At 41.7% G+C, this 144,179-nt stretch overlaps 2 protein-coding genes across 5 annotated transcripts in view; both read right to left on the bottom strand.

The window, feature by feature from the left end:
- Positions 1-62,796: 62,796 nt before the first annotated feature.
- On the bottom strand, positions 62,797-113,903 carry LOC306818313 (E3 ubiquitin-protein ligase Midline-1-like). Of its 2 annotated transcripts, none has more exons than XM_079335828.1 (10): positions 113,702-113,903; positions 85,994-86,781; positions 76,594-76,689; positions 72,222-72,329; positions 70,494-70,642; positions 69,899-70,026; positions 68,307-68,450; positions 65,137-65,298; positions 64,654-64,861; positions 62,797-64,473 (listed from the first exon to the last, which is right to left on the bottom strand). In XM_079335828.1, exons 2-10 carry the CDS (start codon positions 86,711-86,713, stop codon positions 64,125-64,127), a joined length of 2,064 nt encoding a protein of 687 aa, XP_079191954.1. In that variant the 5' UTR covers positions 86,714-86,781; positions 113,702-113,903; the 3' UTR covers positions 62,797-64,124. The 2 variants fall into 2 exon arrangements, with proteins under 2 accessions (XP_079191954.1, XP_079191953.1); XM_079335827.1 differs by lacking the exon at positions 113,702-113,903 and adding an exon at positions 98,416-98,670.
- A 20,903-nt stretch (positions 113,904-134,806) lies between these two features.
- The window catches only part of LOC306818462 (rho GTPase-activating protein 6-like), a 65,280-nt gene continuing 55,907 nt past the window's right edge, over positions 134,807-144,179 (bottom strand). For 2 of the 3 annotated variants that reach the window (XM_079336058.1, XM_079336060.1), the window contains exons 8-14: positions 143,308-143,458; positions 143,045-143,193; positions 141,016-141,195; positions 140,000-140,091; positions 139,669-139,889; positions 139,489-139,572; positions 134,807-138,616 (exon numbers count right to left, since the gene is read on the bottom strand). In XM_079336058.1, coding sequence (XP_079192184.1) covers positions 138,075-138,616; positions 139,489-139,572; positions 139,669-139,889; positions 140,000-140,091; positions 141,016-141,195; positions 143,045-143,193; positions 143,308-143,458 — 1,419 coding nt within the window. In that variant the 3' untranslated portion in view covers positions 134,807-138,074. The remainder of the gene's footprint in view (positions 138,617-139,488; positions 139,573-139,668; positions 139,890-139,999; positions 140,092-141,015; positions 141,196-143,044; positions 143,194-143,307; positions 143,459-144,179) is intronic. The other variant, XM_079336059.1, reaches the window with a different exon arrangement.

Below are 144,179 nucleotides of genomic sequence, written 5' to 3'. Positions count from 1 at the left end.
ACACACGCCGTGCACATAAGACATGAGCGCACACACTCAGACGTCTCATTCAGACGCTCAGCTGCACGCCTGCCTCCTCCTCCTCCTCCTCCTCCTCCTCCTCCTCCTCCTCCTCCACGCTGTTGTTGCTGGGGAGTTGCTCGCTGAAATATCACCTTGAGTCTCGCCATTTCCCAAACTCATTTACTTTATTACAGCAAGTGTCTGCCCTGAGCACGGGGGGAAACAAATGGGAGAAATAGAAGACTGGAGATAGAGAACACACATACACACACATTGTTGTGCGGACACGTATACAAGCAGAAACCGGCGTAATCAGTCTCCAGGGGGAGTCCATGCTAACGCGGAGTGCAGGGAGGGAGTGGAGATTAATAGAATGAGAAAGGGAGTGTGTGTCTGTTTGTATGAATGTATGAGTGCGGGTGAAGTGTGTGTAGGAGGGGTGAGGAAAAGGGGGGTCTGTTAGCACAAGTAGCACGAGCCAGAAGGAAATGACATCGCCAGGGTTGCCATGGCTGAGTGGAGAAGACGCTCTCTCCCCTCCGGTCCTCCCCCAACTTCATCCATCAATTCCTTGCGCTCTTCCCCCCCCCCCCGCATCTCTTCACTTGTTCTCCATATTTGTCCCTCTCTTCCTGTGTCTTCTTATTTATCCCTTCACTCCCCTCTTCACCCCTCCTGTCCTTCTCCTTCATTTCCCTGCCGCTGTCTGCCAGAGCTCTCTATAAACATGCCAGGGACAGTGCACTCCTCCCCCCCACTTCCTCTCGCCTCCCAAAATTGTCTCCCCCTCCATTTGAAACTGCTGTGATGATTGCATTCTCAAACTCTCACAATGGGGGGGGGGGGGATGGGGGGGATGGGGATTGGGAGAGATGATAAACACCGCAACACGTGGCCCCTTTTTTTGCAGACAGTTGTTGGGAATGTGAACGGCCTGTCAAGCAGGAGACACAATGGAGCTGTTTGGGGGGGGGGGGGGATGTTCTTCTACAATGCTGTGCAGTTATAATGATGTCCTGACTCATCGCTTGGCGGCCTGCGTCATTTTGCACATGCTCTATCTCCCTTTCACACACGCGCACACAGAGAGGATGTGTTAAATTACAGCTTGATGGTACAAATCAAATTGCATACACAAACAGGAGGGATGTTAATGATATAACCGTCAAATGTGTTTTGAAATGTCCTTTGGCAAATACCAATTAAAGGCCACGAGGAGCATCCGCATTCGGTACACACATTTTATTCATGTCATGAAATCATGGAAATAATTTTGACTCGGTTTGAGGGGCTCGATTTTATATCATTATGTTGCATTCATGCACAGACAGCTGAAATATTTGATGCCTCCAATTTCAACTTTCTATCCTTCCCTGTGATGAAACTGCAATGCCGTTATTAATTATCATGAATATTTCCTGCAGCAGTTTAAATGGGCTGATTTTTTATTTTTTTATTTTTTTTTGCAGGGGCTTAAATATATCGGTCACACTTTACTGACACACTGTAGCTAGTTGAGCACTTGTGTGTTTTAAAGTCATGTTGGGGGCTGCCAATAGCTTAGCAGTCGCTGCAGCGCCCCATGTGCAAAGGCTTCCCCGGATACTTCTTACCCCACCCGAGGCTCGTTTCCTTATCTGGCTTCGAGTTGACAAGCAAGCAATCAGCGCTTCCAATCAATTTCAACATAAAACATAACATGCAGACTCTGGGCACCAAACAAAAGTAGATAAAGAAAAACGAAGAAAAGTAAATGTTTCTTTGGGCGCGTGATTTTGCAGTTCTTCTGTGATGTGTGTGCAACTGCAGGATAGGGCGCGATTCAATAAAGATGGCGCTGCCGGACCGCTGCATGCACAAACTATATGGACATTAGCATCGTACGGGACATTCCACCTCATGAATCGTATACAAGATGGGATGAACATCTTGTGACAGACTGCAATAAGCAGCTTGAGTAGTTCACATGTTCACTACTACTCAGAAAACGCCTGTCACGACATGTAGGTCCTTTTAATCTCTGTGTCGTGCTGTTTTTTTAGTTTCGCTAACGTGTCAGCCAGTTTTGTCACCGCTAATTCCGGCGATAGCATGGGGACGCGTTCTCTCCTGTGATGCTGTACATGTAGGGATTCTGAATGAATATATCGAGAAGCCAAAGTGAAAGAGGATTCCCACATTATTCAAGAAGAAGAAAAGAAAATCTTCAGAAGAAAGCAGCAAGAAGAGGAAGATTCACACCCACTCACACTCACAGCACTGCAGCTTGAAGCCAGGAGGCATCACTGACATTTTGGGGGATAAAGGTCTTGATGAAACCTTGCTGTTTCGCACACTCACACACTCTGCCCCTGCCAACAAATGTTAAAGCGAGAACGGTGCCAAAGCCTCTGTAACCCAAATCCCAGGTGTTGAAACATTCGTATGGTCTCACTTCCTGATCAATAGGACTACGGGAATTTTTTTTTTTCCTAACCGTAAGCCTTCTTGCTTTTTTTTCCTCGTTCAGGAAGCTGAACTCTGCTTCAGCTGTGTCTTTTTTAAGCTCCACATTATCGCAATGTAGTCTTGACTCATCTAGGCCAACTGGCAGAATAATAAGAAGAGAGGGATATTTGGTGGGACTTTAAGAGAGCTAAAACTACAGCGCCGTATTAGTGCCACTTTCACTCACTCCAATGAAGAAACACTGCCGGTGATTAAGCTGCTTGTGTATATGTGTGTTCACTACTGTGTGTGTGTGCACGCTCTGGCTCCTTTGGGAGACTGTTGCAGAGCCTTAAATTATACATATGTTCTCATTCCATTACCAGTGGCAAAGGCTTCCCAGCATTTCCATTACCAAAATGAAGAGATGCACGCACTCATTCACTTACTCACGAGCTCTCTTTTAACACACCCGTGTATTAATATACATGTACATGCATGAGTGTGCGTTTGCTTCGCCTCATGCAGTCTCGAAGAACAGTGTCAACTGGGATTCAAGTTAAAGGAATATTGTCGTTTTAATAAATTTCCATGCATCTGTGGTTGTAACGGTAACCAGATTGGATCCTCAGACAAGCCTATGAAATCCTGATTTAGGGAATGAATGATTAACGCAGTCCTCTGTTTTTTTTGGGTTTTGTTGTTGTTGTTTGTTTTTTAACTGCTGAGATCCCATGAAGGACGTTTGTTTTAATCTCTCTCCTCTGGTGGGGTCGCTCCTCGGGCCGGCGGCATTGGGCTGCACTTGCACTGCTCTGCTCCCAGTTGCTAAAAAGTTCAAGTAAAGTCCAAAATTGAGTTTACAAATTCAGTCGAATTCAGAAACTGTGCCATAGTGCCTGAAAGAAAAACAACTACGGAGGCTCAAAGTGGTAGTTTGGGGAATTGTGCCTCATTTTAATGATCCAAATCTTTTGGCTCAGCTCAGAGAGTAAGAGACTGCTTATTTGGCTCCCAAATAGCTATTATTTTATATGCTAACATTTTAGCCTTGTTTAGAAAGCAACAAACAGTTACCGTTTCCGCACTTCGACTGCTTAAATGTCACCAAATGGCACTGTCTCCGTCGTTGTGTAAAACTGCAAATATGCAGTTCCTTTGAAAACTAAGACATTTCACACACACAAATCACAGTTTCTGTCCATAGCCATGCATTAGTACATGGACTGCAACAACAATGGCGGACTCCCAAGAGAACGTCAAATTGGCATGATTCTCAGTCAACTTTTTCTTGAAATTAACTTGATTTGCAGTTTAAGGATTGAAGTAACAACCGCACCTCATCATTCAGGCTCACAAACATTTGTGAGAAGCCGGTAACCTCTTTGCGAACCGTTGCATCGCGCCCACCTGTCAATCATGACTTCCTACCTCATATTCCTCGAAGTCGAAGCATGTCATTTACACACTGGTTCTCCAGTGACAAGTTACGTTCTCAAGATCTGTCCTTGTTGGGCTCCCATGAAATAGTCTGAACATTAAATGTCAAGTGTAATGTGCTTAATGCCCTCAAACGATAAAAGTTAGCACATGATGCTAACGTGCATCAGTAATGGAAGCTATAGTTAAATTATGCGAGGATGCTGCGAGACAGAGAACCATGCATCAGCCATTTAACATAAAGAAATCATTCATGGCATGCACAGAATGTAAGTGGTGCATTTATGTTTTTGCTGCTTCAATTGGACTAAGAGAACTCTGTGTTTGTGCTGGATGTTGCACTGTTTCCGTTTGACTGGAAGTTCCTTTCACAAATAATTCTCAGCGTCAGCGCAACAGTTCAACTGTCCTCTTCTGCTCCGTGAACCTCGCCTCTCTTCATCCCTCTCCGCCCAGCTGGACACCCAGAGCTTAAACTTTTCCCCCCCGGTAAACACGAGTACCTTGCCGAGGCTGCTTCTCATCAGCTTTCAAATCAGATCGGGAGTGGAGGGGGCTCTGAGGAGAGGTGTTATCAGAAAGACAGCCAAGAAAGGGGAAGAGAGAGAGGACCCTGCTCAGCCTGCCGCTGCAGTCATTTGAGCCCCGGCAACGAGCTGAGACAACATCAGACAAGGATTAAATCAACAAACGGGACTGACCCTGGGTGACCAAGGAGGGCTACTTACATGTCTGAGGAGAGAAAGGAGTATTTATCCTGTTAGGGAGGGAGGAAGGAAGAGGAAAAAGGGAACATTAGTAAAGGCAGGAACACAAATAAGTTCAAATATTTCTGCTTTTTTAAGACTATTACACACGTGTTTCTTACCCTTCTTTTCTTATTCAAAATGTCCACTCCTTCAAGCACAAAGCAGGTTAGGACTTCAACTTTAATACAGCTGTGGATGTTTTTAACTGGTAACAAAATAGACCAAAAATGAACTGTGAGGCTTCTGAATGACCTAGAAAATCAAGTGAGACTTTCAGCAACACAATTGGCAATTTCAAAATTGTACATTTTCATGCGTCTGTCTGTTGGCAGGTGGTAGGTGTTTCAAAAACAAAGGAACAAAGTGATGTGATTGACTGTAAAAAGACAGCAGGATGAGATGAATTGTTTCAAAGACATGGACAAGATCAGCAAAGAAGAACGATGTACTGATTTGGCCACTGGGGGTTATTTGATCATTTTTGTTTCACATGGTTGAGCATTATTAAAGACTTTTTTAAATAAAGGAAACTAACAAAATGAAAATAGTTAGGGAGGTCAAATGAAGGAAAAAATGAATGAATATTGAATATTACACCTTCAACTATGGCTTAATTTAATTGAGCCTTCAATTGGTGTAGTTGGGTCAGATTTTGTACAGAAAACAGAAGACTGAAAGTTACCTTCATGCTAAATGAAAGTTAGATCCTATACCTTTGACTTTTACTTCACTAAAGAATTCAATTAAGTGCTTCTACTTTTACCACATGTACAGTTAGTCATGTAAAAATTACTTTTTCCACCACTGCAACTGAATTCAGAAAGGATTGTAAATTTAAGTCGACAGCTTTAGCATTTAAAAAAAAAGAGCTCAGGAAGGAGCCATTCCAAATATATATGATTTATGCCAGCAACATGGAAAAATGAATGAGTAATAAGCATGTTCCAGAGGAAAACTGCCCCTGAGCTAGTGCTATATCTTTTTTTTTTCTTCCAGTGTCTCAGTTTAACATTTGCAATTCCATGAAGTCTTATCTCTGGAAGTGCATCCGAGCACAAGACGCTGCTTTAGTATGTCTCAATAACATATCCCCAGGTAAAGCTCATCCAAACATCAACATGAACATTTCACGAGATAGCAATAGTCCTGTGGTGAAAATCGACCCTATTTAAATGGCCAACATGTTATGACTCTTATGCTACACTGACATTTAATGTTTTGTTTGTGCCGACAGTCTGCCTCCTGAGTAATCTACCATAGTGCAATATGGTCTTTTAAGGTCCAGTAGCTTTCTGTTCATCTCAGCTGTGTGTTTAAGTGTCAAGTTGGATGGACATTCTTGTAAGCTAGGGGAGGCATATTTTACAGATTTATGGTCTCAGACAGGCCAACAGGAGGGCTGGACATCAAGCCAGTAATCTCTGAGCCAAAATAAACAGACTGTCCTTATTTTGAACCCTGCTTGTAATTGTTTTTTTCTATGTTTTGTGGTGATCCAAACACATTGGGACAGTCTAGACGGACTGCTGGTCACGCGAGTGTCCAGGTGACAACTTGGGTTTAGATTTTGTTACTGAAAGCTTCCATCTTCCTTCACTTCAAATTTCAAAGATCATGCTGCGCAGTGTTAGTCGCATTCAGTAACACTGGTAGGCTTTCTTTTGTAAAAGTTGCTGTTAACAGGCAGGGATGTGTCCAGAGGGGTGGCATAGGCCCCCCCTTGACATCTGACTGGCCACCCCAGGTTCAACACCAAAATCCAAACGTACGATTGGCTATTTGCCTCATGAGAGGCTGGGCTTAAGTCAAAATCAATTATTCTGGCTTAAACAGGCTCCTGGTTGTTTTTACTTGTGTCAAACATGCAATGGACTTACTTGCCACTGAAGACATTTTTTTCTAGTTAGACAGTGTGCAAGAGTTTGCATGCTATTTTCTAAGAACTTTAATATGTAAGTTTGCACATACATCTTTGTTTTTGAGTCTCTAGAGGATTAAGCAAAGACGATGAGTATGTTACTTAAGTACATATCATTAGTGGAGATAGAAAAGAGAAAACACTTTAATTAATTTGCATGTGTGTGCCCACAAACTCAATGCTACCCCTGCATAAGTCAGTGCCCGAGGTGAACTATCCCAGTCTAATAAGTCTCGACGCGCCCCTGTTCAGTGGTGATTCTACAGTCTGTTGGGACCCTAGGAGGAAATCAATTGGAGTTCCCTCCAACCGTCATTCATCACCGTTATTTCTTGAACTCAGCATTTTGGTGGTCCAAGCAATGGTTTGTAAAATGATGTGACTACATTAAGAGTAGATAGTCTCAAAATGTGTCTGTGTCTTGGTTTAAATGTTCCTTTGGTGGCAACTTGTCTTTTACATGAACTATTTTGTACAGTTCATTTGTCAATGTGTTACTTTAGAAGGGGGCCTTGGCTGTTGCATTGACATAGCTCTCCATTGTTTTTCTAAAGCAATGTGTCCACCAGGCATTTTTCACTGGCAGGAAAGCTTTGAACAGAGCCATGGGAGCAAGTAAGCAAGCGCCATGAAAGGAAATAAATGGGGGGGGTAAAAATAGGAAACAACACTCAGGTACTTTGAGGCACTGAGTAAAATGAACTAAGGTTTGCTTTCCGTGTAGAAGGCAGCGATGTACTTCCACAGGGAAATACAACAATTTACAGGGACGGTCCAGGGTTTTAAAGCTCGTAATTTCTTTACATACTTATAACTGTGTTGTACTGTATACTCAGAGCCTTGATTTCCAGAGCGCATACTGACCGAGTTTTCAAAGTCGATGCCCTTAAAAAGTCTGGATTACAGTTGAGTTTTTGGTAGTCGGGAATGATTAGGTAAGGTCGGAATAAGTTATGGCCTTTGATTTGACATAATCATAATCTGTCAAAATATACATGTCATTGCTGACAAGGCAAGTAGCCAATTGTTGCCGGCACCAGGAGTGGCCAGTCAGATTCATTAGGGGGCCATGCAACCTCGAGGAAGCCCTCTGGACACACCCCTGCTCACTGTGCTTACATTAGAGGTACAGAAAACCCACGTTTTCTAAGATTCCATGGCATAGATTTTTGTATCATCATCTTTGTTCTGCTTAAAAAAAGAGAGAGATTTTTTTTTATTTAGGTCATTCAGATCTTTCCCGAAGAATATTTGTGGCTTTTTCTTGTAAAATAACAATTCGGAATGTGCGATCTCTTGTTGGGTGTCAATGAATAACATTTTCAGCTGTTTTGAGTGTTTGTTTTTTTCCCCCCTGCTGATTGTTACCATCTTTAGAGCGTGCCTCTTTTAAACCCTAAACAGGAGTAGAAGTAGCATTTTCCACATTGCACATAGTTTCCTAGTTGTCCTAGTACCTTGTAAGCACTCAAAACCTCCCGTCTCACTGCTGCTTTCAAATGCAGCACAAGTTTTCCCACACAGGTTTTGCCCCTAGGGCCGGAATCCCCCAAGTCAAGAAAAGAAAACATATAAATAGCGACCGGTTCTTGAGATAAAACTGACTTTCAGTCTCATTCGCCCGCTGCACAGATAGCAAGTGAAAACAGGTTGTTGGTAGTGTTCTTTAAACATTCATGACTATTTTTTCAGATACTTCCATTAAGGGCGATGTGGTAAAGCTGTGGGTGGATTGAGGGTGGAGGGGGAAGGTTTGCGTTACAAGTTGTGAACAATCTGATAATTTACTTGGCACTGCAGAGTGAGTGGCGGGAGGGTGGATGCAGGGAGCAAGCGAGGGAAGGAGTTCAAAAAGGTTTGAGGACGGCAGCCAGTTCAATGATAATTATCATCTCAGGAAAATAATCTGGAATCAACAAGGGGGAAAAAAAAACATATTGAGCTATGGATTTCTGCCAGAAGTGAGCGCTGACAGTATCTCGTCCTGCTATCTGGATCTGTCACAGAGCTTATACCTCAATTTTGGCTCTCTGGAGTGCAGAAAGGAGAAGAAAGAAGAAACTCCCCTGCACTCAATCTCATCCACAGGCAGAGCCATCACTCACATGGTCATATTTGAATTAGGTGTCTAGACGTACAGTTTGCCAAAGGACGACTCTGCTTTTGTCGCCGAGGGTTCCTGTGCAGCCCTTATCCCCTATCAGAAATGATAGAGTCCCAGAGAGGATCCGAGAGCTCGAGATGAATGCAGGTGTAAATGGATGGATGATCTAGAGGGGTTTCAAGGGAATGGGGTGGCTGAAGTCCTGTAAAGCCTCTTTTCTCAGGCAGAGAAAGTGGAAGAAATAATCAACCATAAGATGCAAACAAAATCGATGCGTTACGGTAACATTTCACACAGCAGCCGAAAGTGTACGATCAAGCGTGAAGTATGGGTCAACCCCAGCTCTACCCATCCTTCCTGCTGAGTTTTAAAGGCAGTATAAATATTTATGGTTCCCCAAAGGGGTGTATACACCACCTATTGCCTCTTTAAATAGCTTTAGAATGATCCAATAAGGCATTAAAATAGGCGTTTTTCGGAACGCAGGAACTTTTTTATCGTTCTAAGAACCCATTCACACTTTGATGGAAGAGGTTCGCTTCTTTGGGTCTGTTGGGGCCCGAAGCAGACATTCATTGGGGGCCCCTTCAACCAGCGTCCATTATTAATTTCACAGCAATAATGCACACAACACTTAGCAGGGCATTGTGAGTGAGTGCTGTCAGATGGGGCCACATTAGGAAGGTTTCCGACTGTCATTGCAAAATGTGCACATTGTGAGGCAATGCTGTGGTTTAAAGTTTGTCTAGCAGTTGCCTGCCTTGTGTGTTGACAAGACAAGACTCTGGCCACAGCCAACACACTTTTGTCTAATTTGCTTTTGCAAATGAACCACCTTGACATTTCACTTAGTGGATGGTTCTTTTTTTTTCATTTTTCGTCTTGTTTATCGTGCCTCCAACATCCGATCAGCAGAGAAATCACGCAGCTTAATTAGAAGCCATGGCCTGCTATCTGATTGGCGCTCAGTTTGAAATACATGTTTGATTGCTTTAAAGCCTTTGCTTTCTTTGTTTGCAGTTTGTATTCTGCTTCTTTGAGATAAATTCCCAGAAAACCCAATGTCACTGACCAGTATGTATTTATTTGATGCTTGTTGCCTCCTGTGTTACATTAAAAACCCTGGCTTCAGAGTCAGATCTTAAGGTCTGCAAGCTGGCTGATTAGCCTTAGCATTCATGTGCTCACAGCTCCTCAAGTAAACAGTTAATCCCGACATCAGTGATCCATCGCCCTTTATCCCTCCTCTCTGCACTTATCACCCACCTAAGCTTGACTTCCACTTCACGATGACAGCTCGCCCACTTTCCTGCATCCTCTTCTGCTCGTCTCAATCTAATTAGTGCGCATTATTTATGCACTCATCAACCTCTGTCATTCACCTTTCCGCTGCCCTGAAAGATCTTTCATGCCCACATAGTGTTTTCCAATGATTCATAAATGTTTATGCACATACAAATTTGAGGTGTGTGTGTGTGTGTGAGTTTCAGGTGGCAGTCAATTAAACCTGTTTTACCAGTTACTGTCCGAGGATAAGGTTCCTGGGATTCTCAAGCACCTAGCTTCGACCAACCATACACGCCAGTGTGTTTAACTCCCAGCTGTATAACTGGCTCCATCACACATGCTGCGCATAGAAAAGAGAGGGAGGTAAAGATGAAACAAAAAAAAAGAAGGAGGGAGGGGGGGAGAGGAGCATGAGATAGAAACAGAGACCTAGAAAAGGGAGGCGAGAATAGAGGACAGAGAGATGAAATTGCACCACACAACAGTGCCATCTAGTGTACCTCCCTTTTCATCTATTCCTTTATCTCTCCTCTTATTTTTTTTCCATCCTTGCATTTGTCATTGTTCCTTTCTCGCTGAATCTTCCCGCCAGCTCTTCTCTCTTATTTCCTCAACATCACACACGCCTACATGCGCACACCCACGTGCATTAATATGCATGTGCATGGAGCACAAACTCCTGATTTGGCATGCCAGAGCAGAAACGACTCCCAATCTTTGTCGTGCTGTTCAGACAACTCAAAACAAGCGAACAGGACTCGCACAGTGGTGAGGTTGCACGCGAAAAGCACTTGTTTGTCCCTGCTGTCCTCTCACCCTGTTTTTATTTGTCCCCTTACATTGAATCTTCAACCTCCCCCCCCCCCTAGCTCGCCCTCTCCACATCTACACCACCCGGACTGTAAGCAGCAGTGATGGATTACTAATTGTCACACTTAAGATGCAGCAGGGTGGAGGCGAGTGTGTGTGTGTGTGTGTGTGTGTGTGTGTGTGCATGAATATGAATCATGCAATTGGAAAAGATCTCTACACGCACACAGAGGCTACAGTGTGCCATGTTGGGGTGTGTGCGCATGCCGTGGAGACACACATATGACAAGATGTTACACTGCTTGACATTTTGACCTTCACGCTAAGCATATGGCCTTGATTGATCATTTGCAATTTGATACCTTGCCCATTAGTTTTGCTTTGATAGCCATAATTATGCCCTGGGGGGAGGGGGGGGTCCGCTGCAATCTTCAGGCAATAAACTTCGGCCTGCTACATAAAAAAGGTGTTTTTTTCCCGCCATGCATAGGTTTGGATGGGACAGAAAATGGTCATCAATTCAAAAACAAACGTTCATTTTTGTTTGTGGCTTCATGACTGCTGGTGTGTATTACAATTAAAGCATACGATTAAATCGACCTAATATTATAGCAATAAAGGTTTCTTAGTCGACGAGATTCCCCTCTGAGCTGTCAGACTAATCACGTGCTGAAAACTGTCAGCAGCCCATTGAAAACAGCCAGAAATAGATTTCAACTTAAGTCTCACCTTTGATAAGAGGATTAGCCAATTAATTGACTTGGAACATGGGGTGGCCAATCATATTCCAGGGTTGGGCCTGTGCCACCCTTCTGGACACACCCCTGACCAGTTATGGTTTTTTCCCCTTTCCTAAGTTTTAGAAGTTAGAATTTGGAAACTGATCTTGAGTAGGCACACAGACACACACACACACACACACACACACACCTCCTTATCTTCATCTCCACCTTTCACTCCATGCCCCCCTGTGCTACCTGCTTCCTTCCTCTCGATTTCATTCCTCCCGTCGCCCATCAATTAAACCGACACCAGCCAATGAAGATGTTATCAGCACTGCTGCTTCTACCTGTGGCCGAGAGAAGAACAAGTCGATTGCCCTCATGAATTATACATCCATTGTTGATGTTTTTGCCAGGATTCTAAAAATATATATTTATATAATGTGTCACATTGTCTAATCCTCACCGGTTGGCACTGAGTCCTGAAGCTTCTGGCAGGGAGGATGGCCCAGGAGTGTTTGCCAAATGTGTTTGTATTCAAGTTTGCCGCTTGAATTATTAAGAGCTTTGTTTTCATGCAAACTCAAATTCAACCAAAGCACTAGTTTATTCAAATTAAAAGCCTCCCGAGTAAATATTTTAAGCACACAATATCTCGGAGTCCACCAGTGCAACACATATTACGAGGCATCTCAGACGATTGATCGATGAAATGATTGATGTAAGCAGACAACCTCTGTCTTCCTCCAGCAGTTATCAAATAGCTCTGCTGCAAATGTCATTCATAATTAAAGCAGACCAAACAAAAGATAAGTCCAACTTCAGGAGTTCACTCGTACAGGCTTCTTGACAACTTTCGCAGCTTTGAGGTTTGATTTGATCAAACCATTGCGCCTCCAACTCTTGAGGCGCAAAAAAAAAAAAAAAATCCCCCCTTGGCTCGGTAAATAATTTAGATGCAAAGTTGAGCAGCTTCTGGGGGTGACCTCGCAGACAAACTTCACGATACAATTGTTGGGTTTTCCCAATTTCTGCTGTCATCAAATTGGTGAAAGTACAAAGCATGCAGTGGCGGAGGCAGACTTTATTCTACTGAGGTGGCCCAACTGGGGCTCTGCCTTTAGTCGTGGTGGCCCAATGTGTGACGTGTGCTCACACTCAGAACTGATGAGCATTTATTTAGCTTTGGCTTTGGTGAAGCCAAAAGACCTCGGGGCACCCTTTGGCTTCACCCTTGAGAGGAAAGTCGCTCAGGGCGGAGGTTGCTGTCCAACCATCAAGGACCTTCCACCAGCAAAGCAGTGCTCGGTGCATTATGAATCTGTTTGAACCGTTTTCAATCTGGGGGTTTATGTGAAGATGTAAAGGGATACCAGAATGCGATTTGCGCACAGGTTGTGCCAAGGCGTTGGTATTTGGCGAATGGGGCGAGAATAAGTTCGACTCACAAGCTTTCTAATAAATACTTTTGCTGTAAAGCAGTTCTTGAAAGCAGTTGCTGAAAGATACACTCACTAAACGCACAGAAGGATCTCTGCCTCTCTCAGATGTACACACACAGGCACAGAGGTACTACTCTTGGTCCAGAGTGAGAGCAAACACTGTCTGTACTCGACAAATGGACCGGATCCAAAGCGTTGGTTCGAGGGATTGTCCTTTGAGTTCACAAAGGAGTACAATGTTTATAGCAGACAAACATCTTTTAATGTCATTAGAGAAGCAATCGAACTGGATCAGTTTCCTGCCTCAACACTGTAAAAATACAATAAATTGTGCAGTTCTGTAGTGAGAATTAATGGTCATAATCAGTAATGGTAATTTACGTTACCCGCCAAAAGAAATGGGATCAAAGTTTTCTTTCAGACGACACTCAGCATTGGTAAAGTCTCTTTTGTTCACTGCTTACCAGCGACAGAGAAAAAATGACATGTCACTATTAAGTTGGTTTTGTCTGCTGATTGGAGCATTGTCGTGACAAGTCTGTCTCTTACTGTTGCAATCAACATCCAAGCTTTATTCGTCCCTCTCTTCTGATCTCAGTAATCAAGAACAGAGGGGGGGGGGGGGGGGGGAAAGAACTCTAATGCCCGCCAATTTTAGTGACATATCCTTCTGCACATCTGACAGCGAGAGAGCTCTAGGTTTTAGAATCCCCAAAGTACAGTACAGGAGGTCTCCTCTGATGGGGGGAGGAATTGCTATATAATCGCAGTCAGTGATTCGGCGAGGACCCTCTTTCACTTCCTGGCATGGCCGAGAAATTCAACTTGACATTCTTAGAAGCCCCTTTTAGAGCCCCGGCTTCCTACTCCTTTACTTTGTCTCCCTATGCCTCTCTCTCGTATTGTGGGTTGAAAAGGATGAGAAAAAAAAGAGAAGAAGACAAGAAATGCGCTTCAGATTCTGTCGGAAAGGTTCTGCACAAAGCACGCGCAATTACATTTCCAGGCTTGAGGGAAGGGGGAGAGGAAAAAGCTGGAGGGATGGAGATATCTTGGTGTGATTGGTCATACTTTACCCTCTCCTGAATCTCCAAAAGACATGATGGGATTGCCCATTTTTGTGCCTTGATAGAGGAATAGAGTCATCTCTGGATACACAGATTTGAGCCGTCTCACAAACCCTGGATAGACAAACGGACATGGATATACACACTGACACCCGCACACACACACACACACACACATACACACACTCGCTACTTTAGTAAGTACACCCAGTGGTCCAAATGATGACTCAGTGCTTTAATCGTATTTGCAGGGGATTGATGCCCGGAGAGGAGTTTCCTCGCTGCACACGGAGGGAGAGCAAGAAAGAGATAGAAATGATAGAAAGAGAGGAAGAAAACTGTGCACAAAGAGGAAAAGAGAGCCATCAGAATCAAGGGTGTAGCTATTGAACCAGGACGACTGTTTCACAGAGAACTCATTATTGTTCTCCGGCGAAGAAAAGAGACGGCCTTATTACTCTCCTGTGCATAACAAGAACTCATAAGAGGAGAGAGCTGGCAGCGTTCAAGGAGAGGGGATAATACTTAGGTGCTTCTCGTCTTTACCTTTGGCACACTCGTTCCTCACACAATCCAATCATTTAAGTATTCTCGAGCTTATTCGACTTGTGAGTGCCTCTCATTCTCCCGCAGAGTGGAAGGTGAGGGCGGGGGAAGGTTGACAATTGACAGTTAGAGCTGAGAGGTGAAGGGTTGTAGGATAGCAGGGTTAGACATTTAACAAGTACGAATTAATAAACAAAAAACAAAGAAAGAAAGATGAATGCACTTGGGTTTGTGCTTAGGTGTTTTCTGTATCTGTTTCTACTCTGACAATGTGGCGTAAGTTAATAGCTGTGCTGTCAACTGAAAGGACCAAAGCCGGCGCACTTAATTCTTCAGCACGGTTTAATTTTTGACATCTTTTTACTAAATGTAGCTGTTCCACTCGCTTATTATAGTTATTTCCTCATATAAATCTGCTTTATCACATTCTACAAACCTTCACAAGAAAGCTGCAATTATTACTCTTCACAGGAATATAAATTCTTCGTACTAATCCAAAATTTGAGGGGATTAGGGAAACAGGGATAAAATTCCCAGTCTGTGAACTCACCTCAAGGATTCTTCTTATTGTTGCTACGTTGGATTGCTTCATGTAGCGTTTGGTTGTCCCAACCAAGGCTCGTATTGCTGCAGATAAATATGACTTTTGATTTTTCACAACACTCAATATCACAGTTGTTCGTCTAAGTTTCTGTGATTGTAATTAGTAATCCTAAAAAGGTAATTGCTCATGGGTTTGGTACACCCAGCTATTGATATAACCAATCTTTTGTGCTCTTTGGTGGAAATTGGCCTCCTTCATCATGCAGTTAGCACCAGCGACCACAGGCATTTCCCATCAATTATAACAGAAATCTTAAGGATTACCACTGAAAAATGTGCTCCTCTGTGCATTGAGCAATGCTTCATTTATACCCGTAGTCTAAACAACACTTCGAGGCGAATTAAGACCAGAATTATAGAAAATGAGAATATGTAACGATCCGCATCATGGTCGTATCATCAAATACTCATAACGCATAATTCAGTGCCCATGAAGGCATCAGACTTTGAACACTGCTTGAAGTGTGCAAGCTGGCCAAACGTTGTCAAGGTGTCCATGTGTCTCTCTCCTTTCACTCTTTTCTGCTTTTTACATCTGTGGAAGATGTTTGAACACCCCCTTTTTTTGTTGTCTGGTATATTTCTATTCTTGGAAGTTTCTCAACTTTCTCGGAAAGGAAGGGAAAAAACATCACAGGCTCCGTCTTACTGGCAAAATGATGCTCCTTGATGATTACAGTAATGATGCTGAGTGAGCTCCTTGACACAGTTCGCTGTGAGCTGCAAAAATGGTTGCCATGTGCATCCGATTCTAAAAGTAGACCGAGTATATAGTAATTGATGGGTTTTATGTAGCTTATGATAGCATGTATTGTTCATTGGCCATTGTCGTCTTCTGCTGTGGGAATGCTGTTGAGCCATGGCCTCAGAAATCCTGGCAAGATGTTTGGTTTTCGAGTAGAGTCGTGTTTGATATGGACTGTCTACCTTATAAGATAATCCTTTATTCATCTCACAGATGGAGAAAATCACAATTTATGTACAAAATGTATGTACATTGGCATAAATTGGCTCCGCTTAAGGCACAATTTCCAAGTATTAAGACCACAAAGAGGACTTCCCGTTAGATACACCAATGGCCTATTTGAGCACACATTTTCTGAAGAAGTTTTGTGGACAGAATAGGGGCAAATAATCGCTTCAGAGAATGGAAATGGAACCATGGCTTTGAATTCTGTTTTAATCAAGAAATAATGTGGGTTTTTTTTTAGTTCTCTTTAAATTTGAAAGAAACGTTGCCAGAATGGGGCAGACTCTTTTTACTCCCGAGAGATGGAGATATTCTGTTTTCATTGTGTGAAGCCTTTCAAAGGCAGTAAGCAGAAAAAAAAATCGGAGGCATAATGCTTTATCTATGAATGAATTGTTGGAAAGTTTTCAGTTCACTGCTTCTACAATCTAAAACAACTCTTGCCAGGTTGACTCCTAAGGAATGACTCTGGACTGTGTCGGCATGTCCGGATGATAGGCTGCTAAACCTTAGGCCACATTTAATCTTATGTCTTTCAAAAAGGATGATAGGAAATCAAAGCATGCGCAAGTTACTGAATAAGTATTTGCAATGCAAGGAAAATGAATGAGGAGAGTTTATCTCTGTTTCTCTGCTTCCACACGCGGCTGCGGTTGAATTGGTTGGGGCCATTGCCATTAATACTTGGAGTGTTCACTCATGTTAGAAAGCAGTCTGAAGGCCCCTCTATCAGCACCAGCACTGCTATCAGAAGTGCTTTGTGGAAATAAGGAAGGTGTTTTACAGAATCCTATTTATCATTCTAAGTTTTCTTTTTCAAGAAATTGGACTTTTTTTCTTCTTCAGAAACCGTCCGTTTATTTATCGGTTTGTTTTGCAGGATCTTTCACACCACAGTCGCAGCACTGTTTATCGAAACAAGGGGAGAGCATTAAACCTTCTAAATTCTCTTGAAAAATAATCAAGCGAGAAGGGCAATAAAAAAAAACCTCACAACAAAGGCTGGCGTAATGAGCACAAGGCTTTCACTGCACCATTATTAGCCAATGTGGGGAGATGAGGGCCCTCGCACAATTACGAGTCCAGCACTTATCTTGTCCAAGCAGATTCTGCAGGGGAATAGAGAAGCTTATGTGTGGGTGTGGGTGGTAAGCAAAGGAAACGACCAGGCCTTTTGAAAACCTCAATATACCAAAAACATCTATGATGGTTCAATAATGTATAGAATTTGACAAAAAAAAAAAAAAAGATACCATAAAATGTACTTGTTTTGCTGATTCCTAATGTATCATGGGGATGAATCATTTTTTCAGACCTGAGTATGAGATATATCAAGCCTTGTTAACCATTATAAAGTGCAGAAATGTCATGTAACTTTGATGGATGGGTCATATGGTATTTATTACAGCTGCAGCATCTGTGTTAAAGGGTACACTCGCACTGAATCACACCTCACAGGAAACGACTGCTGACGGAGGCTGTAATCATGAAGCATATCATATCCAACAGACATGATATGTCCAATGATATAGTTTTACAGGCCTATTTTCCACTGCTTGTATAAACAACCCCAGAACGCAAGGCTTCATAAAACGTCTTGAGGGTGTTTTATTTCTAAGAAAAGAAAAACTTTTGGAAGAATTTTCAATGAGGGTTCTTTTTCAGGATTCTCATTGTTTGTAAAATGGGGGTTGACATGATTAATGAATTCAGACGGGCTGCATGTCAACAAGCAAGGTAAGCAACTGCTTGGGCCAGTAGGGGGCCCCTAATGGCTGACGAGCCTTAAACCACAGCATTTTCTCAAAATGTGCAAATTTTGAAATGACAGTAGGAAACCTCCCTAATGGGGCCCCATCTAACAGCACTTACTGTCAATGCGCTGCCCATTGTTACATGCATTATTGATGTGAAATTAATTATGGATGCTGGTTGGAGGGGCCCCCAATGAGTGTTTGCCTAGGGCCCCAACAGACCCAAGAAGCGCCCCTGAATGGATTAGTATTTGAGATGTCTTGATCGACTATTTGGAATGGATCCTGCCTTAAAAGGTCTGAAAAAGTTAACTCTGAAACTACATGTAAGTCTTCTTCTAGTTGAAGTTTACAGTAGAGTCCACATACAATAATGCTTCATGGCTCATTTCTCCAAGCATACCTCCCTTCTAGTCATACTCCAATCTGTGATTCACTGCAGATTTACTTGAATGCAACACTAACACATCGGTTCTTGTGGCCAACACAGTCCCATGTTTCTTTCTCCAACCAAAGCAGGGTCCTATTGCCAGGGAAGAGAATCCGATTCTTCCTTCCAACTCAACCATAAAGTCAGCAGATTTTACTGATTAACACTTTTGACTAGAATGGAGCAAACCAATTAGTGGAACCAGCCTTGGTGCCGTTTTGGTTTATTGGAAAAGCTGCGCTCTTTAATATGCTTGGGGAGGAATAGCAGCACTTACAAGAACCAAATTGTGGATTTCATTTATAGAGCGTAACATTTATTAGGTTCATTAGACTCAGCTTAACCTTTGTTGTGCCATTTTTTTTGGTAATGGATATTGGAAATAAATGGCCAAATGGAGACAAAATACAGATTCGAATAAATAACCATTTCATGGAAATAAATGATTTTTTACCAACGGCACATTCTGCTTGTTAAATACAAAAATATTACCTACTATATTATGTGTCCCTATTGTATCAGTGTGCCACTTTGAAAGCCAATACCTTCTGTCATTGAATGTTTTTTTCTCTTCCTCCTCTCATGAATATATTATTTAATAGACATGAATGTGCCGACTTATGATACAAATGAGAGGCTCATTGTTCTCCGTGTCCCCTGTGTGCTTGTTAGCATGGTAATCAGGTTAGTCTGAACTTGAGACTTTCTGTTAGAGTTGATTTATAGAAGAGGTTACTTTGGAGGGAAAAAGGGGAACTCAAGTACCGTTGAAACCAGGCCAAATAAATGTGATCCAGTTGTCACATTTCTAGGCCTGCACGGTTATAAAAACTGCATCAGCTACCTTTTAAGACTAAACATTTTTACAAATTGGCGTATGCCAATATGCAAAGAGCATCCATAATTGGCAAAGGAATTAAAAGCTTTATAAATCTTCTCTCTTGTGCCACCAACAGGAAATGAGTGCTTTGTCCACTTGAGGCTGGCTGCACAGGAAGTCACATACACACCCATTTAACAAAGTTTTTACAACCTGGTTAGAAAAAGGAAATCAGTCTGGCTAGCTCAAGTCTCTATTGTTATGCAATTAATATTTATCCAATGAGCTGTTTATACTTAATCCTGTGGAAGCCTTGAGCAGACATATATACATACGTCATATAATCATAAATAGTCAAGATATTGTTAAAACCATTGGACTTTTTCATCATCATGGGAAAACTGAAATAAATGATGTCCTCTTAGGGCTTCCATAAATCTTACATTCTTTGGTTTTTGTTTGCAATGACATTTTCCACTCCTGAAGTCGCTTAATTCACATTACAACCACCACAATTTGGATGTGTATTTTTTTCAACCCATAACCCCTTTTGATCTTCTTGAAATATAACTATAAATATGTAATATCACTCCATCTTCCAGGCCTGCCTTCTCTCCTAAAACTGTGTGAAAAGCAGCCTCAGTATGGTGTTACTTTATGCAGGATATCATTCTCTGGTGAATCCAGGATGTGTACAATTTGACAGAATTCAAGTATCACTGTTGTAACACTTCCACATCAAACACCCCAAGTGTGGAAGACAGGTTCTGTGAAGGTCAGTTTTGCATTACAAAGGTCACTGTCCACTTCCGTAGTGTGGGTGAGCTGAAGTGTGTATGTTTGTGGAGGCAGTGGTAGCTGAAAGTTTATTAAAGTAAGACTCGGTTTACTTATGATACTCTCCTCTATGAGTTCTGAGGCTTCAGGATAAAATCTGCTCCAGTGTCCAAATGCTGCATTTCCATTTGCTATACAGCTAGGGAAGAAACACTTTGTGGTTCAGGCAGGCTAGATTGCTGTTGTTGACATCAGCCGACACTGCATCTTGTAAATCTTGTTCACGGTTTGAAATGAACAACAATAATGTAAGGAGCTATGCACACTATCTATTGTGAGGCTTTACAACCTGAAGCAATAATTCCCACTCAAGGCTGCTAATGAGTGATGACCTCTTCATCCTCCTTAGGTTTTTTCTCTGATTTCTGCTCCTTTGGCAATGTGTTCAAGCCTCTCTACCTCTCCCCATAGGCACACATCCTTTTAAAAAAAAAGTCCAGGGTGTAGGCATCACATTTGTAATACAATTCATTGCTTTGGGTTTGCCAACCCTAAGGAGTAGACCTGATGCAAATCACCTGTACAAAACGTTCATTGATTGTCCTCCAATAATAAAATGTCCAATATTGATCTGTATTTCGCCTTAATTGAGGCAACTGCAGAAAATCCTCAACAAAACATTCTCACACAGGTTGGAAGATTCTTTCTGGAGAACTCATTGGGGTTTTCTGTTTGAGATAGGTTGTCTCCAAGTGGCGTCTTTACTTTTTAATCATGCAGTTGAAGCTAATACTTTGAAGCCCTTGCAAAACACGGTTGTCCCTCTTCAGTACTTACTGTTGTACATGGCAATACAAGGAGCCATGCAAAACTGACTGCATTGTTTGTATTTAGCCTTGCAGCGCCTCCCACTATCATAACTCTGAGTCCCCGACAAGGCCTCCCAGTTTGAGAATAGCTGGAATTGGTTTGCTTTGGGATGGGTGAGTTACTCTCACGGTAACCTGTCAAACCAGAAAAGGCGCCCATATCCGACTTGTTGTCCAAACATGGCCATCTCTGTTTTAAAAAAAAATAAAATAAAATTGCTCAATCTCATGAGTTTAAGATGGCGTTCACGGCCTAATGGTTAACCTCAATACACTCCACCAATTGTTTTGCCCAGTAGTTTACACACAAGCCTAAACTGCCATAAATCTTTCTGGTTAAGTCATTGTTACAGCCAGTGGACTGGCACACTACTTTGAATGTCATCTGCAAACATTCAGCAGCACAAAGCATGGCTATAATATGACATGGCCATATTGCTACACAAAGGAGATTTCTAACCAAAGTCAATAATGACAAAGGATGAAGAGTAATGATGTTGGGGACAAAGGAGGGGGGGGAGGTGATGCTTTATTAGAGGAACTAAGCCCTCAAGCCTACAAATCACTCCTCTACAGCGACCTCTTACAATGTGTGATTTAGCAATTGACATTCCCCGCTCATGTTGATCCTGGCGTCTGGCGAGAGATTCGCTTAGCATTATTCACACCATCCAGTTCCTAAAAGATGTATTTAATCAGAAACACTCTGGCAAACTCTGAAAGGCTCTGCCGATCAAGTGGGGACCAGTGGTTCTTAGTATGGACTTCATACTAATCCTTGAAGCCACCCTTATCTTACAGAAATAGATTAGATTTCTTTATTGCAATGTGTGCCCAGCAGCCTGGTCTTTTCTTTAAAAAACGATTGAAGACAAAGTTTTGCTCCATTTACAAAGAGTTGTATTTTTTATTTTTTTATTTGCTACCGGGTTTCAGAAGTTTTTCAAATGCAAAGCTCCATAGCCAATTAATTGGGATGGATGGATATATTTTTCTCTGCAGCAGTACAATCAAAAGATCCTTTAGATGCTCAGCAGTTAACAAGGAGAACCCATATTTCTGCAGTCAATCACTGATCATCACAGAAAAATTGCACACTGTCATTAGAGAATATAGCACAGTCTTTAAGATTGAAAGTTGTACTGCTCAATAGTTTAAATCCACATTTCTTGTGTTTATAGCAGAGACTTTATAGATCCGTTCTGCACGAGATGTTTCAAAAAGTTTTTTTTTTTTTTTGCATCATTGGCGATATAACATCAAGCCTCTTGAGACTGGGTGAGGCAACTTTTCAGAAAACTTCAGTTTCAAAAGAAGCTCATTTTAGCAATACTCACGATTACTCAAGAGACGAGTAGTGAGACTCAAGTGACGTGGCAAATTGTGTTTTAATTGACAACTTCCTGACTCATCTGCAACGCAACCTTGCTCAGAAAAGGCTTTTTCAATGCATACCGTACTTACCATTACAACAAAACGTAGGCAACTGAAATTCCCCCCTATTTAATGCCAAAGTTGGGTTTACAATGCTGACTGATGGTTCTGTAGCATTAGCTAAAGGAGTACATGCTCATGGAGCGAATCTCCCCTGTAACTCCTGCGGTGGACAGTTGTACACTCCAGTTGTCAGTCAATACCACAGACTTTACAAACAAAGGGTGCAGTCTCAGTGATGTCATCCATGGCTGTCTGAAGCAAAGTTTTGAAGCCCAACGACGGTCGCCATCGTCAAAATGCTGAATTAGCTTTCTGTCAACCTAGCAACTGGAAGAGGTGGCGCTTTTAGCCTTCTTGCAATCAGCTACAATGGGCCCACCCACCTCAGATCAGATATGCCTATGCTTAACTCTTGGCCTGAATATCATCAAAAAAGATGAGTTACTGAAAAAAGTTTGTTTCTGCTGTGAAAATTAGCATTTTAAAATGGGGGTTTGCAGCCTGCCTCAAGTAAACTTAGGTAACTGAAAGACTTAAGGAACTTTTTTGCACTTCCACTTTGGGGCTCCATCAACACTGGAGGTAGCTGCTTGGTGAACACACACTGTAAGCAAGTCATGCAGCGTGCAGACGATAATGTAGTGTGAAAACAATCAGGCTAATTTCTGTCTTGTACATAAGACCTGCTATACAACCGTTAACATGGCCATTGTGGATTTGGGTTTCCAGTGGATTTAATGCTTTGAAATGGATGCAGTGTGTTTACTGTCGAGTGGAAATGTCATGGAGGACATCACTGCTCCTTGCTTGGCTGTCCCAGACTGACACTTTTAATACTTCTGCCAGAGAGGAAATATGGTAGATGACCTAACACGGAGGCTTACGACTGATGGTCACAATGAGAAGGCTCAGTGTCAAAGCCATTATACAAGCCTTGCGAGAAGATCCACACACAAATCAACCTGTGTCGGCATGCCAGGAGTTTTTGACTCCACAGACAGCCTTCAGGGAGATTTCCCTTTTCATCAGCTTTTCTCTTCTTCCTCCAACCAGAACCAGTTAAAAGATTGGGATTTGATATGCTGTCACTCATCTCCTGCCTGATTTGGCTGACAGGCAGGCTCGGTGAGCTGCCGGGGAGTTGATGTGAGCCGAGCAGGGGAGGAAATTTCCGAGGCTTCGGAAGATTCCCCACTGAGCACAGAGGCAATCATTAGGAATTAGAAAGGGGAGGTGGAAGAGGGAAAATAGTTCAGGGGAAAGGGGAATAACTTTAATGGCAAGTCAATAGATATTGATTTCTATGTAAATTTACTACACAGCTGTGGGTAGGCTGGTCAGTCGTGTTGCTATCAGGATTCAAAATAAGGCTAAAACACATAAAGAGACATTATCCAATCCCACTGTATCTATATTTCTAACTATTCTATATCTTTGTGCTCCACCAGTGTGTTTCCTCACTCAACAACACATCTCTCCTTCTCTTTCCCTCTCATTTCTGCGTCCCCTTTGTATTACTGCCAAGCAGTCAAATGGATGTTGGCATATTTTAGAGCCCTGTTGTCCAACTCTCTCTCATGCGCAGGCCAAGTCCGTCGCTCAGCAGAGTGCGACTTGGCAGCCAACGAGACGAGCACACAAAAGCAATTAGCCGGGCCACCAACGGTCGCGCCGAGAAGCGTGCATCCGTTCTGTTCACAAGTCAAATAGGGAGTGTTATTTATATCCAAAGGTCAGAGCCCTGCCTGTCGGAGGATTTTAGATCTGCTAATGTGGGACGTTTATACTGCAAGCATGAAAAAAAACCAAAAGAAGTGTAAGCAGAGTGATGTTAAAAGAGCAGGGCCGCGACGACACCGCCCCCACTGCACATGAGCACATTAGCAGTTGATGCTGCGTGGTGTTAAAAGATCAGGGTTAGAACAACCTCCCTCCCTCCGACACACGGACAGACAGACTGACAGACAGACGAGAACACACTTTCTCAGCAAAGAGGTCAGTGAAAGCGGCACACTGATAAAGGCAGACGAGTAGGACAACCTCAGAGGGGCTGACCGCCCTTGCTGTCAGAAAAAATGACCCCCATCTCACAGTCTTTGTTCGGAACAAGAGAAGAAGCAAAGCGGACACAAAAATGACAGCCTAAGAATAGTATGTGCTTCTGGGATACCTGAGAGTGGCTGGGCTGATGTGACGTGTTCAGCATAAATGTACCGCTGTGAGTTTGTTTGCATGTTGGCAATGTGGTTTTTTTTGGGTTGGGGGGGGGGGGGGGGGGGGGCTGTGGGTGTATCGTGTGAAAATTAGCAGCTTTGGTGAGAAAAAAAAGCAGAGTTTGGAGATGCAGCCAGGCTTCCCAGGGTGCTCGTGATGCAAATTCAAAGCTATTTTGTGACTCTCTGTGCGGATAATGTGACTTCTTCCTGGTTTATAAGTGATTTTAGTTTTGTTTTTTAAAGCTAGGTCACACATTTTGCGTACTGTTGGTGTTGCAGAATCTATTTTCTCTCTTTATTCCCTGGAGCACATTTGAACTGTTTTTCCTGCCACTGTTCAATAAATGACGGTCCTGATTTGTCAACATAGACACTCTTACTATCAATAAACTGAACCCTGCTGACAAACCTGGATAGCACACAGACACTGAGTGTCGCATATAACCAGTGAATGTTCTGAATTACACTCCTGAGCCCCACGGCTGCGAAAGAGGTGCGGTCTTGACACTTGCAGAGATCCACGAGTATCTCTGAGTTCATCCAGAGTGTTATTAAAGGTGGTTACTTTCAAAAAAATCGTCATGCTTTTTATTCATTTTAGCTCTTGTTTTATGGATTAGAGCTTCGCTACGCATGCCATCTGTAAGAGTTTACTGAGGTCTTGCAGGAACATTTAATCACGAGAGCTTCCAAATCACTTTTTAAAATGATGCTTGATTAAGATTGTGAACCCTGTGCATCTCCTGCTGGAGCATCAATTGCTCACACAAGTTGTGATTTATGATGACCACTCTTTTCAAGTGAGCAGCGGGTGCCCGGAGGGGTGGGTGGGGGGTGGGGGCAATGATGTCAGTCAATACCTGCAATATTGCCTCATTTGCAGCAGCTGTCAAAGTGACTTACAATTGTGCACCGGCACACAGACACTCACACACACACACCTACACACACACACGCACATAAACACACCTCCCCCACTGCCAAAGTAAATTGGGTGCATGTTCTCTAAACCCTATTTATGGGTCTCCTATTGTTTTTCTTGATGCAGTGTCTGACACAAGGGCAAAAATCATCCTCCCATCATCCGAGGGAAAGAGAGAGGAACAAAGATGTTTGAGAGAGAGAGAGAGAGAGAGAGAGAGAGAGAGAGAGAGAGAGAGAGAGAGAGAGAGAGAGATGGACAGACGGGACAAAGAAGACTGAAAGGTTGAAGCAGGCTTGCAGGCATACGAAAAAGACAGAGAGATAGAGCGAGAGAAGGTGAGACAAACACAGAGACAGACAGAGGGATGGATAGACTGCATGCCATGAACTCGGCTGTCAAATCTCCCCCCCCCCCTTTCCTCCCTTCACCTCAGCTTCCTGTCACTCACAGCTGATGACAGCCCCCATCCTGTCTCTGCCTCCATCACCTCAATCACACGAGGACCTGATACTGTCATCACACTCGAAGCGCCGTATCAAACTAGTACACTGCGATGTGTGTGTATATGTTTGTGTGAAACCTGATTGGGTATGTGACCCCTTGCTGGGGAAGGAATTTCGCATTGAGTGTGTGTGTGTGTGTGTGTGCGTTCAAATGCTCGATTGTGTGTCTGCAATTTGACAAGGCTTCCTGAGACGCGTCTGTCGGGCTGTCGGTCTATCTGACAAGCTTCCATTCTGAGGAAAGCCGATGGATTAGACCCAGGCCAACAAATACACCAGCTATAAATCTCAGTTACTTACACCAGGTCGGTGAACGCTTCGATCTCGGAGCTGCATTGAATACAGATCAAATTCTGTGATGTGGGATTCCAACTCTTTGCAAAAACTTTGAGAAGCATGTTTGGATGATTGATACTGATCCATAAGAAGTTTTCCAAATGAAGGAGTTCCTTTCAGCACATGACGGGTCACTAAAGTGTGATTGTAGGTCCACATTCAACGCTCTGTATTTGATGCCTAAATCAATTAAAGAAGCATTTTTTTTCCCATAGTCCTTCCAATTTGAACACCATCTTGATATCCCGATACCTCCATTCGTTCATACATGTAACGTCTCCACTGCTGAACCCATTGAAAGTCAAATGATCCAACTGCAACTGCTCCTCCTGCTCCTTACCCCCTTTAAGGAATTCAATCTTTAATGGGCTGTAGGCTAATGGCTGAACCTCGCCTTATCTAAGAGTCACCAAAAATAAGTTTAAAAAGGACTTAAAGCATGTGTGTAGTTTCTAGCTGGTTAAGAAACATACTGAAAATAATACTGAGGAGTTGTTATGACCCACAGAAGCAAACAAAACCATTAGTGACATGATGGACAACATCTATATTGCAGTTTGAATGCCTGACATCCTGCTGGGCTGGTAGGCTTTTTTTTTTTTTTTTGTGCATTTTCCACATGACAGACTTTTTAAGCTTTCATACAATTGAGACCATTGAAACATAGCAGGATGACATATTTTGTAAAAAAATAAATAAATAACACTTGCACGCACAGCTTTATCCACAGGGGGCGCCAATTTCCTTACAGGAGCTTTAAAGTGAAAGAGCTAGTAATTTATTGAAGTACTCAGGGCGAGATGTTATGGCTCAAAAAATAATAACTTTAGAGATAAGCATGAAGGCTGTTTTTTTGTGTTAAGACTCCAGTGAACTTCCATGAAACTTTGCCTCAGGCTGCAACACAGAAGGGTATGAACCCCAGTGTTCAAATACACTCAAAGATGGCTATTTCATGATGAAAAGCTTCTGCAGAAAATAATCGTAGTGTAGTCATAATTATGACATGACTTTAAAAGTTGGCTTTCATTTACTAGCTATATGGTTTTATTCTATATTGTGGTCCTATACTGTGCATATAGTTTGTTCCAGCATGGTTGCCATCCCCACAGAAGCAGTTTGATAGTTACAATTGATGTCAAACACTGTGCTGTCTCTTCCATTTCCATCAAATAAATTACAAAGTAGAATGGCAGGTTGTAATGAAACGTTGGCTTCGACAAGCTACATATTAATGTGCTATAAAATCAACACATAAAATTGCCACCTCAGTGTTGCAGTATGTCAGCACATATAAGGAAGCTTGAAAAAAATCCTTGCATTAGCAAATGGACGGACCATACAATCTGAACATTGTTTAATCGCGAGGCTAACTTAGCTGTTGATATGACACTTTTTAACACAGTAGTAATTACCCTTCACTCGAGTCTGGCCATGTATGACAAGGTAACATTTGTATGACTACATAATTCAGGGTTGTCATTGCAAATACAGAAATAAATGCCTTTCTTTCTTAAAGCTAAAAAAAAAAAAAAGTGCATGCCATGGAGGGTAAATAAATGTAGTGGGCTCAAGTGCATATTACATTTACATTGAAGTACGTCTGGTCATTGCTCTCTTTTCCGTCACTTGCCTTTGTGTCCAGACCACCTAGCAAATTTCAAGGCAAGAATAGAGTCAGAGTCAAGGGACCTTTTCTAGGAGCTGTTTGCTGTACGTGCATGCAGATATATCCTTATATAGATAAATTCAGCCAAAGCTTAAGAAGAGCTCTGGGATTGCATTATAGTGGATTGCACTTGTTTTGATCTCCAAAAGGACTGTTTTCCTACTTACAGCCAATGCTTGCTGAAACACAAGTGGATGTTACCACCGTTGACTGTATGACACATGGACATACAGTATAGTGTCAGTGACGTAACCCATTGGTTTGTGTTGTTTATAAACCAAGCGATGGCGATCAGCATATAGGAAATGCTGAGGCTACTCAGGCCTGGAACACCCTAGAAGACTTTTTAAAGATTTTGAAAATATGAGGGAGCCCAGTCGACAACAACTTGAGACAGATTAACAGTTTAGTTCTTCGAGTGTGCGTTGTGCAACGAATCAACCAACTCTTTCTGATGTAAAAAGTGTGATTTAAATGGGTGTGTATGGCACATCCGGGACTTTTGCAGCCAACATCAAGTGGATACTTAAGGTACTGCAATTGTTAGGAATTCTGGCATTGGCTTCAAATTTTAACACTGGAAGTTGCTGCTTCTTTAATTAGTCAGACTATACATTGGAAACAGGACCGTGTGGTTTCATGCATGCAGAGATTGCAGATGACCTGTGTGTGAGTTGCAAAAAGTTCCCCTTACTACAACCAGAACTAAAGAGGTTGTTTTCATCTATCTTGGAGCTGTTTTCACCGCTGCTCCCCTTGGCCTATGTTTTTGTTTCTCCCTCGAACCTTCCCGAGGCAGTTTTCCTTCGCCATTTGAAGTCTTTGCACATATTCAGAGAAATGTCCTTTCCTGCCTACGCAGGGTGTCCCATTTTTAAAATATAAGTTATGGATTTATTCATTAACTTTCATTATGTCCAGTCAGAGGACACGGGAGGAGACAAGGAGGAGAGGAGTTTTTGTGTGTGTAAGTGGGACTACATACTCATATATGGACAATGATGTGGAGGATTATGGCTAACCTTTAGCTTGGGCCATTTTAAGATGATTAATTTGCCACTGTGTTTTTAGCCTTAGGGCAGATGCAAGTAAGGAAAACGTATAATCGCCTCAGTACTGCGTATCCTTCTCAATGTCAAGCCTATGATAAAAAGCCCCATTCAATAATGTCTAATCTAGCAGGGATTTAATCAGAAAACAGATACACTTGAAAACACTTCATGTAATTGAAATAAATTCTTCTGCTTTCGATGTCATCTTTTATGCATAAGTAATTTATTTATCCATTTTTGCGTTATATTCCGCTTATCTGAGGTCGAGTCGCATCGTCAGCAAGCACAGGCAACCCAGACTTCCCTCTTCCCGTCAAAGTTTTCCAGCTCCTCCTTGGGGGGATACCAGATGGGATATGTAATCCCTCCAGCAAGCTTGCGTGTCAAGCTAGCAAAGTTGGGATAGTTGCTTTCAAAGTGCAACTTCAGTCGAGTGCGGCTTTCTTTTAAGATTTGAAAAGACCGTGTTGTACCAATCTGCTGCATGCCCTTTTGTTTCTCGAGCCTCCTTTGTTCATAACAGCCACTTTCATTGGCAACACATTCTAATTTAGAAAAATACATTTTAATGCAGACTATCTTAAATCCTGTTATTAGCATACATGTTTTGATCTGCTTCGGTTGCTGTGACATCTCCACAACAGCAGCAATTAAAAACAGACACAATACACATGATACCAGAAGAGCACACATTGCATCCATCTTTACCCAAGCTATTTTCTCCTCATCTTGTTGCACTCCTCTTGTGCAATCCTTGTCCTCATTTGCATTTTAATTCCTGTGCTTGTGCGGCTCGGCGTGGCTAATCCCGCGCTAACCTAAATGAGGCCTGTGTTTTCAGCTAAAGAGTGTGTGTTCCTGTCTCGGGCCTTTTGCCGCTTCACGAAAAGAAAAAAGAAAAAAAAAACTTTTTTCCTGGCTGTCAGAGACGCAAACGTATTCCCTGCACACGTGAATGAGCACTTTGCAGCACAAGCTGGCCCCCACACAGACGTACACAATCACACTGTCAGCCACGTAAGCACGAACACACAGACAGGATGACACATGCATTTATCAAACGGGCTGGAAATCTTTATTTCGCTCTCAAACGCACCACATAACCTAATTTCTTCCTTCCCCCCCCCCCCCCCCCTCTCCTGCAGCATCATATCTCGGCCGTGGAAGACAAGATGGCCAATTAAATCAATCCTTGCACCTTGTCTGTATGGTATGCAAATACTCCTGCAGCTGAGGGAAGGAAAAGGGGTGACAAATTCTGGCTCTCAACTCTCTCTCTCTCTCTCTCTCTCTCTACTTCCTCTACCTATACTGTAAAAAAAAGGTGCTTAGATGGAAAGAGGATTACAGCTTTGCTACCCACCTGAGACGCCTGTTGGGGGCTTTATTGTGTTTGTGCGTGAAAAGCCCTTTTACTAAAGTGCTGACGAGCCATGGCGAAACGCCGAGACAGAGTGAGAGAGATGCAAATTGTGCTGTTGGTGAGAGCACCCTGATTGTATTTAGATAATGCTTAACACAGCAGCTGTTCATTTAGGTGGGACTGTGTGTGTGTGCAGATGCAAGCAGGCAGACGACCGAGTGGAAGCGTGCACCCAGGTGTAAAGGCATCTTCTCGTGCAAAGTTTGTAAGAGTTCATTCAGCATATGGGTGGTGCATTTGTCACCGGTGCATTTAAAGCTCTACTTTGTCTATCCCCAGGTCCCAGGCCATGCATTTTGAAGCAAAACCTCCATTCATATTAAGTCATTATTTAAGAAAAAATTTACATATGTTATGTCTTTTACCCAGCCTGCAATATCAGGATAAGCCCTTTTACGTTTCACACATTCTGAAGTCGACATGACTGATATGTGCAAGTGTGGAACTGCTCTAGGAGTTCCTTATGACAGCCTGTGATGTCTGCAGAGTAATCTGTAGGAACAAATTTGCCTCTTTAAAGTGAGATTCTTTTTGCCACTAGCAGCCTCAGATTGTCATCCAAAGAGTTTGACAATGTGACAGAAAGAATCTCCGTGGATTTAAACCTTTTTTTTAAGGGAAGTTTCTTCATATGTTTAAACAAAAATGGTTGAAGTTTCTCTTTAAAGCCACCAAACTCCATTTTAAAAAAGGCCACTATAGCTAAGGAAACTACAGCATAGGCCATGATAGTATATGCCACCATAGCTTAGGCCACTACATGATAGCCCCATATAGCTTACGCCACTACAGTGTCGTCCCCTACAGCCTAGGCCACTACAATGTAGCCCACTATAGCTTAGGGCACTACAGCTCAGGCCACTATAGCCTTGTCCCCTACAGCCTAGCTTCAGTGCAGAAGTATAAATTAGGCTTTAAGAGGGACCCGATGACTGCTTGAAGATGTGTCAGGAGAATGCAGTTTAAAGTTTCTGTAATCATGTCTCTGCTTTAATTGAAGGAACCCTGTGGATTTTCCTCATGAGTTTCTACTAACAGTTACTCACCCAACACAATGTGTGTCTTTTCTAGGCCTGAAAACAACCAACGTTGAAAACCAAGCCATGTATAATCTAAATACTATAATCTAATACTTGCTTCATTATTTTCCAGAATTTGTTGGCACATTCCTTCATTTTGGGTCTCCTGTCAGTGCAGCATTCTTTACATGTGCCTGTATGTTCTTGTGTTCTCACATGGAATAAAACATGGACATGAAGATAAGAAATACTGCTCCACAGCAGCATCTTGCATTCCCAAACTCCACAGGGTACCATTAAGGCCGCATGCTGTGTATCATAAGCCTGGTATTTAACACCCAACTGTCACATCTTCTCTTCAAAACATTTGCTTAGCACGAAGAAGCGTGTCAAATTGCAAACCGACAGGGCTGTGAATAATAAATAGAAAAGTGTTTTCGCATTGACGTTTCATGCTGACAGCCGATTAGTCAAACAGACACATGGATGATTATGGAACCAAACAAAAATCCTTTTTTTGGCTGTGTTTAATTTTGCCATTTAATATCATGTTCAAGCCGATCAAACAGTGCAGCTGAGATTAAAGTACATTTACCTTATATTGACTTTTTTATTCCATCTGATCTTCATTTGAAACACTGTGTTTCACTGCATGCCACACCTACCCATTGGCACCCATTCACAAAGGTTGCTCTGTAAAGTGACCAACAGAAATCCCACTCATTCACACGGGCTCCACTTTGGGAACCCCTGACTTTTAGATTTATGCACTGAAGCTTCTTCTAGATTTTTCTTGGAAGACAAACCTATTTATACCCTGAATGGGTTGGAGATGTTTGGCAGGGTAAATGTACACCTTTGTTGGGTGGTGGTTCAGCACAGTCATGGTATGGTTTAACTCACAGACTTTAAAACATGGAAGTCTTAGTGACTGCGTCCATCGATGTTAGAGATTTGACTGAACTAATCTGACTGTAGATCCTTGCATGTGCAAAACTGATCAAAGGGGCACCAAGAGGGTCATATTTTCAAGTTAAGGACCACTGACAGAGCTGCCATTTCTGTGGAGAAGAGGTGAACATATTCATCAGGAAGTACTGCAGAGTCATGACATAAAGGCATAAAAGTTTAACCTCGACATCACACATGATTTACAGGAGGGGGATTTGGGGATCAAAAACACTGTTTTCTATTCTCTTTTTTTAGCTACAGCACAGTGGGAGTCCTGGCTTTCCTCACTCATCATCGTTAACATAGCTTACAGGGAAGGCCGGGACAATGCCTCATTTGCCAACCTCTTCGTAACCCTATTTAGCTTCCCACCCAGCGGCACATAACGCTGCCATCCGCTCATTCTCCCGATTTGACACACGCACCCCATAGCACATCCAGCATGCCACTCTCACTCACGCCCGGACCGGCCACAGGTTGTGCATCGAGCAGGACCTCGCCGGTGGCCAGCGTCAGCCTCTGCGCCGCGGCCCATTTAGCATTCAACTCAGCCTCCACTCTCAGGACAGCAGGCTCTGCAGGGACATCACAGCGTTCGAGGCTTTTAACATTCTTTAGACGACTCAGCTCATGGGAGAGTGAGGGGGAGAGAGAGTGAGAGAGAGAGAGAGAGAGGAAATACAGCGATGGAGAACACAGAAGGGAAAGAGACAAACGGCGGACGATTCTGAGTAACACGTGGAAGGTGGAAAACAAAGAGACGGAGAGATGGCAGCCTCTTTCTTTGTTTACGATAAACACTGCGAGGCAAAAGTGTCGTCTTCCAGTGTTGATCCTCCAGTAGTCTCCCCGTGCAATTACAGTGCATTGTACATTTTTTGAGTGAGCAAATAGTAGCGGAGTGGATTGTGAATGCATGGCTGCACACGAACAAGGAGTTTTGTCGTCTGTATCCTGCTTCAGACATGTCTTTCTTTTGAAGCTGGTTAAGTGTCTGGAATGACAAATTGTAGAGTAGGGTGCAGATATACCAGACCACGTTCAAACACATTTTCAACCCAAGGCATATACTCTGATCTTCTGTGCACTCAGCCCCACATCCAGATAGATGCATGTGGGGGCGTCGGGGGAGTGCTGCAGGAGTGCTCTATGCCTGTGGTTGGAAATCTGCACTGCAATTTTAAATCATTACGGACACAGCTACGTCTTATCAATCAATAGCTTTTAGGCATAATAGGATTCAAAACAGAGAGGGGGAATGGCGAGCTGTCTGCACTGTGCAAGTACATGCCCTTGAATGGCTCATGTGTACATCATTGTTTTACCTTTTAATAGATCATGACACTACCAAGGCGTAAAATCTTTCTTCTTGGAGGCGTTGAAGTTACTTGATTCTTGGAAAAAAAAAGTAAATAGTTCTGTTAACAAATGTGGCAGCCAGGTCAGGAGAGGAAACACGACAACCGCTGACCAATGAGTCATCGAACTTTCCATCACCATGAGAATCTGCTTCAGACTGGCTCAGAATTTCTTCGGCAGTGGGCCAGAAGGAGCCTTTACTGTTTTAGCCCTTTGGTTAGCCAAAGGGTGTGGACGATAATATTGCCACAGTGTTGGTCTCGTTTCGGAATCAAAAGCATTTTTACTCGGTCCAGAGGCGCTGCTTGTCAACTGGCAAGGCAGGCAACTGCTTGGGGCCCCAGGCCAGTAGGGTGCCCCCCAACTGCTGAAAAACTTTAGACTACAGAATTGCCTCAAAATGTGCAAATTTTGCAATGACAGGAGGAAACCTCTTGAATGGGGCCCCATCTGACAGCACTTACTCTCACTGCCCAGTTAAGTGTCACATGCATTCTTGCTGTGAAATTAATAATGGACGGTGGTTGGAGGGGCCCCAAATGAATGTTAGGGTTAGTCTGAAGTCTGAATTTGAACAAAGTTGAAATAGCAAAAAGTTTTTTTCTTTCAAATCCATCCAAACAAATGAAAAACATCCTGAAACTAAGCTGACAATGAAAGATTAGATATACTTCTGTGGATTTGCTCATAAAGTGAACAAAGGCAGTTGTTGATGTTTGCTGTTTTTTTCCCCCTCCTCTAAAACACATTTCAGAGATCACCTGTCACGGCTGTCACTCAAGCTGTGTGGGCGGGACTGAGACGCCTTTAACCTCTTATATTGTTTTCCCTTTGTTGATGAAACCCGAGACAGCCTTTGTTCAGCTAAGAGTTCATCTTTTGATTTACTCAGCTGCCTTTGTCTGAAACATAAAACCTGGAGCTTCAAGGTGGCCCGATTTAGACACACAAGCGTTTATTAAAAGCATATATTTAGGATGTGTTAAACATACTGTGGCTCCACATTCCCCAGCAGGTGCATTGGTAGAGGCCAGCCCGCATATGCATTTGATAAATCCCCTTCCAGACATCAGTTCCTATCAGCAGTGGTCACCTTTATGTCCTACAGACTACATCCTGCTGCAGCATTTCCATAAGTTTTTTTGGCCCAGGGAGCAGCACCAGCCAGCTCAGAGTGCACTCTATCAGTGTTCTGAATCATATTAAACGTCTCAGGTAGACTTATCTGTAGCTAGAGGCCACAGTAGCTCAGGCAAAGCTGCTGTATACTGGCTTTTTTCCAGTCCCTACTGGCTGATTAGCATTTCCCCATGGGCTGTAAAGTTCAGTACCTGGGCTGGAGCCATATACAGTACTAAGAGCTGGTGGTTTATTTTCAAAGGTCAGGATGCACCAGGAACAGACTGTGCTGAATTTTCATTACAAGTTTGTAAAATACAGCGAAAAGAGACAGTAAAGGGTACACACTGTAGAGGACTCCATTGTGTTTCTCCAACGTGCAATTCCAACTTGTTCTTTTCTTCCTTTGGCTTCAAAAGCCTCCTGCAATAACAGCAATTTTTCCACATAATCAGCGGTCCATTTGCTCTGTCAGACGGCTCACGCCCTGCCCCACTTGGTCCATTTCTTGACAAAACTGGCTTTGCTGTCCATTCGATGCCTGTTTGTACTTAATGTTGCGTAAGTGATGGAAACTACCATCTTGAGGCTGTATATTGTATTTTATTTTGAAGTTTACCAGACACTCTTTGCGTACACTTGTCTGACTTCCTGTCCGGATTGTTCTCTTCTGTTCAGTTATGAAGCATGCTGGCAATGGGCTCCTTCTCAAAATGCACTCCCGGTGTATTTGAAACATAGCAGGGCGGAGTGACGCCGCTGGCACACACTGGAGACAGCCCACAGTGCTCGCTGTACAAACGGGCTCATTAACTAAAATGGCAGCGAATAGAGACATACAATCTATGACAACTAAAATCCCAGACATCATAGTTGCTCTTCCTTCCTGTTTGTTTATACATTGCCACCGTGGTAAGATAATTCCATGTTCTCCAACTGCAAATAAGGTCTTTCCTTCTCCCTCCCTTTTTACCTCCATCGTATAAACATGCTCTGATTTCCCCCTCTCCTTTCAGCTCTCTCTCCATGTCACCCCTCCTCTCCAAAATAAAGTCAGCGTGGGTGTGATTGGGCCTAAATTTGCATTTACAAACCATGCAGGCTGTCGCAGATCCATGGCACCAGTGACGGCAGCTTTTTATTTTTTTCCCCCTCAGATGATTCAGCTTCAGGTGGGTGTGCATGTGTCTGTCTCGGTGGCATCGACGCCGAGCGTGTTTGTGTGTCGACTTCCCTATGCGGGCGCCCTACTTCCAAGCCACCAGTCACACACACTTACTCCTCCACATACACCAATGTGTTTGACGTATTAATGCTTTTGGAAATATTAGCGCGCATGCTGCCGCGCCTGCCAAGGATTACTCCATCTGCAACAACCCCCTTCCAACCCTAATGAGAATTCATGTAACATTTTTAAGAGCCAAGAAGTCGACGGCTGCCTCACTGTCATCCTTTTACCTCCCCCCCATTCCTATTTGACTCTGAGGTGCCAAATTCAAATTCATTTTAGCAGTGAAGAAAGTACATTCTAAAATACCTATGAAGCAAGAGAATGCACTTTATCCAGCAAATATGCACGCTGTGTTCGTTTGGCAGTTTAATGGAGGAACTGTATTATTCAGATAGGCTGGTCGGGAGGTTTTGTACAAATGAGAAATGGCAAATGAGCGTGAAGCACTGGCAGAGTTTCAACTCTCATGACGACTTAGAAGTACACTCAGCTTCCCAAAAGAGATCCAAGTGAGGCTCGCTTTATGAATATTTGTGTAGGAGGAGCTTGTATGTTCCTGTTTTTACATGGATAGTTTCGACATCAACGAGAGCCCGAGTGGCGAGACTCAATATGTGTTTGTGTCAACTGAGGAAATACAACTCTCTCCCAGTATCCTCATACTCCGCGCACCAATGTCAGTAAGTAAGTCAGTGTTCTTGTTTTTCCACAGCGAACACTGCGATCCGTCTCCAACGCGTGCCAGCAGCGCCGCCGCACTATGAGCTATTTCAAATACACTGCAGGTCTATTTTTGAACATATATTCTCGTATTTCCTTCTTCAAATTGTGAACAATTAGCAGGTCGCGTCATGGAATACTTATAGTGACTACTTTTGTTTTGGTTTTGAAAAGAAGATGATTGCTTGCAAGTGTAGCTCCTTCCACATAATCATCTGCATCTTTTATTCTATACCTATAACTCTTTGTTTCCTTTGTGTTTGTGTACGCCGGTTTACTTTGGCTCTATGCTTCAAAGGGACTGAAGTCAAATTGGTGATTTTTTTCAGGACAAATAGCTCAGCAAGGTGCCTTCAATGACACCTAATTTGTCTTGACATAATTTGGTGTCTATTTTTTTCCCGTCTGCTGACAGATTTTCTACCTTGTAATGTCACAGGAAGCGCTGACTGCGATGTCACATCGTCCCATCTCAATGGAGTCTTGCAGCTGTGCAAATGAGATAAGGTGATTCAAGAAAATTGCACGACCAAATCCAAATCTACCCCTCCAGTTTTTAAATGTTTTTTTCCTTCACCTGTCTCCTGTTTTCTGTCCTTGAAATGACTCATTACCCAGCACCGGTGCTGACCAACTTTGGCACTCACGCATTCATATTCTAATGAGTTGAAAACTAAACATATAAATAGGTATTACTTCGCAACTTTTGACTCTACTATCGCATTTGAATGAGCACACAAAGAATCATGGGACGTGTTCGGCCCGGGAAAGGCAGGAGGACGAGGAGGCTCCCTTTTTTAGGGCTCCTTGGAAATGGGAGCCTCCTCGTCCTCCTTTCAAAACAAAAAAAGCCTTGGAAACATTCGAGGTAGTATCATGTCAGGGAAACTTTTGAGTCGGAGAGTAAAGATTTTTGCTAAAGCCGTGTTCTCGCCACAGCAGGCGGCATGGTGAAAAGGGTTGATGTGAGGAGATAGATGCTGGGAAGCGCCATGTTTCAAAACCAGGGAGCTGATGAAGAGCATAATAATGGAAACCTTAACCAAGCCTCAGAATCGTTCTTACTGCAGAGATGGAAGAATCTGCCTGAGGGAAACCCATTTTCGTAGCTTTCCATCAATCAGGACTAAATGGCACCTTAACCAAAGAGGAGCAACTTCTAAGTGAAAGGCACACAGCGCTTAACTAAAGCCTGTAAAACAGCAGCTGGAGGACTTGGCAGAACATTTTGCAAAGTGACTTTGAGCTCTATTCACACAAAGTATTATCATTTGATTTTTACTCAGATGTCATTCAATCCTACACTGTAATTATTTATTGCAAGGTGCTTTTTATTTTGAAAAGCTATTTCACTTTAAAACGACATTATTTTTTTTAAACGCTTATGAGTTATTTATATATTGCAAAAATAGCTATCACTTTATTGGGATGAATTCCATACGCAGCCTCAGTTTACCCATTGCATTTGAACAGAAGAGCTCCAGGCCTGTAGGGGGCGCTCTGTGGAAGGGTGTAGAAGACAAACTGGCCAAGTTTGACGAATAGTTTACTGTTAAATCACAGAAACTAAAGCAAGTCCATACCAGTCTAGACCCTGACACGGAATATGAGACAGGTTCTTCTTAGTTCTGTCTTGGCAGCCCCGGGATGCCTGGAAATAGAGCTAGCTTTAGGGCCAACTTAAAATTGTTTTGGCCATTCAAGGTTGGTTGCTCTTATTGGTCACCATATATAACCAGGGTCTAACTACGACTTCAAGTTCTGAATGTTTTTGGGTTTTTTTTGCTTCAGCAAATATTAACCAGGGTCTAACAACTGTATAACACCTGTTGAAGCAAAAATAAAAAGCCAGATTTAAAAGACTTATTACTGACATTGCTGGAGGAAACCAACGCTCTGAATGCCCTTCAAGTGGAATGTTGAAAAGTCGACTTCATCATCCTCTAAAGTATTTGAAAATACTTGGAGATCACAGTACGGTGATGTTCAGTCAGTGGATGCGGTTTGAAGGCTGAAACCCTCCATTAAAGCACGTCTTTGGATCTCGACTATGGAACTCAAAAGTGATTATACAGAGAATAACTTACTTCTTGATCATTACCCATTTTTTCATTTCACTTCAAACACACAAATACTTCTGTCCTTGGAAATCTGCCATGGTAATTTCCATATGAAGCGTCTTCTGTGTGGCCCTGGCTCCAAAGTTGACCAGTTCCTGCGTTTCTTTCCGCTGCAGTCCAACTTTTTGCTTCTGAAAGAAATTAATGACAGAACCCCAAAGGAAGCTTCCTAGCATTAAAAGAAAATCAGACATTAAAGAAGAGACATTTTCAGCTTCTCAACACCGAGGCTTCTAAGAGCTAGACAAGATGCTGGCCTCCTCTTTTCTTTCACCTCTTCTCCTCATTCCGCTTATTGGTGCTTCCCCCCCTCCCCACTCTCTGAGTCTGCCATCGTCATCTCTTTTCTTCTCTCTGCGGTGCAAATGACCCTGGAGGGGTTGGCAGGCTGTGAGCAGAAGCTAGTCAATCAGAATTTGAAAAGCGAAGAGAGAAGATCCAAGACTTCATGCTGGATTTCAGGCTGTGTGCTGGCACCGTGTGCACATGTAGGTGTGTGTGTGTGAGAGATCTCCAGCAGGAGGTTGTCAGCACTGGCTGGCCTGACACCGGATTTGTTTTCTGAGGTTGCCTCGTAAATGAGGTGAAAACGATTGAGCTGACTTCCTTCCGAAGACAGACAGGCAAAGCGACTTTGTGGAGTCAACAGCTACTCTCACAAAGGACTTAAGAGACAAGCAAAGGTCCATTTTTTTAAAATTTTATTTCATTCCCCAATCGTCATAAGTAAATTTCTCAATTACCGCCAAGCATGACAATTATCTAATTTAAACACCTTGCCTGCAGTTTACATCCTGCAGAAAAGGCTAATTAAAAATGCATGGCGGTCTGGGACCTGTGTAGACGTCACACAAATCTGTGGACAGAAAGAGCTTGCAGAGGCAATCTCGAGTGTGTACCATAAGCAAAAAATGGTTTGTTTTCAAAGGCTTTAATTTGTTCTGGCTCAACAAAAACCTTTAAGCTCTAGTACCAGATTAAATGGTCACCTTTGTGTTTTCTTTCAGTATATACATATGTATATATGACGAGGTAAAATGCAATTAGCTGACAAAATTTTTAAATGATGCAATCTTTGGACCCAGTGTTACTGGTGGATTAAAGTCATGGTTTTACATTCTTCAGGCCTGCAGTGCCTCTTAGCTGTAACATAGCCACCTGCCACTAGCTGGTTCTGTAGCTAAAGTTTGTGGCTACTGCCATATTGGACGTTAACCTGCAAAGGTTAGCCACACTCAGTAAAAGCTATTTTACATGTTTACCCGCAGACGTTGTGATCTGAGATTTATTTAATTTTAAATAGATTTTGTCCGTTCCAAGTGTTTTCTTAACTTTAGACGAGTCACTCCAAATTGAAATATTTATTTTGTCAATTAATAGAGATTTAAGCAAGAGACAGTTTATGTTAAAGGAGCAGTATATAACTTGGACGCCTAGTGCTTATAATGGGTACTACAGTTAAAATTCAAAACATTAGGGGGAGCTATCTGACCTGCCCCCTCCTCCATCGTGGAGGCACATGCAGGTTGTCGTAACACGGACACGGAAGCTTCAGTGTTTAGCCAGCTCTCTACATCGGTATTGAAACCTCTCCGCGTTCTAACCTCTGTCCACTTTATAGAAGTATCTCCAATTTTGATCCTAGTTTTAGCACGTTTCTGCTTGTGAAGCTAGCACCTTGGCATAGCATGTTTCCTTAATGTTTGATGAGATAGTAAGGTGATTTTATTATTCAATTCAGTAGATATCTTACATATTGGTATGTTTGTTGAATAATTGTATTTAAGACTTACATTGCACATTGCACAAATACTTCAGTGGTTGTGTTATTCAAAGTAAAATGTGAGAAACAAACTAAAATCAAATTTTGCTGCCATAGCAAAAAAAAAAAAAAACTCTTTCCAAGCAAGTTTGGTAATGCAGAAAATAAGAGCTGAAGTGGCATCACACATTGATTACTAATTCTTTTCCCTTCACTTTCCCTCACCTCTGTTGTTTTTAATTTATTGACAGTTTACAGCATAATGACTTAATACTCACCTGAAGTTTACAATTTATTTGCCCGGCATTTTCCACAATCTTCCCATTATCCACATGAGTGATCTAAATGAAAGGTTATATTTACCTGAGGTCCGAAGAATGTCATCGCAAACGACGGGGCATTCGTCTCCAAGTTAATGAACACGGGGAGAAATCCAGGTTGGACTCATGGAAGTGAAAGAGGATGGATCAAAATATGATTAAAAGCTAATTAAACAGACCATTAAATCCATAAAGAATGTGTGTGCCTGTAGCGCGATGAGGTCCATGTATCACGCCCAACCGTCCAGGGACTTCATTTGTCACAAACGTGGTGCTTTAGCATTCATGAATTAGTTTCTCTGTTTTTAAACATGCAGGACTTGGATCTCTCCTTTTCCAATGTAGTACAAGTACACTCACACAACCTGCAAATCAGTTTAACCATTTCTCTAACATCTCTGCATGTGCTGAGGTATTCTCATATTGTATTTCCCAGTCGATTTCCTCTAATAACTGCTTTATAAAAGTATAATTCAATCCCTGCTGGAGAGAATCGAATAAAACCTGGCTTTGATCAGTTAACACGAACTGCAAAAAATACATGATTAAAATATTTGTATTGGCTGAGATACACAAGTTCAATTCCCAGCATGCTCGATTCCTCGGCTGCATGGACCAACACAGGTTGTTTTATTTAAAATATGAAGCACGCAGTGTGTTGTCCTTTTATATAATTAGGATACAATGCAAGATATTGAACAGTTCAATCCCTTTGAAGATATTTTTTTTTGGACTTACGGTGACCAGAGTGATGAAATAAGTAGTTTATTGAGAAACAAAAGATCAGACTGACTGTTTTTCAATGAATTTGTTTGTGAATTGTTATAATGGCACATTTTTAGTAGCTGCCTTTGAAAGTATAAACACTATTTAAAGGGCCAGCATAGTCAGGGGCATGTCTAGACTGTTTTGACTGGGGTGGCCCAACTGGGGCAATGACTTCTGTAGGGGTGGCCACAAATAAACATAAATGATTAACCCTTTCGAGTTGATCTAATTCATAACACAAGGTTTAAACATCTGACAGGGCTAATAGCCACACCACACAGTTTAGGATTTTTGGTGTGGCCAATGAGATTTCTAGGGGGCCCATGCCACCCCTTTGGACACACTACTGAGAAGAGTCATAGGGCCTGTTTTAGTGCCCAGCGAAAATGTCACTTTTTTCCCAGCTGATGCAGCTTTCCCAACTCGCGCCCCCATTTTGCTTTTCCCAATACTTGCACCAACGTTAGTACCAATGGCGGTGGTGTTCTCAAAACGAGGTGTGATCATGCACACCGGTGGCATCTTTAGGATGCAGAAAGCGACTGCACCGTAAACAGATTGAATCCTAATCCCACCTCCATGGTGCAATGCAGTGCTTTCCTGCTTTTTAAAGTGCACACCAGAAAGATGGGCATATATAGGCGAGTTCACCACACACTTCCCCGAGTGATGGCAATCTAGCAATAAAAGGCAGCTGTTTCATCTCCCAAAAGCTTTATTTGGCGCCATTCCTGCTTCGTTCACTCAACCAAAAACAGCAATATTTTGAATAATGATTGATGTGTGCACGAATGTTACTGAGAGTATTCATTGTAATTACACAGTCACTTAGTGTGCATTTCGTCCCCTCCCATGGTGCCCAGACATCTGTCATCATGGCAAGATGCAAAGCAGAAAACCCCAAATTCTATACCTGTGAAGTGTTTTGCAGCCAAGCGTCACTCAGCCCTGCGTGGGTGGCCGCTTCCCGCAGATTTTGCTGACCATCTTCTAATCTTCCCATCACCATACCCAGACAGATCCTCCTGTCACAATGCAGCTCTCAAACTATTTGAAAGGCGAGATTTTTCTTTTATGCCACAAGACACTTCAGTGAAGTGAGGCGGATGAACAAAGCAGCACAAGGTAGACAGAAGTGTTGCTGGGTTTTTACCTTGAAAGTCGTGTTCCACAAAGATATGAAGGCGTGAATAAATCTTTTTCTTCAAGAACAAAGTTGCGCTCTAAATTGCTTTTTTTTTGCCATACTAAGTCATTAGTTTCCTCCTACTTAGCTCTGTGTTTGAAAGTTATTTCCTGGCCTGTTTAAATGCAATGTTCTGTGGCTATTATGCAGAAACACAGCTCTTTTTGATGACTTAAGAAAAAGAGTCTTTGTTGTTCCATCATCACCAACCCCAAACTTAAAGCGATATAGAGATAAGACCACTAAGTCATCCACCCCATTGATCCACCTTGCACTTTACTTCGCCCTGGAATCTGATCTCAGGTTTGCAAAATAATTACACAAGTCAGGCATGAAGCACTTTTGTAGTCATACACATACTGTAGATGCGCTTTTAACACTATTTTTCTCTGAAAAGTGGGCTGTGTCTCACAAACAAAAGTGACCAATATACCAGTATCAAAACTGCTTGGATAAATAGCGACACAGACCAAGCTGGTGGTGCCACTTTTTAACAGCTTTTCTCCCTCATTAGATCGTAATCATGTATTTAAATAAAACATTGTCATACTGTGGACCACTCGTGCTAAAAGAGTACTTCAATTCAGGGCAACAAATGACCAGTGAAGGTGACCAACGTACTTCAATTCAGGGCAACAAATGACCAGTGAAGGTGACCAACGTCACTGTGGGTCCCTTCAGGAATATCGCCGTAGGCCAAGAGCTCTAACACTGGACCAGTAGTTAGCTATACAGAAACAGCATGTTGGGGACTTCACTGAACAAAATGGAAACCATCACTGGGGACAGTTTATACCCTTTTCCCTTTGGGAGATCCCCCAAAACAGACTGTGTCTCAAAACAAGTACTACCCATATTCTAGATTTGATGGTAATAAAAGGACTCTGGACCCAAGGTCAATGAACTGAACCTAACTTGCACCAAAAGGCTCTTGGTTGGGTCCCTAGTCTTAAGTTGAACGTAGACCAATGCTGCCCTCTAGCAAATGAGAATGTCTGTGGGTAAGTGGCTATGGAGTGAATACACTGGCATATACATTTTAAGTAAGGCATTGGAGAACCAACAACTACACCTATTGGCCTATTATATAAATAATTATGGTGTTGTCTACTTTCATCCCAGGGTAAGGGTTTGGGCGGTAAAGGTTTCCCCCAAATGATTCTGACAGGCAGCAATAGAAGCCATATTCTGGAGTGAAAGGGCCTGCCCATGTCAGTCTTTTAAGATGCACAGAATGACATGCTGAAGTCAAACAGATATATTTACCAATGGAGCGTCACCCAAGTGTGACGGGTAAAATTGGTTTTACTTGCAATGATGTGATGTTAACATGGAATTGGCCATCAGAGTTGGCCATCCTTGACTGCAAACACATTTCTACACGTCAGCCACCACTGATCTTGTCTGGCGTGATGGAGGATGTCGTGTACTGGGACTACATTGGCATGAAAGGAGATAAGATACAGCTTCATTCTCCTGCGTTTCATTTGTCTGCTGTTTGAGTTGTGTATTTGAAGAAGAACAATACATGCCGAGTGGGCGCTTTAGGAGGCCGCAATCGCAACATGACACAACCTTTAGATGTCTTTCCAACTTACTGCATATTTTATGCACATTTGACCAATAACCTTTGTTCTCCCCATTGTCAATAGTCTTGTAATTGTCTTTAGCAGACTTCACCACTTTTTTTTATAAGATGTCAATCTTTATGTAAGTAATACTCTCAATCCTAAGAGGATATTCTGTAAAGCAGATAGTCTTTGTGGAGAGCATCCATTGTGATAATTCCAATACAAGGTGTCTTCTTGTGTAATATTCTTCAATGATGAAAAGTTGGCCATCCACAAAGCCACCCATTGATCTCTATTAACCAATCAGAGACTGACTTACCACTGTGTATGTTCGCACTGATCTCAATGAGGAATTGTGTTGAATATTTCACAATATTTGCTTTTTTTCTCCAATTTGGAGAACCCCATTTTTGGTGCTTTTAGAAAGACCCCAGATGTGTAATATATCTAAACCATATTCTCGAATTCATTTCATCTAAGGTCCTGTTTTTTGGTGAAGCTGAGGAACGCTCATCGCAGTTGCAACTTTCTTTGCTTTATTGAAAAAAAAAGCATTGCTTTGAAAATAAGGTCTCAAAACTATCGCTTTACAAACTTGAAAAAACTAACCCTCACCCATTTTGGTCCAAACAAACTCCCAAAAACCTCATGAAATAAACAAAGAGTTGATGAAACCCCAAATAGCTTATATAATTCGTCTTTAAATAATTTTTCCTACCGAGTCTTCAAACACAATATAATTGTTTGAAGATACAACACAAACACATGGACTTAATCGCTGCAGCCTCGTCTTAATTTGTTTAGATAGAAATCTAATGCATATTAACAAGATGCGATTAAAACAATGTTCTGAAGTCATGCATTTGATCTATGTACTCTTTCCTTTGTGCAAAGGGTTACAGCAATCTCTTTTCTAATTAGAACATCCTTTGGTATACATGATGATGATGGTCCAGTTACTGTTCTCCGCCATTTTTAAGGGTCCCTCTGGGTAAAGAAAGTTCATGAGCGTCATCATTTCAGGAGTCAAGTTCACACACAGTGTATAATTACCCTTTGTACCTATATGAGGCGTGTCTTTTCTTTTGGTATATACTGAAAAAGATACATAATGTATAAGGCCGACTAAAGCTAATGAACTGTTATGGTGGCTTTTTAAGTAATGTATGAATAAAAATCAATAACAATGCTAAATCTGTACTTTGATATTCTACTAATCATACACATTATGAATGCGATTAGGGGATACTTTTTGTGTGTGACTCTGAGGGATCCTTTACACGGCACAGCACTGAATAACAAGTACTCTCCGCTTCTCTTTGATAGTCTTCTCAGGTCTTTTTTGTTCCCTTTTTACTGTAAAAGATTATGAAGGGAGATGCAGAGGGGGAGGGAGAGAGAGAGGGAAGAAACATTGCACAACTACAAAGAGCTATTTAGCTGCTCAAACAAATAATGCCAGTGTCAGCGTAATGCTTGCAACACTTCCTAAACTCGTCCCGAAAGATAATGACCTGGACACACCTCTCTGTCGAGGAAAATAAAAGTACTGCTTCATCAGCCTGTTCTTTTTATTATCTGTTTTTGGCATCCAGGCGTGTTTACAAGACAGCTCCTTATTGTATTTCTTGATCTTATCCTTTGCACTCCTTTCATTTCCGTCTGGCGCCTTTCATTTGGGCGGAACTCTCTCTGCCAAGAGGCGTCAAAAGCCAGGCGCTAAATATGCAACGACCTCCAAGGTGTCTCTCCACCTCCATCCCAATCTCTTCATTGCTACCCCTAACTCTCCTTTCTTCTCTCCAGTCTTTCTCCCCGTCCTTTCTTCGCCCATCGCCATTTCACTCAAATCTCAAGAGCAACCGGCGCTCTCAGAGGAAATACAGGCCCTGCCAAAGTATTCATTGAATTTGTTGTAGGATTTATCCCTCGGAGGCAAGCTCAGGGTGGAAAGACGAGGATCAGGGAAGGGGGGGAAAGGAGGTATTGAAGGGTCAGGAGAACAGGGAGGGAGGGTTAATGTGAAGGGACTGGCAACTGTATCAGGGGAGTCTGATTGAAAATAAGACGGAAAAGTCTCAATTGGAATGGATCCTGTTCAAATTTACTCCCTACCATATCCCCTAACGCTGTGAAGTGGGCAGTCTTTGTTTAATCTTCGGCAGGTGTAAGTATGGAAGGGATCACGCTTTTGGACCTGCTCTTATATTGATTTGTCGGCAGTTAAAAGCCACACTATGTGAACAATAAATCAAGGAATTTAGGAGCGAAAGCGTGCCCCTCTTCTTAACAACCCCTTATTGTTACAGTGGTTCACAATCCACAAATTGTCTATTTTATCGGCAGTTCCTCACTGTCATTTATCAGTTACCAACATCCCTCTCCATGATTTGAAAAGCATATCTACACTGTCAAAAGAAATGGGAAGAAAACCAATTGTTAGCAACACATTATACGACTACCCCTTGAATAAATATTTTGTAGGTTTGTAACCAAAAGACAGCAAAGATTGAATGGGTGGAATACATCATCCACCCACTTACACCTAGATTCAGTGTTATTACACTGCTCAACACATCTCGCCACAGCAGCTGAAATCATAATACTCAGCTGCCTCTGACAGAATTTGTGATAGTTTGAGCAGAATAGCAGGCTAATGGGCTCCACATACATCTGATCATTAGAGAGAATGAAAGCTAGCTTTTGTAGGGCGGCTGCTGATTATCCACCTGCTCCATTTTGAGTTGAAGAAAAATTGGACCTCCAATTTAAATCTGTACGGCTTGTATTCATTCACGATGTCATCGACGACAGCCAATCATATTACGAGACAAAGCATAATCATGGCAGATGATGTGCCATCATTATATCACGCCATGATTCATACAAATAGGTTTCCAACAAACTGGCCATCTGGGGCCTCAAATTAGTGGCTTTACATTACAACTATATTTGTAGGAAATAGTGTGACAAAAATAGTACGACAAATGTCAAAAAAGCTTTTTCATGATGTTATTCCAAAAGAAAAGTCTCGCTGGGTCTGTATCTTTAGTATTTTTTCCTCTTCCCTCCCTACACATTTCAGTATTCTTTGGGGGAGAGGCTTAATTTTTTTTCACTCCTTCAACATTCTTTTGAGTCGAGTTTTGGAGAAAAAAAAAAAAATCAGGGAAGATAGAAAAAGCAAGCGAGATGATCCATCCCAACAAAAAGTGGATTCCAAAAACGTAAGTTCTAAAGCCTCCAAACTCGCAGCAGTCTGTGTTTGGAGAATTACCCAGACCAGCGGCAAGTTGTGCCCTGTTTTGGGCATATTTTTTTCCCCCTCATCTTTTATTTCCCTAAATTGTAATATTCTCTGCTTGTCATGCTTCATGGATATTCTAAAGGTAGCTCACTCTGGCAGGTCTTACAAGCTGCAAGGAACCCACAAGGGGCTGAAATCCCTCTGTTTCTGTGGCTCTTGTAGAATGGAATACAGAAGGTCTCACGAGCTGCGCCTTCGCATCCGCCGGGCTGATTGGAGCAGAGAAGCGGATTGCTCCCTGTTTCACTTTAAGTCTGAGTATTTCTCGTCGAGCTTTGAAGAACCTCACCCAGAGCTGTGATAAACCCGCAGGAGGCAGATCTCCAGACATGCTGGAAGAGAAGAAACTGCAAGACTGGGCTATATATGCCAACATATACCACCATGCCTTTCTATGCAAACAATTTGTTGAGCCTGAGTTCTAAATAACCATCTTATCTATTTGTCGTAATATGGGGCAGCAGTGCTGGTCAAATGTCGTGTCTATGTGTAGCGCAGCTGCTCGCCAGCGACAGTTTGGAAACTGTTGTTATTTTCTATTAAATTTTGAAGTTTATACTTAAGGCTTTTGGCATGTGAGTAGGGCTATTAATGATACTGGAAGGGTTATTTGGTTATTATCCTTGTGTTTTAATTAGGGTGTTTTGTTTTTTTTATTTAGCATTTACCCAACGTGTTGTCGAAGTAAGGACAGGACAAGTCATGACAGAAAATAATGCTTGTTGAATTCAAATCTGAAGGATATATCCTTGCAGAATAATTGCCTACATTGTCTGAAACGACTTTAATGTGACTCCGGTAGGTTGCCTCATTTCCTAATCTACACTGATTCTCTGCTTTCAGCTGTACTTCCAGTCGCTGCGGCTGCAATTTAGCCTCGTTCCCCTCAGTAATATTATTACCGTCATTACACAGATGACTATTCCCTCCACTTCTCAGCCTCAAATGCTCCAAAAACCCCCAAATCTCTACCTTGAAATGCACTTCCACAGGGCTGCAAGCTTTACGCCCCGAGCTACAATCCATCGGGGCTATAATTCCATTACTATACAGAGCGTAGCATATAAGGGCATCACTTCTGCCTCAAAAAACACTGACTCATAGGGGTGAAATGTGCCTTCAGTCTGCCTTAATTCCACAGCGTTCATCCCTACAGCAACATCTCCAAGGATGGCCAAACATACACACTTGATCCGACACATACAGGAAACTTACTGCTTTCTGACTTTAGTGTTCACATTTTTCAGGGCTGAAATAATAAATAAATGATAAACTGTGCAGTAAGACATCAAAATCCAGCAACAATCCAGGCTTCGCTGCACTGCCAAAAATAAATCAATGTGTCATAAATCGTCAATGAGCGAGCAAGACATGCTAATTTATGCTAACACATTAATAAAATAACAAGATCATTTCGATACAGAAACATCAGCACAAACATCTTGAATGAGTTATATATCTGAAAGAAATCGGCAGCATTTTCATATGGAGCCTAATGGGGATGGACTCACTTGGATTTTTTTTATTGCAGTTTCTCATCGTTGGAAGCTGCTTCTCGACCAACTCTTCATAGATTGCAATAGGAAAGACATTGCTAATGGAGTTGGATGTAGAGTTTCATTAATGAATACAACACATTTCAATTTAAACTCTTAGCTAAAAAAAATGTACAGTGAGAAATTGCGAGTTATCTGTTATGGTAAATTGTAAGCTCTCGGACACAAAGCATTTTAATGAGACAAAGAATTCCTTTGATAGTAAGAGAATGAAAGTAAAGCAGATTATTGATGTGAATGCAGCACAAAGGCTTCAAAGTAAACAGAGTTGTGTTTAAAGGGATTATTTTAGCAGGACGGCTTTCAGAAATGTTAACCACAGCTATTTCAGTGTGTGTGTATGTGGAGTGTAGGTGTTGGAATGTGAAGAGTACATGAAGAGTGCATTCATTCATTGTGGGAGTACTGGGCAACAGCACAGCTTTAATGCTATATTTCTTGAAGCCACAGGCCTTCCAACAGGTTAATTTGGTTTCTTTAGTACATAGTAGAAAGATTTTTCAGATATGCAATTTTACTTTATTATTTTCTGCCTACGTGCACATAGCTCTGTTTGTATACAAATATTTATTTCCTTTTTACCGCACTATAGTTCTGTTTACATCTGTTCATCTTTTGTTCGATCGCTGTCCACTTCTGCCTTCTTGTGTGTACAACTTTGTCATTTAATATTTTAACTCTGTACGTGCATCTTGACATTTTATTCTTTTGTTGAAACTTTATCTTTGGTAGCATTTTTGCAGTATAGCTGCTCTGTCGTTCATTTACTGCTGTGTGCCTTTGAATTGCCCCCCAGGGACGAATAAAGTTTTGTGAATTGATGTGAATTGAATTGAAGAAAGCCAGGTTGTCTTTTTCGAAACATTTTGCAGTTCACTTTCCATGAAATAATCAAAGAAACGATCGATCCCATGTTATCAATTACATGATGTTTAAGTTAATTTTCACGCAAAATAAATGTGCCTTTTGGTTGAGAGTTCTCGAATCCTGCTTCATCCACAGTGACACAGCAAATCTAATTATAGCTGGAGGTAATTATAAGAACTCAACTCTCTTACTGTCAGCACTCGTTTTATCAATGTGGAAATGAACAGGGGGACTTTTAACCTTCTGTGTGTCTATTTGACTATTATCAGCAACCCCTCCTCAAAATTACATCATCACTACAAATAACCATTCATCCATTATCTTTTCAAGTTCGGGGTCGCAGGGAGTGAAGGGGGGATCACCGCCAAAAAATAAAGCCACTCACCCATCTCGCTCTCGTGCATGTTTTCTGATCCTGCGTAGTAGTTTAACCAAAGTTTATTGGACAAATTGTCCAACATGCATGCATATGTACATGAACACAGACTGTCAAAGGATGCCCAGGGAGCATTAGTGCTATCCAAGGTGTTGTCAGAGTATTTATGCCCTTCCCCTGGTGTGCAGTTGACCCATAAAATTACTGAGTCAAATGGATGTTGACTCAAACAACCCCTTTCGGATGTTTATGCTGCACCGCAAACTGCAGTCCTTTTCCAAAACGCCCTGGAGTAAATATCAAGGCTCCCCCCCCCACCCCCCTAAGAAATAACTACTATTACTCTTACAAGCTCCAGAGATTTAAAGAAATGAGTCTGATTCGGAGCTGAGATATACTTTGAATGTGGGATGATTTGGTTTAAGGACGGTTGGAGGAGAGAGCCGCATGGTGATATAAATCCACACCTAGGGCAACGTCTTGTGCTGGAGCTAGAACGCAGCAAAAGCTTTTTCCTAGCTGTTGCACACAGGGGTGGGGTGTGGTGATGTGGGGTGGTGGGGGACAGGGAAATGATCCCAGGCATCTTGTTTGTATTGTCTTGCGTGGCCATTGTTTGTGAATGTCAGGCGGCAGCTCCCAGCTCTGAGTGTGTTGGAGAGGGTTGAAGCTTAGTGCTATGACGAATTCACACATGTACGCACTCTCTCTGTCTGTCTCTCTCTCTCTCTCTCTCCCTCACACACACACACACACACACACACACAGTTTCAGCTCCTCTCTGTTGCAGATGGTTGGAGAGTTGCTCTTACCTTTTCTCCAAAGCCGCAGTCTGGATATGCTCCATTGTCGCGTCTTTATCGCCCTCTGCTGACTAATTATGTGATCGGCACCAACGAAGCTCCACTAAATGACCCATATCGTCTCTTTCATATACTTCACAGTGCACATTGTTTTTGCTCTTTTCTTCTTGAAAAAAATTACATCATCAATCCTCTTGGAAGCTAACATTGTCATTAAGCTTTATTTGTCAAATTAAAGACCATAACCCAAGATATTCTTTGATTTGTTTGTTCGTCAATTTATCGCAATCAAAGTGAATACACAATATATTGTTTATGTTGGCTTGACTTTGCTTTGCTAATATGTTAGGGTTAGGGTCCTCATTTCTTTGTGTTTGTCTCTGTGTTGTCTGTATTTAATAATCTTCAACAAATGTGCAAAATTATGTTTGTGATGGAGAAGAAAACTATTTTAATCACAAATCACAATTAGTGTGTAAATTAGTACGTAACTTATTTGAAATAATGCCCACTTTCAGCTTTCAGGAATAAAAGACTGAGAGCAGCTTTATATGATGAACAAAACAAAAGATTAAGACTGGAACTGGAGACTAATATAAAACTAAGTGAACGCTGTCATTCTAACTCACACATTTATTCTCTCTCTGTTGTTGTTCTTTCTGCATGCTAGCGGCACATGTTGGGTTTTTTTCTGTCAGGATTCAGGAGGCAGTCGGAGCCATATCATTAGGGCATCGTTCACGCTTACCCCCATTGGTTACAAGCAAATACACTTAAGCAAGTAGTTAAGTGTATTTTTACTTTGTAAGCATTTGAACATGTAAGCTTTTATTTTGATGCTGAAGTTTTCTTTTATGACGATTGTATTGATTTGAAATTAAGCATTTGTCTGTTTGAATTTTTTTGTCTGTATTTTGCTTCGGTGTACGACTGTGTATGAATGGGATAAGTTACGTTTAATGGTCACTGTAAATAGAACTCTCTGCAATCACTGTGTAAATGGGGAGGTGTGACATGTGTTAACTTGACAAATCACTGATTCTTAATGGGTCAATTAATGACTCCCAAGACGGCTTGACACAAAACAACAAAAAACGCAAGGCTTTATTACCATAATGCAAATCTAAATGTTTTATAGGAATACTCTAAACACAAACAAGGCAGACACCTGAGAAGTTTTACAGGAGTAAATAGTGTAACCAAAGATAAGAGCATCAACCACCTTGTGCTCCTGTGCAAGTGAAGAAAAAAAAAATACAAGGACCAGTGAGTTTTGAGCTTATCCCTGTCACCCCTCATCTACTTCAGGCACAGCACGGTTCAATACATCCTGTGTGTAGAGAGGTATGTAATTGAATGTTACCTACACCTTTCACTGCTCGCAGAGCCCCGGCGAGACTGAAACTCTATCAAATACCCCGCTCACAAACAGCCTCCTGGGGGTTTGAAAGCATCCCTGAGAATGAGCATTGTCTGCCTCGGTCTCATCAGGTGTTATTTCCTGCTTTTAGAGGATGCTCGATTTAACGAGGAGATAATACTTCTCGCGTTGGAAATGATATCTCCTTTTGTAATTTCCTCTTTTATGCAATCATAATTCAAGATTTTAGGCTCTGACAGGGGCAACATGACTTGGAATTTGTTGTTTGGGATCCAAAGTAGCTAATTTTTTGGGGGGAATTTCTGCCAAACTGCTCGTGCTTTAACAAATATTGAAGCCATTTGTTGCAGACAAAGTATCGCCCTTCATTGGTTGCATAATCTCCTTTTATTTTTTTCATTAAAAAAAAAAAAAGACAGGAAAGGAACAGGAGAGAGCTTTCCTGCAGAGTACATTCATGTAAATGAGGGATGGTTTTTAATTCATCATTTGAACTCTGGGACAACCTTGCGAGGAATTCCACATTATTATTCACTTCCCTTTGTCACCTTGCAGTTGAACGGGGCATTTATGTAAGTCCAGTCAATTATGAGTAAGGCAAAAGAGGACATATTTCACTATCAAATCAATAAATGTTCAGGCAAGCGAAGACCTTCATTCGCCTTTTTTCATACTTTTTTTTTCCTTCCGTCAGTCCTGCAAAAATGTTTCATTTGAAATCATTAGACTGACCTCTACACTTCTACTCAGGCTGAGCGGAATATTGAAACACCTCCTCCTATAGGGAGCCATTTTTTACATTAGCTGTCACTGTTTGAAATCCCTATCTACAGTGCAACAATTACAGCACCTTATTTAGATAGATAGATAGATAGATAGATAGATAGATAGATAGATAGATAGATAGATAGATAGATAGATACATACATACATACATACATACATACATACTTTATTCATAATGCCCCATACTGTATATGTCTTTCTCCGAACACATTAAGTGTCTTTGTTGATGGATTGGCACTGAAGCATGTCTTGTTTTAATGGAGCACACAAACCGTACAAACTCTATGTCAACACAATTAGCTTGAAGTGTGTCTGCAATAAGTCTGTAAACTGTGACAATGTGGAATAGAGCTGAGTCATGGATCGTGGATTTAGAGGACTTATGTGTGCTGGTGGTTGTCCATGTGCACGTGTGATGTCTTTGGATTTACTTGTGTGCGAGTCAGTGAGATGAAGGAGACAAAGCAACCCTTTGGATCTGCAAACGCTCTCACACACAAGCTCAAACACACACATGCACGCACACACAGCGACGGTTACAAGGATACACACACACACACACACACACACACCAGGCAAAGCAAAATCAAACCCTCGCTAAGACCGGATATGAACATGATTCAAGGAGTCACCTGGGAGTGTCATCTCTAAGTATCCCCAGTGGGACTCGCCTCAGGTAATCCATAAGCAATTATTCTGGGGAGACAACAGACAGGCCTGTCATATCCGTTCTCCTCTGTGCAAATGCACTCAGGCAAGAACAAACGCTGCCACAAGCTTGCACACACACACACACACACACACACACACACACACAATTGTGCACCCATATACAAATGTGCATCTTCCTCTCACCTTTCCATCCCCCTCTCCTCTTTCCTCTTCACACAAAAATACACCCTAATCTCGCACATGCTATCTCTGCTCGCACACAGGCTCACCAAATGCATGCTGTCTGTCTTCTCACATTCTGCCTTCCTCTCTTATCCTCACAAACACAAACACTCTCCCTCAAAGGAGTCATATCTCAGTGTCCTTTTTCTGGCCACATTTATTCCTTCCTGATAAAGTTAAAGGTGCACTCCTCGGATGTTTGTCTATACAACTCAACCCTGTGAAATGTGTTCTGTAGATCAGAAGGGAACTTATAACCCATTTCCTCAGGTTTGTGTCTGATGTAGCTCGTGGTCTCTAACACGACACCTTTTGTACAGTGTCTTTTTAAGGGGTTTATTGAAGACGTTGTCCAGATTGTCACTCCAAAAACATGTTCCTATTGCTTGATATGACCTTGGATCCTTTCTTATTTTATAGTCTTTTCAGAGTTGGCCAAATTCCTTAAAGTGCGTGTGCATTTTGGAGCATTACTTTGCATTTATTATTTATATATATTATTTTAGGTGAAAAGGATCTACATCCTAATTTACGTCCATGTTTATATACCTGGAAACAGATATTACATGATTCTGCATAAACTCTGTATGAACATGTTAAAGCCTGGCATGATAACTGTATGTTCTCTGCATGTAGACAGAGGACAAAAGGTTCACCTCCCCTGTAAGGGATGTAGTACAGGATCCATATGTACTATAGAAATACATTTCTCTACCACTAGTGACCCAAAGGTTTTACAATTGATCCAGCATTTTCAAAAGTCTCAGTTTTTCGGGGTTTCTAAAACATAGGAGTCAAGTGGACTAATGCTCTACCAAAGACTAGACCAAAGTCTACTCACGTCTGAGGAATGCCGTCATTCCGGACACAAGGTCGCAAAACTCAATTTGCCTCTCTTTACAAGTACAGAGGTACAACGACTCACAAACAAGCACACAAAGAGGCACAGCCGTGTTTGTTCTTCCACCTTGCCGGGTCACAGACCCTCTCTACTACTTTCCTTATAAAAATAAAAAAGGGATGTGTTGCTGATACAAGTGAAGCAGCTTTGAATTTAGAGTCCCTACGCAAGCTGTATTCCACTCTGTCTGATAGGACTTCTTCAGAAATAATGCCTCTTAGACTGGACTCTGTTGCGACAGAAATCAGAACAAATGGCTCAAAACACAACTAAAACCTCTCAGTGTCTTCTACCTTTCATTTCATGCCTTTATCGTTTCTCGTCGCTTGGTTGAACTCCTCTCTTGTCTCCCTTATATATATTTTCTAATTAGTTGAGTGCACAAAATCCCTCGCCCATTTGGAGTGCAATAAATTATCGTCTCTTAATTAGAGAGCAGGGCGGTAAAAGCATGTCTGCCCAAGTTTGTTTTAACCTGACTAAAGATTTTATGTTTGAGAGTTGCAAGCTAATTGGATTTTTGACTGGCTGTTTTGATAAAAGTGCTCAAAGAGGAAATAAGCTAATTGAGAAGGTGGGAAAAAATGTTGCATTTAAGTGAGTTTTTGAAAACGAAAGTGTCAAAGAAAGAATAAAATTAACATGAGGACAGGGAATTGGAAGCAGGAAGTTTTTTTTATCCTAGATGGAAGACAAAAGATGGATAATTGTTTGAGTGAGCCAATCAAATCTATAGAAGATGATCAAGCCATTGACGGACCATTAAGCCAAAGGAAGACGATCATTTCAATGTCAGATGATCAAGCCAATGTGGAAGACAATCAAGCCAAGAAAATGCAGTGTTTGGAATTTTTCCCTTTTTTACTTAGCTTAGCATTAGCAGAATACTGATTGTCAAAAAACAAAGAGGGAGATAAATTAAGGATCAAGAAAATTTAATTTGAAACAAAAAAGCAATGATTACAGTATTCTGTCGTGACACAGTGCAGTTACTGACATTGTTCATGAAGGGAGTTAATGGAAGAATATCAAATTACAAAAGATGAAAGTCAACAGAAATAATTATTATACTTGAAGGATATATTTTGAAGCTTTATAGCTAAGTGTCCAACTTTCTACTTCCTATCAGAACTTTCCAAAAGCCCTCTCATTAGTAAAGTGATCATTCCTCCCTCTGGCTTTAATTGTGCCCCAGGCCTTGTCTGATCAATAGACCAAATTGTTCATCACAAAAGCCTCTGGTGCCTTGTCGACTTTGGGAGATTAGAATGCAAGGCGGGAGCATTTATAGGCAGTCTCTGATTAGAATCAAATGCTACATAGTAGAATTGAGAGGCCTTGTGACAAAAAAATGCTATCAAAAGATTCAAACTAGTTATTGGTGAAAAGGAGAAAGGTTGGTTGTTATTTAGGAGGTAGCAAGAGGTAGGAGGAATCCAGATAAGAAGCTGCATTGGACACGATTCTCATTAGCGACACGGTATGTCGGCTCACCTTTCAGAGGAGAGCGAGCTTTAGAATGAGACTGAAGCTTGTGTGGGAGAAAGCCACAGTTGATTTCCCTGAAGTTAGTGATGCCATTGAGTCATGAGCAACATATCTAAAAGAAAAAGGTGGATTTATTTCTTCTGAAGAATTGCATTGAACACTAACAACGCTCAGTCCGAGCTGTTTGGAGGTCCGCTAGGTATGACTGGTCAGACACCCTTGTTTGCTTGGCCACTTTTTCCAATGTGTTTAAGTCCAGTGAAGACAGTCTATCTGTAGATCAAGACCAAGCCGAGAAGCATCTACACCATGAACTTGTCCTTCATGGATGCCAGCCAAGTTGATTCTATTTGGCAGCCAATTTCATGGTACCAAGATGCTCATCAAGAAGCTTGAACAGAAGGTGGCACAGATGCTATCAATCCTTAAAGGACATGGTTGACTACCTTTATGAGCAAACAGGAGACTGTATCGCCTTCCATTCAGTGTCAACTGGACTATCAACTGGTAGTTAGAGAGGCCAGCAGCTGCTCGCTAACCCTTTGCAAATGAATAGCTGAAACCTGAGCTCATAACCTTCCCGTAATAATAGTGATTTTACGTTCATACTAGAAATTATTTTGTCAAAGTGGATTTGACAAATTGTCATATCGTTGCTTTTTACTTTGAAATGTTTAATAATACCATGAAAGGGAAATGATCCCCTGAGGATACAAGGCACAAATCACAAACGTTTGTGTGTGGAGGTGGAAATGTCTTGCTCAAGAACATCTCGGTAGGGTGGTACCAATGCACACAAGGGCCCGTTTGATTCGAAATGAAGGACTGTCTTGTCGATACCCTGCCGCAACAGAGACCTTCCTTCATGTAGCCAGACTTGAAATGTAAATAACAATAACATGAATGAGAAAGACGGTCAAATTCCCAAAATAAGAACGATGCAGACTTGTTTTCCCGTTTTTCTCCCCCTGTGACACAAACAATAACGTCAACCGAGTGAACACTATCTTGAATTCAAATGATTCACCTCTCAGTCAGAATACTGTCTGCATGTGGTGATACTGATTGGATGGAATGATAAAGTTTGTCCTTGCTGGGCCGTGGTGTAAAGAAGTTTCTCGTTTCCCCTCTTAGCCTGGAAACTTTCTTTCCCATTCTCTTAACTCTTAGCTGTCTCGAGTGCAGCTTCAAAGGGCTGTTCTGAAAGTAATGACTCAACTAAATGTGTACGTTTTGTGCTGCATGTGCATGCTGTGTTTCGAGAACATTACATCCAATTAGGATGTTAGTGCATGTTGAGAGCTTACACACAAAGGGAAACACAAACACAATAAGTCCAGCAGCGAGATCATTCAGGAGTAAAGATAATGACCAACAAGCTTCTGATTGCATATGGATTTTTTCAAAACACTTATGGAACATTGTGGCTGCAGTCTGGCCATATGACTTATTTCTGCTCATTGTCTCTATACTAACCATAAAATAGCCACAATTATCATCTCTACAACTGCAATTGCTTGTGAATAACGCTCTGCCAAAGATACTAACAAAATGAGGATGTAATATGTAGTTATTTAGAGGAGTCTGAGTTGCAGAGCGTGCAGTGCATTTATGAAATTTTGAATTTTAAGTCTGATGAGATTTGACATACAACAAATGGACTTAATCCCTTTTTTTGGTTTCTAAACCGAAATCAGAGGACTAAGCAGTATTATGCATGGATTTATTAAATCTTCGATTGCTCGTTGATTATCATGGGTGACATTCAATTGAATTTTCCTCACAAAACGAGACAAGCTTTCATTGAGACAAGCATTGACATACATATAAATTAGCTCTGTTGGCGGTGGTAGGAGTTATTCTGTTGCCAATTACTCATATGGCAGTTCATTTGTGACTTATTTTCCTGAAACTAAACAGTGACATCTGGTGGACAATTTGAGTATTGGTTCCTTTGTGTTCAAAGGCATCAGAGAGATGGCACCTTTTGCATTGCTGGCCAAAAAACATACACCATCAGTAAAAAAGAAGCAAACAATTAAAGCTTCTTTCTAAGATGAAAATCATAAAGACCACCACATGTGTGTTTCCCATCAGTGTGGATGTGGCCTCTAATGATTGAATCACAATTAAAAAAACACAGAAGAATGGTTCCTCAGAGGCACATTTGAAGCCTTTTTGTTAAAATGGACGAGATAGACCCAGATAACAGTAAGTCAGAGCTTTATTTTTGTCCATTTTGGTTGCTACTACTTTCAAAATGTGTCCCAATTTCTGAAACCACTCCTTCGGGACTTACTATTTACTGCACTGCCTGCACAGGTCTCAAAACGCTGGCATTCCCTATTTGAAAGGCCTGATTTTCAGCTACCACAACATGCCCAAGTCTTCTTACCACACACACTCATTCATTACAGTACGATGGAAAGGGTCCTATAGAAAACATGCACATCTCCCCAAGGAGATGGCTCTGTCTTTTGGAGTCTGCTCTCTGTGTCTGAACTCTGACTTGGCTCTAAAAAAAAATCTCTGGGGAATGTAGGGCCTAAAGGCTGCCCATACAAGTGCAGTTGCAGTGTTTGCAGAGAAAAACAGCTATACCGTGAACCGACTCTGGCCTGATGTTATGTATAAAAGTGGGACAGTGTTGGCCTAAAGGAGAGCGAAGTGGTCTTGTGAAGGAAGGTCAGCGGTTCAGTTTCCAGGGCCCATGGGGACAAATTGGAAGAGTAACAGTTTTGTGTGCTTTTTGCGAAAGTATATCCAAGGTGCCCTTTGGGGGGAAAACAGGCCTGAGCTGTTTAAGCTGCTGGACCTTCACACCAGGTCTCAAGTGTGAATATAGCTCTACATCACTGTATTCGTACAGATGGTGTAAGGAAAAAAACAACAACACACACGTTCAGCAAATCCTGCCTTTGATTTAGGTTGATAAAAAAAAAACCAAGGTCCTCAACCTTCGCGGTGCATTTCAGCCTCACAGCAAAACCTCCAGAAACATTGAGTTATTGTATTGATTGTTTGAAATGTCACATCAAGTCTTGTAGGAGAAGAACGGAGGGTCAGCAAGCACATTTAACTGCTGAACTTGGTTTTAAATTGCATTAACTCGGAGGAAAAGGTCAAAATGTTGTTGTTTGTTTTTTTTTTTACAAAAATTAATGCAATTGTATGACAATGACTTTTAGAAATCTTAGCAGAAAGTGCTTTTCCATTAGATGTGTTTGGTATTTCTAACATTAACTGGTGGCCATTGGTATTTGAGCTACCACCTGCAACACAATTTTGACATTCAAGCCAATACATTCTTGGTTGTTGAAGTGATGATGATGGAATTTGTCCTCCTTCCTCTTTTTTTCTATTTCTTTACCTACGAACATGTCACTTAGTTTGACAGAGATAGTCATGGTTCTTTGTTCAAAAATCTAATAAATATAATTTTGTATTAGGGCATTTAAAGTGTCTCTATGCATGGTGTTGGGTCAAATACCCCTTTCCAATGGAGAAACCTTCACAATTGGTTGGCGATACACTGATTTGTTTTATGGTCTTCTAAATTCCCCTGGAACACGATTTCTGCACAGGGTAAATGTTCATCACAAGGAACCAAGCCTAAATTTACACCTTACGTTGCCAAAAATGGCACCATAATTTACCAACTAAACATATTGCTTTATTGAAGACAGTATGATATAGGAGTAGGGTCACATCCTGTGTAACTTATTTTTGATAGTCTCCCCCTGCTGGACATTAGAAAGAAGGACAGTTCACGGCATTTTGGCAATGGCTTCACTTTGACTCTAAGACGCCATTTCCACTTCTCTGAGCAGTCTTTGGACATTGAGCATGAATTTAATAGGGAAGTGCCAAGAGTAAATTCATGAAGTGGATCTCTTACAGCAAGTGAATTTCAAAAGATAAGAGAGAAGTCCAGCCATGCTGTTCCACTTTGTGTGACAGGTTACGATACAGATGAACAAACATACACCTCCATTATTTGCAGAGGACAACCTTTAAATTGCCTCTGTGTACTCTTTATAGTGTGTGCAATGGAGCGCTGGATAAAGTCGTTTTAGACCCTCACACCAATGAGCAATCTGAACAACACACAGACAACACAAGGTTTCAGCTAATGCAAAAAAAACAACAAAAAAAAACAGCTGAAGCTTGGCGTCTGGGAACAATTGCTCCTGAAAAAATCAGGAAGAGCCCCTGATGGCGGCAGGAAGTAAGAGTGATAAACTTGACAACTTCCTCTTCCACAGGAAATTCATGAACTCGCCGAACAAGCCAAAGACAACACTTTGAGGCGTCTCTCTGGAGCGTTTAACTTGTTACAGAGAGCAGTGATGCTCCAGGGTGCTTATAGCTTGAAATATTGACATATTAGCTTTCAATATTTATTATAGTAGCTTAAAAAAATTATTCAAAGTAACTTATTATTGACAATCGTGGCTTTAAAGATTGTTTATAGTAGCTTTAAAAAAGTATAGTCGCTTAAAATATTCACCATTGCAGGTTTAATTATTTATAGTTGCATTGGACATTGGATTTATAGTTGCTTTAAATAGTGACAATTGTAGCTCTAATTACTGGCTATAGTAGCTTTAAATATTGATTACAGTAGGTTCCAATATGTTTGTAGCTTTAAAAGTTCTTGTTTCAACTTTAAAGATAGTTTACAAGGTTTTGAAATATATTAGCTACGAGCGGTTTAGGCTTTAAAATAGTATTAGCCTTAAATACAGTCCACAGTAGGCTTAAAAATGGACTCTAGTAACTTTCAATGCTGAATGTCTGATTTCAATCTGGACTTAAATCTTCCAGTAGACTGAGAAAATCAATATATTGTTGTTTACAGCAATTGGTGCAGTGGCTTCCTGAGGAGCAATAGGAACTGTAAACACCACGGAGAGAACTTTTTGAATTCAGAGCTGCTTGAATTTGTTTGTCCCCCCGCCTCCCCCCTCTTGCTTTATGTGATGGTACTTGACATTCTCAGTGCTACACTTATTCACTGGATTAAAAAAAACCAAAACATCAGCAAACTTTTATGTGAAAAGGAACGTTTATTTTTGACCTTTTCATAGACACATCTCAGACATACTGTGGTGCAAGCAATCATATCCATATCCTTCCAGAAAAATGTCCACAGAGACGGAACATATAACACCATGTTCATAAAGTTCAAATGGAAACATTAAATTAAGCACTACATTATGAATATCAGATACAATGAAAACACATAGTTGAATTAATTGCCAGGGAAACACAGAATTAGAGAGTAGATTGTTATTTCACTTAAAAGTGTACCAGGTAGTGAAATGAAGGAACATACAACCAAGTCTTTGTATTTTTTAGGTGCCATTTTTTTGTATTGTAGGATAATAGGTTGGTCGTCATTCCCTTTAAAGGTCACACATTATGCGTCCTCAGTCTGTCGACCAAAGTCCATCCTCTTTGTCTTTTGCCAGCTCCACTTTTCAGAAAATTTGGCTCAAAACTGGCCTTTTGGAGATTTTCCCATTATGACATCACGAAGGGCAGTAACCCCTCACCCGGGTCACCAAAGCCGCAACCCTTTTCAGAAAGGGGCGTGGTCAGACACAGCTCATTTGCATTTTAAGGTACAGACACAAAAATGGCCTGTTCTGAGCAGGGCTGAAATAGAGGAGTTTACAGGCATGATCAAATTTATGATCAGAGTGGATTTAGAACAAGAAACTTCACACACGTTTTGGGGAGCTCTGAGACTTATTCTAACTGAAAAGGAAGGAAATATGTGACCTTTAAAACTCAAGTTACAAGGTAGAATTTTTATCATGTTTTGGCCAATGATTAAAATGAAGAGTGACGCGCACCCTTCTGACATCAAGTTCGAGGCCAGCCCCATTTTTTTGTATAGCTCTGTTGTCCCAATAAAGGGAAGATTATTTATTTTTAAGAGAATGGCAACCTTTTAAAAAAATATGCCTAATTTACATTAAATTGATAAGACCTCAGTGTATAAAATCACATTAAAAAGGTTTATTTTGAAAGGATAAAACAGGAAGACACTCTTTATGAAAAGGAAATCAATGATTAAACAGCTTTATATCCCCCCACATGTGCATTTAGCTCCAATAATAACACTGGGGCTACAACCATAACACAACTCATGTAATATTGCATCACATAAAATTAAACTGGCAGCTAAAAGAAAAAAAAGATTCACACAATAAGTCAAACAAAAACACAACACTTTCCCATTTTACTGTAAATGCATGTTAATTGCACCAACAAGGAACAGGTTTCCAGCCATGATTAAAGTAAGAACAATGTGCAAAAACAAGTTCTACCACTATGGGAATCCTGCATTTAATATTAGCATCAAAGCTATTTCCTCTCTGTTGCTTTTTTTAAAAATATTTAAGGATTTATTAAGTTATGTAACATTTCTGTAGAGACGTCTGAACAGACAGCAACGGCTACTTTGGTTCCATCTTATTAAACAAGGGAAGGATATCGGGATAGGGGAAGTGTTTAGAATTTACAAAAATGTACAGCCGTATTTCAGCAACCGTGATAGATTAACGATGACGTGTGTAAGTAAGGGGTGAGGGTTTCAAAGTGCTGTATCAGATAAGGTGAAAATTAAAAATGGATCCATGGCTTGTTCCCTAGTTGCCGTGCTTTCCCATTCTGGGAAGCCCCAAAGTGCCTCCCAGTCAAAATGTCTGACTCAACGTAGTCCATTTGTTCTGGTTTCTTCCGCATTGAACCCCTGGTTTAATTTCGTCCAACTGAAAGAGGGTTCGGCTTCAAGCTTTTTCAAGTCATTCTTGCACAGCAAACAACTGAAATAACTGTAGTCTGTTAACATATAAAGCTGCACTGGGTAATTCAGCAGAAATGAATGATGCAATTCAAGAAATAGGGATGTAACTTATCCCTTCCATTTATACTTAATCCTCATCCTGGACATTATGACTTTACTCCAAACGTTTCGACTTAAGTCCCAAAATGTACAAAGAAAAAAGTCATCTTTTTAAATTTGACAAAAACGTGTGATATAACACTTTTAACTTTCTTCTTGTATTTAAAAAATGGACCATATTGGACACCAGTCAGGTCAGGTTTTCCAGGTCTGACTGAATACGAGCAGCTAATTAAATACTTCTTTTGGGGGATGTATAAGCGGAGTGATTCGAGCTGTTGTATCTTTATAATTAAAAAAGAACGGATCACTCTTCTTCTCTCTCCACAAAAAAAAAAAGCAAATTTTCAGAAATCTTTTCCAGTGCAGCTTTAATGTAACTGAAACAATGTTATGCGGGTTTCTTCTTGACTGTGTGCAGTGTTCAGTCTTCAGGATCCAGTCCCTCTAAATGATCAGGGATGGGTAAACCAGTGAGGATGGTCAGACACTTGTTCCAAACGTTGAACACGGGACACACGGGCTGCACGAAAGAGACGTGAAATGTGTGAAGGTGCTGGGAGCCCACGGCGTCGTAGAAGGTTATGTAGCCGGCGTCGTAGTCTAGCAGGACCCCGACGCGCCGCAGGTGGGGAGACGGCTCGATAGCCAGCTCTTTGCTGTTGTGGCGGACGACCCAGGAGTTGTTGCAGCGGCAGAGAACCCAGGAGGCCGAGTTCTTACCGATCCACTCGTGCTTGGGGGCCGATTTGTAGGCTATGCCCACAGCGTACCTGAGGAGGGGGGAAATAATCTGTTAACAACTTTTTGGAGCTCGTAAATTAAGACTAAAGATGTTGTGTGGTCTTCACCAACCACCTGGAAAGTTGATGATTTGGAACTAGAAAGAGGAACTCTCTGCAGGATTATCCTGTAGTTCTGAACTCTCTGATCCCAACTGGAATCAAACTCACCATGTGCTCCCTCCAATCAGAGCCTCCCAGTAGTGACGACCGCTGTCAATGTAGACGTTCCCTACCACGCCGTAGCTGCTCTGGCTGGTGAAGCGCTCCTGGCTGTGGCCTTTCTTTGACGTGGTTTCATCCCGCTCCACTGTCAGGTTATCGTGGGACACTTTGAGCTTCTTGTGGGCTGATTTGGGGTCCAGCTTGAACGGCTGACCTTTTAGAGACGAGAGAGGAAATGGAAAAAAAAAATTTTTTTATAATGCTGTAATGTATTGAGATCTTCAGAAGGGAACATTCTTTACAGAACAGCTCATTTATTTTTCAGTTAATTGAATTTCATTTTTGCTGTAGGGTGGGGGAATCTGAAGCACAGCAAGTGAAGTGTGGGAAAATAATGAAAGAAAGCTATTTTTCTGTAAACATTTACACAGCTTTTCAGTGAAGGTCAATCCTATATGGAGTGTGTGTTTACAGTCGTCTTGTACTCACTGTTGGTCTTCAGAGTCCCCGGTTCACTGCTCCTGCTCCCCGCTTGGTTAATGGCCTTGACAACAAAGATATACTTGGTGCCGCTCTGCAGACCGTGCACTGTGTAGTGGTTCTGCTTGATGTTGGGAACAATCATCCAGCTCTCCAGAGAGTTACACAGACCTGCACAGGCAGAGGGAATGCAGGGTGAGATAAGGAGAAAAAAGAAGGCACAGATGATGCAGTGCATGGACAGCCAATCAATGGAAAACCATTTTTTGGTTTAGTTAGTTAGAAAGATTGTAGTTCATGTTAAACATATTGACTTATTAAAACTAAATTATTAAATCAATTGAAAAATATCTATAAAATCCTGGAGACAAAAGTATAGTGCAATCACATTCGCTCACATGTGGATCAAACAACAAAAATGAAGATATGATGGTCACTCAATTGGCCACTCTGGAGAGTGATAATGCTTGTTTTAATCCAGGTGTTCCCAAACATTTCAATCTGCAACCCCAATATAATGAGGCTAGAGACTGGGGACCCCCATTGTCCTTGGAGGTGTTTAAAATATTTGACATGGCGCACAGCAACGTGCACGATGAGGCCTCTCCAAACACTGGCAGTAGAAGACCACACAGTAGCCCAAACTTTATTTTTAAATTGATGGGTAAAAATGTTCAATTTTAATCCATTTTTAGTCTTTAGATGTTTTTGGAAGGAATCTGGCAACCCCCAGTGTCCCATGACCCCCCAGGGGGTCCCGACTCCCGCTTTGGGAACAACTGTTTTAATCCATATAATGCATCCATACTTATCCATATGCACTTAGCTGGTAATAGCACTGCTGTAACACAATAAAACTCAGATGAAATACTATTTGACTGGTGAATAAATCTAGTTTTATTGACTTATATCTGGAGTGAAATTAGCTGTTAGTCACGTGATAAACAAATAGACAATATTATCGGCTGGCCAATTCATCATTTAGTCTAGTAATGAATATGGTAGTTGTGACAGAGTATATCTGAAGAAACAAACAACCTCTGTTTAATATGAACAGACAACAAGCTTCATCAAATACATGTGTTGGTATATGAGAGAAATGTAATCAGTCTGTATAAAATTAACATTTCCCAAAGGGAATCTCCTCAGACGGCTGCACAAGAGCTAAGGTTAATATGCGTGTTTTATTCCATTAACATTAAAAGAACTCAAGTTCCTGCACAGGGATTCGTCTGAACTAGTCCAGAGGGAGCAATGCGGCACGTGGTTGCGAGGCCAACGGCAACACCTCTGACATTTATCGGATGTGAAACAGAGAGGTGAGAAAAATCACAGCAATTCAGTGAATGGAAAGAGACAGGGTTATAAAAGCAAAAGGGGGAGAGTGGAAGGAAAATGCACGTCAAATTAGTCTAATGATTGTTGATTCTGAACATGCTCTTTAACTGTGGAGCAATGTGAAAAGAAAAAAAAAAACAATGCAGAGGGGTTACCTAGGAATGATGGGGATAAAGAAATGGAAGAGAGACGGGTAGAAGAAGAACAAAAGGTGGAAGGTTTTGTTGTGAGGGGAGTCTGTTTGATGAAACTACAAAAAAAAAGGAAGAAGAAAAGACGGAGAAAAGGCAGTTTGATTGAAAGGGAACAGGGAGCTTGTGTTCAGATGCCCTGACCCCATTTCCTCCCTTTGCAGTTGCTCACTCAAGTGTGGCTGTGATTTTTTTTTTTTCCAAGCTCTTGTGTGTTAGCTAGTGTTTGCTGTATGTCTGTTGTCATTCTACAAGACATTGCGTCTCTCATTGAGTGCCGAGGATTCATTTTACGACTTTCATCTCCGCTAATACGACATCTCTCTCCTACGGTGCCAGTGAACACCTAAACGCCTCGTATGATCTCACAGAAGTGCCGTACCGACTGCTCCATGTGAATTCTCTCTTTCTTATCGTCAAATCTTTATTCCCCCTCTTCCATCCCTCACAAGCTACAGTGATTTGATGTTGGGATTGATAGTAGCATAAAGGCCAGAGGCTTCACTTCAGGAGGTTCCTCTTCCCTCTGCGATCTCAGCCTTTAGTAAAGCACTACCACTCCCGGCTGCCTTAGGAAAGCTAGTGGCCACCAGTAGAGTGCTATGTTTGCTGTAAGATGATGTAGTAAGATCAGTCAATAATTATTCATAAATTTCAGTCTAAATAATGAAGCTTTTTGAAATCTTGAAACAGGAATTAGGACCGTGGCCAGGGCCGTAGCAAAGTTTTTTTTGGATACGGGGATCACATGTCCAAAAAACCCTGTTTCTGATAGAAAAAAAATATGTCTTTAATCGATTGGGAATTTATTGATGTCATATTTTAACCCAGTAAACACTTTCAAAAGTGTTTCTAACTTTGATATTTCTTTGCTTAAAATAAATCTGACATCCAGTCTTTGCCGCTTTCGCTGGATCACGGAGCAATTTATACGTCTGACGTTAAACAAAGGAATTACGGTAATTCTTCAAAGTTTCAAAGTTTGGTGACATCAGCGTTGTCAACACTGTCTAGGATTATCTGTGAGGGGTTTGCACTCATTTTAGAAGGTTGATTATTGGTTGTGTATGACCTCACATGTCAATAGTGCTTCATATTTAAAAATTTAAATCCGGCAAAATTCTTTTCAGGATTAAAGCCCTACAGCCCACAGAGACCAAAAAAGATGATGCCATGACCAAGCATTCTAGGTAAACATTTAAGCCCAGAGGCTAGTGTTGGCTAATATCCCAATGTAGGCAGATATTACACCTGACGTTTTAAATCTCACTTCCTGTTCTCGCTGAACAAACTGTGCTAACAGCAGAGGACCAAACAGCACCTTGCTGCATCACATTAGTGTCCATTCTGCAAAAGGATGCGTCTCCATCACATCACATGAGGTGCTGCATGGTTTCCTCTGGCACATAAGATAAGATAGTGTGAGACTGTATGAGACAAGAGACTGAAGTTTATTTATTAACTTCTGGTCTTTTGTGTGTGATGCAGCCTTAAACCTCTGTACAACAAAACATATAGTTACTAATAAGCAATACATTTGAGTTGTGGACTGAATTGCCAGTATTACCTTATATCACACTGGACACTAGAAAGGATTAAGATCATAGTGGATAACTGATTTATGCCATTCCTACAGCAACACACACTTACTGGCGATGTTGGACTGTCCAGTGAAGATGGCGTACTGCAGCTCATAGCTCACCACTGTGAATTCATCATCAGACGTCCAATGTACGGCGATGGTGTCATAGGAAGCCGTGCACAGCTCCTCCCTTATGCACGGAGCACTCGGAGCTGTCGAGGGCACAAGAGAAAAATGTCATCACACAATTGGCGTATTCCAACTTAATACAGCTGCAGCTGCAAATATTGTTGGCAGTATTCCTAAAAACGATGGAAAGGCTTCATTACACACAGGATTTAAGATGTTCTTTCCAGTAGATTGGTAGATTAAGCATTAGAAGCAATGTGGGATTGCAGAAATAAAATATTCAGATAAACACATTAACACAGCAGGAAGAGTAAATAACACAATCCTTTTAGCAGTAACTAATGTGAGTAGTTATATAACCAGAGACGCTGGATTGGTTTTCTTACACTTGTGTTGATTCATGTGCCCCTTAATGACGATATAGTTGTGTTTGTGCTATAGTGATAAATGTGAATTTCATATGAAAGAGACAGTTGAGGTAAAAAAAAATAAATTAAGACACCAAGAAATTGATTGTAAAGTCACTTCCTATCTCTTTCTGTGTCCGTCATTCCCCTCCCTCTCCTGAGCCTTCTGTCATGAGTGGCTGCACATAGTCGAGTGATTCAGGCTGATTCACTTAGTGAAAAAGGCCCTCCAGCGAAGCCCCTCATGCATCGTGGGGAACAAATGCGAGCCAGCCATTTTCACAGACCTTCGATTCCACTCCGCATGATGCCTTGTTTTTCATCCACAGCGTGTCAGTAATTCATGCGCTGGCATTTTGATTGCTCCACGCGAATGAGACGTCAGAAATTAATGTTGAAAATTAATTTTGGAGTTAATAGGCTGAAGCTCTGTTACTTCAAAAAGAAGTTATGGAAGACAGCAGACTTCAGAGGAATACAAAAAACAGCCAAATCGGAATCAAAAGCTGGACTTGAATCATAATTCGAGTAAATGTTTGGTTTTATGGTCAGCAAAGGACTAAATTAAAGCTTGTGTGAGGAGGTTTTAACTGGTTATAAGACAGACTGAAATTATTATTGATGCAAGTTGATGAGCAAAAGAAGCAAACTAGACTATCAGCATCATAACTGACTATTTCTGTTGTGATTTTTTTTATGCCTGAAACTGTTGCCGCTGGGGGTCGATGTCAGACAAAGCATTGGCAACAGAAATAGCCTCTTTTTGACCATTAAAAGACAGTTGAATTCTATTTTTATTCAAATGTATATGATGCATACAGGACTAGATTAACAAAAGATAGAAGGTACAGATATAGTCCACAGGGTGACGCCAAAATCAATGCAAACAAAAAGTTCCTTACAGGAGCTTTAAAGAATCCATCTAACTAAAATATTTGTTTGATAGACACATACAGGAAAATAATAACACTACAGAGCAAATGAGTGGTGATGTGTGCAGATTTGACAAAAAATAATGCCCTGAATGTAAAAAAAAAAAAAAAAAAGAAGGGCTTTAAAAAGTTCAGCAATCACAACTTTTGAGGTTAAATGAAAATATTTTCTATCCAAAGTAAAGACTTTACCGGTGAGATAATCCAGATTCTCCAGCAACTTCTTCTCTCTGGCAAAGTCCAAAGCAAAAGTGTCGAAGGTGTCCGTCAGGTGTATCTCAGGGATCAACACTTGAGTCGATGCGGTTGCCATGGAGACCCTAAAAAGACACCAATCAAATTGAATATCTTTTAATGCTGTGTTTCTCCAAAAGCAGCCCTGAAGAGGAGAATGAATAGGGAATGTGTTTTTACAGATTACATGTAAAAATGCTCAAAAACTTCTGAACTAGTCGTACTGTAGATAATATTGTTGGAGTAACTTGAATTTTCTTTGAAGGAATAAGGGAGAATTATTTATTTTCATAACAATGCTTTGTTTTCATCCTTAGAAGACACATATTGGAAGGTTTAAGAAAGCTAAAGCAGGGATCACAATTAAAATGCAGCTTAAAAAGAGCTGGTTTCCCGCTCTACTTTTCTGCTCGGAGAATCAAGGAACAAAGTTCTGCACTGTATTCTGAATTCTGAATTTTCATGTGCACTCGCTGCCCTTTCCCCGCAGCTCGACATAAGTTTGCTTGGCGGAATAATTCCGACACATGTGGGCCAGTGTGGGCTGTCTGACCTCTCGTTGATGCTCTTGGCAGTCTGCAGGAAGCGAGCGTGATCGGTTTCTTTCAGTGTCTGATCGGCCTGTGTGATGAGGGCAGAGGACCTCTCGATGCACTGCTTGCAGTTGGTGATCTGCTGGGCGAGCTTCCGCAGCCTTTGTGTCTGTAGAGAATTTGAAATGATGAGGTCAAGAATACTCAGACGTGCCCTTTATCAGAGTTGAAGTGTTGCAGATTATCAGGAATGTTAAATTTCCCAAACCAAGAAATGAACCAGAAAACATGGGGTTATATTTGGAACAACGGGACAGTTGTTCAAATCGTGAGTTATTCATTCACGATACAGAAATGACCAAACAACACAAGTTAATCCTCCCCCATGTTTGTTGCTTCAGCTACATTGGACAGACATCTCAATTATTCTTCAGTGAGTAAATCTGGGATTTATTTCCCCTCTTGTATTCCCCTCAGTTTCTGTCCCACTCCAGCCGAGATTTTAAGAGACAGATTGAGGTCAGTGGCTGGATTGCAGTCGAGAGATATTGCATCAGTACTTAGCCTTGTAAAGTACCCCAAACAATTCAACCAATCCCTTTTCTATATTGCAATGTCATCTTTATGTTAAAAAAATGTATGACAAGTAAACAGACTAAAAGCAGAAATAAGTATTTTTGGCTTTTAACCACCATGGTGTGGCACTTAACCTCAGTATGATTTGTAGAAATCTGGTGGCCGAGGATTAAAAATCTCAGTATCTTCACATATGTACCCTAAAAGCTTAAAGCCCACATTTAACTGTGATAAAGAAAGAATCCCTAGTTTGTCTCAGTTCTCATTAGATGCAGCTTTAAAAAAATCCATTAAGGTTAAGAGTACAAGTAGCATGCCCTCCCATATGCTCGGGGATCTACTTTTCAGAATGTGTCAAAGGCTTCGCAGTTGAGGAAGCTGAACCATTTACCATCTGCTCGCCACATTAGTAACGTGTCAAATGGCAAAACCCAATGTGGAGACATTAGAAGTCAATCAGTTTTAGAAATCCAAACCTTTGGACAGCGTATGCTCAACACCATGTTATTGATAGGTAACACATTTGTAATGGTTCACTGATAATAAAGTCTTATTATTGAGTCTAAAATCTTAAAGGGAAAACCAGATTTTCCTCAAACCTGTCAAAAGATGTGGCAATGCAATCATGTGACACACTCAGATCTTTATTGGATCAATAGCATTAATAAATAATCCAACGAAAGCAAGCAAAAATCCTCTTGTAATTTTTAGTCTGCAGACATTTCTTGCAACTACTACATTTAATAAGTCAGCAGGTCGTTTGCATAAAGATTTCTTTGTATATGGAAATACTAAATCAATCTATGAACAGATAAACTAAAGTAAGATTTACTTATATAAAGACATTTTCCAATACACTTATGTAGGGTTTACAAGTGGATGGATGAATGGATTGATTCTGGGGGTGAAAGATGTTTTTGTATTCAGCTACACAAAAATGGCTAAACTGGCATTTAGCATCAATGCAGAAAGTTAATTCTGCTGTTTATTGTCGAAGAACAAAAGGGGTAAAAGTGGTGTCTGTTTGTACTATGAGAGGCTTAACAGAAAGTATCAATGTGAATGTTCTCTGGGAAGGTTAGAGGGAGAGGATCTTGAGTGAAAGATGGGTGTATAAAAGAGTGGAGGAAATAAATGGTATCTCATGTCATGCTCCTAGGTGTTCAACTCACCTTCCCCTCTTTGATCTTACTGCCAATGATCTGCCTCCTCTGCTGAATGATTTCAATCAGGAGATCACACTCCTCCATGAGCTTGCCCTCCTGACGGGATGCGTTCACCTGAGAACCAATTCAAAGACAGTGTGAAATACAGTACGTTCAAATAGATGGATGGACGCTCGGGGTGAAGGACATGCGTGTGTGTGTGTGTGTTTGAGAGGGACAGGATGTCATTTTCATCCATCAGCCGTCCATCCTGTCTGAGGCTGACACTCGAGGAAGATGAGGCATATTCAGGCACTTTGCCTACTGCTAGCCTGAGCGCTGACTGACAAGGAAAATAAGTAGGAAGCCCTTTGGCTGTTAGAAACCAGACATGACACTTTGAAATGTGGTTATGAAGCAGACTTTCGGGCAGTGTCACAAAATAGCCCTCCGTAGAGCACATGTAGGCTACCCTTTGCTATTTACATAGATTCCTTAAATGAAGAATGACTAAATAGGGATTGACTTTGGGTACAGCCAAGTAGTAGTACTGGCATGTAGACATTGGAGGGCAAGGTAGTAACAACATGGTAGCTCAAAATTAGAGCTGCCTCTTTAGTTGGTTAATTGCTCACTCAAGGCTTTTTTATGTCATACACTTCAGAAGACAAAACCGAGCTAACATACAGAAAATACCAGCTGCTACCCTTACTCTAACGCAATAGTTTTCATGACAAATTCTGTTTGGTGACTAGTAGGCAATAGATACTTTATTAAAGGTGTGGAAACATGTAATGGTGTGAGTTAAAATAGTAGCTTTTGTTAGCTTGTGTCACAGGAGACCAGGGCTTTTCAACTTCATTTAAAACTTTGGCTATACGTTCACACATCTGCTTGGCTCATAACCCACTGCTAAAAATTAAACCAAAAATGAATGATTTAATTCATCTGGAGGGTGTTTTTCTTTTTAAAAAAGACCCTTGATTACACTCCGAATAGTTCTGCCATGAGGGTCTTTAGAGGAAAGAATGGCATCCAGCGCCAATCAAACTCTCCAATGTATTCGACTCTCCTTCCAGTTGGAAGCTTTACAGTGTGAACCAGCTATTAAAGTTGTTCAATTCCAATTATGACCCTGCAGGCCCTTACATAATGTGTAATTTCTCATTGTGGCCATTTCCGAGTGGCCCTTTCACACCTTGTAAAGTGTTTTCTCACTGCGGCAAAGCAGTTGCACAGGGAGCAATGAAAGGGGAGTATGCTGAATGCCCAAAATATATGCACACTTATTACAGTAATACACACAAACACACATGTTGACAGGTGTTTTATTCATGATATCATGGAGAGTAATTTGCTCCCCCCCCCCCCCCCCCCCCCCCCCCCCCCCAGAGCCAAGGGTGAAGAGTACTTCCTCACTGTCCACAACATGCCATCCTAAACAACACTTGTGCCCCTATGTGGGTGATGTGTTGCCAATGGACACAATTCACTACCTGGATTACAGAGTGCAGTGCACATCTGCATCTGTCTTTCCAGCAATGCTAATAAACTCCTTTGACATCCATACACCCCACTGAGATCTAACTGCTTACCTTGTAAAAAAAACTTCTCATCACATGATAGTTTTATGGCATGTTTGTGCACCAGCTTGCATAATTATAGAGATTTAAGCAGCGGGAATTTGGGGTAGAAGCTTCTCTCAATATGGACCCCAAAGACAAATATTGACAGATTTTTTGCAATAGGTTGGCCCACCAGGGTCATTGACTTAGGCAGGGGTATTATTTTAATGAACAGCACGAACAACAACAAAAATAGTACATTAACATGCAAAGGAAACTATCAGCAGAGTGTTAAAAACAAACAGAATAGCTTAGTTTGACTTGAGCTCCAACCATTGATTTGGATTTTGGGGAGGCGCCAATGCCACCCCTCTGGACACACTCCTGCATATTGCAGTACATGGTTTGGGTAGTCAGAGCTGTTAGTATCCTGCAGATTTTTAGTTTTATCTACTACGCTTGTAATGCTCCAGTGGATCATAAATTGTTTCCTGGAGAAAACAAAATCCAACTGTAATGCAAGTTTGAGAGGCTCTGATGTGTTTTTCCTGACATTTTGTGGCTCTAAATAACAAAAATTCAACATGACTAAAGGTCTCGATTTGAAATATTGCTGATCTGACCTGAAAAAGTGCCCACAACCTTGCAATAGAGGCGACAGACAAATTACTTCTGCACACATGAATGTCACGACGCCTCCAAAATGGAAGCACTCTGGTGAGAAATGTCTTTTTGAAATTGTTGCCAAAACCATCTAAGGATGGTCAATCTCAAGTGCTTGTTGGTTGTCCGACCACAACACATACACACGCAGAGAGATTGCGACTAGAATGCATCAGACATGGAAAGATGTGGAACATCTAATGACTGTGGGCAGAGGCCTCTGGAGCCTGTGATCAGAATGACAGATTGTACCCTGGCAGGGACACTAAGTGACTCATTTAGCACAGAAAAATACACACACGCTCATACAGAAATGACTCCATCCTAAGAGATTTGTACACTTTTTTTGATGGCTTAACTTTATGCAGGAAAGTCGACGATAACTTTGCAAGCCTAATACATCCAGTGACAGAAAAATTATGTATTTCTGTTGCAGTAAGAATAATAATGTTCTTCAAAATCTAGGATTTTCTTCAATGATGAGAACCATTAAAGCGACTGTTTTCAGGGGGAACTGGATGTTAGTGTGCAGTGGCCTCCTTTTACGCACCCATTACCCCCAGGCTTTATTGGAAGCAGTGGGTTCAAATTCATGTGAGGCTGCCATTGGTGCCACTTCGCATTTGTCAGAAAATACATCTTGGACTGCCTAAGTTTAAATTAAGTCGTCAGACTATTCTTTTAAAACTTCATAAGTTTCTAAAGCATCTGATTAACCCGGATGCCATCTCCATAAAAGCTCCGGAGAAGATTCATCTAATGTGAAATATTCATTAAAAAAAGACGCCAGTGAAGTGCTTTTTCCTGAGTGACCTGCTCTTTTTTTTTTTTTTATAGAGCTGTCACTTTCACACCTTTCATGGGCAGCTGCATATGCATGTATGTTTTCATGAAAGTTCCACCTTTTTTTTTCGTAACTTTTCTCGCCTGAAGACGACGCACTTCCACTCAATGCGCTATTCTGGGAGTTTTGGGAGAGTTGTGACTCCGTGCTGGGTCTAAAGTTGTGACCATGATGCACTCTGGTAGAAACAAGTCATGTAGCCATCATTTGTTCATTTCTGATTCCTAAAGTGGGCTGTTTGGTCTGATCCAATCAGGTGTTTCATTTTTGCATATTCAGTATTCGTCCATCATCAGAGTTTTCCTCTCCAGCTATGCTGATAGAAAACATCTTTTCGTGACACAAAAATATGCACATGGCACTTTAGCAAGAGAGAAAAGAATTAACTCTTCGTTTTCTAAGTAAATCGCAATCCTCTTTTCTTGGCGGTTTGTGAAGGCAGAGAGGCTGCTCTCCATTATTTCTAAAGCAAGATGCTGCAGCCTTTTAACCCTGTGGCATTGCGTTATTTAAAGCTTCTTAGTGGGCCGTCGTTACATGAACAGGCAAGCTTAGCACAGAACCCCCCTCAGCCAAGCTCAATACACGCACAGCAGACATTCATACAAGGTTAATATTCTAATTAAAAACATGGCAGACATAAACAGATGTCAAGTGATTGCGAATAGAAACGTGCTGTTCCAGTTTATACAGGGAAAAAAATGATGATAATAATAATTTATGAGGGTTTAAGATGAATTCTTAGCTTGTGCATGGCTTTAAAAGTCGAATAAATTATGCTAAAGCTCATAGATTTTATGTGTCAAAAACAAAGCGAAGAGGCGTGTGCAGGTTAGCTTTCCCTTAAGCCTGAGCATTGTCATTGAATCTCAAACAAATCACAACTAAATTAGACATCAAAACATACAATTACGGCTTGGCCTACTTTTTTACTTTTTTATTATTTCTTTTTACCATAAAAATAATCCTCCAGAAAATGTATGTCAGACAAGGCAAGTGCGTATTCCCTAAATATTCAATTGTGTTACAAAAACACTAAATGCATCACAGAATGTTTTAGTTCAGAATAAATTTGAAGGGGGAAAAAATATAAAGCAGTTCATTTTTGACAAACTCTGCGTCAGTTTAGTTTCAAAATGTAGCTACAAGCTAAGCTAACTGCAGAAAATAAAGTAACAACTAGAGATTGTGTGCATTAATTACAATGCCAGGCTAAGTGAACAAACATAAATAAAAAGTCTTGTCTTTGCATTATATAATTACCGAAGCAGAACAACATGATCATTTCATTGATATAGGTCAATGCTGACCTCAGAGGGTGACTCACCTCTACATGTTGACATGTCTGTATTAGTTTCCCCATGAGCGACTCCAACTCATTGTTCCTCTTGATCAAGTTGGTCAGGTTGGAGTCCAGGGCTTGCTATATATCCAAAGATAACACAAAAGACAAGATAGAGAGAATGAGAAAGTACAGCAGAAGGGATGGAAACGAGCAAGATGAGAAGGGACGAGCTGCTTATCGTAGATGGATAAAAATGCAATAGTTTCCCGCGTTTAGATACAAAAGAAGTTGAAAGACAACCTTAGAGGCTACACGGACGAGAAAAAAGTTGCAAAGCAAAAGCATTCAAGAGAAAAACAAAAATGTTCGGTTCCTCACAACAATTCATCCAAATCGTGCAAAACAGACTCCCCCGAGAGTTTTCGTAAAATGTGAATTTACAGTCGAAGTACCTCTGAGCGCGGGTGATACCCCTCATCCCTGTACTGCCTCCTCATCCTGCCCGGTCTGTGCTTCCGAGCGAGGATCCTACTCTCGGAGAGGATGTGACTGGGACAGCCACTCCACTGAGCACCAAGCCATGCGCAAACTCGGCCAAGCGGCAAATTAGGCTTCAAAAGCTTTTCCCCCTATGAGAGCACGCAGCAGCAGCAGCAGCAGCAGCAGCAGCAGCAGCACTCTCAACTAAAGAACCGGCAAACAGGTGACAGGACTTCAGCTCTGTCCCCTCCCTGCCTTTTTTTTCCCCCCTCCCCTTTTCCCCTCTTTTACATCCACCCAGTCACAAGCTGTCTCCTTTACTTCCAAGACCGTCATATATAATTGCCAAACGGAGCATGCTTAAGCTCCTCTGACTCCTCTACATCTTCACTGTCCCGTTCAAAACTCTTATCTGGCTGGATTTAAAGCCCTGACTCTGCAAATGCTGGCATTTTTACACGTCTTGGAAATGGTGTGAAGGTGCAACGGAGCGGCAAGGCTGAGGGAGCATTTTTTTTTTCCAGGTATAGCCTTGACATAAAGTTTAAATAAAACAGTCAACAAGCTAGAGAACGCTTGCTTACAAAACCCCGCACCTTGAAGCTTGCTTTTCCAGCACTGTAAACAGATCCAGGTTCTGAAGCGACATGGAGGATTAAAGTAGAGCTTCCCCAGGGAGAATATTAAATAAACAGTGACACATAAAGATGGTGGGATTTGTGTGTTTTTGTGTGTGTGCTCTTTCATGACACTAGGGGCTTAATGGATGGCCTTAATACGGCCATGACACACAAAAGAGAAAGCAGCATAAAGGTCTTTGCTGACAGGAATATATCACTTAATGCATTGGGATAAAAATAAACTAAACCTCTTCAAGTACGATAAGGAGAACACAGATCTTGCAATGACGCTGCAGCTGTATCATGTGCAAAAATGTGCACGCATGCAGACTTAAACCAGCGAGAATACACGTCAAATGCAGACTTAACATTTCTGCAATTGCACCTAAACAATGTTGTCTACATGTAAGATTTAATGGAACATAACAGCATCCTTTGGATTTGCAAAAATCTATCTGTCAGTCTCAATGCCTGTGTTCACGTCTGGTCAACATTGGACAAAAAAGGGTTAAACCTCATCTGCAGCATCTATGTTGCCAATCGGGCTAAATCCCTCTGAGCCGTGCTGCCTGCCTTCCTGTCAAGTTGATCATCTGTCAATCATCCTGCTTGTTTTTTTTTGTAGTTTTTCACAAGCACCTCCCCTCTTGCGCCCTCCAAAAAGAGTTAATCTCTGCTCTGGACCCACTAATCCGAGCCATGTTTAATTTGATGGGTTTTCAGATGTACAGTAAAACACTGCACTCAGATTAACAGTGTCAAATTGCAAGTAGCTTGACTCAAGTAAATGTCAGTACATTCACTAACCCCAAAAACCCACATGGTAAACATCATGGCCACCTAGTTGCAGGAACAATGTTGACTGTTTTTGACTCATCCATAGTAAACAAGCAGAGTGGAAGAGAAAGGCTTCTAGATAGATAGATAGATCGATTGATAGATAGATAGATAGATAGATAGATAGATAGATAGATAGATAGATAGATAGATAGATAGATAGATAGATAGATAGATAGATAGATAGATAGATAGATAGATAGATAGATAGATAGATACTTTATTGATCCCGAGGGAAATTCGCTTTTATTCTAGTGTAAATATGATACTAAAAATAAGATCCACGTCCTGGAGATGCTCGATCCATCTGTTTCTAGTTTTGGTTAAAGCTGTTCTGCTCCAACTACTCGACTCCGATTCTCACACTGCTTCCTCTCATGTCCCCCAAATTCCACTTTGTGACACTAATGCATGTATTTTTTTTACCACCTTGTGTCATCCTCTTGGATTATAAATCTGAGCTAAATAGATCAAAATCCCACAATGTGTCACTTTTGGGTTTTTTTCTTCTATCAATGTAAACCTTATTGTCATCTGCGTATCACATAAGTATGGGATTTGCAGCTGAAGGGTATGAGTAAGCTAAATCGACCTGAAGCAATGCAGATTATCTACTGAAAGGGGATCACACAGAAACACAGACACTTTCAAACCCAGATAGAGACAGGTAATAAACTAGACGCAGAACTTTTTTACTTTTACTGTGACACCGAGCAGGATTGTTTTTCTCAGGAATCCTCGACACACCGCGAAAGAGTCAGCGATATTCTTTTCCTTTTTTCTGAAATATTTCGATTTGAGTGATAGCGGTATTTAGGGAAACTCTAAAATACAGTTTAATTACAAAGAGAAACATTGAGATAAAGTACAAATTGAAGAGGAAGTGGGGAAACCGAAATAGTGGGACAAAAGTCAAAGACGTACCCATGTGTATCGCCATTTCTTTTCCATGTCTTACAACGTTTCCACCATTTTCTAATGACTTTCAGTCTATTTTTGTGATGCCTTCTTTTCATAATCCAGTGCTTATTTAAGTAGAGCCTGACTGATATGGGATTTCTGCATCCAATACTGATGTTTGGATTAATTGGTGAGGCGGTAGTTTCAAGACAACAATGTTTTCCTGACGCCCATTTTCTCTGCTTTTATTGTCCTCTGTAAATTGGGTGCAGTGTATTTTGTGTTGCTCTGAGAGAAACACAGACGACTCCTGCAGAAGAACAAACGCAACACTCACAAGCAAGGCACAACAGAGAGAGAGAGAGAGAGAGAGAGAGAGAGAGAGAGAGAGAAAACATTTTTAAGTAAGCAAGGACTGAGCATTGTACTGGAGGAAATTGGAAAAGGATGGAGAGTTTGTGATTGTGTTTGATTGAGAGACCAGACGGCCCCCGAAGCAAAAAGGAACACTTGGTACAGAATGAAAGAGAGAGCAGACGGAGTGCTGCACAATAAACTTTAAGATCTCGGATAATTAATGTTATTTACTTCAACTGAAGAGAACTACATCTTTTTTTGAGGCAGCAGGCGTCTCTTAAAGACAGGGAAACACTGAGAACTTTTGAAAACTTCTGAAATGATGATCGCTAACTTTACATCCTGCATTGAAGTGCGTTTTCTCATTCCTAGTGTCGTGTTTTCTCCGCTGGGCATCTTACAGGCAGAAACTTCACCAGAGATGCTACTTTATTGCATTTTCTCCACTCCAGTCCTGTTACCATTTTTCTTACAGGGCCTTTTATGCATGGGCATGTTAAGGATTGGGGTTGGCACCTTGGGTGGCCAATAAGATTTCAAGCGGGGCCCATGCCACCCCTCTGGACACATCCCTGCTTGTATGCACTTTTGCCCTCTGTAGCAGAAAAAAAGGATGCCTTTATCCTTCACTCCTATAAGATTGCTACAGCGATGTGAGAACTTAAACCGGCAAACGACCACGCTTTTGTAGCTGCTGTTGCTCTTTAGTCCTTCATTTTTCAGGAAGTTTGTGAAAGCAAAAGTTGGATTTTAAAGGTGGAAATTGTCAACAAAATAGCCATGAATATATTACGAAGTAAGTTAGGGGAAACGTGCGTTTTATGATGTAAAGGATTATTGAGACAGGCAGCTGGAGGACAAAAAGGTAAATATGGTGCTTATCAGTAATGCTATGTTTTGTGTCTGTTCATGTTTTATGGTCTATGTTGGCACTTCACAGCCACGATATGTTTCAACACTAGGACAGCTGATTAAACCAAAATAGATTACCACATGAACACAACAACAAAAAAAACGATGATTTGAATCACCACACACAGCAGCTCCCGTCTTTTATCCTCAAGGTTCTTTCTCCGCAGACCCACAGCCAAGGACTTTAAAAGCTATTTCCAGCTGCCTTCTCAGTCAATTTCCTGTGATGGGAGTAATTTTATCTCACAAAAAGGATGGGTGTTCCCACAATAACCTCTACGGCTCTTATCAGACACGCCACGACAACCGCTGAAAAAAGGAACCAATTCCAATCATCTGATATTCGTTTTTTTCCCCCCGTCTTCTTCCCCCTCACTGTGCCGAGTGGGATTATCTCAAAATTCCAGCAGAGCAAAATTTTAAAAAAAAGGTGATGTGCATGAAATAGTCCAGAAAATACAACCAAAATACTTTTCAAGTTGTCAGGCTTATATCTGTTTAAAACAAAAAAAGAAGAGGAAGAAGTACCATCTGTAACGTCTCAAGTACTTTAAGTTTGGCTCACAGGGCATGAAGTTAAAAATGCTTCCGTGCCCGAGCTGTTCCCCTAAAGTCAATGTCCTAAATTCAAAACCAAAAGTGTTGTTCTGCATGAATATTGCACGCCACTCAGCTTGTTTTTCAGTTCTAATTAGCTGCAATGGTGACCTAACAGTAGTATCCCTTGTTGAAAACTGTGCCTCTCAAGGGCTTGAACTTCCCTCAGTGTTGCAAGTTAACAAGTTGAAGGCTGAATTAAAACTTTTTTTTTAATATGAAGGTTCACAAATCTGACATTAAGTTTGAATATTTGATTTTCTGTCCAGTTCTGTGTGTTTGCATGCGTTCACTCGTGTTTTTTTTGTTGTTGTTGTTGTTTTACAACAGTGCCACGCACAGATTCAAAACAGAAGAAGAGACTGTTTACTGAATTAGGGTTAAAGGAACTGACGTGTACAGAATGTAGCTTTCCAGTTGAAGCAGAAGTTAGCCTCAGGCTGAGATATATTTAAAGCACCACTTATACAGAAGAGGCAGTGAGAGAAACACAGCAGAGATTGTTTGTGTCTTATGTATCTTTTGGTTGTCACGTTACCCTTAATGGTAATGGCGTCTTGTCCTGGTAACCATAAACCTCAGTAAACATATTCCTGTAGTGGCTTGTGCAACACTTAAAGCATTTACCAACTGCTTGACAACCAAGCAGCAACCTCCTTTGTTGAAAAATGAAGCCAATGCAAAAGTGCATAATCTTGCAGTTCATCAGATGTCCAATTGAGGCTGGCTCTACCGCTGAGCCACAGCCACCCCAGAAATCAGTTTGATTTTATTTCTTGCTATTTACTCATTGTATTTTTTCTAAAGTTTTGTCTATTACACAGCTGCAAATACATCCATGAGCCCAAGTTTACACCTCATGTAGTGACAGTTGTGTCCACAGGGGCCGCCAAAGCATTGTAAAGTAGCCTCTGAGTTACTCCCATATGCTTCAAATCTAAAGTGTTTAGTGTTACATTCCTCCTTTTTTCAAACACCTAGATTCTTGTGAGGTCAGCTCCAGGCTAACTGGGTCTTAACCAGTGTTTTGCATTAAACTCGTGTCATGTGCCAGCTGGCTAGCATGAAGACTTGCTCAAATCCCCTCTAACTGAAAGCAAAAAAAAAAAAGGGCCCATTTGTTTTTTGTCAGATGAAGGAGTGGTTGCCTGAGTCTTTCTTGAGATTACGGCGAGGTCTGAGGGCAGGTAGGAGGTCTGTTGTGCATGTGTGTGCAGACAAGCATGCTTAAATGTGCGTGTTTTCAGAGAGAGAAAAAAACGGCAGCATGCTCAGAAGTTATGCAGCAGTGAACATGCTTTGTTTTCCATCTGTGAAAACTGTTCGAGCACTGACAGACGGCAGCTCATGATTTATTTATTTCATTTCTTTTACACACAGTACTCCCTTCATTTTCACTCATAAAGCAAAACGGTGGCTTGTTCTCTGCCTTTCTGAACATCCTTCTGATATGATGCCTTTTCACCAGCACATCATTCGTCGGCGATCTCTTTGTCAGGACCGAACGGCCGATGAAATAATCCATGGTACTGTTTTTTTAATCTGCCAACTGTGTGGTTAAAGTTTAAACAGGTTTAAAGTGGACTTTTGGAAGCTGTTAAACTTTAGAGAACACTTTAGCAAAGAAAATTTACTTCGTTAAAAAATACATGAACAGATTCTGCATTTTGCTTTTAGTAAACAGCAATGGAAACGCTGTCGCCAAGCTTTCTTGTCCCACAGAGCTCCTAGGGGGGAACATCGACATAAAAAATAAGTTGCAGGTGTGCACGGAAAACTATGTGTGCACCACAAACTGGCCCCCCGTATTTACCAGTACCTAGCTGCAAGCATGCAATTAGGAGCTCCTCAAAAAACATGTCTGTGAAGATTCTTGTTCTTAATCCATCAATCAGGATGCAAGCTCCTTGAGGTTAACAAAGGAATATCATATGATTAGCATCTATTCTTAGGCCGCCCATGAGGGTGGACAAAGGGGAAAGCTAAGGCCCCCAGTCGCATGGGGGAGGGCTCATAGAGGTCAGCAAAATAAAAATAAACAAAACACGGTCCTTCCTAATTTTACGCAACGAGGACCACGTGAGACTTTTTTATTGTGTGCCGAGCGCAGATGGGACTTAACTGTCAGTTGTGTTAGCATGTCAGAAAAGGAGGGAGCTGGCGCGGGTATTCAACCCCAACAAGAAAATGTTCAAAAACGTATTTCACACCAGCATCAAAGGCTGATAGAAGCCAGGCAGAGGGAGCTCATTTTAGTCAGGAGGAAAGCACTGATCGGATACGTTAAATCATAACTTGGTGGGGCCATTTAAAGGGGATGTCAGGGGCCTACAAATTTCTGTGGATGGGCCTGCATTTGGATACTTTTGTGCAACCTTAAATGCTACCTTCATAGATTCCTTTACATGTACTGCATGCAAAATACAAAACAGGGATGCTGAGATTGTTTTTTTTTTGTGTGCATCTTGAGTTGTGTCCAAGAGATAAAGAAAGACCACGTGCTTGCATGGCAAATATTTTTACACTTTTGAACATATTGGATTGAAACCAGAATGGCATCGGCTTGTTTTTCTGTGTGAATCTTATAACTATCCCGTATGATGACTCATGTGCACTGACCTGCTTTTATTCTCTGAACGGATGAATGGAGGGAGAAACAGATAGCATGATAATCAAATGATGCACTGACCTGTACTTTCCTTGCTAATTATTCCTCTCTCTGCTTAAATGGGCTGAAACATGCAAAGATAAGCAGATGCAGATGCTCTCCTCTGTTGTGATGATAAAGATCGGAGGCTGAGGATGCATTCGCAGCTCCTTGCAGATTTATGTTGACCTTTCTGAAATAACCATCTATCTGAGGCTATTTTTGTCTTCTTCTACTTAAAACGAAGATGCAAAGTGTAAAATTAGTTGCTTGAAATCGCTCATGATTGTTCTGGATTTTGAAATCGAGGACATTCCTCGTCTTAGAGTTTTGACACCTTTGGCCCGCCTCTTGTGATTCATAATTTTCTCCATTTTATCATTAAAACTATGCTGCCTCTCTAAGGACGTATAACAACCAACTTAACACTCAAACCTCTGGAAAAAGAGAAAACCTCTTCCTTAACGGACTCCCACCACGGCTTTTCACCAAACACTTTTTTTCCGTGGCGTCGAGCAGAGCCGTATTGCTGAAAACGTTCCCTGTGTTAACGACACTTTAACAAGCTTGGATGTGAGTGTTTCTTTTTTTCACACATTGGTCTGCAGGAAACTTCTAACTTGTGAAGTAATCTGCAAGGTCCTAAAAATGTTTTGGTTGGATGAGAGTTTGAGGAAAGTCTGAACCTGTTGAACTGCTTCTGCTGCAAGTTGTCTGTTACATAATGAGCTTCACCCTCGAGCAGCCAGCTCACACTGACCCTGTGGTGTTTTTTTAATTCAGTTTCATCTTCATGACTCTTGAATAGTCTGTGTATGTCCATACTCAATAAAAAAGTCAACTTTGTAGTAGGGCCTGATCGATTAATCAGCTAGGCGATAATCTCAGATGATATGAGCATATCTAGTGATTATCGTATTGGTTTATTTTATAGCAGATATTTGCTGATGTTACTAGATTTAGTCACCAATCAAATAGCACTTACTTTGACTTTCATTGTACTACACTCACTCAGTTCTCTTTCACCAGCAGAGGGTGCTATAGAGTTAAACATCACCACCCTCCAGAGTGTCAAGCGGCCATCTTGTGAGCGTCTAAATGTTTGATAACTGCATTTGCGGGTCCAACAGAATAAGTATGTACATCTATATCAACAGATGGAAAAAAGATCTACAGTAAGAAAGATATCAGCTGATATATCAGGGGTGCATTGATTTTTCCAGTATCAGCCCCCGATATTTTCAGGGAGCTTATTTATAGCATGTGTCTGCTAACTTTTAATGGATGATTTATCTCCAAATCCAAGCAATCGCAGAGACATATTGCATCACATAACTTATCTCATTGTATTGTGTGTCTTTGATCGATTTGGACCGTTTTTTGCAAGCCCTCAAACTTTGCAGAAGTGCGACCCTAAAAAGAGAGAACTGTCCCTTTAAGAAGAGTGCTGGATGATTCTGGGCCAGATTATAAGATTAGTGCGAGATCGGTATCCTGTGGACATTCTGAGACCCAGTTCTGTCTGCAAAAGCTCCACAGTAAGACACTCACACACACATATCTACGCTCACACATGCATGCTGCTTCCCCGGCCATTAGCAGCACGCTCTAATAGCCATGCTCAATTAAGCACACCTACACCCAGCAGGCAATCGGGGCTTGTTAACCTACAACCTCAGTGAAGACTCCATACCTCTTCACTAATGGCACGCTGCATATTGACTGTGTGTGTGTGTGTGTGTGTGTGTGTACGCTCCAAATACCCTCCTGGTGCACTGGCATGAAGTAGTGATTATGCTAATTGCTAATTATTCAGGAGAGATAATAATTCAGCAGGAGATGATAAAAATCTCAGTTGATAATTGATGTAGATACCTGGGTAAGGATAAGAGGAGATTTCATACTGCAGAGGAGCATCAAATGAAAGTGTCATTATTAGTGGAAAGATACTAATGGAGGGACACTACAACCTTGATATAGCATCCTTCAAAGGTTGTAGGACACTAGACTGGACACTAGTTTGAAAAAAAGGCAAAATCACTAAAAATAGCAACTTCTTACCAAAAAAAAAAAGACACGCTTCTGAGCTTACCTTGAGTTTTTCATAGCGGTCGCTCAGTGCTGCCACCTGGTGGTCCCTGTGCCTTCCAACCAGCTTACACAGCGAGCAGATGAGCTGATCGTCAGTGACACAGTACATGTTCACCTTCTCCTCCTCGTGCTCCAGACACTGGAGCCCCCTGAGGTGGGAGTCCGGCATGGGCTCGATGAGCCTGTGTCCGGTGAACGGTTTCTTATTGGGGTGTGTGGCCCTGAGGCACTCCTCGCAGTACGACACCTCGCATGTCACGCATGTTTTCACGGCGTCCTGAGGCGGGTCTTGCTCACAGAACTGGCATTGGACCGGTTCAGGGGGCGTGCCGGGGCTGGACATGGCGGCGCTGACTGGGACCAGCGCCAATCTGTTGCTCCCTTCCTCGCTGGGAGAGTTGGGCCCACTGTGGGGCGCAGGAAGTGGTAGAGGGAGCCCAGCTGAAGATGAGGCCCTCTGGACTCTATCGATAATATTCTGCAGGGTCACGTTTCTCTTTAGTCCTTCTAGTCCACGCTCAGGACTCAAGGAAATGACATATCTACAGGTGGGGCACTGGAAGGCGCCAATACTCTGAACGGACTCGTTGGTAGCGCAGTGGGAGATGAGGATGCGGTGGGCGCAGCCGAAGCACAGGCTGTGGGCGCAGGGGAGCAGCAGCGGGTCTTCGAAGAGCTCCAGGCAGATTGGGCAGGTCAGCTCTGACTCCAGAGTTTCCATCCTGCTCAGAGGAGGCCAGGCGGGACCAGGCGCAGCGTCAGCGAAATCCAGAAGAGCCGCTCAGCTGTCTGCAGGCCGGAGACAAGAAAAGAAAGCAGAGGGATTTGTGAATAAATGGTGTGAAACAGCTTACTCCTTACTGCTTTCTTAGGAGGGCTTAGATCTCAATGGAGCAGACCTTTGAGTGGACTTATAGAATCCAGAACTGAACACTCTGCCAGTCTCTAAGTCTGTGAGAAGACTGAAACATTCGGGGTTATTCATGCCTAAAAGGCTAGACCAACCAAATCCCTTAAAAGGCTCACTATCTAGGCCTTTAGCTTTTTAAAAGCAACAAAGAAGTTTATTGTATATTAATAAAGAGCATTTTCTATGGAATATCCAATCCAACACAAATATGTGCACAGAAAACCTGCACATATCGTCATTCTTTTTGCATCCTTCTTTCTCGCTGTTTTACTTTACTCTCCAGTCGTGGCTGCTGCAGCCAATGAGCAGATGCTAATTGATTCCCTGACGTGAAACTCAGTGCGAGTAATGGAAATGTAACCTGCCACACAGGAGAGATACGTTTTATTAAATCTGATATGACTGATGAATTCAACAGGAAGTACTTGCAGTGGATGCAGGTGTCGAGGCTGCACACACAGCTGTCGCCCGTTTATAATTAGTCAGTTTAGTTAGTAATGAGTCTCCATTAACCCTGACAAGTATGCATCATCTTCCTGGCGTACTGTTTCCCACAATGCAAAGCGCCAGGTCACGTTTCAAAATCACCAACAGCCATGGCCATCGTTACATGGAGAAAATAATCCCAATGATACTAAACCACACAAAGATATTACCAGTCATCGATTTTCTTCTAAAAATCAATGAATGAATCAGCGTTTTTCTTTTTACCACGTTTCGTAAAAATGTATTGAAGGAAAAAAGTGTCTGAAACCGTCTTTTTTTTCATATGAACTGAAAGACAAGCCGGTGTCTCCTAGATGTTGGTTGTTGGGGTGGAAATGGGAATGTTGTGAGAAAATCAAAGCAGATGTGAAGAAATACAGATAAGGTGCAAGAACAACAAAAAAAAGTCCAGATGTGCAGATTTTGAAGTTTTGTTTACAGCTAACGATGCTTCAAGAGGGTCTAGCAATGAAGCCCACTGATAATTATTGCTTTCTGAATGAAATGCATGCATTTTATAAAGCAGTAAAAGCGTCCACTGCAAACACTCTCGTGTGGATTCTGCAGCAGATGTCACTGTTCACTGAGCTTAAAGCTTGTGTGCATCCAAGTGGACTTCACCACTCCCACATTATCCCTCCTTCATGTTGTAATTGACACTTTTCTGCAAGGTTTCCCTTCCAAACAAGGTCGGAAAACATTCATTTCCCTGCTCACATGAGCTGCACAGAACAAATACTCGTACATTTGTGTCAAAAAAAAAGAAACCGATGTCAGTGGAGCAGCTTTGATTTTGTTTTTTTCTCTACAAAAAGGGGAGAGGAAAAGCCAGATTTTGAAAAGGAGTGAAAATTGGAGGATAAAAGAGGAAATGAAGAGGGTCGAAATTGAGAAGGGAAGATGGAAGTGAGTCACGCTTGTTTGGAGGGACTGTAAACACCACAAATCCTCCAGGACTTACACTCACACACACACGGCTCCCAAAAGCCTCCCTGAGGTGTTTATATTTCCAGAGATGCTCTGTGAAGTGGGGGCTGATTCTTGATGGAAGTGTTGATGTTAAATCTGTTTTTTGGGGCGTTTCAGACGATATAGAGACACTGAAGTTAGGACTGTGGATAAATGTGACACAGCGTGGCAGCTGCTTGTATAGAGACCTATTTGTAAGATAAGCTGTGTGTGTAGATGTTTGGGGGATGTAGTAGTAGTAGTATCTCCACCCATTAATTCCACTCCCGGTCGAAAGCAAAACTTTTGCTTAGGTCTGCCATTTTTATTCTCATGAGAGAAGAGGTCTACCGGGGAAACTTGTGGGGTGGGGGGGTCACTGCATTTAAAGAGACACACACACACACAGATTTAAACAGCGTCACAAACCTCCTCTGGTGCTTGATTAATGTTATATTAGGACCAAAGCACAGCACAGATGTTTCTTTTAGACTGTTTGAAAAGGTGGAAAGGGGGATAAGATGTCCTCTTTAACCATGTTTAGGCTTTTTTGTGATATAAGGGAACTTCAAGGATATCAATTAGAAGAAATAATAACATGTAAAATCAGAGTTCGTAAAACAATAAATAATTAAACACAATAGAAAAAACAACCCAAACTGACCGTCGATCGACAGCCATCTCCTTGTATTGAGGAGGAGGCATTTCAAGCATGTGTGTGCATTTAGCATTGCACAGAGAATTGGAAGGTGACTAAATTAAGCAGATTTCCTCCTGGGAGAAAAAGTCCAAAGACATTCTCAAAAATCTGTCCAAAGCTTCTCGGCAAATCTCATAAACAGCAGACAGCATTTTACATAAGCGCCGAAAAGCACAGACTTAAAGAGGATGCTGTCGGAGCCAAGAAAAGTTCAACATCGACGGAGCTCTGACAGGTCGCCGCGTGACAGGAGGGAAAACCTGCAGGCGCCAACGAATGAAGCGTATAAATCCACCTTATTCTGACAAAGACAAAAAAACACGCACGGCAACCCAAAACTGTGTGCTTCAACGTAGACACACACACACACACACACACACAGGCCCACAAAACACAAAGTGGCAGGTGAGGGGGGGGGGAGGGTGAAATGCTTCTCAGCGCACCATAGGTGACACTGTTGAACCGTGCAGGGAGGTGTCAAAGGCATTAGGAGGAAGAATAGGGAGGAAGGAAGAGTGGAAATAGAAGAGGGCTTATTGGTATAAAAGTAATAAAGTAGAAGATGTGAATTTCGCCTTCTATCTTGCCACTCTTGATTCCTGTCAAGGCTGCCTCTGTGTCAGAAAAGCTTGTCTTCTGTGCTTGTGGAATTAAAGTCAGTACCAAGAGTGATCATTAGGGGGCGATGTATAGCTGAATAAGCAGTGAGAGCTTCCTCCACTGAGCTCTTTTCATTTCCCTGCAGCTTTTGCATGTGAGCATATTTCCACTTTTTTTTTGTAGATTGCTTCTGTATAACAAAATTAATATCAGTAAGTCGATCTGGGAAAAAAAACCACAGTCTGACCGCTATCAAGGACTGCATGTCCAATCATTCTCCTCAACCTTATTTAGAGCAATAACCAAACTTCCTGTTCATAGATCCCCAGATAACCTTCTTCTACCATCATCACCAGAACAAATCAACACACTTGTGTTTCTTTTCAACTGCACCACACTGCTAAAATAAGAGCATCTCCATCAGCAGCAGACTCCAAAACAAAATTATTCATGCATCATCTTCACCCTGCCTGACTTTTTCTGCAACTCACTCTTCACCTGCCTTAGCCCGTCTGCTCTGGCACGACTTGGACTTGTGCAAAACTCAGCATCTAGATTCTACGCGACGTTCCCGTTTTGGCTCCAGTTGATTAAAGATTTTTTTGGATTTTTAAGACAGCCTTAATTACTTTTAAAGGTCACATATTAGCCTCATTTTCAACGAGTTTAAATAGGTCTCAGAGCTCTTTAAAACATGTCTGTGAAGTTTATCTTATTTGATTACACCTAGAAACCCTATTTCAGCCCCGCTCACAACAGGCTGTTCCTGTGTCTGTAGCTTTAAATGCAAATGAGCATTGTCTGACCACGCCCCCTCTCTGGAAGGGCTCGGGTGGCTTGGGCTTTCTCACTCTATTTCCCTATTGTTTAGAGACAGTAGGCAGACTCAGAGGGCAGAACAAACACCTAGCTGTGTGAGTGTCACCCACCTGAGGGAGGGGTTTCTGCCCTTTGTGATGTCATAAGAGGAAAATCTCCAAACGGCCTGTTTGAGCACACATTTTCTAAAAAGTGGAGCAGGCAAAAGATGGATAGGATGAACTTAATTAATTACTGCTGCAGGGTTAATAGACAGGCTACAGACACATACTGTATCAGTGTTAGATCAACACAGTAAAGTGTATTTCACATTAAATGTGACGTTTTATCAAAATTATTATGTAATTATTTAAAGCAGGGAATGGCTTAACCCTTGTTTTCAGGATCTTTTTACCCTGCACAACACAGAACATCCACTTCCGTCATCCGGCCACATTCTCCTCAGTGATTCCACGTACAAAACTGAGTTCTTCGTCTCGTTGCACACCACACACTAAAAGAACTGAACTGTTCATCTGTCATGATTTGTCGTCATGTGTGGCCTCTCGAATTTTCAAACTCACTTTTAGGGACTTCAGGGGCTGCCTACTTTTCAAAAAAATCAAATCAACTTTGAGAACAACTCTTAAATGAAACTCTGGATGTGTCTTCCTGTTTACATTTGAGCAGACTTCCCCGTTAGTCTGCGCTCGACTTCTCCTAAATCATTCATTAACTCCAAGGAGGTTGTGGCTCTCCTTTCCACTCATAGTTTAAGCTGTTAAAATTTTCATAGCAATTCTTTTATTCCATTTTCTTAAAAGTGATTCGACAAGAGCACGAAACACAAGCGAGGGAGAGACTGGGAGCAGAGTTTGTGGCTCCCTCTCCTTCCATAATACATGAAGCCCCTTGTAATGCTGATTTATTTGAATAATCTTCCAAAAATTAAGGCTCTCGCCGGAGTTTCTTCTTCCAATGTTTTGCCATTAAGATTTGTTGCTGCGCTTCTTTTGCTAAGCATCTCATCAAAATGAATAGTCAACTGAGCCATCAACTGACAAACTGAGCTGAAAAAGTTATACTTCCTCCCTGGCAGCGGGGAGCTATTCCGGTGCCAGATCACTCCCAGTAAATGATGTGACACGAAAGCACTCAGAAAAAGATTATAATACGGAGCCAGAAAGCTATTTAACCCCCCCCCCCCCCCAAAAAAAAAAAGAAAGAAAAAAAAAAACACATTGGGGTGGGCGGAGGGTTCCATTCGGTGAGTTGACGTAAGCGGCTGTGGCAGTCCACGGAGCAGAATCCGAGAAGTAGGTCATCCCTGTTGACCTGGCTCGTACAATCAGCATACACTCTGTCTGTGTGTGTGTGTGTGTGTGTGTGTGTGTGTGTGTGTGTGTGTGTGGAGCTATGATTGTGCTGTTCCAGTTCTTACTGAACTGACAGGAGGCGTAAAATTGCAAACACACACACACACACACACACACACACACACACACACACAAATGTTGGAATTAAGAGAGCAAACCATCCGATACAAAGTGTAAACATTACGATATCTGCCTTTAAACAGTCTAAAACAACCTTTTTTAAGGCAAAACATTGACCATTGCTTTAAAGAGGAAATTGGACATATTACCTTTTGAAAATGTTGAAATATGTCACCTTGAGTGAATGACACAGACAGATTGGTCGCGTTGGACAAATGCCTTAATCACCATAATATAGGCAACAGCGTCTCGTATACACCTGGTGGCCATTTTTCTTGTTGCTCAATGCGGGGAGCTAAACTGCTATTATTAAGCTTCATTAGTTGTTTACAGGTCTGAAAATGTAAAGAATGTGCTATTTAGGTGTCACTGAATAAAGCACACTTTTCAAAGGGACACCAGGACATATCCAGTGGCAATTTTAGGGTCTTTTGGGACCCTATAGACAAAATGTATTTCAAGGGCCCTCGCACCAGCATTTGACAGGGCAACAGCAGTGATTGTGATTGGATTTGCCCCCTGAGGAAGGTTTCCTACTGTCATTGCAAAATTTGCACATTTTGGATTGCTTCTTTGGTTCAACTTTTGTCAGCCCTCTGGGGCCCCCTACTGGTCTGGAGTCCTATGCTGCTGCATGTCTCGCCTGTATACAAGTCTAATGTTAGCAGTTAACCATATTAAGCCGTACAGTGGTCTTTTCATATTTAAATATAAATATTGCGGGTGTGCAGCATATGCTGGGGAAATCACCAAAATGCAAAGTGTGGCAATGCAGTGCTCTTGTTTTCTTTAATTCTTTTTGATCAGTGGCCTTTTTATTTTCTGGATGCACTGTTGCTGTGCATTGCATCTGAGTATTGTGATGAAGTAATTGTTGTTGGGTGCAGCATGTAAATTTTTTTCATGGAAGTTTGCTTAAAAAAAAAGTGAAATGCACTGAGTGTCCGTTTGAGGCTGGCTCCAGAAGCACTGCAAGTCTCTTTCTATGCATAGTTGGGGGAGAAGCTGACATGATTGACAGGTGGGTGCGATGTAACGTGTTGTTAGGTTGACAGTGAGGTTAAGACAGTATTTCCAGCATGGCGGCGGCGGCTGCTGCTGAGGTAGCAGATGGGTGACGTGGCTCAGGCTTCCATGAATATTGACAGTTTTTTTTTTTAAGATTTATTTTTGGCGTCTTTATGCCTTTATTGTAGAGGGAGGACAGTGGATAGAGTCGGAAAGGAGGAGAGAGAGTGGGGAGAGACATGCGGGAAATGGGCCACAGGCCGGACGCGAACCCGGGCCGCCCGCGCGCGAGGACTGAGCCTCAATACGTGGGGTCGCGCGCACTGCCGCTGCGCCACCGGCGACCCCGAATATTGACAGTTTTTGACTTGTGCAAAATCGAAAACAAACTAAGAGAGCAGAATCACCTCATGTTCGTTGAAACAGAGAGAGAGAAGGTCCACTGTCCATACATCGCTCTCGTAAACGCACCGATTAATATCTCACGCTGCGCCCCTTTTACTGAAGAAACTCTCTGTGTGGCACAAACTTTCCACATTTGTTTACCTCAATCTGTCGAAGAATTTTTTGAGAGACCGCTTATGGGATTATCAATTCAGAAAGCCCCATAATCTGCTTTGGTAGCACACGATGGCTGGCGGATTAACCCCTGACCTCAGGGAGTCAGCGAGAACAAGTTGTCTTTTCAGGGGTCACGCCTCCTGTGCCAAGGTCAACGTTTCATTTACAAATTGTAAATGTTATTGACCAAAAAAAGGATTATATCTGCTTCCATAATGCACGAACAAGACTGGAACGCTCCCTGCGGCATGTGGAGCAGAGTCAAAACATTTTCCCACAGACTTTCCTCTCTAAATATTTGTCCCGGGAATTTCTTGTAGGAAGTTGGCTACGTGATAAATTATGCTTTTTTTTTTTTTTTTTTTTTGGGGGGGGGGGGGGGGGGGGGGGGGGGGGTTGTGTTTTGGATAAACTAGCTAGCAGGTGCACGCAGAAGTCGTGGCTCTCCAATTAGAGGAGAAGATTAAACACCCAGAGATGAAACAAACTCCAGTTTTAGACGGGTGATAAAAATCCTTTTAGATGTCAGATTACAAGCAGAATAAGATCTCTCTCATCTCCTTGCATCCTTCCTTCCCATCTCGCCTCCTCAAATTCCTGTCAGCTGTTCGGCACGGGGCTTCATTCTCTGCATGGTGAACAAGTTAACACAATGCAAACTGTTGACACACACACACACACACACACACATAGTGTCTTTGTGTGATGCCAGACACCATGCCATGTTGATCCCTAATCCGCTTCCTGCCACACTAGCCGTGACCAATCAGGGCCTTTTATGTTCTGAAGCGGTCAGTCACACCTAACAGGATTGGCTCGTCAAAGAGCGGGATGCAGGGGCTATTAGCGATTATGATAAAGGCTGACATTTGTGATTGTGTGTGTGTGTGTGTGTGTGTCTGTTTGTGTGACCCAGATTGGGTATAGCGGCGCATGTGAAATTAGATGTGATGTTTGGGGGGCCAGAGATTATACAGGGCAAAAAAAAACAAACAAGTCTTGTGATGTCAAGGGCATATTTCATCAGGGTGGAGGGTCTTTGCACCCGACACACACGCACACACACGCACACACACGCACACACACTGACAAACTTGCACTGTGACAAGATTATTAATTGAGAAAATGCTCATTGTGCCTTGAATGCAGCACCATGTTTGTAGAAATCACGGATGATTTAGTGCTTTAATGCCGCCTCGAAATACGTGTTTACCCCTGGCGGACATGAAAGTGATTAAGCAAAGCGAGTTTCCCAAAGCGCTACATTATCGTTGCAACTCTGATTGGGTGATGTTTGCAGCATGACTCTTCTCCTTTAGGTCTTTTTGAGTCTTTTAAAATGTTAGTAACAGAGCAGTAGTGGAATACATTAAAGCGTGCAGCGTTTGCTTTGCTGAAGGCGTGAACGGAAAGTTTTCAGTCGCTTTGTAAAGCAAGTGAAAACTAATATTTATTACATCATTAAAGCAATCGCTCAATCTAAACAAGGTCAAAAAGTTGTCGCAGTGATGCAGAAGTCTTCATGCATTTAGAGAAAAGTGAGGATATGAAGCGACTAGGGCCCGACTGATATGTCCCGATATTGGCAGATATTATCGGCTGCCTAATTTATCGGTCCAATTCTAGAAGTGACGGTTTCAGACAGGAATGACTTGATGAGTTTACATTTGTTTCAGCTGGGTTTGAATGAGTCAGCTGGGAGTTCCCTTTCTGACATAATAACCTTGGTTTAACGTCAACGTGCCTGAAATGACCCTGGGACCAGCTCGTGTGCCATACAGCACCCATCAAACAGGCAGCTTTGCAGCATGCTTACATTTACACACGAGACGTATTCTTCCAGTCCAACAGCGAAAGTGAGACTTGACGTGATGCGACTGGAAGGAATGCCAAAATAACATGACGAACCTGGAGGCCGCTCTAGTGGCGGCTCCCTTGAAATGATGCGATCTGACTTTATCGACATCTGCAGGTCTGCAGAAGATGAGCCAAAAAACAGGGCTGCTTTTCCACAGACAGAGACAAGCAGTCTTTGTTAGTTCCTGTATCAGATTGTTTTTTTCCCCCCAATTTCAATATACATATATCTGCCCCACAAATCCCTCATCAGTCAGCCTCCAGTATCAGCTACTGCTAGAAAAAGTGCATCAGTTTTTATCGCTGGGTTTGTAATTATTGGATCAATGTTGAAACTGAGCTTTAGGCTGTATCAGATACATTTACAATACCGATCAGTGTCGCATCTCCACTATACCTTATCTAACACAAATAGAAGTCCCTTCCTGCATACATCTCAGGGAAGCCCAGTTTTAGCCGAGATGTCTCAATCGACTGAGAGCGTTCAAACTATACCATAATACTCTTTTACACGCCTCTTTGAATGTGGCTCCTGACAGCCGTGAAAGGAAAGAGTTGATAAAGTTGAATGACCGCTCATCCTCTCCGCAAGCTGTGAAGTCCCACTGAACCGATTGTGCTTATCGTCAAAGGTTGCCATGGCAACATTACACACTCATCCCAATGGGTTGGCTTTTGAAGAACGCGCTGGGGCGGATAAAATGCACAGAACCGAGGTGGAGACAGCCGGAGGACGAGAGGAGGCAAAGGATCCCAGGCTTGTCTTTGTCCTTTCTGAAGGATGTTTAGATAGCAATTAGCAGATTGGGCCTCCAGCGTTTGAAGTGACTGCTGGCGCTTTGATGAGGAAATTAACCAATTAGAAAGAGATACGAGTTATACCTCTCCTTTCATGTAAGCTACACACTGATACGATAACAGAGTTTCAGTATGGCGCTACCAGAAAACCTCTCCTGAATCCAAAATTTCCAACACCAAATCAGCCTCATTTAGTTCTGTAAATGAAGTAGGAGTGCACCTCTCCCTCCTCCAAAACAAACACACAGATGTGGCCCCACGCAGGAAAAAGAAATGACAATACCGCCTGCCCTATATTTATCTGCACGGTTCCCACAGTCAATCACAGCCGACGCTGACAAAACAACAAGTGTCTCAGAGCTAAGATGCTTTTTCTCAAGGCCGCCCTGGCTGACAATGCGACAGAAACGTGTCAGGGGGAAACAGGAAAAGAAACAATAACAAAGCTATTGTTGCTATATTGGTCGGCATAATGACAGCTACAAACACAACTTCAGACAAAGCCTTTCCTCTGCACTGTTTGTCAGAGCCAATGTGAGATACATTCTCTACAGTTAAAGTGCGGTAAATCAAATTTTCCCCCCACATGTGAGGCAAATAAAAAGGATATCTGCGTCTAACGTCCAAGACAGGTGCTGAAAATGTTGCATATGCTTCGAATGAATAAATTACTGACTGCTTTAGTCTAAGTTTGGCCACACTGTGATTACAGAAAAGTCTCTTTTATTCTGTCAGTGTCCCTTTAATTATCTTCAAACATGTCCAGTTTCAATTTTCAACTAGAATTTAAAGTCTTTTAAAATGGTTGTGGCAAAAAAAGCTTTTTATTTGCTTCTGAAATCCAAGAAAGCTGCTGCAGATATGGCTCATTCTTCTAGCTGTGCTTTAAAGTTTCATCATGTGTTTTAAACTGCAGCTCCAATACAGTTGCCTTCCTTCCTTCCTTCCTTACTTCCTTCCTCGATTTTCAATTAATTGAACTTTTAATAAGTTCAATGTTGATCTTCAGTAAAACAAAATCAGAGCTTCTCGATTAGTTTTGAAACAAAAACCCTGGATATTTGGGGCGTCTAAGTAAAAGGAAGAAGCAGCAAAAGTTACACATGAACTTGTACTTAAACTGCCTTTGCAGTACAGCCGCCTTTTTTTCCTTCAGCTTTCCCATATATTTAACTCAAAATCAAAGATTCGGAACAAAAACAAACTTTGATATTTGTGATCAAAATCCTCAGAAGCAGCAGAAACGGTTGCACATGCCTCTCGTGAGTTCCTGCTTTTTTCATTCACGCACCGAACTGCCGTGACAGTGCAGTTGCACTTCCTGCCTCGACTTTCTCACCGCCTCGCAGACCACTAGACCTGGATTTCCTCGAGCCCTGTGACCCCTGCTGTAGCAGGTGAGAGGGATCAGTGATCGCAAATGAGCCTGCGGCAGCCAGCTGTCACACATACACGCTTTAGCACACATGACACGCACGCAGGCATGAAGAGAAATCAAGCAAACACGCCTGAGCACACGGGAAAGACGGTGTGAGTTCACAATCAGACCGATGGGAGACTTGAGGAACAACTTCATGTACACAAACCACACACTTTACGCCTTTTTGAAGCATCCCTCCAGGCTCCTGTCTGTATGAGTCTTGGGCTTCAAGCGACCACCAAAACACACACACACACACACACACAAACACACACACACACACACACACAGCGGCTCTTTGAAATTGGGTCACACAAAAACAGGCTCTCACATGCGATGTCACTTCACACACAAACACACATGTGCACACAAAAACATTACGTTTCCATGTGCGTTATGTAAAGCATCCCGTTCAACGCGCACACTTTCATAGAAGCACATCTGCAAAATGCACTGATTTACTTTTTTCAGGCAATGCATCGCACATTTTCTGAGCATGAGAGGCAGCAGAACAAGTTGCAGAATTGACATTTTTAATCCAAAGTTTTTTTTTTCTCCTTCGCCACAGTACAGATGGCTCCAGCACACTCATCGGCTGACTCCCCGAGCCACTACTCTATCATTATCATTCCAGTAAGGCTGGCACTCAATGCCTCGACTCCTTATTTTTACAGAGAATACAGTCAAAGCTGAGATGGAGGGTGAAAGCATGCAGGAACCCCCAGGGACAGACTTAAGTAAACTACAGAGGAATACAAAGTCCCACAGAGACAGGCCTACCATATACAGTTTACATAAGAGAAGTATATAAAAAGCCCCCTCCTCCTCCTCCTCTTCTTACCTTCCACATGATTAAAATCCCATCATTCACAAACAAAGTGAAAAAGAGAGGAAGAGAGAGAGAGAGGTGGGGGGGGAGAGGACGGAGGCTATCTTTGGCTCTCTCTCTCCTCTGTGGGACGCAGTAAAAGCAGCAGGAGCGGGAGAAGCAGCGGCGAGCGGCGAACTTGGATATCTCTCCGGTTCTGTGTCATCACCTCTCATGACATGTTTCCTCCCCTGCCTGTGTAAGCCTTTCCATCCTGACCCGGCACACACAGAGAAAGAGAGAGAGAGAACAGGGGCAAACTAGTGCACCGCCCCCCTGTCTATCTCCCCTCCCCTCTGTCCATCCCTCCCTCCTCTGTTTCCCTGTATTCAAATCTGCCAGTGGGCTGCCACTGCCTCTAACTAGGCCAATCACTTTACCACTGGGGGGTGGAGTCTGTGTGGGAGTATGAGTTTGCACTCATATGTGTCAATATGTTAGTTAGCATGTGCGCATGTCCACTTCTTGATTATTGCATGTGCAAGCACACGTGGAAGTCCAAGTCAAGTCCGAGTGTCTGAGCTTTTATTCTTTTGCCTGATGTTGCGTCTAAGCGAGACACGTTGGGAGAGAGACGCCGACGTCCTGCCTGTAGCGACTCCACGTGGTGCGCGCGTCATGATGTCATCTGTCGAGCGAGGCTGCTGTGACCACATGACGCAAAGTGTTCTCGGCATTGACTGAAGGGAATGACTGTCAGCTTGTCATGATAATCTGTCAGACATCTAATATAAGATTGCCTCAGTGGATCGTGTAGTCGTTTGTCGGTGGGTCGGGAAGAGAAAATGAAATGTTTCTGTTGATTTCATAACTGCACAATAAATCTGTTTAGTTGGAGTTGCTGGTTGCTGGCGTCAATAAAGAGTCTCAGAGGTTGTATGTGTTGAGGGGCAGTGTTGCCAAGTCTGCTTATTGTCTGTTGGGGCTCCAGGAAAACATTCATTGGGGGCCCCTCCAACCAGCATCCATTCTTATTTTTACATCAAAAATGCACACAACACTTAGTAGGGCATTGATAGTGCTGCCTCATTAAGGAGGATTCCGACTGTCATTGCAAAATGTGCACATTTTGAAGCAATGCTTTGGTTCAAAGTTTGTCAGCCGTTGGGAGGCCCCCCTACTGGCCTCGGCAGTTGCCAACCTTGCATGTTGACAAGCAGCTCTGCTTTTTGTAAGCGATTTGGGCTTCTGTCTGTCGATTGCAAATATTGTCCGTTGCAGGTTGTGATTTTGTGGGCTTTGGGCTTCCCTTCCCGTATGAACCGCTCCTGATTCTCCACCAGCTCTCCCCCAAATGAGCAGGATCAAGATCGTGTAAAGCCGTGCATGTGTTTGCATTGCAACTTAATGTGCAAGAAGTAACTGTGCCCAGTCCTGGTCCTGGTCGCAATCATGTTTCAGCACGGTGCGAAAAAACCGGGCTTAGTGTGAGGCCACCCTTACAAACCAATGCAATAAAGAATCTTCGGTCTTTAGTTCTTTAAGTAGCACTCAGCCAAGTTTCATGAGTCAACACTCACTTTGTTGATTCCATGAAAGGTGACACAAATGTTGTAAAGTCTCTTTAAGAAGCGTATTTCGAAACGAGGGATAATGAAAGGTGAGTCATCGTTCATCCGTCTTCCCTTCAGCTTCCCTGACCTATCCTCGCTTGCACTTCAGTCCGTGTCATTTCTCAAAGTCTCCCTTCTGTCTCTTTCTCCACCTTGAAACTTCAGCTGTTTTTGGACGCTGCCCACAAAAACAAAACCCCCCTGTTTTTTTTTGTTGTTGTTGTTTTTTCAGTTGTGCGCGGCCCACGAGGAAAAGCAGCTTAAATTAATCTCCGAGATGCAAGTCAGTGATTTAGCCTCCCACATGAAGAAAGCACCGAGCTCCGACATGAATGCAATCTTTGATCAGGAATCTCCAGCATTCATCAGCCGTCTCATTGTAAACCTTTCCTTTTTTCGTCATATCTGATTCCCTGTGGATGTCGCTTGTGGGTTTGGCAATTGTGCCCAACAAAAAAGCAGCCCCCCCCCCCCCCCCCCCCCAACAAAACAAAAAAAAAGGAGAGGAGTCAGCTTTTACTATTCTTCCCAGCATGCACTATGCATAAGATCTGGGAGCTTTTAAAAGAGGCTCCACTTTTGTAGCTTGATCCCAAATAATCCCTGACATCTTTCCCTCAGGGAGTGAATCCTCTAGTTGAAAGTGTAGAAGAAGAGCGCTTCTTTTTTGTGTGTGGTGGTGGGGGGGGGGGTGGGGGTGGGGGGGTGGTACACGCCTGTATCTTTAACTGTAGAATTGTCGAGCCCAAGACAGCATGGCATTTCCTCCAAAAATATCCGCTTCATACATCAAATGAAACGCTTTGTTTGGTTCTGATAAGTTCCAGAAAGCAGGTCCAAAATCGGACGCACCACTGATACGCCAAAAACGTTTAAAGATTCCAATTGGATTAAGTGTTTTTGGCGTCCTTGCTTTCTACCACTTTGGCTCTGTCATCAAAGGTTGAGCTCTTTTGGAGAGTTTTCAAAATCATTTAGATGTAAACAAATGTATAAAAATGTCTTCTGGAAGAAGAAGGCTTCGAATGAAGCATAAAGCAGAGGATGGTTCGCACTCTGTATGGTATTCAGTGTGCATTTAATGACATCTTCTTCAGCCATTTGGAAGTGTGTGTGTCGTGGTAAGGATTGCGGCTGTCTGCTTCTGGCGGTTGGAGCGGGATCAGTCGAGGTGAGGCTCCTGCAAAAGAATGTTCTTCTGGGGGGGGAAAAAGAACAAGAAAAGAGTTTCCATCTCGGGTCTGTTCTCTGCAAGAGCAGGGCCGCTAACTTCCACCAGGACTTAACAATGTTCCCTTCTCACAGCATGAAGGCTCACACACAACTAGTGCGTTGGGTCCGAAAGGAAACTGACTTCTAGATTTGCCACATTTAAAAGTGATGCGAATGTTTACCTGTATTCTAAACATGACGGGAAATTGAATTGACCTTGATGTGACCTTTTGGTTGACCTGCTTAATAGTCCGGCTGCAGCATTTTGTACAAATTGTAAACGGTTAAGGGATGTTTTTGTTAAGAGAGGGGGAAAGGGAGGAATGGATTACATCTCGCAGGAGCTGTTAGGAAGTAGTTCATAATAAAAATGCATCTTGGTTGCATTAGTGTAAACCGGCATTATTATAATTTAGGCTCAGTTTTGACTTTTTCTAACCTTCAGAGCAGTTAATTAAAGATAATTTTCATTTAACTAACGTGGAAATGAGGCTGTGAAATTCCCTATAGTACAATTACAGCATTCAGTAGCGCAGTAATCATGTGAAGCGCTATAAACAAACAGATGCAGATTAGCTTTAATCAACCTGCTGTTCTTCATGTTGAACACACAACCTGGGTTTGCAGCGTGTTCCCCCCAAAATCCATTCATTTGCTGTTTTAAAATGAGCTTCAGCCACTTTGGCTTCAATTTTAGGACTTAAACATCGTATCCTCCACCTCTTGACTCTCTGCAGATAAAAACCTTATTACTTCACTGATGCCGCGTAATGCAGTTATAAAGTGAACAGTCACTGAATGAGCTGGTCTTCAGTTATTCTCAGCCTTGGAGGTTATCCAACTTGCACTCCTCAGAATGAAATCACACACAAAGCCTCTTCCTTCAGCGTCTCAGCAGCTGAGGCTCTGCTGAGCGTCCTCTGTTTGAACACTGCAAAGTCGAGCGGCTGATTTTCACCTTGAACCGCATGTACCCACCTCGCCCGCGGCGTGATTACAATTATGCTTGTAATGACATTGAGCAAAATGAAAACGTGGGAAAGAGAGCACTGGGTTCATGATCATAATGACTCAATGTCATTTTTTCCCCTTCTTCTGCTGCTGCACTTCTTTGTCAAAGGTTGCACAAAAAACAATATTTTCCCTCTTCTCGCCTTTCATTTCCAACCTAAAAGCCTCCAAATGTAAGCAAGCAGACCTCTGCCGACTTAAGTAAAAGAGGTCTTACTTTTAACGACCAGGAATGAGCGGAATGTGGTGGAGTCCGTCTGCCGTCTCGGGTTGAGACCATTAAAGGGGCTAAAGCAAGACAGGGTTATGACCGAGGCCTTGCAGAGGGCAGCGACACAGTGGGTAGTCTGGGATTTGTAGGATTTATAACACACGTGCAGATGAACAGATTTGACCACCACACCGTTCTTCATCAGTCTTGGTCAAATTAATGCAAATGGACGCATCCAACAATGCAGAGTAGAAGCGTTTGATCTGAACACTAGCATACTTTGCACACAGCCATTCCATAAGCATCCTCGGGCATCTTTACGACTTGGATATATGGCACTTTAAAACCTCCCCGCTTACTGATCTCTATCTTGGACTGTACATTTCATATAAATTCATATTGCATGACTCATGGGAAGATGGGAGGTATCATGCACAGCTGTTTTTCTAACATATATTTGCTTCTGATAGTGACCCCATCTCTGTCCCAGCCCAAAAAGAAAGGACAAATGTTCATGACCTGTTTTAAGGGGTTGGTAGTCACAGCTATGGGCCTTTCAGAAAATGCCAAACACATTTTGCCTCAAAGTGACCCCTGGCCTTTTAAGCAAGAACTCGCACGGGCGGTAAAGGCGCTGGTTTCAATCAGCGAGGGGAAGATGTACGGCTGGTACCAGCCGAGCACGGATGCAGCAGCTGCTTTGAAGCACAGTCTGGGGTCAACAGGGAAGGAAAGTAGGAAAGAGGTTGTTATATTCTGAATTTCAGAGCGTTAGTAGATTCTGTTGTTGAGTCTGATTTATGCGTTCCAACAAAAAAGGATCTTATCAGGGAGAAGCTAAGATAATGCTCTGAAAACAGATTTTAGGAGAGGGGGAGCACGGCGAGAGAGATTAGAAACACTAGGATTAAGACACATGGAGTGAGAGGGACAGGGAGGGCAGGACATTAAGTGTAAGTGATAAACATGAGTTGAGCTGCAATTCTTACAATATTTGTAATACTTTGCACAACGTGGTTTTTAAAATGAAATGTTGACTCAGTTGTCAATAACCTGGCTGCCATTGGTTTGTGCTTCTTAGTTGGAGTGTTTGGATAGGGAGCACTCGAGCCCAAGATATAAATTAGCTCTCCTCTTTCGTATTGTATCTTATTGCATGTTGTATTGTGACGTGACTTATCACATCATGATGTGTCGTATCAAGCTGGGGGGAAAAAAATCGATTCAGAATTCGAAATAGATTCATAACTTTTTGGCTAATCAATCAGTCTCACAGAGGACCAGAGTAGATCCTGAAGTAGATTTATTCACCAGCCAAACAGCATTTCAGTTGAGCTAATGAAAAACACTGCTTCGTAATATGTCTATATTAGGACATGGTCGCCTCAGGTTACACTCATCCTGTGTGAAATGGTGCTGAAGAACAGTTGAATTACACGACAACCTGGAGATTTCTAGGTGGATCTATAAACATGGACAAAGAGGAACCCTGAGGTGTGTATACGCAGTCATGTCGGAAAGTGTATTTTATCTGACAGTTAGCCCTGACAAACATTCCCTCGGGGGTTTCAAGTGCACGAAGACCATGAGATTGTCTGTAAAAGGAAACATTGCCCACATTACGACAAAGTCAAACGTCAACGTGAGTCAGGGAATGTGAGAGGTCAGCAGATCGCGGAAATATTTAGATTCCTTTCTACGTATAAATCTAACAAAGAACACGAGGCAACTCGAGGCCACAACGAGGAAGAAGAAACTCTGACTCAACAGTCAGTGTGAACATCTTTGCCCTGCTGCCTTGTTTCAACAATGACATCAAAGAAGGTGTGATAAAAACATAACTCGGGAGGAGAAAGGAAAGTGTATGCCTTGTCAGATTTTGGGATGATGTTCCTGCTGCAATTTTGTTCATTATGCATGCGCAAACACACGTGCACACACACACACACACACACGCAATAAAGCTCAAAGTCACTCCCTGCCACAGCAACAAAATTAACCCCATCATCCAGGCTGATGCAAATAAAATCTGTGCACAGTCCAGCACACAGAAATGCCCAAAAGCGCAGCCACAAACCCATGCACACAAGGACACACAGAAAGAACACACACACACACACACACAGATGGAAACATGCGCACATACGGGTGTCAGAAAGCATCAACATTAGCTGTCAGCCGGCCCAATGTGTCCTCAAACTGTCACTAAAAGAGAGTCACGTCCTCGCTGCTAGCCCTCGCCCCAAACCAGCACCAGCTGCCATACTATGAATACAAGACAAAATCCCAACGAAGACACACTGTAATTATGGAAAAGTAAACAAATAGCTATAAAGTCATGGTATATTTTTGAATAGAGGCAACAATAAGATAGTAATGTGGGTTTGAACTTGTGTTGCCTTCTTGAAGGACTATGGCCTCTGTACATTAGGCCTACAGATTTAATGGATTGCCTTTAAATAGCCTCTCAAAGAAAAGCTCTTTCCTGGTTGTGCTAGAAGTTGATGTTTTTGTAAACTGCTTGCCAATTTAGATTTCAGTTCTTCTGGGATTGTTTCTTCTTTGGTTTCTCTTTCTTGCCTGGATCCTTTAATACACTTATCAGCCATTTACAAACTCAACTATGCAGCTTGCTTTGGGGCGTCTTTTGTGTCTTAGTCAATAACTTCACTTTTTGGTTCGCTCTCATCTATACATAGCAACACTGTGATTAGCGATGCTATGAGTTATAACTGCAGGGAACACTGTTTAGAGTGATTCTTTTTTTTTTAATTAAAGAGGACATATTATGAAAAATCCAACAGTCTCTAACCCAAACAGTGTGAAATAAACCCATCCAGTCTTTTTGTTTGTGGTCTGCATAAGTCTTAAAATGCTCCTCGTCAATTGTGCTATCCTTGTGACATCACAGTGGGAAAAAAAAAGATCTGTCTACTGGGAAATCTCAGGAGGGGCTCACTGCATTTAAAGAGACACACACACACCACAATGGAGTGTTCTACAAGAGCTGGTTTCGACAGAGTCACAAACCTCCACTGGTGCTTTATTCATGTTATATGTTAACCAAAGCACAGCACAGATGTTTTTATTTAGAGCACAGGGGACTGTTTGAAAAAGGTGGAAAAGGGGGATAATATGTCCTCCTTTAAAGTACGGTGTTATCAGTGTTGCTAATGCTACATCATTGTATCAGCAGCTCATAGTAAACTGACCAGTTTCCAGTTAAAAAAGACTAACTAGTTCCAGAGCTCTGTATCCAGGTCAGCAGAGCTGGAAGAAAATGTGTCCAGATCGTGACAAGCATTGAAGCGTCAAAATGGGACCATCCTAATGAATCATTCACAACGCCACTGACTCATTCAATTACACTTTGTAAATAAAGAAAATACTTTTTACATATGATCTTCAAGGGTTTGCGAGGTACTGCATGCATAAAATAAGTCGTAACATCATGCATCACTTCTTCAGAGCATCATCGGGCTCCTTGGTGCTCACTGTCACACTCAGAGAAGAGTGCAATAATAGCTGCCATCTTGCATTGTGTTAGATAAGGGTGTGATGAGGCATAGACAATTCTTTTTGCAGTACACGTCAAAAGCTAATCTATGTCAACGCATATCCGTAGTCCACAGTGGAAAAGGGGGATCATCATTTTAAGACTGAAATCCTCATTAAATTCAATGTGCATTAGCATTAGCATACCTCCCAAAAGCCAAGGGGTACACCTTCATACATCCTGATATCTGATTAACTGAAGATTGGACTTGAAAATCAACATAAAAAGTAGGATAAATTAATGTCTTTCCTGCAATTTGTTGTCATTTTCACCAAATGAATACAGCCAATATAGATATTTGGCGCCAGTGACCTTTTAAAGTTGAATCTCTCAAATCTAGCGCTGATAATTTAATCCGCCGAGCCTGAAACTGCTCCAGCTGGGACACTGATTCCTGCCATGGCCACCACAATGCATTAATATTAACGCAATGCAGCTTGGGAAAAAAATAAAGTGCACCTTCTTCGTTTGCATCTGCGAAGGAGGTAATAAGAAGTCGTATGTGGCAAAGTTTGAGGAGCCAGTAGTTATTTTAATGTTGCATACCGTTGCTTTAGATTAATCTCCCCGCTGTGAAAAAAATATTGACTTTTCTCCCAGGTGTGCAGCGTGGAGGCGTGAAGCATGAATAAGTTATAAGTGAGAATCACTCTCCCCGGCCCTCGTCCTTGCAGTGTAGTGCAGAACTGTGTGTATGTGTGTGGTTAATGTATTAGTTAATGTAATTGTCGACTAAGCAATCAGAACATACTCTGATTTATGGGCCTCAATGGCGGCTCACAATTAAACCTACAGATGGATGCAAGAAGTAGTGGAAAAGTCTCACTTTGCTTATAGTGGAAAAACAGTTCAATGTATCCCCTATGGTTCCCCATGTAAAGTCATACACAGATGCTTGCAAGAAAAGCCTGTTTGGAGTATGAAATGCGCAAGGGGAATCCAAAGCTGGAGCATTAATCAAACAACATACATTTTGTATGAAGCTTGAGAGGGGGTTTCATATGCAGTGACGACTGCGTAAGACAGCCAATGAATTATGAATGGAATAAATGATGCTCTCAGTTGGATCATTAATGGTTGAATTATTAATCCAGTCTTTTGCAGCTCAGGTGTCATTTTAATAACCTTTAACTATCCGCTGTAGGAGGGTTAGGGCTTCCTTATCTAGAGTTTTTGTTGTCAGGTTTTTGTCACTTTTTTTTTTTTACATATCGGACCCCGAGAACCAGCCGTAACAAATTTTCACTCAAGAAAATGTAGCCTGATGTTGTACCGCCATCTACCAACACTGTTTTGGGGTCGAGAGGAGATAGATGTAGTTGCAAAATATAGCTCAATCCTGTTACTGAGCTTTGTTGGTGTTGTTTTTTTATCGGTTGGAAATATGCGAGCAAGATGATGAGGTTGGTGTGTTTCAGCAACTAAAAAAACATATGGCCAGCATCCACTCCACCACTCGTCCTGCTTCTAGATTGGCTGGATGTTTGTTAGTTTGTTGGAGTTAGCGTTCCGAATATGGCAACCATTACCATTGGGCTTCTTAATTCCTCTTAACACACCAAGGACGACACCACTGAGACTATTCATTGACTGATGGACTGATTATGGAGTGCTGAAGACTAATAATCCACTATGGCTCCAGAAAATAAGATGGTGGACAGAAAAAACACCACATTTAAAGGTGCAAAACAGCAGTCAAAATCACATCGGGTGACATCATAGTGGCTTCTTCCATTCTTAATAGATAGTGAACAACTTGATTCTTGACCAGTGAAGCCCAGGACCTTCTTACGAATGACAACATGAATTAACATTTCATTTGAATAATGTTGAAACACAGCATTTAGTACATGACCAAAGAAAAGAAACATGGAGGAGATTTAAGAGGCAGCTTTCAGGGTGTTGGTCACTTTAAATTTAGACAACCACAGGTAGTTTCTTGGGCCCACAGAGTCGAAAGCCATGGAACAAAGCCTCTTAAAGCTGCCGACATTTGCTTCCAACATGGCCGCATGCCCTCGCTATGTGTCTTATTTCTCTCTTGAGCTCGAGCTGTCCCCGCAGGCGGTTCCAACACCTCGTCATTATTCTCCAAAAACCAGCACAGATAAACACAGGGAGCTGCAAACACACAAACCCACACACCAACACACACGTATTGACCTCAAAAGTTCAATCAATAAAACCCTTGCCACACTTTTCCAAAGCATAGACAGAGACATTTCAGAAAAGCCTTATGTGTGTAATTGTGTAAGCGTGTTTTGTTACTGCTCCCAAAAACAATCGAGGCAATCCATAAGCCCATTAGTGATATTGCATGACTCTTTATTGGCATGCACAGCTTTATACATCTCGGCATGTGTTATCTGTTTGCACAAAGGAATCCATTCCCAACAATGCGGCGAGAAAAAGAGACGATCTCTGGTCCTTCCTTGAAAAAAGCATCATTTACCTGTGTAACACTAATCAGGTTGTAGATGCAGTACCTCATGAAGAGAATGGAAAATAGATTTTATGAAAACACATATACAGACAGATGGAGTTCAAATGAGGGCTTTGCAGTTCGAATGGAATTTATCAAAGTTAAATTTTCCTTAAACCAATTGAGCTGAACTTCCTCTTTAGTGATAAAATGAGTCTAACTTTCCAAAACAGTGTGGTTTTTCAAGCGACTCCAATCCTTTTGAGTAAACACATTCTTTCTGTGGTCTAAAACCCGGAGATCCACGTTGACCGAAAGTTATCAAACCTCCAGTAAACATCTGCCAGCACACAAATCCAATTATGTTATATTACCATTTATGCAAGATGAGCTTTCCTTTTGTATTTTACAAGCTTCCATATTGGATTTTGGTTTGGTCAGTATGGTCCTACAATGTGATCCTTCTCTGTCACTGGTTGCCCTGATAATTCCTGTCTGGTAAGAATTTGAGTGCACCACAATTTTTGGCATGAATCTTTCATTTTTACCATTCTTTCACTGGCCAGACAATCATTTGTTGTGGACTTGTTTGTCTCCAATTCAATTTAGCAAAAGACGGAGTTCAGGTATTGGCTTTATTTCAGGTCAGCCAAACATGTAAAGACAGATGGGTTAAAAATGAAAGTCATTTTGCATGGTTTGATTCAGCTCGACCAGATAGAGAAAAGTTCACTGCAAATCAATGCAAATCTGTGGGTGATAATCTACAAATTACTTTGATTTAACATATCTTTCACGGCAGAAGTGGGTACTCCCAGATGAATCGCATGGCAGAGCTTTTATGTAATATCTTGATTGAAGTTCTCTTTTGTCGAACAAATCTCTCCCGTCTCTGCCGCTGCTCCCCCAGTTTATGTATTCCCTGCAAGGACACATCGATCCATTTCTGCTTATAGGCCAGACACTGACTTGGAGCTTCAGCTAATCAAAGAGCCAATTAATGCAGGCAGCATTATGCACACCAAGCTACAGCATCAATCAATGGCATACTAAGCCGCAAAGGCACAAAAACTCTGTGAACCAGATGAGACAAATGGTGTCAGCTATTGTGTTGTTGAGAATAATCTTGTTTTGGAGTTACCATCTATTTGCATTTAGGAGGGCTTTTCTATTGTGCTCACAATTACAGATAAGGTTTTGTTGACTCCGTCAGGTGAAAGAATGACCTTTCATTCAGTCAAGGTTTTAAATTGTTGAGGATGACACAAGGCAGCCTCTGACTGCATGACAAAATGGAAAACAGAAAAATAACAAAGAGCCATTTAACCATAACACCTGGATATATCTTGAGCTTTGGCTAAAAGGAAGTGAAAGGAAGGAAGTGTAAGTCTAGTCCTACTTAATATTTGGCCAACCACTTTCCAGTGTAGATAGAAGAGATTTGACACATTTTATAAATTTGTGATTGCGCCTGATAATGTAGCTGTTGTCAGGTGATCTTGGCATCTAATTGATCAGCCATCCCTGATTGTATTTCATGGTTCACTTGTCCCAAAAAATAGCCATAAAAAAATTACAGTATGGCTGGTTTTTGTGTAAACTGCCTTAGTTTAAGAAAGGTTATGCAGTCGACTACCCTCATGAAATCCAAAGCTCAAAACGTCAACTTGTGGACATTTTTGCACACCATTAACCACCAGCTAGTACACATTTTGTTTACTTCATGAAGTTTAGAAATCGACTGCCTTAAATTTAGGCTTGGCAACACTGATAAACGATGACATTGTGTTCTTTGGAGCATAATGGAGCAGCACAGTTGACAGTACTGTTTTAATGGCAGGTAACAAGAACAAAAAACAAGTTCCATCGACCGTTTTAAAAGACCTGCTCCCTTACTGTGTTGTGGGCAATGGAATCTTTACAATTGTGTAGTTTTTATTAGCCAGTTTCTGATAAATACATAATTAATCGGATAAAGATCACAATTTTAATCTAGTCGACGTTGCTTTATCTTAGTCACAGCTCCATTACAAAATAAAAAAAACGTCTGGAGGGTCTGTGCTTGTTCGATCTGTTTTTTATGGTTATTCTTGTGTGAGCTCTTGCAGCGGTGGTGCTATCTGTACAAGGTTCCCAGCACCTTTAACAATAGACAGACTCTATAATTGTCCTGTAGTGGTTGGCTCTAGCTCAAAATGCATTGAAAGACATTGGAACACCAACACAGCTGAAGCTGCAGATGAGCCAAAGTTCTGCGTTTAGAGACAGAACAGGCCACTTGACTAGTTCACGGTCCATCGCATCACCAAGTGTCTTTGGCTCTTGCAAGCTTGTCATTATGCAGATAAACATTCAAGTGCCATGTTTGGTCACCCGTAGAACAAACCAGCCCATTCACACAGCCCAATAGCCCCAGGGTGGATAAAAGAGGGTCAGTGCAAATAAAATGCCTCCACTTGCATTTAAACTAGCCTTACTTCTTTCCAAACTTTCCCACTTTAACTTTCTCTCTTTTCAAACCGATTTTCTTGAGCTTTGGTGTAAGACAAGGAGGTGGCCAGGAGCCAGAATTTGGCGCTTGGGGAGCTTGGACTTGAATGCCAAGCCCTCGAGTCCTCAGCAGAGAGATGGGATTTTATGGCTGGAATGTGGGGGAGTTGGCTGGGCATGAAAAAGATTGGACACATTGGCAGTTGCTGGTGCCAAGGCCCCCTAGCTTGAGACCCTGCTGGGCTCCAAATATGGCAGAAAGGGTGTTAAAAACTGGGAGTAATTTCAACTATCTGCAAATATTGAGAACTTCAAAAGGACATTTTTTAATATCCTGCTATTCAAATCACCACCTGTCACTTTTCATGAGAACAACGGGCAATTTCTTATCTTAACCCCCCAAAAAATCTAGGACAAAAAGTAGAACAAGGGCCTAGGTCCACAGACTGCAGTCTTTTAGCCCTGGCAGAGCCTGTTTTTGATACAGAACCAAGTTAGTTCAGCATTTTAACCATCATCATTCTAAATGCCAAAACCCCCTCACAGCGCTCTCAACAACTTTAGCTTTGAGAACGGCGACATGCTCGTCAATGTTTCTCTTACCAACCAATCACAATCAAGAAGGGGCTGAATTTTGTAAAGTACTTTTTATAAAGAGCATCTATAGACCTACATTTATCCACCAACAGCCAGCACTTGGCAAAAGTGAAAGAAAAAAAAACCCCAACCTTTTAACATGAAGAAACCTCCAAAACTTGACTCATTGATTGATGGGCTCGGATACAACACATTACCTTTACTTTTAAATCCCTTTTTTTCCATTTACAAAACCTTTCTCATTACCGTCAGGAGCCAAGCACTTCCACGCAATGTTTGTTTTAGCTCATCGCCAGTAGCTTCATGTAACTGTCACATACTGCTTCATTCTCCAGCACGTCCCTCTCCAAATGTCTGCACTGATACGGGAAACAAGTGTGTGGAATCCAAAATGTGCAAGAAAGGGACTGGAAATCTTATACAAGTATTTTTTTAAGATACTAATATAATCAAATGTCAAATGGTTTCTGTTGGTCCCTCTTGGTAGAAAAGGTCAATGCACAGGACGCCTTCAAACTTATTCTACAGAAGATCAGCATCATTTAAAGTGCCTGATGGGTAAAGTAACACAGTTCCCCAAGAGCTCAATATTGTGTAAAAACCTATGAAAGTCATAAAGGTGTTCAAAATATGTTGCTTGGAATAAAAAGACAAGAATGTGAAGGTTGCCAAATCAGCTGTACCAAAATCCAACTGACTGCACCAGCAGTCAAATATTTATGCAACATTTACAAATCTGTTGTTGTGTACTGACCTTTCACGAACAAAATCATTTACATAAAAACACTGCAAAAGTCCACAGTGAGATTTAAATGAGCCCATCCCAAATAAACCCCCTCTAGGAGTAGTGTAGGTAGACACACATGTTCACCATAGACCTCTAAAGTCAGAATGCAGCTCAGGAAAGTCGTCCATAATTGATAGCAGCATGTACAGACTATTTGTATTATTCATTGGCAATGTCAGTTGCGATTTAGTTCAGACACATTGCGTTGCAGTGGAGCATGCTATGCTTTTAAATGTTGAAACTTCAGAAACATTGATGTGAAAACTCAAAGAAATCCGAAACACTTATCACATGACGTCATAGTTGAATGGTTCAAAGAGCGAGTTTAATATTTCCCTGCATCATATCTGTATTTTACAAAAGCTTACATGAAGGATCTCCAGTGAGAAAATGTTTAAGAGCAAAATACACTGATTAGTACCAATAAAATGTAGCGCTATAGTGCGATAACACAATAAAAACACCATTCAGTCTTTCATTGATTTTCCTTCGACAGAGCTCGTAGTTTGCCTTTGCATTCAAATGTTTCCGTTATTAGGAAATGCAACTTTTCAAAGGTCATGGCTGCACGAATATTAATTTGGGAGGCATTGATCAAAGCCAGGTATTTGATAAGTTGAGATAACCAGCTAATGCTAAAACAAACATAGCATTTGCTTAAGTCAACATGCAACGTAGAACAGTAGTGCCTTTTCCACAATTTCAGTTTCTTGCGACTTGCGCCAAGCTGTTAAAACGACTCAAACGAACACCTTTGCCAACTTGTATTTAACATAATACAGGACCAAAGAAAATCTCCACTGGCTCGAATGCATTGCTGCTAAATGAAGTGCAAAGGTGACAGAAGGGCAAATGGCATCTGATTAAATGCTTTCCTGTGCCTTTAAATGTTGTTTAACCACAATTTAGCTGATTCACTCCCCCAGTTCAAAGTTTTTATAGCATATTAAAAACCCTGTTTAATTGCATTGTTTTGATATGTAAGGTCCTTATATTTCACTTTTACTTATGCAGTGTATTTCCCTGTTCATTCATCTGGCTACTCACAGTTAAATTAAAGACCTTGTAAAGCTATAATGATACACTTGAGGACATTTAGAAAAACAACGTCAACCAAAGAACAATGAAGAACACATGTAGCAAACCTAATTTAAGTCAATACACAGCTACACTAATGCCACGCTGAGACAATGACAGCAGCATGCACGTGTGTTCAGCTCCCACGTTTCAACCACATGGAGCAATCAAGCTTCTTAAACACCCTCAGCCAGCCGGTCCTGACCCACTCTGCCCCTGATGTATGACATCTCATTGTGCATGTGCTACGAGGAAAAGAAAAAAGAAACGAAAAGCTTAAACCTATTGCTTCTAAAGGAACGCTCTCAATGAAAGTGAATTCAACAACAAAGGAGGCACTTACATTCAAGAGCCTCACATGGTCCTCTGACAGAAAAGAAGAGAAGCGTGCAGTGATTCCAGTCGGAGAAAACAATAGTGAGTAACCAGAGAGAGAGAGAGAGATAGAGAGAGAGGGAGAGAAAGTGGGAGATGAAAAACAAAGGTGAGAGAGGAGACGCAGATTCACGCATCCACACAACCGCTGAACACGCAATTCAAAACACTTAGGATCTTTTTCTTGCACCTCCCCTCCTCCTCCTCCTCCTCCTCTCCCCCCCCCCGACCCTTCGGGTTTTACTTGTCATGTGTTCAGGCTCAGGCAAGCGTGAAGCAGACTGAGGAAACCGGTGCTGCAAGTGCTTTGTCCAGCGGTTGGGAAAACTCATGCTTCCATTACGTGGAGCGTTGAGCTTCTTGGCCACTTCTGTGTGTATGATCCTTAGCAGATGGATGGTGAGGAAGTCGAAGATATCCAGCATCTCATCTCATCCATCAAATCCTTCTGGGATATCATCCTAAAAATAAATAGCAGAAATTCAATTCTAGATGTGTCTCTTTCAGTTGCACATGCACAGCCTCCATAAAGTAAGTTGCTAGATCTGTACGTCTCAGTTTAACCAGCACCAACAAGTTAATATTGTAACATTCTCAAAATTCCCATTACCCCACTTCAATTAACTGAAGACATCATGCTGTGCACCCATTTGCTGATTACACAAGATGTTACACTACATGCATCTGTCTTGTTCCTTCACTCAAAGAGCTGATTTTTTCATAATGATTGCAATTTTTACACCAGCTTTGAGTTGCTTTTAGATCTTAGTGGTCATCACCCAAAGGGCAAAAACAGCAAGCAGTACGATCAGCGGATGTTTTGATTTTCCCAAACCCAAACCAATTTAATTTCCAAAGTTTTGTATTTCTATTTCACCGTTCTCAATAAGGAAAATCAGACATAATACTCAATAGCTTTGGAATTGGCTGCTTTACCTTATTGGGAACTCAACAGTAGAGCTGGGGGAAAAATAATTTGATGTAAAAGTGGAGATTCTTATCTTCTGAGATTTTGAAATGGTGATCGTGAATCCCAGAAGAAATTCCCCATGTCTGAAACGTGAATTGTCCCTTTCATAAAGGAGGAGGGGGGAATTTTTCTTTTAAAAGTCTCAACCAGATTGGAGGAGACCGTTGCATTTTAACCCAGTTGTGTTTTGGATGAGGGATTGTCTTCGGTAGAGCCCGATCAATTTAACAGCCAGGCCAAAATATTTGCTGATATGAACATATCAATATCTGCTAATTTGTCCTGGTGATGGTTGAAAAGATTCTGGTTTTGTAAGGAATGGTTAAAAAGTGGCGTGTTTGCTTGATTGACAGGTGTCTGCGACTATAAAACTCAACCATGGTGCTTCCCCCAGTATGTATATTATTTGGGTAGCTCCAGCAAAGATGTTGGGTACAGATGAGCCATAATCCAGGCTTCAAAGCATTTGAATGTCAGAAATATGAAATGCCTCAAGCATTTAAACCTCAAACATGTCAAAAAAAAAATCAACACATGTCTCTGCTGTCTGATGCGTAGAAGCAGTTTAACTTCAATCTGGTTATATATTGAATAAATAAATGGACTGGAGTGCTGCAGTAAGTATTCTGTATGTTTTTTTGACTTTCCTATTGATTTGACTGATGACTTTCTCTGAAACTTAGAGCGACTGCATGAATTGGGTTCCTTTCTTTCAGGGTTGGCACCATTTACTCCCATTAAACAGCCAACTAATGTTTGGCGAGTGTTTTAGTCATACAGATTAACCCATTTCCCCAAATTCTGCTTAAGGAGGGCAATGTAGACCCCCTCCTGCTGGCATTAAAGATTTGAATGGCCTAAGCTGTTCCAGCAGCCCCCCCCCCCCCCTCTCCCCCCCCCCAACAACATGATCAGCAGCTAAGTCAAGCTCCACCAGGGAGCACAAGACCTGCCTAATCATCTGCTTCAGTGCAAGTGGGGAAAAAAATGATTAAAGTGAATAGTGAATGAACCATGCTTCTGAGCGGTGGCTTTTTCGCAGTCTATAAAGATTACAGAGGATGTAGAGCTGATTTTCATGTCTGTATCTTGGCTCCCCGTGCCCATGGACATGCAGAGAGATAATCTTGAGATGTGCTGGCTTGCCTGCAAAGTGGTAGGATAATGTTACAGGCCACCCAGGAGGAAGGCCTTTGGTCTTTCGTGTTTAGCATCGTAGTTAGCTTATGAATGTGCATCCATTTTTTTGTACTCCTGCTGAGAGAGAAGCTTCCCAAATGGCCCCCTTGTTGCTCATCTCTGTGATAATGGTAGTCCTTTTCATAACGTCCTCTATCGTTCAAGAGTGAGAGATCATTGAGGAATTAATATTTACAGTTGCTCTTATGAGACATTCAAAAGACAATTCAAATGTATTGCTTTTGTGTGGGTTGCAGTAAAATGTCCCCTAAGTAAAAAGATCAGACTTTATTTTTCCCATGCCAGCCCCTGGTACTCTTCACTGCTTTGCTGCACTGATTCATAACATAAAGAACACTGTGTTTCCATCCATGTAATCCATGTATCCAATGGTGAATCATTTAGGCCAGAGGACACTATGTTTGTGTCTGTGGTATTTTTAAGGGAGCTTGTCTGAGTGTGAATAAGGTTTGAAAATCATATCTACACAATTTGGAAACTATAACTTAAGGGAATGAGGGAGCCAATAAACCAATCACCAATTACCTCATATATGGGAAAGGGTCCATGAGAGGTGTTGTGGACTGACCCTAACCTGATAAACTTGTATACATTGATACTCAGACTTAAAGGAACTCCTGAGTTACTGCACAGGAATGTAGATTATTTGATCACAAACCATTATAACTCTGACTTCTGATAGCATAAATCTAAGAGTTTTGTGTGAAAACCACTTTGACCTCAAAACACTGAAAACAAGGGGAACTTTTCCAGCAGACAACCAGATGTGTAACATGATGAAACTCTTGGGAAAACCTTTGTGGGTCAGCACAAATGCCAGATGGAAGTCGAGGATTCTTATTTGAAATGTAGAGTGTAGATGTGACAATGACGTTCAAATAACAAAAGTTGAAACCGACTCTCCAATAATCTTTTCATGAAGTAAATACTGGCTTACTCAAGAATCACTGTTCAGCCCATTTATCGCCTCAAGGTGCAAACCTGCCCCGTACAGCAGGATAGGATTTATAACCTCAAAGTGAATTACTAATAATTCCAATATGTTTCAAACTGACATTTGAGGGGTTTATTTCAGAGCTGGCCCAGCGCGCTCAGAGATTCCAGCTGTGTACTGTATACAGTTTGAACATGAAACAAACAGGCCAATGCTGCTTTTAAGCGAGCATCAGCATGTATATTTGTGTTACTGCGAATCCCAAACAAGCTAGGAGGAGGTCAACTCTGTACCGGAAGGGAATCACTGACACACATCCACCGTCTGTTGACCCACTTAGCCCATCTGTACAGCAGAAGAAGACCCATAAAAGCACATGTCTTGAACTCAGAGGTGACATACGCTCTTGTACAGGTCATACTTACCATCATTATGGCTCTCCTTTGTGGAAAAAGTCCATTTAAACATTTTGGGCCAAAGGTGTTGGAGAGAGGAACGGCAGAACATGTCAGTAACAAGTGGCAATAGTCCCATGAGTAGTAACTCTGAGGGTATTCTCATCTCCCTGAACTTTTAAGGAATTATTTTATGATAGCGATAGTTCCATGTGCCTTCCTTACAGCAAAAGACGTACTATATATTCACTGTTTTCCTTCTGGGAATGACAAAAATAGATCCAAATGTGTCATTGCCATTTATATTTACAGTAAAGTATAGTGGGGTTGCATTATGCCCTGCAATGTCATAAATACCTCATATACTGTAACAGCTCAACCAATTACAACAAAAGTCATTATCTATTTGAAGAGTCAGTCAGTGCACGGCTGACTGCAGAGCCATCCGAGTGTCATGGCTCGGAGGCTGCCCGCCGCAACAAAGGAAGTCAGAGGGGAAATTAAATGTTTGCTAATATCTTTTAGTTTTTTTGGGGGGAAGAATTGTGGAAACAAAGACGGGAGGTGTTTTACATAATTTCTTCTAACGAGGCAGTTGGACCATGAGAAAACCATTTAAACAAGCCAACTCCCCTGTCAGCTTCAGTTTTTTAAATGAGGGGTTAATTTATATATTAGCAGGTTTACATAGTTTAGGGTTGTTGCAAAGCACAGAGTAGTAATGTCCACAGGGACTGACGTATGTGGCTTTGGATTAAAGCGTCTGCTAAGTGATTTGTAGAATAACCCTTTGAGATGAATCTTGTTTTCGACATGTTCCAACACAAAAAACACAACTACTGTGTGACGATAGATAGTTTCACCCTCAGAACTCTTGCTTCAGGGTCCCACAGTCGCTCTTTATTAACTTCCATGCTGGTTTGCTTTGATTGCTTTTAAATTTCATAAATTCAGATTTCGATTTAGCATTTTTCTTATTGCCTTAACAGAGAATTTTATCGTGCTTGGTAATTCAAAGAGTGGTCGTGACTTCTCCATGCTTTGGTGATTGCCGCTCTCTCCCCATGTTGCGCTGCACATGAGGAGAATTGCACATTACTTCCCAAGCAGCACTTCAACGTCGTGCCACAACGGGAACTGGCATTTCCGTTCTGCCTCTCCGTGCTCAGTCTTGCCATATTACTTGGTATGCATCTGTCCCTTTGCATAAGCCTTCATAACCTCGGGCGATGCCTCAGGCCTTTAAAACATGTGCAGGGGGAAGGGCAACCATGTCATGACCGCTTTACTCCTTCGTGCCAGCTTCTGCTGCCAGACTCTGTTGACCCGTGGACGCTGCATAATTATCCTATATGTGCTGTGCGCACATGCAGGCAGAAAGACTCAGCTGTGAGAGGCAAACAGGCGAGCTGACCTGGAAAAAGAATGCCTTTACATCATGGGGCCCGGAGGGTTTGAAGGGCAATATACAGGAGAGCGGCAGGGCTGACAGCATGGGCAATATTGCCAGAATCATCTGTGTTTGTTCAACATGCACCGCGCTGTTTAAAGCCAGCTTCTTCCTGGAAGTCAAAAATGGCAGCAACTGTAGGTCAGTGCCCCGAATATGACGTAAGAATATTACACCGTTGATAAGCCTTAAGGCATCCTTTCTAGATGCTGTCCTGTCACTGATATTTTTATATTGGCTAATTAAGTTTGCACAGAGTAAACATTGGTGGCAATGGATGGATTTACATTTTCAGCCAGGAGATCATGTTTTGAAAACCTTTGTGAAACAACTTGAAAGAAGCTGAATTACTTTTGGTAACTTTGTGTTATTATATATTTGTGATGCTTTGTGAGAGTTTGCAGGATTGTTTTCTGTGAGAGTCATTAGATATGAAATGTTTGTTAGCTAGTTTTGTACTTAAAACCTAATTAGATGTTGCTCATTTATTTTTGGAACCACACATCTTTGTCTTTTTTTGCATCGAACTGATGCTCGGTGTGTCACATTTTGAAGCTTAGATAACCTCTTGGTCTGCAAATGCAAGCCGCTTATTACTTCAGTATTGCTCTTTTTAAAAGACTTTTATTATAAATCCAGATATATCAATGAAGGACTCTCAGGGCCTTTAAGATCTTTGAGCATCCCGTTGGTGCTCACCATCAGTAGATAAAGGATTGAAAGCTGGCATGGTTCTCTTTTAAAGGGTCATTTCTGTATTGCTTCCTCCTCCTCTGAGCGTGCGCGGTAATTTAATTAAGTCCACTGACTTTTCCAAAGGGCATCTGCGAGAACCAACACAATTAATAAAATGGGTGACTCCTCTGCTCTTCGTCGCTCTTTATTTCCCCTTTTTCCTCATTTGACTGGCTCAGCACAACCAGCCCTAAGCTCCTACCTTGATTAGCATTTAGAAACGTCAAATCTGGCCTTTGTCTCCTGTGATTATTCATAAACTTTCAGTCCAAAGTAAACAGGACAAGAAAGAACTCGGCAAAAGGCTTTGAAGCCAAACTTATCTTTTAGGAATTTATTAGTATGCAGGAGGAAGCACATGAAGGCTGCAAAACTGAATCTTCATTTTGACAGTAATCACGATCACAAGCTAATGTGTTTGATTCCATGACACTGCAGCATGATCTCTGCCGGTGTGTCAGATTGTGGCTGATGGTCCTCGGGGAGTCTACTTATCCTTCTCAAATGTCACCGTTTCACTGATGCTGTGGCATCCAAAATGGAGGTCCCTCCTTGGGATTTCTCTCCAAAAAGGGAGGGTTATTAGCAGGTTGTTCTTTGGCTCATAGATGGCTCAGGGGTCCCAAAGGACAGTTCAAAGTGTAATGAGGTTAATGAGCAAGAAGCACGACTCAGACTAAAGGAGAACCGTACAGAAGAAATTTAACAGACAAAGAACTATGTATGTCAAACTATATAGATGTATTAATCCAATCCAGCGAATGGGAAGATTCATTTTTAAGGGCAGTGCTTTAATAACACAGAGGTTGAACCCGGAATCAAAACCCGACTGATTAATTGGCCTGCCGAAAATATCAGCCAATATTTGCTTATCCAGTGACTATGGGTATCGGCTTATTTTATTGCATATTTAACTAGATTTATTTACCAGTCAAATATTTGTTAATTTGATCAGTTTTATTGTGTTATACTACAGTTGTCAAAATGTGAATGCACATTGCGGATTAATCCATTGCAAACCTGGGCAACATCAAACTGTAATGAATTATCTCTCCTTTTCCTCATTAATTTAATTGCTTTTTTTTATCTATCTCCTCGTATATGTTTTTAGCCTTTCAGTCTCTCCCTTCCTGTATTTACTGCTCTTAGTAGTTTATAATTCCTACTCCTTTTATTATTTCACTTTTATTTGAGCCTTTTATTTTAGTTTGGTCCATCAGTTTACCTCTGTTCCTTCTCTAAATGCTGATGAATTTGTATTTGTTTTTTGTGTAAAGCACTTTGTAAACAATTTGTTTTAAATGTGCTATATAAATAAAGTGATTATTATTATTATTATTATCATTATTATCATTATTATTGTTAATAAGACCATGAGTTTGACCAGTAACAAGGACAAAAAAAATGTTGTGAAAATAGGGACTTTTGAGTTGGCCCAATCTGACCTTGGAAATGCACACTAATCTGCAGTAACAACAATCATCAGGCTTTCGAGATAGAGTGCAGGGAGGAAGAGCTGATAGAGCAGCAAGGGTGAAACATCTGGGCTGCTCATTTATCCAGCGTAATCCAGGTTAGCAATCCCTTCTCCTCAATGACACTCATACTCGCTGCGAGGGTGGTTTGAGGATACAGTAGACTCGAAGTCACTGGTAGAAGGTCACAGTCTGGAGGATTGTTGCCCGCGGTGACAACGAGAAAGGTTGTAAGGTCAAACATCCGTACAGATTTACACACAGACAATGATTGCGTGCATGCATTATCTATTAACCAAATGTATTTCATTTGTGGTCATGTAGTTTGTTCTTGTAGCGTTACAGCTTATCCTCGTCTTGGTTGAGTTCATTCCCCTGCACATGTGATTGAGCGTTGACATGTGAGACATGTTGGAAGGGATTATTTGTCTCCTAACCTCCTAGTATCCCAACATCTGTTTCCCATTGCATGTCTTGAATAATGCAATTCCTCACCTGCTTTTAGCACACTGCTTCACAAACAGGCTGGTATTCCCCGTATGTGTGGGATGTTGCAATGCATGAGGAAGTGGTATGTGTGTCCACTTCATTTGGATTCTTTGTTTAAGCTCATTGACAAACCTTTGAGGGGTTTATATTCGTATTGTTTCAGTGATTTCACTTGGGGGGAAAGTACATTTGCAGATCGAGTATTTGTATTGGATTTGACCCTTTCGACTTCCACACTGATTTGACCAACATGTTCTCAATATCAATGTATCAAATAGGGCAGCTCGGTCAGTGGCTGTTGGCTTGAACATATGACCATCTACTTGACCCTTGAGGTTAAGCCGCACATTAAAAGAAATGAAAAATGAGGGGCAGAAAAATGGCATTCTGTAGTCCTTACCCAAAGAGTCTTTTTTTCAACGAAGAGTCGGTGGAAAGAACAGACTGGATGTAACAGCCATAATGTTTCTTCTTTCTTCTGCTGCACTCAACAGTCAGCCCTTTGTTACTTCGCTAAAGGTGTTCTGTTATCCCATGGCACAAAATAGCTCTTCTATATTTGCTCTGGTATCAGCCTCTAAATTCCCCATTGAGATCATGTTGAGAGCTTTTGGAATAAAAAGGCCAACCACAGCATCCACTTCCCTTCATGTATATTTCATACCCTCTGATTCTTCGTACTGTATTTCTACATCTGTAGAAGTCCATTTTTGTACTTTTACCAAGCAGGACGTCTGAACAATGCCGCCTTTGGCTCTTAGGGAAGCATTAAGGTCTGTCAGATGAATCGAGGGAAGAAACCCAAGCTTTGAGAAGGAATGAAAAGCTCTCAAAAGCTGCCGCATGAAATCTTAAACACTTTTTCCACGCTTTTCGTCGTTCTTCTTTGCATCTGGTGAAAGCAAATCTTGAAAAGTATCACTCAGCGGGTGTACAACAGTTATGTTGCATTCGTTAGCTTGTTGGGATTGTTCCCTGCAGTCAAGTTGGATGGTTTGTTTCAACTCACCTGGCAAATTTACGAGGTGATGAATTCTTTTGGAACCAAAATGTTTCTGTTCAAGCTTTGTGCGTTTAAAACGTATGTTTGGTTCGTTTACATTTGTGCTAGCGACAATTTCAAATGAACCACAGCTTGTTAATTGAAACATGAGTGCAATTGGAGGACCAAGCATGCATGTTTGGAGTCCCTATAACTTCTGACATGTATTCATATTGTATAAGCCAATAAACCTTCTATAATGCTCATCATTTTAGAACAGATGGGGAAGTAATTAGTGTAAACCTATTGGTCATTGGCTGCTGTGAGTTATATGTAAGATATTGATTGAATGCTAAAAGACCTTACTGCACCCCACACAGCCATTGTGGACGCCCATCAGTTTGTCAGGCAAACAGCAAACGATCAGGTGTTGCAGCGATGGAAGGAGGCTTGCGAACTTGATCAGATTTGAACTCATTCTACCCAATCCCAAAGCTTTGGCATTTTTCTAACTAGCTCCATGACCAAACTACTAGAGGTATTGGAAATGCTGTTTGGATTGTTTACATACATAGAAATTTCTATTAATGACAATGTGTCCACCTAGCGTTTTGTATCTGAGCGCTAGCAGCAACAAAACAGCCACCTGGAGAATCGGGTGCCCAGCATCTTTTCAGTCAGGTGACAAGAGCCTGGTTAGCTAAAAAATAGCCTCTCCTTAACCATTACACCGGTTCTTTGCTGTAGATCAATTCATATCTGTATAAAAAACAGCTTTTAACTTTAAATGGTTTGATGTTCTTTAACTCCATCACCAAACTGAAGAGGTCCACAATCAACTTTATCCGAACCAGCTTCTCTTAGGCGTCAACTTCGAGCGGCTGAACTCTTAAAAATGTTTCAAAAATTCTGTTTAAAAACGCCTGTTGGGTCATTCAAAGGGCAAATTATGCAAACCTGTCCTAAAATTAGTTCCAGCAAAAAGTTTGCAGAAAATCCTCCAGCAAGTGTTGATTTTAATGAGCTTATATTTTGTGCTGTTGCCCCTGATGTGGAAGTTACTCTGACAGATGCAGCCAAACTTACTGCAAGCATGCAGCTCCTGAACAACAAACGATAAGCTGCTGATGCAGATGAAAAGACACAGAAACATGTCTGCATGTGTTCACGCCATCAGACAAACGTGGCCAGTTTGAAGTTAAGACACAGCTTCAATGAATGGTATTCGGATCTGTTTGTTGTACTAACCAGAAAAACACCAAGGTCCTTAGCTGCTCTGAGGCATGTGGTCCCACAGCTCGGGTGTCATGCAAGATTTTCTGTGGAACAAAATGACAGGTTAACTTCAGGGTAAAGCTATTTTTGCTTATTATACGGCCACCGTATGCCGCTCTCTGGCAAGTCGACAGCCAAACAGGCTTCATGTGCTCCAACTTTCCTGAAGTCAGCCCCTGTCAAAACATCTCAATTCTCAAATATGTGGGGAATATCACTTGATTTCAGATGGCACTTTTTTGGCAGCTCTCTGTCTCTTACATTTAGAACTCATGAATGCAGATTACATACTTTCCTGTGGATTTAGGTCAAGGTTAAGTCAAGTTTCTCAAGAGAGAACACATTCTGATATCGATATATTGGCGTTGATATCTTTGATATGTTTCTTAGAGTTTCTTTACATCCTAAAAAAACCCCATAATTATTGAATTAATCCCTCAAATGCATATATAAAACACTCATTTGAAATCAATGACTGTACAAAAAAACGACACAATAATGAATAATAAAAACTTAAATTGAATAAAAATCATTATATTGACACATATCAGAGACGAAATAAGCCCATACGATAGCCACGTGATATGCTAATATCGGCCTACATTATCGGCCAGCTATCACTATTTGAATATTAGAAAAAACCTGACCCCACCATACATCTAGCATGAAATTTAGCACACGCCTTAGAACGTTTTGAATCCCCACACCACTGTCATCGAAGGGTAAAAAATGTTAATCTTTCCATGTAAGGAGACTGTTTCACAGTAGCTGTCTGTCTCAAAGAGTAGAGAAACTGCCTCTGTAATTTGATCTAACACTGGGTTTTTCTCAAGATGTATAATTTGGTTAAGTAAAAGCTTGAAGTCATGGAAAAATAGAAATTCAAATGAAATTGCAGACTCTGTGGGAGTCCACAAAGAAGGCTCTTATTCATTGTTAGTACTTTAAAGAGATACAGAATGACAGAGCAAACTGAGGACTTAGGGAAAGTCGTTGGACACAGATTGCAGTCAGATGTCTACAACTCCGACCAGATGAGCACCCCCCCCTGCCAACACCCTTACCTTGTCACTGTGAAAACAATAAGACAGTTGCACGCCTTCAGGAGAGTGGAAAGCTCCGGAGACTGATGCAGACCTATCGAGACCCACAGATGTGGGCCGACACACCCTGCTCAAAACCACACAGTGGATATTTCCACCCGCTGAGGACATGGAGAATTTGAACTGGATTTTTTTCCCCCAACATTGATCATACAACTTTAGCTTTTAATGCATAAATGGGATGAATAATACAGCAGCGTTCTTGTAATGCTCTTTATAGTCTAAGATGCTGGAAAAGTAACTAAGTCCTGTTGAAAAGTATCTCTTCTGAGGGGACTTTAAGCAGACTTGAGTAGTGTCTCTCCTCTTGAGCCAGAGCCAATGACTAGCCTGTTTGGCGGCCTCCTTGTCATATAGAAGCCTGAAGGTTGACCTGCCAACAAAGCCTCTGTATCATCTGCCAGTTTTGAATACTTTCTTCGGTAAAAAATGCTTCTTATTTTAAACTAGAATGTGAGTAAACAAAGAGAGGAATCCACCATAAATGTCTGAAAGAGCAGTATATAACTGCAAAATCAATGTATTGGATTTACTTCCTGCCAGTCCTGCCTTCTCTGAACCTCAAACATGTCCTGCAGATTCCCCCAATGAGTGTGACTCATTGACAACCATTCCCGCAAAGATAATGAATTATATACGTATGAAATGTTCATCCGACTGTCTGCAGAGAGTGCGTCCCTGGAGATACGTTTGGTCGACAGACTCTTTAGACTTGCCATTATCGTTTCTAAAAATAAAAGCCGAGCGTCGTATAAGAACTCAAATCCCAGAAGGGGGGAGAAAAAAAAAGAAGCTCTGTAAAGTTAGACGTTCCATAACTTAAAGGCTTGATTGTGGATGACAAGCGTCTATGGCTTAAGTAATTCATGAGGGATCTTTTACTCCTCTTCACAGAGAAAGTGGACACTTTGAGAAGAAGAGAAATTGGATGGAAAGAAAATCAACGAAAACGGGGAGAGAACAGACGACATGTAACCGAGCAATGAAAAGTTAATACGCCTAGAGTGTATGGAGTATTGGCATCTCTGCTGCTTTCTTTCAGACTTCCTGTTGTAAAAAAACCCAACAAAAAAACAAAACCTTGTATGTATTAAATGCAATCTCACAAACTCACATTTTTACTGCACATTTTTCTGCAGTTTCCTCGGGCTTTATAAACAGGAGGCTATAGCTGTGGGCTGGCTGTGGGACAATGAAAATGTCATGAAGTTTCCCCCGCAGAAGAAAAGCAAAAGCAGACACTTCCCCTTTGAAACCGGCAGTGAACTCAGCAGCGTGTACTGGAATGTTAATTGTGAGTGTGTGTTTTTAGGGGATAGATCTTTTTTCCTGATTTGCCGGGGACAGAGCGGGAGGAAATTGGCAGACACGAGCGAAGATGAGGAAAGTAGACGGCTAACTCGCCTGTGTTATCCGTCTCTCTAAGCTTGTTAAGAGTCAAAAATGTATTAATTGCTGCACCATTTCGCAGGTTGGAGGACGGAAAAAGGATTTTGTGTGCACAAAAAAAAATGTCAGGAGGAGAAGAAATGCAGAGGTGGAGCAGATTCGTGTACAGTCATGCTAAAAGAGGAGCAGAAGAGACAGCCAGGTTCTGGTGTCCTATAATTATAGCACCGCTGTCCATTCTCCTCGCTTCACCTTCACTGTCCTGTAGTTCCACCATCTCTTTCTGTCCTTGCATTTCCCTCCTCTACTGCCCTGCCATGTGTCATTTCCATACCAACATTTCCTCTCTTTTTTTTTTTTTTGTTACCATCCTCTCTGGCTGCTCCTGGGGTTTTCTGGGCTACTGTGCTAACCCTTAAGAGAGGATCCCACAGAGAGGCAAATCCATCTCTAAGACTGCAAGATGGCCGCTGTTTTGTCTCTCATAACTGCTCAGGCAAGGCAAAAAGCCAACTGTGTCCAGGCTGAGAGGTGCAATTCACTCAAGTGTCTCTTTTCCAGGTGCTTTGAGTCTGATCTTGCTGCAGTGTAAGATTCAGGCTGATGTGGGTTTTTTGGAGCCAATTTTGCGGAAAATCCGATACTGATAAATCGGGCGATATTTTCCTTTGATCTATGCTCGATCTGTAGAGATAGACTAACTTAAACAAGTTGGGCTAATATTATCATCCGGCTGATGAATCGGTCGGGCTCTAATAGTATCGTCAATTCCTAAAGAGCATAAAGAGTAAGAGTCTAAAAGAAAACATAAAGAAAAACTTTGTGAGTTAACTGACTTTATGCAGCGGTTGAATTTTGCATTATATAGATATGTTTTAGTTTGTGAGCCCAGTTCTCCTCCTTATTCCCTGTCAATATTTGTACATTTATAATGTAAAACCATTAATTTTTTAAACAAGATGGCGGCGATCCAGATCAGGAACTTTAGGCTTTGGAACTATAGGCACTTCTTGAGCCCATAGTTTCTTTGGCTGTATGTAAATGGTGGCAAGCAAATTGTGTTTTCCGACTTGGAGGAAGGTATTTAAACTTAAAAAAAATGAAGAAAAAAAAACTTCAGACATCAATGTTTATGATATATCTTGAGAATGGTGGGTTATCTAGAATGCTTATTAGGTATTTGCACTGATGCTCAACAATATCCATTTTCTTTAAGCTGTATCCTGTAACCTTTCTGGTGTCTTGCCCGTTTGAGAAGTATGGAGTATTATACATCTGACCTGAAGTGTGTCTTTGTTGTCACGGGGACCTCTAAACTCTCACGATCCAGAAAAGACAAAGAAAAACTCAATCCACGCCTCACAAGGTTGGTCAGCATTCACACAACAACTTTAAAGTGGCCAATCAATATTTCACAAAGTCTCCTGTGCTTCGCCCTGAGCTCCAAACAATAGCATCCTGACCTGCATTATTCATCCCTCCTCACTCATTCACCTCTCTCTGAGTCAGACGCAGGGAGCCCACGGGGGGATTCAACTTTCCCAAACTGAAACCTATAAACAAACCAAAAAAAAAAAACCCTCATCTGCCCGTCCATTTTGAAACCTCTGCGGTATTTTGAGTCACCCTGGTACCGCCCTTAATGATGTTAACCACGATGAATAATTCATTGCAGGTTTCGTGTCCTGCCAGGAGCCACTTTGTTTGATTAAATGTCAATAAGTGAAGCAAAGCAAGTTAAGAAGGGCTTTTGATTTCAATGCTAAAAATGTTCAAATCAGCGACAGAGATCTATAATTAGAAGTTCTTCAATCATCATTAAATCTAACTTTGGGCATCCAATAAGAGAAACTCAGTTATTACACAATGACTCAAATCCTGGCTGCAGTTTTTTAATGAACTTGACATTTAATGCTCTGTGGCTTTTATAAGGTTTTCCCGACTGTCATTTCACGATGCGTAATTAGGCACGGACTTCAAATAATGTGCTTATGCAAAAGTTCCCCAACAGAGGAGATGAGGAGAACTCAGCCTTAATCAGTGTATTATCTGCTCTCCAGACCATTCCTGAAGCTGGCTACGTGATCGCCTCAGAATTAGTCGTGGCTACTGATAGAATATTAGGCCTTTTTCTGCTTATAATCAAAGTGTTTACTGCAATAATGTATTGTTGAATAAAGGTTTGATCACCAAATACAAAGGAATGATTAGATATCCATTGTATGAATGATTGTTGCTCACATTTATATTATATCAGTTATTATATGTGTTTTAATCTAATAGTTTGAGGTTTTAGTTCAGAGGTTAAAGGTATTCTGTGAAGAGGGCTTGCAGAAGTGAGTGCACATTCCAACGTGTGTTTGATGTGGCCCTTTAAACTGAATCACTCACCAAATCAAACAGAGGTTTAGTTTATGGCCCTGAATAGTTAATCACTCACCCACTTTTATATAGGCTGAGTGAGCCTTGATTCTTAATTACCTAAATTGTCTTCTCCTTAAAAAGAATTGGTTACTAGACGAGATGTCAGGTTGTGATAAGAAACAGGTAGGAAGTGTCTTCCCCTACAGATTGGAGAAAGGATTCAGGAGTATGATGCACCAATGAGAGAAGCGGAACCAAGGAGGCGCATAATTTGGAAAGCTGCCCAATCGGAGGAAGGAAACCGCACATTCTCAAATGCATTATTTGGTTAGATATTCTCTGTCTCATGTATAAAAGGGTTCAGGGAAAGATAGTCGGGGCTCAGACTTCATGAACTGACCAGGTATCTGTCTGTCGTCAGGGACACGTAGTGTTGAACCCAGAGACTCTGTAACTTCTATTATTGGTTCATAGGGTTAATAAACTCTGTTAACCTGAAAGAGACGTCTTCAGTCATTCCTCTCATCCCATCAAAAGAATGCGCAGAGATTTGAGGTAATTATTTAGAGGAGTCAGATTTCTATTAACAACATTTAGGAAAAGTTTTAAATAGCAACTTTTGTCCTTCACTACTGTGACAACCCCAAAACCCAAAGTGACTTTAAAGAGCACAGAGAGGACTGCAAAGAAGTCGAGGCACGATTGCTTTCAGTTGTTTTTACTGCCCTTTTCCGTCGGCTTGTTAACTGCTTATGTGTGACAGGGATACGTTTCCGATGTTGGAGAGCACAACAACGGTATTGGTGCAAGGTCTTCTGGTGCTGATTTGTTTGGATGTTGCAAAGGACGTGCAACACACATGGAAGACGAGCTGCTACTAACCTACGCTCCGAGACGCACTGCTGTTCCTTCTCCTCCACCAAAGTCTGATGTTGTGTGTCAAAAGCTCCTGCTCTCTCCTAACACCAGGTGAACCCGAGGTGAAGCACCCCTCAGCTCTTTTTGGACCACATTTATCCCAAGACAGGCGGTGAATAAAAGCCAAACAGTCAGCTCTGATGACGTGCCAGAGACTAACTCCGGACAGGATCTTCTCACTATCACAGCCGTGCACACCGCAACAGCAGAGGATTCCACAGACACCAGCTGGCAACTACGCTTCCAGGCTCATCCGTTAAAATCTCACTCGGATGCTCAGTTCAAAGAGATTTTTCACACACTCCACACTTTTTAAAAATGTTGTACCGAAGAAGTACGCCTGACAACATAGAGAAAACCAGACGCAATCACACCTCGGTTTTGAACTCACAAATACAAAAAAAAAAACCCAAGTTGAACTAAAATCAGAAGCTTATAAATGATTCTCCTGTTAATTCAAACCAAACATTTTGAACTGCTCTGACTTCTCTGACTTATTTAACAGCCCGCAAAGTGAACTCCTCATCAGGAATGCATCACTCACATGTTTTATTCAGCTACGATAATTTATTCAGGGACATTTTTTCTCACACACCTATCACGCTTGTGTTTTTTATGTCGAGGGTAACACATCAGGTTTCAGCTTTAGCATTTCTTATTGTAGCTGAAGACGACACACAGCTCAGGACTAAAGGCTTTAGCGCTTTGACACCAGCAGAATTGTGGACTCTGGAGTTGCTGCCAATTCCCACAGTCTGTGTGCGCGCCGCGTTCTGTCAGCGCCACGGTTTTGCTCTGTCGGAAAACACGCATCCTGCCCCACTGGGTCCGCTTTTGTGAAACGTGAGCACAGCAGAGCGCAGCTTTACAAACTGACTGGACTTCCTGTCTGGTTTTGTTCTACGCTGTCCAGCTTGGCACTTGCTCACAGCTAATACATAATAAAATTGACAAGAAGTGCGTTCAAAACGGAGCAGAGCACCGTGGCCCAAGAGGCTGTGAGGCTGAGCGGTCTGTGTTGTGCGTGCTTCACATCTGAACACTCGACGAAGATGCATGTATTAATACCAGGTTGTATTGATTGGCAGCTTCTTGTATCTATTATCCTGCTTTTTTGTTTGTGTTGTGGGGTCTCCTTGTATCTACGAATGAAACAACTTCTGATTTGTTTCCCCTTAACGCAGATCTTCCCTCGAGGATATGCCAGCTCGGTCAACATCGGAGCATGACCTCGTTAGAATCGCAGTTGACTGGAAATAACCGATGCACCAAACTGCAGAAACGTATTTGTTCTTGTTCTGTTACGCAACTGGCCCATGAGAAAGGCAGCGTGTGTGTGCGTGGGTGTGGGTGTAGATGTGTGTGCCAACATGTGTACAGCATGTCTGTTTCTGCTCCCGAGGGCAGATCAGTGTATGTCATGGTCGGTTGGACAGTCACATGACTGTACAGTGAATGAACACATTAGAAACAATAAATCATCCAGAGGCTGCAGCCATTCGGCTGTTAGTTTAAACCCAACGAACACAACCTTTGTTTAGAGGACAGAGGACATTGGGAACAGGGCTTTTGTGTACCATTTGTCATCTTGACTCATCCGACCTTTAAAAAATGTTGTCATCACTAGAGCGTAGTTTTGAAGGTTCTTTTTTTTTTTTTTTGCTAAAACCTCTCCTCCACAATAAACATCAAAAATCTGATAATTGATCAGGCTTAAAGGGATTCTCCAGGGTTTAAGACGGCGAGCTCCACAGAGAAAAGGGCTCTGACCGTCTTGTGAGTTTTGCCTCAACTTTAAAGCCTTCAAAATTGTAGCTTGCATTATTAAAAATGCACGAACAGTAACAATGTTAAAGTTCACACTTCATGCAAAATATACTTCACCATGTCCCTAGTCTGTCTACAAACCCCCTAATTATGAGAAAAGTTTATCCTCTCCGTCCTTCCTGTGCCATTATTCAGAAAATGTGAGCTCAGACAGGCTGTTCAGAGATTTTCCCTTTATGACATCACAAAGGGCAGTAACCCCTCCCCCAGGTGCTTGACACTCCCACAGCTAGGTGTTTGTTCTGCCCTCTGAGTCTGCCTACTTAATGTAAATAATTGGGCCTTAAGCGAGAAAGCCCCAGGCACATCCCCTTTCCATGGCGTGGTTAGAGACGGCTCATTTGCATTTAAAGCTACAGACACAGAAACAGCCTGTTCTGAGCAGGGCAGAAATAGAGGGGTTTATAGGCATGATCACAAAGATCGAACTGGTGCAGCTCTTTGTAAAAGGTGTAAATAGATCCACAAATAGTAAAATTAGTTGAATTTACCCATGACCCAGACTTGAAGCCCTCAGAGCATTTTGATGCCCCTTCTCAGATAGTTTAAGTGGAATTTTTTGGATGGTGCAGCTTTGTGGAGGTGTGCCATCTCAGATTCTTTTTGGAGGTGAAACAAGTGATTGAAAAAGTATGGACGACTATAAGTCAGGCTTTTATCTGCTGTCATCGTCCGTGCATGAAAGACAATCTACAAAGAACTGTTTTGGCTCTTTTTTTTTATTTTTTATCTCAGACAGTGATGTGATTTGTTAGACAATGATTTACAGATGGATTCATTCCGGCCAGGAGCCTTGTCCACATTTCCTAGCATTTGTCTTTAGGCCTGATTTTGGAGCCCATGAGGCAACACATGAGGACAATAAACCAACTGGGCCTTCTAATGAGGACCTTGTGGGCCCAGATTCCTCTGAGGCTGTGTGTGTGACCATGTGTGCAAAAGAATAAGGATTGTGTTCACTTCCTCAAAATGTGATAAAACCAACTTAAATCCACATTTTGTTTGCAGAAATGCATTTTTTTTACTCCCTCCTGGAGTTCTTCTTGATCTGGCAATTACAAGTTTCATCTGTGTGGATGAGTTCATGCGTACCTATTTGTGCGTTTGTTTTTTCTCCTCACAAATTGTCTTTCGACTTGGCCAACTGGGTAACGTCACTGCGAGCCAAGTCATTAGCCGCTAAAATAAAGCAGCTTTGTTGTGTTGTCATGGTCCACCAAATTCTATTTAAAAATCCGGCATATTTCCAAGAACAGAACCCAAATGGGACAAAAGAAAATGGATAAAGAGAACTTAAAGTGTTATCTGAAATACACTGCCTCTTTTGTCTCTGCGGATGAAAATGAATCAGAAGCTGGTTCGGCAGGACACTCCATGCTGTTTACAACATCAAGAACAGAGTGCACAACAACATTTTAATTGGGACTCTAGTTGATGGACCCCGGAGTAAGTGTCCATACTGCCCTTACATGCAGAGTTAGACTCGCAGAAGTTCACCTATTATCTTTTTTTAATCTCTAATACTCTGAAATACTCTCAAATCCACTTCTCTGTTAGAGGTCTGTGGGGTGATTTAATACCACATCAGGCAGCATAGAGGAGAATTGAAACCAAATCAAATCTTTGTCTTATCTCTTCTCATTTTTTTTGGCTTCCTTCCATATCCATCAGAAAGCCTTTAAAACATCTGTGTTCCTCCTGCTTTTGTCATTTGGGGAGATTTGCAAAAAAAACAGACAGCCCAAAAAGTGTGTTGATTTTCTGCAAGTTTGCATCTGCTGCTGAAAGCTACACCAGGAGAATGGGTGACCTCTAGTGGTGAAACTGGAGAGTTACAACCTGTGCAGAAAGTTGGTTTCTGTTGTGACAAAAACATGACAAACTATTTCATTCCCAACAGATAAATAAAAAAAAAAAAGAAACCAGGAAAAGTAAACATAGTCGAAGAGGCATTGTAGACCACACAATCAGACCACACAAGAACGTGTCATTTCTGGAGCTCCTTGCAGGACTGTGACATCATTTTTCCTCAAGCTATGATTCTGGGTTTTTTTTAAATTATCTTCTTTTTGATTATTTGTTCTCTCAGGGAGAAATTCCCAGAACTTCCACTAGATAACGTGTGCATTGCATGTCTGCTCCGGTCCTTTACGACTCCGTGCACCCTCATCCGTCATCACCCACAGAGCGCAGCAACCTCTCAGACGTGATCTCTTACTTTGGCCTAAGCCCTACATAAAGTCTTCTGGCATCTTGAGCAATGACTCATCTGACCCTCTGACATTTTTCCCTTTGCTCACGAGTCGACCGCCTCTCCTCTTTTTGCACTACTTCCCTCACAGCCATGTACTTTTCAGGTGTAATAAGAGGTTTACGCACCGTGGCTCAACCTGTGCGCCCCACTCCGTCAAGATTGTGAAGGTGAGATTTTTCAACAGTCCGCTCAGGCCTCACTTTGACATTTACAGTCGAGTGAGTCAGTCGTTTTTTTTCTTTCTTTTTGACGGTACATTTGAAGTCAGAGGCAAAGCTGTGAGTGTTAAGAGGTGAGCATGAAATCTTTTTTTCTCAGACTTCAGGGCTCCCTTTACTCTTGTCACTCACTGAATCAATAAACATTAAGAGCAAGACGTCAGTCTCCAGAGAAAGTGTCCAAGCTTTTCACAAACCTTTTTGGCACAGCAGACCTATCCAAGGCTTGTCGTAATTTGTGCCTGAGCATGGAAAACAATTCAATTTAATTGCGCTATTATTAGGATGTGTTACCAGCCAGCGTGATCATACATCATCTTAAATATGAGGTGTGCCAGCAAGGTGAACAGATCTGGCTGAAGACAATGAACAAACAATTTTTAAAAAAAACCTGATGAACTTTTCAAAAAGAAATAAAAGCATAATGCAGTAACATTAAACAGGACTACATTAAGGCCCTCTTTACACCACAGCCTGAGTGAAGTTGAAAACGGTAACCTTTAGTTATAGTTTGGCTTACTTCAGAAAGAGTTTGTTTGCATGCACATATTGTTTTCCCCTCATTAATTATGATAATATTTTATGCTAAGCTAGGCTAATTGGCTCAAATTTCTTAGTTTATTTTTCACACACTTTATGCACCCTGGTGTACCTTCACTCCATACGCACGCAGCAAAGCATACACATTGCTTTAAAAGGCGCAATGAAGAAAACTATACTATGTAATTAGAGCCTGACTGATTATTTGTCCAGGCGATAATATCCACTGATATCAGCACATCAAGTAATACTAAATAATAATGACTTAATAGTGACATTTAGTGTCAGCTAATTTAAAAAAATATATATAAATGCATATTCATATATATGTATTCTGGGGCTTTTTTGTGCCTTTTACTGGAGGAATAGGACCTGGGCTGCCCTCCACCACATATGGCAAACTGTTGGAACATACTGTATCTATTCCATACAACTATTTCACTCTTAATTTGGCATCTTTTATACTAGTTTATGCACTTCATATGCAAATTGTGTTGAATCCTGCATTCTCTTTCCAAACAATTTCCAAAGCATTGACCTCAACACTGGGTTGATTTTTATCGTATTTAATTCCATTGTAGCATATTGATGACACGGTACAAAAACAAATACCAGGCTTTCCTTGACAACTTGGACCCACAGAAATATCACCAAAGAACGAAACCAAGCTTTTCTTAATCTTATGGTGACGCCAACAAGACAAGCAGTCTTTGTGTTGGAGGACAAAGATAGGACCACAACACATGTTGAATAAAAAACGTTATATTGTATTCATATACGACTAACACTCAACATAGACAAGTCATAAAAAAATAATTGACTTTTAGCAATGCATGGAGAAGCAGCTTTTAAGAGCAAGTTGTATGGCATGTTTATTTCCTCTTACAGATATACACATTTACAATAAAAAAAGTGCTTATAATTACAAGCCAACTATTTCAATTAGCACAGATTAAAAAAAAACAAAAAACAAAGAAGTGAACTGTTGCTAATGTAATTGCTTTGACAACAGATGGCGCCAAAGCCTTTCTCTACTACTTCAGTGTTACATCCTTATCATCAGGTCACATTTAAGAGATGCTAACAATGGTTACTTAATACAGAGTGTGTACTGATACATGTCTGCAATGGCAAATACTACACCATTTGTTGAGAATAATGTGAAATATTTGCCAGCAAATACCCACGAAAACATGACATTTGAGAGGGCTTGGACAGACCGGTTGTGGGTGTGATCAAACATTTCTCCCCCAATTGAATGGCCAACAATACTGGATAGCATTGACAAAAGAAATGAGCACACATTTTTGTTTTTAAGCACCTCGCCTAGACCACTACGAAGTCATCAATTCCAATGAATAGCCTCTAATACCCTAGTTTACTGATTATTTGAAAGGTCGGACAGGATGGAGGGATGCAGGATTTTATAATCTTAGCAAAGTGCATACTTTAAGCTGACTTCCTATCAGTCTTTTCATGACCTTGAACTTTGAACATGGGAAATGTAGTTCCAAACTGAAATTTGGATTTTGTTCTGAGGTAATGAGATGGTAAGAGGGCAAGTGAACAATTAGATGAATACAATTTGTGCAATGTAAAGAACAATTCAATACATCAGTGAAAGTACATTTAGAATCTTGTTTTAATTTTCTCTGAACACTTCACTTCTATATGACTAAATGCCAAAATGTCAACTATTTGATTTTTTAACTTTATTTTATGGGTGGATATACTTTTTGAAAATGGCAATGAATGACATGCTAACAAATCGCCTAAACCACTCTCAATACCTCAATACCTTTTGATACCAGGTCTTTTAAAACGTTACAATCTCTATTATTTTAGTTATCAATATAAAAGGTTATCAAAAGTACCAAAGCTCTCCAAAGACGTAAGATCTTGTCATATATTCAATCCAAAGCTGCCGTGACCTAAAGAGAAAGAGCTCTGTCTACGTTGCACAAATATGTTTATAAATTACTGCAAATTGTGTTGCAGTTTGCACAAAATTAATGGTCTTTAAAAACAGGAAATAAACTCATATTGGTGCGTAACACTTCTGTTTTTGTTGCCGTAGATTTGACGATAGAATTGCATCTAAAATTTAAAATTCTGGTATCAGTAGCTGGCAAAATTTTCAACAATCTTGAGAGAGACTTCATGCTTTTAAGTCCAAAACTGACCCCCCTTTTTCTGACCAACAACTGCCAATGTAACAAGCTCTTAAACCATTTTTATTTTCCCTTGGAGAAATGAACACAACTGCATGATAAATGTCCTGTCGTATTAAAAAACGAAACTTTGGCACATTGTTCCAACACTAAGTGGCAATAGCACATATAAGCAAAGCTGAGTGCTTGATAACTAGATTCAAGCTATTTAGCCAAAAGTGAAGTACTTTACATTCAATATTAGAGACAAAAACAGCAGTCGTACGGACACCAACATTTCGACTGCCATTTAAAGGGCTGAAGTAATATTAGTAGATTGGCAAATTATACATTTTTCATAAAGATATTGGTAAGGAGGTCTATTAACAGTTTTTATATACACAGTCATACATAATCTGACACTGATACATATTTTAACATTTGATCTTTATGTACCGATGTGGCTCAACTACGACACCAGTACACAAAAAAACATTTAGCAGCAGTTTACTACTAGTTACATCAAAAACTGTTTTTAAACTCTACAGTATAAAAGTCAATGCAATCGTAACAAATAGTTTGTTCTCCACTGATATATGAAGACTTAACTCACTAGGAAAAGAATAAATGGTAATGGTAACATTATGAAAACATTATTGAGGTATTTCTTGTGGGCATTTTTAAAGGACAACACACATTGGGGGCAAGACGCTGAAGCTACATCCACACTGAACACGTGTGGCTCTCGGATGTAAAAGTCTGAATAAGGCGGCATCGTGCTCACATCTTGGACAGGATAAAGGGGAATTAAAAAGGGAAATAAAGTCTTATTTAAGGGATTATTGATTGTCATTGGAGGGTTTTGATCATCTATTAACCATTTTCAAAGGACAGCTATTTTCGCCCAATCCTTGGCTTTGGTTGGAAAGCTCAAATGCTTTCACAATGTCACAATGGACAAATTATTAGACTGCTGCATATTGATTGGCTATAGGAAATGTAAGTGATAGTGAAGATAGAGTGAAAAAGACCATATCTCATTAGAACCCATAAGCTACCATGGAAAAAAGCAAACATGAGCATTTAACGATTTCCTATTTCACATCAGTTTTTGACTGTTTGATTCAATGCAATAGGAAAAGCCTAAATTAATGGCTAACACCACCAATAGCTACTGCATGATTAACAAGTCAACCTGCAAATAAGGTGGACTATAAGTTTAGCAATAAGCTAAGTTGTCAGAAATGCATACATTTCTAGCCAACGGTTTGATAGAAACATAAACTTTTCCCATTGATAAGGCTCGCTTGCTAATCATTAGCTGGATGTACATATGCTTTTCCTATCTTATTGTTTCACACATGCAGTAATATAGGGTCAGAAGTGGTTGGATGCTAATGTCAGTAGTTGTCTCGTAGCTCATGGGTGAGCAAATATTGTTACCTTAGAAAATGGCCATATTTCCCCCGGTGCAGATCAAAGAGAAAAGAAATGCAGTTATAACACAAGTCAGGTCTTTTGTGTTATTTTTGTGATTTGAAACCAAGACCATGAAGTATGACATTTTAACAGGATTAGGAATTTCCCAATATTAGCTTGATAAATGAGGAAAATGGCCTTGGTGTGGAAATGGTCAGTGGTAGGCGAGCAGAGCAGCAGTTCATAATCTGGGCTCACACCAGAGTTTCAGGCAGTGCGTCAGCATTGTCCGAGGAAAGCAGTTGCCAGATCTGCCACCGGTCCCTCTGCCAGTCTTGCCACTCCGCTGTGTGCGGCACGATTTGGGCCTCGGCTGTTGAGACTGAGTTACTCTGCGCTGCACTGAGCCTCCCGGGCTGAAGTGGCGGCTGTTGAGCTGTTGCTAGCTGAGGTGAACTTTGAGTACCAGCCAATCGATGGTGGGCGTTATAAGGGGGAGGACAGCGGCTGTCGTTGGGGCAACCATCACTAGTGTTCGCTCCACCTTGAGATCTTGAGACCGCTCGATGCGTGCTGTTTAGGTGCGATGTCACAGGCGGGTTGATGCTGAGCTGTAGGCGTGGCCGTCCTGACCCAAGGTGAGGGCTGGTGCACACCCTGGTGACCGGGGGATGGGGTCTGAGCTCAGTCATGCCATGCCGTTGTAGCATTGTCTGATGCTTGCCATCCCCGTGCAGTCCATCGAGACCTTCCTGTGAGCTGCGGGAGCTTCCCTCTGACATATTGCCATGGGAACCTGGAACACAAAGTAGGTGGAATAAATCCTAGGTTAATGAATAAAAGGGGAAACACATTACTCGGGGTGACAAAACTGGAGAAAGAAGCGCTCCATCTTGTGTTGAACTGAGTACACTTTTGGTAACTTTAATTTTTGGATTAAATATATGACCAGCTGAATTGTTATCATTCTCCTTAAACTATAGCAGCTGTTTCACCCTGTACTACAGTAAGTTGCTGTAAGTAGCTGGTTAATCAGTTGAATATATTAACCTTGAGTCACAGCTGCTGTGTAAATTAGTTGCAAATTAGGAAGCTAGAAATGGATAAAAACCCAGCAGAATGCTGATTAGAAGCCAAAGTAATTGCTCCTAATTAAAGCATTTTGCATGTAGCTTTTCGCTCTATTAAAGGAGCAATATATAGCTTTGACACAAGTGTTTAAAATTGGTAAGCAGTCTAAATTTGTAACACTGGGGAGAGCTGCGCACAGGTTGCCATGTTGTGGACACGGAAGTGTTTAGCCTTTAGCCAGCTCTCATCGTCCTTCTAACATTTCTGCATGTAGAGCTTGTTGCTGAAATGTCAAAAACAGTTTTGCTTGCCTTCTTCCATTGCTGCAACACATGTTGGTTTGCCTTGATAACTGGTCTGACATCTGGCAAACTGCGACACGACTGAGTGTGTGTGCGTCTTAAAACCGCCTACCTGCTCTGGTCAAACTGGCTGATTCATATTGGTCAGAGAAGTTCCCTTCAACACAGCATGTTTCCTCAATATCTGATGCTATAGTACGGTGATATAGTAGTATATTGCCCCTTTAATTACTGGGGTTTTTATCCACAAGGAAGAAAAGTAGCCATTGGCCAGAGCTCATGAATAAGTGTTTACCTGTGTATGGTTGGTCCTTCAGCGCTGGTTTCAGGGTAGTGTGCCACGTCCCCCAAATATTGGCCTGCTCCTCTGACATAGGGTCTTAATTAAGCCAATAAACATGAGAATTCACTACTTGTAATGTTAAAAAATCTAATTGCATATATCAGAGAGAGTTTAAAGGACTGCTTGGCTTACCTTTGGAACCCCAAGTGTCAGCTCCAGGCAGGGTGAAGTGTTCTGGGACACGGTAAAGCTGCTCGCAGCCCGGACTTCCTGGATCTCCTCGTCGCTCGCTTAAAACCGGCGAGTTGTTGTCATAAGGAGACACCTCACCGCTGGACGCTTTGTTGGAGTCACTGGAAGAGCGGCGCTCGCTCAGGGCGAAGGGCTCCTCTGCCTGCAGCATGTCAGGACTCCTGTGACGAATCACAGCATTTCAAGCAATTGTGGTGAAACATGGAGAAGCAGCAGAAACACATGCAAGCATGGCGAAAGCCTGTCATTTTTTTGTCGCAGTAAAACTCACTGGGATGCTTTTCTTCTCAAAAGGTAGTCCACCACGTCCGGATCAGTCTCCAAAAGACTCATCAAAACCTCATTTTGCAGATCAGGAGGCACCTAAAAGACAAGCTAACTATTAGCGATGGTGTGGTACAATGGTAGCACCAACACCCCTCGTAATTGTCTAAATGTGATTTGCATGAATTTGTTTTTAATCCAGGATCATTATAAATGAGGATTATAATCACAAGCACTTTCCCAACCCCTTCTGTCCACACTCAGTTCTAATCCTCAGTTTCTCTGAAAGCAGGCATTGCCAAATCCAAACGCAGGCATGTTACGAAACAACTTTCAGATGTCATTCAGAGAACCGCCTGAAACTCTGTTTTCACTCACAAAGACTGAGCAAGTCAGACCCGATTCACACGATGTGATTCAAAGTCGTTTATTGGCTCACTGCAAGAATGTAAGCCTTGGGAGGACTTGCAGTGGCAGATTACAAAACATTACGGTTTAAGGTTTTGGACCTGAAGTGACCTGAACTGGCTGTCCACACTGTTTGAGAAAAAAAAAAGAGGAACAAAAGCAACTGATGAGCATTAATCCTTGCAAAATCGTGCCCTCTTCTGACACCACATGGAGGATTTCACGCTTGAATTGTCTGTTTCTGTTTTGAATAGTTTAAGATCAAGTTCTCCCCTGAATGGTTCTCATTGTTTCTGACAGATAAGTGGCAGTATTTAACTCTTTCTTTTTATACTAATACAAAGAATCAGGTATTATTCCACCCAAAACAGTCATCATCCACCTGTCCTCTCGCATTTTCATAGTTTTTTTTCTGTCTTTTTTCTGCCATCTCCATCTGTTTTGTCCTTTTTCCTTCCTAAACCATTATCCGCTAAGCCAAGAGGGATTGTCTTACCTTAAGCCTGCACAAGAATGTGAGAGGGTAAAGTGTGCGTTAGGTTAAAGGAGTGGATGAGTGAAAAAGACTAAGTTCAGGATGGGAGGTTGAAAAAGAAACCCAGCTCATTGACTGACCATGAAAAGGGTTTGGTAGCTGGCGATCATCCTCTGCAACACAGCGATGACGGCCGTGCTTTCCTCCGCCCGGGCCATGCTTTGTACGCTGAACTCTTTGTCCGAGCTCTTCTGCTTGTGGAGCAGGTTGGGGCCAAAGATGGTCGCTAGGTTCAAAGATGTCATCTTGTTCCCCGTGATCTGAATTTGGAAAGAGAAGTTATTGCTTAGTTGTGGTCTTAAATCGTACCCTCAAATGAAGAATCTGCAAATGTTGAAGACCTGTGATTATAATTGTTTGTCAACAGGCAAGGAAGGCAACTGATTGGTGCTTTAGGCCAGTAGGGGGGGCCCTTGAGGGCTGACATTTTTTAAACCAAAGCAGTGCTGCAAAATGTGCAAATTTTGAGAGAGATGGGGCCGATCCAATCTAATATCCATACCCGGTCTGATATTGACATTATTTACACATCGGATGTCGGACTGACGGTTTTGATCCATGTCACTGATTTTTTTTTTAAATGGTTGGAGCCTGGGAAAAAATTATGTCAACTCAAGTGGGGCACGTAATTCGTTTCAGAGTTGTTATTCCGACTTGAGCGGTTCATGTGCCTTTTCCAACTCGGAAACTGTTTTTCTTTTTCCCCAATGTGCCCGACACCACATGAATGCAGCTTTCACCCTTGGAAACAAATCTCCTCTTGCTGTCTCCTCTCTGTCCTCACAGTTTCCCAGTGACAACGACAGCATGTCATGTTGTTTTAATCAGCTCTCCCTCAACCCTTCTGAATCTCTGTCACATCCGTCCTCCGGTTTTATCAATTTGGCATGTGGGGTTAGTTATCACTGGAAATGTTCAGCTACGAAAGCTGAAAAATCAGCAGCTGAATTGTTGGACTTCTTGTTTTAATGGTCACTTTTTTCTAATGGTTCCTCCCTTTCCACTCCCAGTCCCAAAGGAGAGATGGGAGCCTCTAGTGGTCAAAAGCATGAACGCGTCTCTTCGAGCCAAGCGTGAAAACGCTCCTATTTCCTGTCACGATCTCAGATACTGAAGGCATGGAGCCGTGAAGGAGACAACAAAACATACTTCCATCTGTGCACAAACATGCCAGAACACACCTCTCTGCTTCTCTCATATACACAGCTGAGTTTCTCTTTTCCACACACACACACACACACTCATGAGTCCATGACGTGGGAAAGAATGGCTCAATGGGGAGTGGGAATTGAACAGGAAAGTGTTGAATATCTTTCAACTTTTGCAGAATGGTGATTTCAGCTTGATGTCATCGCTTCTATCCGGACTTATGATGTCAATCTTTACGGCGAAATAATCGATCGTTCTACTTTGATTTGATCCATAATGGTTTTATTTTGAAGCCAGAGTAACGATACAATTTGAATAGAAAAGGGATTCTGTTGGACTTTTCACACATGTGATGTCAGTTTTCCTGACTTAAAAAAATGAACTTGAATATAAAATGGACTTGAGAGGATTTTTTTTTTTTTCTTTAGTTGAGCTTCGGGTGCGTCTGGTTGCTTCACCCAATTTCAACAGGGATACATTTCATACAGCTTTCTTAGAACTGCAGTACTTCCTAAATCTTTAAACAGAGTGTTGCTGTTCCAGGCCTGGTGTGCCTGGAGAAATAAACACAACTGATTCTTATCACTTCTGGGTTCATTTTCTCCCAATGAGGTGGAAACGCAATTCCAACGGCATGCTTATAAGCTGCCTGAAATGTGCTGGCATGTGTTTGCATGCGACTAAAACTCCATTTGGACCTTTCAAACTATTGCTCCCAATTTCACATTCCACGGTCCGTTAGCAACAAGGTTTCGTCAGACGGCACGTGCCCCGTCCCACTGGGTATGTTTCTGGAGTGTGAGCGCAGAAGAGCAGCTAGCTGTAGGACACAGCAGCGCTCGCAATGGAAACGGATCATTGACTAAAGTGGCATTAAACGGTGGCATAGCGTGGGGCCCTTACAGACTGATGCGCACGAAGTGTGTAGAAATTGGGAGTTAGACATCTTCTGACGCTCACCTCCTGTCCGTCTTTGTCCTGCCGGTCTTGAGCGTGGTCGGTCACTGTTGATAGAAACTCCAGGAGGCGATGGAGGGTGTCACTGTTGCAAGCTGGGAGCAGGTAAACCAGTAGCTGAGTGACAGTCGTCTGCTCGTCGGGATCCAACACTGCAAGGGGGAAAAAAAAGTGGATTAGTTGCAAAATCAAAACTAAGATGAGAGCAAGAGAGTGAACAAGACAAAAGGGAAAGGAGTATGAAGGGAATAAGAGATGGTGCTAACATGTGGTGTTGATGAAGGCCGTGTAAAGCTCCTTGGTAAGAAGAGGGTCGGGCATGTCCCTGAGGAACTCCTTCAGCAGAGCAGCCACATCATGGACGCTGTGCTCCTCTTCCAGCTGGACGTCAACGCCCCGATCAAACTCCTCACGCAGCTAAAAAAGGAGAAGGGAGAAGCCAAGGGAGAAAGAGAGGAAGACGGCAAATTAAAAAAAAACATCCCCCACACATAGAACAACGGAAATTATATTCCAAGTAGCACATACACCCACTTTGACTCACTTCCTGTAAGCCCCCCTAGTGACCTGGTAACTTGTTTTACAAATCTTCGCAATGTGACCCTTGGATGACTTCCACTGCCATAGAAAAAAAGAAGTCTATTGTTGGCCATACACTTGTAATGTGTACAGCACATTGACTTTACTTTCACAGTTAATGAAGTTAACAAATCCTCATTTCACAGGAAGCTGACAGTGGTGGCTATTGAATAAATGTTAACATTAGATTACATAAACACAGAGCGGTGGAAAATGAAAATAGATTGAACACTTGTCACACATGATGTACAGATGTGTGAAAAATAACTATTTGATGAAGAGAGTTTATAATACAGTCAAATAATTATAAACATATAGGCGCAGAACGCTTAATCTCATGCAGCACATTTTAGCGTCCAAATCTCGACTCGACAAATCTCTGGGCTTAACTGGGAACGTTTCTGAGTTTCCACCCTGAAGTACCTCAAGACAAAAACCTGCTTTCCAAACTCAAACTTACTTCCACACGAGTCAAACGAACTGCACTTTGAGGGTGAAGAGTGCTTGGGGAGCGGTCTGGATTGCCTTGAGTTCAGGGACTCCACAAACAAAAATGGGC

Source organism: Symphodus melops (assembly GCF_947650265.1).
Source record: "Symphodus melops genome assembly, chromosome: 23".
Classification (NCBI taxonomy): domain Eukaryota; kingdom Metazoa; phylum Chordata; class Actinopteri; order Labriformes; family Labridae; genus Symphodus; species Symphodus melops.
The sequence above is the reverse complement of the archived record's forward strand: the minus strand, read 5'-3'. Positions and strand labels throughout refer to the sequence as shown.

Bases quoted from the DNA above. Each gene is read 5' to 3' on its own strand.
- LOC306818313 (XM_079335828.1), bottom strand. From the start codon at position 86,713: ATGGAAACTCTGGAGTCAGAGCTGACCTGCCCAATCTGCCTGGAGCTC. The intron at 72,330-76,593 runs GTGAGTCACCCT...ATTGGTTCTCAG, and splicing joins AGACATGTCAACATGTAGAG to GTGAACGCATCCCGTCAGGA. The intron at 68,451-69,898 runs GTAAAGTCTTTA...TGCCCTCGACAG, and splicing joins GAATCTGGATTATCTCACCG to CTCCGAGTGCTCCGTGCATA.